Source organism: Cygnus atratus, chromosome 10 (genome assembly GCF_013377495.2).
Source record: "Cygnus atratus isolate AKBS03 ecotype Queensland, Australia chromosome 10, CAtr_DNAZoo_HiC_assembly, whole genome shotgun sequence".
NCBI classification, from domain to species: Eukaryota; Metazoa; Chordata; class Aves; order Anseriformes; family Anatidae; genus Cygnus; species Cygnus atratus.
This window is the reverse complement of record NC_066371.1, coordinates 2865441-3009619: the sequence shown is the minus strand read 5'-3', so window position 1 is coordinate 3009619 and position 144179 is coordinate 2865441. Positions and strand designations below refer to the sequence as shown.

At 37.8% G+C, this 144179-nt stretch overlaps 1 protein-coding gene across 1 annotated transcript; it reads left to right on the top strand.

The window, feature by feature from the left end:
- The first annotated feature begins 53395 nt into the window (after positions 1-53395).
- Positions 53396-132453, top strand: LOC118248098 (contactin-6-like). Its single transcript, XM_035546718.1, has 21 exons — positions 53396-53552; positions 69640-69735; positions 77837-78040; positions 79462-79564; positions 87598-87782; positions 90256-90392; positions 93692-93821; positions 94784-94934; positions 110655-110782; positions 116030-116205; positions 116547-116664; positions 117509-117667; positions 117760-117909; positions 120850-120920; positions 123680-123914; positions 124466-124581; positions 125922-126108; positions 129368-129480; positions 130865-131033; positions 131734-131869; positions 132385-132453. The coding sequence occupies exons 1-20, from the start codon at positions 53411-53413 to the stop codon at positions 131832-131834; spliced, it is 2871 nt and encodes a 956-aa protein (XP_035402611.1). The 5' UTR covers positions 53396-53410; the 3' UTR covers positions 131835-131869; positions 132385-132453.
- Positions 132454-144179: the final 11726 nt, after the last annotated feature.

Genomic DNA, 144179 nt, shown 5'->3' with positions numbered 1-144179 from the left:
GTAATGCTTTGCTTTTGGGTGAAATTCAAATCAATGCAAACCTCATAAGCCAATAAAATTTTATAGATTGTTATCCAATATGTAATTTGTTACACAATATCTATGTGGCTTCTGTTTATTGAGACATAAAGACTTTACTTTTTTAAGGTAGATTTTATGTGAGAAGGGCATAAGAAGGAATAACCTTTCGTGCCTATTGTGCCATAAACTAAATTACCCTTAACCTAAATCATTTATCATGTTGTGGCATCCTAATGAGACCAAAATAAACCAACACAAACTGCCTGAAGTTTTCTGCAAGGGACGACTTTTATTTATATCAGCACCGTTGTTAGCTTGTAGCTTCACAGGTTGGCCACATGGATTTTACAGAGGGTAGCATGAGATGCTCTGAGCAATAACTGAAGAAAACTTATGAGGCTATAAACCTTGTGAAAGGGACTTTTTCACCCTTGCACCACACATCACAGGATGTGAGTGTAGAAGAGATGTTATAGGATAGTTACGTACTTTATGTTTATTTTCTGGTAGTAACTTTCAGCTGGATGTGACTAATACCAGGAAGGCAAGGTGGTGCTCACTTCCCCAGCACTTCTGCACGTGAGGGGGACTCGGGTGCAGGTCAGCATGGCTTTTGTGAATTGGATCAGGAGGGCTGGAAAACCCTCCAGAAAGAATGAAACCTACCACAGTTGTGAAATACACTGTAATGTTCTGTATTTAGTACTAAGATGTTATTTTCTAATATAAAATTTCCCTTTGCAATATACATTGACCTGTAAGCAATGTCGTTTTTTTACCCGTACAGTGTCAAAGGTAAATGAGCCTTTTTTTGTGTGTTCATTTGTTTGTTTGAGACAGATGCACAAACATAAAAGAAACTTTTACTCAGTAGGTCCTACTTGAAGTATGAGTATACCTACAGGTACACACACACAGAGCATAAACCTATTTGCTGCAGTATGTGATTGTATCATAAGCTAAGTGAAGATCCTAATCTTTAGAAAGCTGATCCAAATCTTCCTGAAGTCAGCGGGATATATTTCCCCGACTTTCATAAGGCTGAATCAGACCTTGTATGATGCTTACTGGCTACATTAATAAGTATGTGATTTACCGTCCACATGATGTAATTGTGGTTGATATATTCAGATGTGTACAGAAATTGAAATATGTGTTGATGGTCTTGCACACTGATGAGGACTGATTTGCATATTAAGGAAATAAAAGTTAAAGATAGTGGATCCCTTCACACCTAATACTTGCACTTTCCCCTAACAGATGATCATTTTTTTTCAAGGAGGAATGGACCAAAAGGGGGGTGCAATTCATTTATTTGTTGCTCTTAGCCTAGAACTGGTGAAAAAATTGTTTGTTGTTACTATGTAGTAACAACATTCTTTTATAAGAAAAAAAAAAAAAAGTTCACCATTTAAATCACCAGTAAATGTATGTATTCAGGAATGAAATGTAAGCCCATCATCTTCTCCTTATTGTCTCTATTCAATCTCCTAAACTCCTGCTGAACCTATAACACATGCTACTAGAGAAAACCCTGGACTGAGAGAGAGGCTGAGTCAACGATCAGAGTGGCATGCAGTGTAACCTCAGCAGAAGTTATTAGTGCCCACATGCAATTTATGAGGGCAATCAAACATGTGGATGACAAGAAGTTGCGGAAGTGCTGCAGTATCCCAGGAAACAATCTGCATTACTAAGGACATAACTCCGGTGAAAGTATGATTAGCATACAGAACTGCAGACACTTCACTTCAAGATCCTCCTGAATGTCTCTTCTTCAAAACAGGAAGTGCATTTAAGTCCATTAGAGGCTGAACTCTAGTTTGAGGTTTTACAAATACAACTCCAAGGAAATGTGCAGAAACGTATCGATAGAGCAGTTTTGCAGGTATGCAAAGCTGAAAGTCATACTCATACAATAATTTGTCTGCAGTCATTGAGATGGATTTGATGGGCTTGGAAGAGCATCAAATTGTGGTTCTTCTGGCTTGTTTATTATATAGTAGTTCTAGAGGTTCATCCATAGTTTTGAACAGCAAGGAAACAACTATTTTCAAGCTAGACTGCTACTGTTTTCAGTGTTGCTTTACAACCAAACCCATCAAGCTTTCTTAAAAGTTGCGTAAGTCTCTTGAGCCTTAGGAAAAGGATGCAGAAATACTTCAAAATGAGACTTTATTTTTTGTAGGTTTTGGATTCCTGTTGCATGGAAACACCTGAGATGGTGAGGGAAGGGGAGGGTGGAATGTGCCCACGGAATGTTGACTGTTCAGATTTACCAATCAAACTACTCCTTCACAGAAAGAATCTTCTAAAATACAGTTCCAGGAAAATACTTAAATACATAATTTGCATTTTATAAGAGAGCGGTCCTGGAACTACAGCAAAGAATGCACACAAGTATCTGAAACTGTGCTAACTAGTAACCTCTATTGATAAGAACCAACCATTCTACAAACTTAGCACTAGACAGACCCTGAAGCAGAAAGTTTACAGTCTAAAGATTCTTTAAATTCTGTGTTTTCCTTGAATAAGTCCTTGTGCTTCTCTCGATGTCCCCTGGACAGAAGTATTAGCTGTATTAAAAAGCCAGCCTATGCTTTTGCAGATAATTTGCCTTTTGGCACCTTTACAAAACATAGGGAAAATTTTGGTTGTTGACTTGATTTATTTTTATTGATGTGGAAAATGTAAATGTGATTCATTATTAAGAAATGCACTCAAGGATTTACTGTGACAGGATGTATTTTCAGGTTCTAAACATACTTGCAGTTGTGGCTTAAAACAAAGGACAACCTTTCTAAGAGATCTGCAGAAATAACATACTTTAGTAGTAACTAAAGTATACTTAAAATAATATACGTTAGTAGTAACCTCCAAAAGCAACCCTTGCTTTTGGTAAGGGTTAAGGAAGTGATATGGGGATAAGGAAATATCCTCTTCACTATTTTTTGATATTCTTAAAGTCTGTTAAAACAACAATAGGGACAGTTTACAACTAACAGTTTGATGCAAGTATGAAAGCAGAGAAAAGAGGTCCTTTTTATATCATTGTCAAAAGGAAAAGATTGCTTCTTGATTTAGGATCCTATATAACTGTATACAGCTGTGAGAGCTTGAAGAGCTGCATGAGGGTTATTATATGCAGGCTGGATTATTCTGACATCTAGGAGAGGATTTTGGAGCATCTTCAGTTGTTTCTGCTACTCTACCTCTATAGCTCAGTTTATGCTGCAGAGAATGTTGATCCGTATTTTTGAGGGTTGAAAAATGATTAACATGTGTGTACAGACATTGGTACTTGGGGTTTTGCTTGGCAAGAGATGTGTTCTTGACTGGGTTATCAGTGTTTTTCAGAGATGCTAGAAGTCTCTATTGTATGGATGAGGGTACTCAGCTAATTCTGGGTGTTGCCTGAGAGCAGCTGGCGAGGAGGGGCCGGGAGAGGAGCTGAGCAGTGGCCCTGCACTCTGCGATTGAGAAACTGGGCCAACATAAAGGGAGAGGGATCATGCAGTCACCTAAGAACAGTACAGAGAACAAGATCAAAGTGAGAAACTAAGTTTCCTTAGATCGTTGTGAATTAATTCATAATAGACTATATTTGCAGTCTGCTCTTTAGCACTTAAAAGAAAAAAAAGAGTGTAAGTCTGGTCTTAGATCCACATGGAGGATTTTGCCTGCAGTACTCCTTTCTCCTTGCATGAGCCTAATCCTGAGAAACAAACAAACACAATCCCATCCCCATCAGCTGAACATCACGAGTCACAGCAGTGCTACCTACTCCTGTCTGAAAACAAAGCTGGGAAGGTGAGATCAGCCACATAAATCTTGGAAGAAAAATTGTCCTCGTGCATTTCACTTATTCTGCAACAACAAAAATAAAACCACGTACAGATTAAGATTGCAGCAACTGTTTAAGAAGTATGCAGAAATATTTAGGATAGAAAAAAAGACAACAGGAGAATTAAAAAGGAATGTAGAACAGCTCATAATGAAGATGGATAATGACCATTGTCATTCAATTACACAACAGTAATATTCAAAACTTTAGGATTTCTTCATTACAGCAATTTTTCTTGTTAATTTGTGAATGCAGTGCAGGTTACCTAGATGCTTGGGACTATATTGAGAGATGTGTATAGTTCCCTAGCACCTAGTTATATTTTGGGGTACTTAATCGGAAGAATCATTTGCATAAGTACATTGCAAAACAAATGCTCCTCAAAATGGCCTGGAGTAAGATAGCTGTGTGTTTCATTCAGTACTTATTTATTTATTTATTGTATTATAACAGGACATTTGGCATTGTGCAATTTCCTCTCGATTATTCTCTGTGATTCAAACAACATATTTTGGTGTATAAATAGAGTCTAAATGAAAGTACTGAATAAGAGAGTAAAAAAGAGGCTTCTCAGAGCATTGATGTTACAAGAAAACAGGTTAAAGTCCTATTAGCTTTCAATGTACAATCTAATAGAGGAGAAAACAAAGCAGAAATGGAAAGGAGATTCTGCCTAAAACAAAACAAAACAAAACAAACAAACAAAAAAAAGCTCAATGCCAGTCAAAATTGCTTGCTAAATATTTATATCCAGCCATGGCCAGGTTTGATGCAGATAGTTTTCATGGGCTTTCACAGTTCAGAATTTTAGAGTGATACATATTAAATAAGTGCATACATTAAGGCTAAAGTTATCTTAAATATTACCTCTCTCCATATTAGAAAATCCGAAATAAAATCATTACCCTTATCATACAGCAGATAAATGTAAAGGCTTTTATTTTTATTTATTTATTTTTTTTTTCCCAAAGTGTCTTTGGTTCTCATTCCTGGCTGGCATAAATTAACATTTCCCCATAAAGCTCAAAGCTATTCCTACTTACAGCACTGGAGTATCCAAACCTGTTTACGTGTCAAAAAATGAGACCACCTCCAGAATAGTAAGCTCACGCTCAAATCTCTTTAGTGTATCCAGGAAGAGAAAACATGTATAAATACTGATTACTATTCAAGCTAACATTTTGCTTTTCTAACATATTCTGAATCTATATAAATTGACTGCTGCATATCCAGCAGATGCAAATGTACTGATACTTATAAGTGTGACTCATTTGGAGTGCAGTATAATTATCAAGACATAAAACCAGTTTCTAAAAAAGATCATCTGTTATGAACAAAACAGGAGTCCAGTAGTAATTAATGTAATCAAAAGTATTAATGTTTATGTCTTTCTCTTACCCGCTTGCTGACACTTGGTAAGGTCTGCTCTCTGAATGAGCAAATAGCTCATACATGAACCCTAGGAAACAGGATGGATTGCAGAAGAAATTCATTAATAAACAAACAAGAATCAATTAATCTTAGGCATAGAATAACATCATAATTTTTAAGCAACATGATGCAATTGGTATATGTGGTGTGAACTGACTTTGAAGTAACTTTGAGGGAACCTAGATGTGCCTGTGGAATTCCCAGCAAAAAGAAAGGCAAATTTAATTGCAGGAAAAGGGAAAATAGGCTGGTCTTATTTTAAATGTGCCAAGTGATTCTTTGAAATAAAAAGAGCCTCTAACCTTGTGCTTATATTTAGATCACATTAACATGTGCTTCTCCTTACATATTCAACAACACAGCTCATAACCATGTTTTCTTTACAAATTGCTAATTTAAATAGAAAAATAAAGTCTGTAAGCTGTACTATGCTTTGAAACACGACCATCATCTTCTAAAAATCAAAACAGTGCTTAATGTCTGATATGTGGCAAGTTGTTAAAGAAAGACATGGCTATTTATATTTTATTAAATCCTAATAAATCATTTATCTTCTGAGCCTTAATTGAGAATGGCGGGCCTTCTGTTCACCCAGATCAGGCTTGGTTGGCCAGGGAAACATCACCCAGTTTCCAGCCCCTTGGCCTTCCTCCTCTCCGGCTTATCCAGTGCATGGACTACAGCCCTTGCATGGGCATTGCCCTTTACATGCTCGTACTTGTCTCACAGTTGTGGAGACAAAATACTGTAAAGCAGCTCTCTCTGGTAATTTTTTCAGGACTGAACATACAATCAAGGACTAATCGGCCAGATTTATGATATTAAAACCATGAGCATAGCTGAAATAGAGGACCTGTGCCATTATTTAACTGGGGAAAGGCTTAGGACTCTGCTTCCTGCTGCTGTGTGGTTTGTTTCCCCCAAAATTCAGACTAATAATAAAAAAATAATAATTAATAATAATAAAAAGTCACAACTGCAAGGTGATAGGAATAATTAAAAGTATTACCAGCATCTCTGTTCCTGGAGTATTAAATGATTAAAACCAGGACAATAAACTTCATTGTAGCTAAATGATAACTGGGCTCAGTTGGCTTGACACTGGCATGGCTATTACGAGTGGAATGGTAGGGGATAAACTTGTGTTTTAATGACAGACCTTCAGCCAACTTTTCCTTGGTTACGGATTTAGTTATTGTTAAGCCAGCATGAGAGCCCTCTGCTTCTCTCTTCTGTTGTATCACACAAAAAACCTTCTATAGGAAAGGTACTTGGCACAATGAAGCTGCTAGAAACTCTAGCCCTTTTCTCCTTGGGTTTGTTTAAAGGACTTCCCTCTCCTTTCCATTTTCTGAATTCCACCAGCATCCAGATCTGTTGCTCAAGCAGAACAGGTGAATAAGCATGTTTGTTCCCTGTCTAGACACTAGTACAATCACTCTGCTATTCTGCCCCCTGTCTTAAAAAACATAGATTATGATGAATTAAGTCCAATTTCACATAGAATCCAGCTTGATTATTTTCTTCTTTTCCTCAATATCAAGGAGATTCTAAATAATAGCAATAAACAGAAATAACATCACCAAGGAGGAAGGGAATGATAAGGATCATCATTTCACGCTGAATCATTTACTTGTTAAACAATAAGCCCTGAAATTAACTGTCCCTCCTGACACATATGCATGCATATGTGCATGCAAATAAAATGATTAGATACTTCATCTTAGGCAAAAATAATGGCCATGTATGGTTCAGCTAATCTTAAAGTCACCCTGGCATTACTGTCCTGCCTGGTTCCTATTTATATTATTTATTATTCAACATAGTCTCATTGCCAGCTGGTTTAAATTCATCTAACCTGTAAGTATTTCTGTCCTCCTAGGTCAGCACAGAAATAGTCCCAGCCTCCTTATTTGTTGCTGCAGAGCAATGCACGGCTATTACAAAATCTAAGTATTTCCTGACAGCTCTCTGGGGAAATCTGAGGTTAATAATTTACATTCATGGTGTCGTTAATACCTTCTGCCAGGCTGAAGACCACTTGTTAATAACTTGGCAGATTTCCAGGTTCTTGTCCAAAATTAGCTCTGTTTTCACTTTGGGCTTTGTTTACAAATATGAACACTAATCCCTGAATTCCCAAGGCAGCAGTGACAGGCACACCCCCTGCTCCCCTTCCGAAGGAATTTCTCCAGGCCCCTGGTCCAAAAGAGTGTTTCTCCAGCTCTTCAAAAAGGACTGACTCCACCGATGTCCTGCTCAACCACACGCTGACTTTAGGAGGAGCTTTTGGTGGGTTGGTGGGTCTCTGTGCACAGCGTGCAACCACACTGCGTTGGGCACGGGAACCCCCAGGTGTTGCCTTGAGACTGAGTTCCACGAAGTCTTAGCTTTCTTTCCTTTCCTACAGCTTTTCTGTGGTATCTTGTTTATCTGGGAAAGCCTGATTTTTATTTATTTTTTTTTTTTTCTGACAAGTTGTCCCAGGATGTTTGTAGCCCCAGAAGGGAGCCCAGGGAGCGGACAGGGGACACTCGATGCACCATGTCTTTCCAAGTGTCACGTTTAATACTGAGTCAGAACCACTCATGGTACATGTCATGTCTTGCTTTCTTTCATACCTTGTGCCTGACATGCTGTGCATGCAAAGTATGTAATTCATCCTTTCTCTTCTCCAGAATAGGGAATATGAAAATGAATAGTTTCTTAATAAACTGTCCACAGCAGTATTTTTTTACGTAGAAGAAGCTGCTAGCCAGGTGCTGCAATGATGAGCAACTGGCGCTCGTGCTGGGCTTGGGAGCCCAGCATCTGAAGCTGGCTGGCTGTAATTGGGAGAAATAACAAACAGTGAGCAACAATGAAATGCGAGAGAGAGAGATCATTTCAGATGTTAGAGCAATAAACTGCAAATGAGATTCTGTGCCAGTAAATGTATGATCCATCAACAAGCCAAGAACAATAAAAAGGGGGACTCTCCCAGCAAACAGTAAATTCCTGCTGCATGCTGATCTGTGAGCTGTTGCAGGGAAATCCCCTCGCCCTTTAGCTCAAGGACTGGGTGCCAGATAAAGGCAGATAAATTGCTGGGTGTCGGGGCCTCATTATTATGCTTCTGTGTAATGCAGTAGTTTGCCCTCAGCAGGAGTGGTAGGAACCAAATGAGGTGACCTGAACCTCCACGCACTGCGATCCGCTCCACAGCTGCCAGCTGGAGGTATAGAGGTATAAGGAATGCAGGAGGAAGAGGTTTTTTTTACTAAAGGCTATTATTTTGTTTCAAAGGAGAGCCCCAGAAAGATATCACGATACCTCTAATATGGATTTTAATAAAAAGGTCTGTGATATTAAATACGAAGCAAGCAAAAGATTACAATGAAAACTCTGAATAGCAGACTTTGTGGTGGCACAAATTAAAGTGTTCCTGTGATATAAGGCTCATATTGAAACAACCACTACCTGCATGAGATCTTGAAAGAGGTGAAGTCTTCAAGATATCATTGTAAAGCTTTATCAGCAGTTCCTTTATTAATATCCCCATCCTTGAAGAAACCTACACAGTATCTTTTGAAGACATTCTAATTTTGATCCCATTTTACTGAAGAAATGGGAATTTCGCTACTAACTTCAATTGGAATAGAATCAAGGTTCTTATCATTATTAAACTGATAATATTTGGAAGGCTGTTTTCTAGAGTTCTTAAGCTTTTACTCACATGTATTAAGTAGAAATTAAACTTTTTATGCATGAAGAATAATGCACGCTTTTAGTATTTGGGTAACATTTAAATATTTAGTTTTAGTGTTTTATGACTATGTTAAAATAAATATGATAATTAGTTCACAAGTTATATTTTCAGGTTTGGTAAATTTAATACTTTCAGAACTCTCACAGTATTTCATAATGTATTTTATTGAAAATTGGTCCACACTTACACTTCGACCAAACTTCTACAGCCTTTCTTATCAGACTTTTTCCATCTCAATGTTTGTTCAGTAATTACTATAGACTGTATTGAGTGATCAGCAGAGAATCTTCTAATTGCTGGAAATTATCTATATGTTAAAAACTTTTTAACTCTAATTCACATGGACGTTGTTCTCTTCTGTAGTTTGCAGAGATGTCCAAAGATTAGTTTGAAGCTGCCATGTCATCCAAACTTATAGGGCAGGTTTCATACACGTGTGAATGTCCACTTCTACATATATAGAAGTTAAGTGATAGCAGCAGTATTTTATCTGAAGAATGTGTGCAGCTATCATATTTTGCCCTTGTAGTTCTGTCAGTTACAAGAAAAAGAGATGGAAAGTCCTGCACCAGGATGAATAACCTGAATGACACATGAATTTTGAAGTCATAATCCAAGCCCTTATATAAAGCTCATGTATGGCTTAAATTGCCATCATGTTGTAGTAGATGTTAAAATCCTTCTGAAATGTCTTTATTTAACTATTCTGATTAGTAGGTTCTACATGAGAACTTGAACTTTCCACGGGTCTGATAATGAATACTGCTTTGGTATATACAGCATTATTTAAATGCTTAATGATTATGATTGCTTCTATTTTTTCTCTGAAAAGATTTTGATGACAGATGGTAGTCCTTGTGCTGATACAGGGGCATGGCAAGGGATGAAACTAAAAGAGCAAGAGAGCTCTGTCCTGATAAGTGGAAAAAAGGGCTAGGTGACCTAAGCGTTGTATTGGAACTAAAGTGGCATTAGATCTTGTTCCTGTCATTGTGAGGTCTTGCAGTCATCCAGATGGGGGAATGACTGAAACATATGTAGGTCAGTCCACCTTCTTTTAGTGAAAATCTTCTGTGAAAGGTTGGGGAATACCTGGATCTTGACTCCATCAGGAGATGACTGAGGCTATGACTGCGTTACACAGCTGGGCCAGGAACTTAACATACTCTCAAGTCTAGTAACTTATGTAATATATTTTGTTTTTTCTATTTTCATACATACTGCGTGCTATACAACACAAGACTTAAGCTGCAAACAAAAATGGAAAAGAAATGGAAAATTGTATTTGAGTTTAATTCTTCCAGCACGCATCCAAGACTGGTGTATCTGCAAATGCAAAGAGATAGCAGGTCAATAGCATGTAAGCTTTTGGCAAAGCACTGTAAATATTGCCTACAGAAACTTCTAAGCTTGAATTAGTTTTGTCTTCCCTCAGTTGCTGGAAACATGGCAGTCACTGCTAAATACTGCTATCACTGCTGCAAATCTTTCTTTAAGGTTATCCATCTTGCCCCAGGAAGCTTTTGTGGCTGACATTTTTCTTTCTGTCAAACAACGTAAGATAAATAATTACTCTGCTTTGCCTCACTCTGCTTCTGCCTCACTTCTGTTTAGTTTATGAAAAGAGTTGCAGGCTACCAATCCACTTGCAAAGACACCTAGGCTTATCCTCATTACAAATTTACTGTAGCAAAGACATTTTCCTGAAATCAGAAGCGATAATTTCTGCTAGAAGCAGAGGATACTTAGCACTGAGACACATATAGTTGAAACTGAAGCACAATTGTAGTGGGGTATGAGTCCTTGTGGTTCTTGATATCACATTTTAGGATCTTAAAGTTGAGCAGCTTACTCATTGTAAATGGATGCTGATCCTTGCTGCCGCCTCCAGGAATATCAGTAATGAATACTAATCTTCACGATATATGTTTCTAAACTACTTAAGCTGATACAATTGCTTTTTACATTACATAGGGTAATGTGGGGTGACTAACTAACAGAAAACAATCATTCACTGAATATTTTTAAAAATGCATACGATGACTTGCCTCAATTAAGTGTCAAATATTCTGTACTATCCTCAATTTGGGCAGTCTTACATATAAGTGGTATTCCAACAGGTAATCCTACATGTGCTGGAGAATACAAATAGTAATTACTATAAATTAAAGGGTTGACTCTGTAACCATACATTGTCTTTAACTGACTTGAGCCACAACATGTTTATATACAAAGCCAGGCATAAGTGGCTACAGAAATCATGGAAAAGGAAATAAATAAAGAGGAGTCAAATTTCTGGGATTCTATTTGTAATGAAATCAGGGCCTGTGGTTCTGGTAATGGGCTAAGCAGTTCATTTGAATGCCATTTACTGTTCTGGGCAGGGTTAACCTGAATCGGAAGAATATTTTAGTTTTATCATTTCCCTGAAATATATCTGGAGATGAGTCTGGACCAAAGCCAACACTTGGCACAGCTCAGTGTTGTTCTTGAAAGGCTGCAGGTGTGAAGACATACCCTGAAGGGAGGTATATTGGCTGCACAAGGGCACCCTAACATTCCCCACGCAGATTAATGTGTCTCAAAGTAAGAAACCAATAGACCAGACAGGGTTTGTAATGGATAGAAAAGACTTCACCACTCTTCAGATTAAACCAATTTCTGGGCCAGTTTTATCCTGCTACGCCACGATGAAATATTTTTGTCTTTATTTATCATACATATCACTGCAAAGAGTAGAAATAACACTGTAATCTCATGTTAAAAAAATTACTACAGTTGAGATGATTGAAGCAATTTATACCTTTGTTTGTACTATGTATGTATATACAGACTTGCATACATATAGACACATGCATATGTAAAAAGCTAATATGTCTACATCTCCTAAGTTACAAGGAAACACTACCAACAGCGCTGAAGTGTGAGTAGCAAAATTTTATACTGCCCAGGAGAAAACCTTTTCAGAATGATTATTGGCATTGCATAGTGTGTAAACTGAAAAATAAATAAAATAAAATAAAATAAAATAAAATAATAAAATAAAATAAATAAAATAAAATAAAATAAAATAAAATAAAATTACTAGTAAAAATGCTTCAAACAACATGGACCGTATGCAATAACTGTACCTTTACTGTGCTTTCCTAAGGATTGGTTAAGCACAAGGGCTGTGATTGTATTACAAAGTTAAATTCATTACAACTTAAGCATTTTACTGTTGAAAGACATTTTTATGCTGATATGTCAACAGCTCAACACACTCGGGTTTGTATCTTTCAGTCTTTATGTTTGGGTTAAATAACAGCAAATCCTCGCATTGCCTCTGTCCTATTGAGACTCAGTTACTTCCAGTTGTGAATGCCCATGCAAATGGTTGTGCTGTTGCATGACATCGGTGCATATATTCACAATGTTCCAATGAAAGTGTATGGCTCCGACATCTTCCCAGGGCATTGCCAGAGCAATGCTAGCAGGATGCTAACTGCACACGGAGCACATGGGTACTTTCTGCAGTGCATTGTTAGGACAGGAGGGTTTCTGCTTCCAAGCAGATCCAGACAGTTTATGCTTCCATTGCAATCCTCACTGGACAATATTCAAAGATATGGCGTAAAGCTTTATAAATGCTGCTTTCAGTGAAAATGAATCTGTATGAAAAATCAAAATGATTTTTAAAATGTGAAAATTCTGTTACCTCTTGTACTCATAAGAAAAAGGAGTAAATCCTCAGAAGAATCCTTCGTCATGGGATGAGTAGGTTCAACTGATGGAGGGGTGGTAGATCCTTTTTGACAGCTTGCTCAACCCAAGCCTTTTGCCTTGTCCTGTTATTATTCAGTAAGCCAGTTATGGCCATCATACATGCTTATTTCAATACCATTCAATCCACATGGGGAGCTGAAATGACCCATCACAGACACAAAAGTAGAGTCCAGTCCATTACCCCTCATACACCAATGTGGTGCCTTAAAGTGGGGAGTTTAAGGAATAAAACCATCCATATTGTCACATGCTATATTGATCCCAATGTTACCTGAAACACAATGAACTGTTAGAATTTTGGAAAATGTTTTGAAGAGATAAGATTTGAATCCCCCCAAAAGATTTACATAATGAATTTGAATTACAAATAAACTACAGTATTTTCTGTTTCTCTAGGAAAGCAGGCAATAGGAGTCAGGAATGAAAAACAAATGACAATTCAAGTCTTTTTGTGAAAAAGGGAATATAAGGGTAATAAGTATCAGACACCTTATTTAAATAAAGTCAGGTACTTTTCTCCTTTTGAAATATAGTTCAATAATTTTAAACAAGCAGTAAGTACTACAACAGCATAGGTAAATTTTGCTGGAACCTGTAAAGCTGGTCTTTTCTGCTTCTGCTCTGGTAGTTACAAGTATTTGCTATTCAGTCTGTTATGGATATCTGGAAAATAGTTTGAGTGCAGAAAGCGCCTCAGGGATAAAAAGTTTGAAAAGAAAAATGTAGCTGTATATCATTGGCATTCATGAGAAAATTCACATTAGATGCCTTCAAATCAGGTGCTCAGGAGACAATATAGAGATCAGGAGCTATGGTGTGCCAAGAATGCAAGCCTAGCTGGGACAGACTCAGCTTATTTCCTGGCAGACGAAGAATACAAAAGTATGTAAGGCCAAATTCAAAAGATAATATAGATGTGTGGAAGCTGGTGGGAGGGAAAGCTGAGGCTGCAGAATAAAAAGGCTATGCATGCACTCCCTGGATTATAGCCTCTTATCTCCACATTTTTATCCTTTTCCTCCTACATGCATTCCACAGATCTCTTTCTATAGGTAGTTACACCAATATACGGGCTCCAGATTGAAGCTCCTCTGCCAGCATCACTGTGGAATTTTGCCCCAAATCCCTGTTGTTAACCACTGCTTCTTTCACCAGGTCAAAAAGTTACTCCTTCTGCAAACACAGCTACATTTTGCCATGGGTAAAAATGTCAATTTTCTTGAATTTAGCTAAGAGCAAAATCTCATCATTCCCACTGCCTGACAACTTTTACCTTGGAAAGATGTCAGTTTGCCACCTGAACTGACTCCTTTTTGCTTTTACAATGGTAACAGACAGTTGTGGCAGAAATGTGAAATGTTGCATATTTTCATGAAAGCTCAGATGACACTATAATTGCATTTTCCTCTTTGTCAAAGACTTGATCTTGTAAATGTTTTGTTACTCAAAAAAAATAAGCAGTAGAAGAAAGTATGGGTCTCACAACCTAAAGCCAAGACAATACTTTAAACCTCTGTTCAAACTATGAAATAATGAGCATTTATGTTACTGCATTAAATGTATGTCAGACCACTTTCATTAATGAATGAATCTATATCTTATCCCTTCCAGATCTAATTTTCAGGAGGGAAAAAAAAAAAAAAGCAATATAATTACAAGTTTAGGACACATGCTAAAATAGCCTTCCCTCTGTGTGCTAAGTGCAACGTCACTGAGTTAATTCCTCTGCCCATATCCCATGTTTAGATGGAAATTGTCAATATTCCAGATATCCCAAAATAAATGCTGGGATGAAAGTAATATTTTTGTACCCTTTCTCTCCAATAACATTACCTGGAGCATTTGCAATGGGAAGCAGGTGATGCACGGCTTGGCCAGGCAGTGGCATAGCTGACCAGTGGGTTTCCCAGAAACTCATAGCAGCCACCTTATTTCCAATGCAGCATTTCTGTCTGTTCATCTCAGATTTGCACCTGTATGTCCCACATATCACATCTGGATGTCTCAGGATTATATAGGTTTCCTTCCCTGACAGATGAGAAGAAAAACTGGCAGCTAAAAAATATCCGTGGATTGAGTCATTTCCTAGTGACTTCTCTGATGGAAAAAAATAAAAAAAATAAAATTAAAAAAAAATAAAAAATATGATGCTGACTACTTCTGTAACAAACATATTTGTATAAATTACACCCTGTTGACAAATGGACATGCAATCAGTATTTTTAGGGGAAAATGTAATGTTTCCCCCAATGATCATATTTAGCATACTTTGTTTTCCATCTATCTATCCAGACCGATGGTTCAAACTGTGACATAACAATTATAATAAGTGATAGTGTTACATCCAGAAAACAAAGAGTATGATGGCACAATTTATCTTGTTACATTTCTTGATTTAATGCCAGTTTGGGGTTTCTAGTCTGAACCAGATTTTTCTTATGTCATAAATATTTCATTTTTTTTTTCATTTATTCTTGATTTAGTTTGACAGTAAATAATCCCATGGAAGCTGCTGTTGGAAAGACATTGTAAAAATTATTAAGTGCCTGCTTGCCAGTTAGGTCCTTGTGTTTGTCAGTGAAATAAGTAAAACAGTTGGGTTACTTACAGGAAACCTATATATGTATATATATATACACATATATATATATACATATATATAGGTTTATCTGCAGTAATGCCCCAGATTTGCAGCCTCAGAAGGAGCTACAGTTCTGGAGATTAATCAATAGCCTACAGGAATATGAATATTTTTGGAAATATATTCTGGATACTGTCAGCAGGAGGTATTTGCTTCTTGGTTCCAAAAGACTTACATATAATTGAAAGAGAGGACGAGTAAACAGAGAATTTTTTTTGGAAGAAACTGTCCTTGTAGTAAAGGGCGAGTATCTTGGAAGAGGAAGCATGTGATCAGTTAATTGGGTTGTATTGGTGATTTTCTGTGATTCAAAATATTCCCCCTGGAAAGCACATGAGTAATATTGGAGTGTTTAAGTCCTTTTTCTTTTGAGCCATAATTAGTGCCTTTGGCAACAGTTGCACCTTTAAAAGGGATTTCAGCAGGTGCGTGCAAAATAACTCGCATGGTAAATACTTAATGACAAGAAACAGAACGTGTTTGCGAGAACCTGAGGAAACGGAGTTGGGTGGGAGCAGAGTGGGCAGCACTGGGAAATGCTTGCTGCCCATATCCAGGAGAACAACAAGAGAAAAACATCCAGCACAGGAGATGAATGCAAATAGAAACGCCAAGGAAACACAGCTCGTGGGAATGTGCAAAATTCATTGCAGTAACTTCAGCAAAACAAGGGTAAAGCATCGACAAATACTGCTTCTTATCCACTGCTGCTACCAGAGCCCATTCACATCCAACAAGGTGCTCTGTCAGTAAATGGGCACTTTGAGCCTCCTCTCCCAGAGGTGCTGCTGGACACACAGGTCGTGGTTGTTCGAGGAACCTTCCTGCAGACAACAGATCCCTCCTGTGAACCCAGCATTAGAAAAAGGATAAAACTGGGAAACAGGGGAAGGCAGGGACATAAGGAGAAGTCAAAGTCACAAAAATAATATAAGACATGGGAGGAATTAACATGAAACTTTAGTAAATAAGAAAAACTCTCCCTTAACTGGCAAACAAAACCAGATAACAATTGCCATGTCTGCCGTATTGATCTGAAAGGGTACATCCTGTTTAGGAAGGACAAGTAAAAAAAGATAAGATTTTTTTTTTTAGTCTTAAATATCCGTGATGTGTACACCAACTTTGAGACAAATATTGACAAACAGAAGAAAGTGTGTGAAATAAATATGATCCAATTCAATAAGGAAAAGTACAAGGTTTCACACTTAGGTAGAAATAATCGATGCACACCTTCAGTATAGGCAGGAGGTTTAAAGAAGGGGTTAGAGTGGAGCCTGAACTGAATGCAAGTTTAAAATAAATAAATAAATAAAATAAAATAAAATAAAGCAACCTACATTTGGGGATGTGAAAATAGCAAACAGCTGTTTGGCACTGGTTCCTCAGGTGGGCGACTGTGCCCAGCTCTGGGCAGTGTGCTTAAAGAAAAGTGCTTGCTATGCTGAAATAATCCAGAAGAGACAAGGTAAAATAATGATTAAGGATAAACAAAGTAGGAATCCTCTTATATAAGATACAATAATGCTTTCCAAACATGCAAAAACTATAGAGAGAAATCCGTGTCTATTGAGAGTCAACAAATAAAGGCTTTTATAACCAAATCTAGGAATAATTTTTAAATTGACAACATTATCAGGGTTTCCCAAGGAAGTTACGGAAAGTCTTGTATCACTGTAAATCTCTGAAGGATGAAAAACATTTGCTAAGTACACTTTAGGTGCATTTAATATTGCTTGGAGCAGGATTGCCTGATGTATAAAAGTACCATATAACTCAATTTCTGTTTCAACAGAATTATCCAAACTTGGATTTCATTTTTCTTTTTAAAGAGCTCAAGCCATTTACACTTAAATAACACTAAAGTGCTTCTCTTACCCTGGATGTGTGTGAGGTAGAACCTTACAAAAGATTAAAAGAAACTGCTTTTTTCATCCTTTTTTTTTTTTCTTTTCCAAAAAAATTTGGCAGCTTGTCAAGGTTTGATCATTCCCCACCTGAAATGGCAACTGGCAATGGTGCACCAGGTTGATATGTGCAGAGAGATACCTGTAGAGCCCTGAGACCACCTACAACTCTTAGGTGAAGCTTATAAAAACATGTGAACAGAATTAGATTCCTTATAAAAGTGAGATGATTTCCAAAAGAGTTGAATGTGGGATGATTTCCAAAAGAATTGAATTTCTTTATTTGCTAAAAACCATCGTTCTCATTCACATCGGTACTAAATTTTAGGGCAACCCTGTATGATTTTTTTCACACTGGTATGAAAAATGAGACAAATGAGAAGAGGTTATGGATCCCTAAACATGGCTCATAAATGCAATTTCTCGGGGGAAATTTTTTTAGCACTTAAAGGGTTTAGAATGATTTTATGATTTTGTAAGCCCATTTTATTAAGTGATTTCTCTTTTCAGCTCCTTTATGAACTGATTCTCAACAGTAAATTACAAGTTTACCCTTTAGGAGTGAAGGCCAAACACATATTTTTTTTCCTGGTTTAATTCATCATATGTTGACTGAAATGTCAAAGGAAATTAAAGCAAGTTGTTATGTAAATCCTTGTGGGTGCGTTTCATTTCTGAAGAATAAACCTGATGACCAAAAAAAAAAAAAAAAAAGTTGTTGTTGTTGTTTGTTTTTGTGTAGTACATATAAAACATTATATTGCTTTTTCCTCCCACATGAGAGCTCCCATTCTGCACCAGTAACTGCTTATGTTACATTTACATTCACCAAAGGATCCTCTCCTGGATTAGAAGGCAGACTACTATAAGGCAAGAAACTTCATAAAGTGTGACTAACATTTAGCAGGCAAGAACAGTACTTGCGAACACCCTTTCTCCTAACCCAGCCGTGTCTGGTGAATGCACCAAGCACAGATTTTGCTTTCTCGCTTGGATAAACTTGGTCCTGTGCTTGTGTTCTCTGTGCTGTAAGGAGAGGATGGATGGGTCTCAGATATTACATATGCTTTTCATGGAGCTCATTTCCAGCTTTGTGTCTTTCTGGAATTAATTTTATGTTGGGATGATCCTGATTTATTGCGTTGTATGTGTCTGAATCTTCAGTGGTGCAGAAGAACAGGATTTTACACAGGGAAATTGGGGCATTTGTTCTGAATCTCTACTTACCCAATATCTCTTCCTGTTTTTACAGAATATCAAGGTAGTCACAGGAAGACACACTTTACTTTCCGCTGATTGGATGGGAGGAATTTTTGACCTTAGAAAGTGGAGATGGTGTTGCTATGGAAACTAATAATTCTGCTGCCATTCATGAGCTGCAGCACAGGTAAAATGTTCCACTATTAGTGTTTGTGATTGATAAATCTGTATCAGTATCATAATTCTTCTAGAAAGGAAGCAATTACCAAAACTAACAGTACTTATTTGCATGAACAAGTGACTAAGGAGCTTTTCATTAGAACATCTTTTAATTTAAAAAACCACCAGTTGCTGCCTTTGAACCAGGAAAGCGTGTTTCAAGATCATAAGAAACTGTACTTCAGCAAATAGCTTTAAAAAATATTCTAAGCTGTAGCATTGAGAAAAAATTACAATTTTCACTTTGCTAACAGCAAGCACATGCATGCGCATGCATTTCTTAGCCACAGTGTAAGAAACTCCCAAGCCAGCAAGTTTAAAAACCAGAATACCTTAGTGAGTATTGTGTGGATGGCTTAGTGCTCACACTTAAAGGTATACCAAACCCTCAGAATGCCTCTGTACTAGTAAAGTACCTTTAAATCACATTTAAATTAAAGACAATTGTAAACATTCATCGATGAAATCCAGAACAGGTAAGAATCCTAAGGACTTTCAAAGCAGAAATGCCAAAAGTGAAAGGAAATCTTGCTTCATGCCTGAAGCAAATGGAAATATTTCTTCCGCCCTTGTCTCCAGTTGGCATGGTGATGGACCCTCACACAACCCCTGCTGTCACTGCTCCAAGCCCTGGGCATCCCCTCTGTCCTCAGATGGCATTCAGAGGAGAAAGCGTGGTTGGAGGAAGCAGGACTGCTTTCCCCCATTCTCCTTCTTGAATATCCCTTGTGCTTAATTAGTCCATCAACTGGTTGCTGACATATTGGGAGGTAAAATGTTCTTTTCTGCCTACCTGGGCTTTGTTCACCATAAGGGTTTGGTGTAACGAGTTCATTTGTTTTTTGAACCTTTCCTCTAATTCAAAAGGTATAACTTGATAATCCTGCTTCATAAAATCGTATAAATGGAATTAACTCATGTGACTCAATACAGACTCATCTGAGACCAGAGACCAATGGTAACTGAACTCTTTGAGGTTATAATGAATTTGGGGATGTACTGACCTTTCACAGTCTGTGAGAGAAACCATGACAACTGACTTTTGTCTATAATTAATGTATTGAACTCTAAATATCTGATATGTTACTTGTGTACTTATGAAGAAATTGTATTAAAGCAACCTCAAATGATACTTAAATTAATTATGTCCTGCATGAGTCAGCAGCTATTTGAAATGAAGAAACTACAGAAGCAGAGTGCAGACTGCAGTAGTATTTTAAAATACAATTCAAATTAAAACTGATAGCATTTTGTTTAATAGATTCCAGGTGAAAAGTAAATCTCAGGAGCTGACATTCTGTGAAATCAATACTAAGTGGCTGTTTCAGCCAACATGTTAAGGACTTCATATTAAAATACTTGTACACATTTTAAATAAGCAGTCAGTTGTTTAGGCCCAAATATGCTGAACTAAACACAACAACAACAAGTTTAGGAACCCAGTCTTCCCTTTAATTACCTTCAATTGTAACCACGTTGGGTGCCCACTGCCCCGCCATGGTGTTTATCAGCCCTGCTTGCGTACTTCTCATATGTCATTTCTTTCTTTACTCATCTAAGTAAAGGAAGTAAAGGACTTATTTTTTTTTCTTTTTTCTTTTTATTTTTAATGTATAGGATGCCCCTATGATTTCTTAATTGCTTATTGCTTTTAGCAGTTGTGCAATAGATGGTGATCCTGAAATGTGAGTCACTGGAGGACCAGTACAGCTTAGTGGTGGACAAGATATTCCATGTTTTATATTTCCATATATAACCTTTTCCTTCACTTCTTTTCACTAAGCTTTCATTTTTAAAACTTTTTGTCATCTTCATCTTTCTTGTCAGAGGATCATCTTTTAATGAGACAAGTATCCTGGGCCAACTGAGTTAAAACATACTAGGAGCTCACTTTTATATGAACTTGTTCATTTTTTTAAGACTTAATAGATAAAATTTAAATGTTCCATAGTCCTAAGCACCAAGAGTAGACCACAACAGCACCTTTGTCCTGATCAATCATCAATTGATTGATCAATTGATCATCAAATCATCAATTAAGGTGCCCACTGACTTCACCTAGAAAAGTTAATTTATACTTAAGTATAAATTATCTCCCCTGATTTCAGTGGAGGTATGCTGATTTTTTACTACATGGCACTCTGAAATATGCTTGACGGTAATAGTCAAACTTGCACTTATGGATAAAACTTCTTTGATTTACTATATGGATGACTGGCATCAATATAGTGGTTGATAGAACTGAGTGGGAAAATTAGAAACTAGGCACGACGCTGTGGAGAACAGTCTTGTGGGCTGGGACCTGAAAAATATCTCAGGTTGTTGGTCAGCCATTTCTTCCTTGTCTCTACCTGAGTTATACCAGCCGTGTAGAATAAAAATGATATCGACCTATAAATTAATTTTAAATCTAAGGATTAAATCTGCTGCATAGCAGAGCCAGATATTATTGCCCCCCAAAATGGCAGTTCAATTACTCAAATTAAAAATTTAAAAATAAATCAAATTACTCTCTATATTTCAAATCTATGGAAAGCTCATGTATAAAGCATTATTCCCTCCAACTCTTATTTTCCAGCAGTGGTGTTTTTTTGTTTTGTTTTGTTTTGTTTTTTATGTGACTCACAAGGGTCTTTGGGGGTTTTCTTGCAAGTGCCTTAAGGGATGAAATAAAACAAAGTAATGTATGCATGCACAGTGACACAGTGAGGGAACAGATTAGACTTTTTTTCATAACCCATTGCTATTTAAATGAGATAATCTGATCTAAGCAGAGCACCAGAGGCGAGAAGGCTGATGAAGATAAACACAGAGATCATTACTTTAAATTCTGTGTATTTGTTGTAAGGATGCATGACAGCCTTCTCTTTACAATATAGTTGAAATTTAAACATTGCTCGATATTAACATGCTAAGAATGAGCACTCACTTTCTGGATTAAAGATTTAGACAGAATTTTGAGAAGCTGATATCAACAGAAAAGTGTCCTGAGTGCTCAGGAAAGAAAAGAAATGTTTCTTCAAAAAAAAAAGCTGTCTCAAGTTTTCCTCCCATGGCTGCCCTTAGCTCACGTTCTGTCCTGTGGAGCTACCATGCAAGGCTTGTTGCCAGCAGTATCACTCCAAGAGAGAAAGCCATCTTAAGCATAGCCCAGATGCACATTAGGCTGTTATTTAGAAATGGGAGCTATGCCTGGATCTGCTGCAGGTTGCCCATGCAACTGTGTGTGACTCATCTGTCTGTCTCTCTGGTTCCTCCCTTTCCTCCTTTGCCTATAGGGTTATGTTCAATGCTGCAACGCAAATAATAATTTGATCATATATATGTTACAAAAGCCTTTCACCCATCCTTTTCCATTACCCAGGTTAGGAACATAGGATCTTATATAAGTATGGATTGCAGATCTTCAGGGAGAAGAGAAACAAGTACTGTTTGATTTTCCCAGTGGCTGATCTAAATATACGATGCTGGGGGAACAAATAAGTCTGTTGGTAGCTCCCTTCACAGCAGCATAGATACAGTCCCACTCTGGCATCAATTTCATTGCTTCAATCTCAGCTTCCCTGATTCCTTCTGTCACTTCTCCTAGGCTTCTTACCATTCAGGAAGAGGAGGAGAGCTATCTCCTAAATGTTTCTGCAATTTCACTCTTCCTGGAATGCTTATCCAAATTTTGTGTCTTTCCCATTCCCAAAGGTTGTTTTGACTCCCCTCTTCTCTGATTCTTGGTGGCTTCTGTGCTTCAAAAATATATAATCTTCAATACAGAGATGGCCTTCGCAACTGTCCTTTGCTCTACTGGTGATCTCAGATGGAAGCAATTGGAATTTCCAGTGTTAAAGCTAATGAAAAAGGAAAGTGTCAGTAAAAACTGTCAGGCACTTAAAATTAGCCATAGACAAGATAAGTATTAAAAGCCAAACCAGTTAGTCTGAACTTTCATTTTGGAATGAGGCAGTAATTATATTTTTACAATCTTTTGGCTTATTGGATGAAATTCAATTGAAGATGCAACTGCAACCTCCCGGGCTGTATTTTGGCCCATCATTTTGAAACTGCTAAATTAGAGAGAGAAATTTCCTGATGTAAAGTGTCCTGATACTCCTTTGGGTCACAGCATGATGAATATTGAATACATCACATCCCACGCTCTGCCTGCAGTCTCTTGCAGATTTATTGTTAGCATAACAGCACCTTTAGGAATGGAACAGCAGACCATATATTTTAAGACAAGTGACATCTTTGCTATTTCTAACAGCAAACTGTGGAGATGAACTAGTCCAGCCTGGAAATGTTAAGGCACTTCTGAACAACCAGAGGCATTCAGAGACCCACTGATGAGTCAGAGAAAGAAAATAATTAGGTTTCCCTTGCACAACATGGAAGTTCTCATGACTTTGGGAAACAGTGACCCTGAACGTTCTATTTCTGTAAATGACTCCCAAGCCTCAAGCAAGAGAGGACGACTGGTGATGTAGCGAGGCCCTGGCAAAGGCTAATGTGGGCTTTGGCAGATGGGAGAGAAGGTCTCTCAGGTGTGACCTTCATTCTCATCTTCCTCTGGTACCTCATTTGCCTTTCCCCTTACATGCAGCAGATCAGTTGTCTGGGTCTGACGTGGGCCAGTGAAATCCCAGCTAACAGCCAGTACTCTGAGAACTGCCACATGTACACAGACACAAAACCAGGGCCTTCAATTAATACTTACTGGATTAACAGGAAAAATATTAGTATCCAAAAAAGGATGTGAAAATGTGCAAGATAAAGGAAAAGCTTGACGTATAGTAGTGAAAATAAGTTATTTTCCTAATCCATCACCCGGTTTTGCAGACATAACATTTGGAAAACATTATTATCCAAATGTTGCCTTAAGGTGGAAAACAGGTGAGTTGTAGACAGCGAGCTGCTCTGTTTCTGTTCATTTCTAGAAGGGCTTACACAGAGCTGGTCTTTAATTTTAGGAAGGAAAATGAACAATTATTTCCTTTTCCCATCTCTTATCAGAACCACAAACTGCTGCTAACTCAAGGGTAAAAAGGAGACAAAAAAAAAAAAAAAAAACAGTATGTGAGAAATGTGAACCTCTGACTTCAGCACAAGACTATGTAAGGGACAGACCCTCTCGTGACTGAGAGGACTGGTGCTCAGGAAGCCCGTGAGCAACTTCTGGATCTGCCACTTGCTGGCTGCAGGAGCAGGAGGATGTTACAATGCAAAGTGGAGTTTAAGATAGCTATTTCCTTCATTGCTCAATTCCAAGAGGGATATATTCACAACAGTTTGTGGTTTCAACTGCTATGGTAATGAAGCACATGTAGAAAGGAATGACAATCCGGCAGTGATTATAACATCAGTAAAGAGGTGACAAGTGACATTAGCAGCGGTGAGAAGGACTCAGCTTGGGTATTTTTATGCCTCCACAGATTTCAATGGCAGTCTTATCATTTGTTTTGAAAAAGGAAGAATTAGGGCAAGGCTGAGCATTTTTGAAAGCCTCACCTATCATATTTAAGGATTGTAAGGGTTTTTGCAGCTTTGCAGTAAAAAACAGAAGCCCACCTCCCAGGCAGTCTTTACTCAGAGTCAGACGTGTATCACTGCGATGTTTCCCAAGTATGCCATATCACGTCAAACTGACCTGCTGGATATGTCAATCATTTAACGTTATATAATGTGGGCTAGATTCACGTTATAGAAGCATCTTCCTTATTATACTTCGTTTCCAAGAAAAAAATGTCTTTTTGAATTCCCTCAAGTGCATGGACATATGGTGAAAAAGAGGATAGAGCTCAGATGCTTCTTTGAGGGTCAATACACTTTCAGATTTTAGGTTGCATTGATTTAGCTGTCAGAAAGATGTTATTTACAGTTCCTGAATTTAAGTGGAGCATGCTAGAATTCATGGAAGTCATTACTGGAACTTTATGTTTTCTGTGTGGCTCCAGAGTAGAAGTCTTTTCTACAGTCTGAAAGGCCTAACCCATTCTTATAGTGGTTTACATAATTACTGCTTCTTAATCTCTTTGATTAGTTACTTCACATGAAACGAAATGAGTTCTTTTTCTATATTGTGAATTTTACATGGTTTCTTTCTGCTTCATATCAAGTCATTTAATCTCTTTGTATGAAATGCTCATTAACTTCGTAAAATAACATTCTGGTGCTTTATATATATATATATATATATACACATATATAAACTTTGTGTGTGTGTGTGTGTGTATGCAACAGCTTCAAAGAAAATTCAATTGCACTTTATTATCAGTGCCAAGAAGTTGAAATTAACAGGTGATTAAACACTGAAAATATTTTGAGCATTTCCTTTTGCCAGGAATAGAAAATTTAAGTAGAAAATAAAAATACAAACGCCGCCTTAAGACGGCACAATAATGTATCACTGACACAGTTGACTTAAGTTAGACACATCATTGTTTTCGAGGCCAATTTAACTGAGTATAATTCCTACATTTAATGTATATAATAATCTCACCATTAAGCTAACATTTAAGACATTGTTTTGCAGAGGTCACTATTAGACGAGGATACTTCATTAATGAATGTGCAACTAAAACCCCAAAGCTGGATTTTGAGATTCCCTGTTACAGAGTTGAGGCTGTGGCATCTTGGTCTGGTGTATTGTTACACTAATCAAATAATGGATTCCCTTGAAGTTTAACAATCAATTCCTTTCTCTTTCTAACATCACAACCCGTGCGTCAAGTAAAGCACTAGCATGTGAAAGGTTAGGTTTTAGTGTGGTAAGAGTGACAGACATGTCCTACATGAAATGAAGAGAAAACCAGCTGTAAACTGTAACTTTCCACTAGTAGAAAAAGGACGCAAATGGACAGACAGTAAGAATGATAAGGATTTAACCTGTTTCTGGAAAACAGGCCTTGGAAATGCACAAAATGATTAAATCTGCTTTACTTAGAAATGGAAACCCAGATCTAATTTCCATATGGCTTAATATTCCCACCCAGCAGATCTGCACACACTGACATTGGGTGAAGACCTTGCTCGCTAACTTTTAAGAGCTGTAACCATATCCACTACTTCCACGTAATCACAGGCTGATCATCCCTTCCATTGTTTGCAGAAGCTTGAAAATAAAATGTCTCTAGTTATCGATTTGCTACTTCTTTTTCATTTAGCAATTATTGATTGCTGTTTATGTGTGTGTGTTTCTTGTTGAGTAGAAATTAACACTGAAAACTTCTTGGAATTCACTGCATTCGTACCTACTTGGCATTCCCGGGGGAAATTTGCTATCACAATCATTGTACCTGGGCTTTTCAAAAATCTTTTTTTTTTTTTTTTCCTCCTCCAATCTCTTAGCCACAAAGAATTTATATATTCAAAATCTTTTTATTTATTTATTTATTTATTGCTATTATTGGCACTTGTCTGGGACAGAAAATGGGGTTGTCACAGAGCTGAGTTCACAGACTTATTTCAGATAATACTACATTTTTAAGGTTTTGGTTCTTATGCCTACATTACAAACAGAAAACTCCTAGGGATGTGGGGCATTTCTTTTTTCTTATGACTATATGGAAGAGAAACTCGGGATTACCACTAAAATTGCTGTGTGTGCATGGGAAGCCAACTCTGAGACATATGCTGATCTGTAATTTGAGAAAAATATGAATGGATTAGTCTACTGGGGCCATGTGTAGGGACTGGATGAATGAAAATTTATGAGGTAGAGATGAGACATTGTTTGAACCATATTATATCCAGATCCTATGGTTTTCCTACTTTGGTGCTATCAGCTCCAAAAGCAATCGAAATCACAAGCCAAGTACACATTTTCCATGAGACTAGATTGTAGTTCTGAACCTTCAAATAATGAAAATAGATTCTTCTTATTTATCTCGTGTTCATTTTTCATCCTTCAGAATTCCCCTTTTCTATATTCTGTCATCAAATATTAAGGTTAGACTTCAAACAAACAAATAAAACAAAAAAAAATCAAAGTGAAAAGCAACTTTTAATTCACATGGAATTACATGGTTTCAGAAACTGCAGAGAAAACTGCACCTAATATTTCCAGATTTGTGCTAATAATTGCATTAGTTGACAATATACTTATCACAGTTACTATTCAGACAGAAATAAAGCTCTCTGTCTTCTGTGTAGGTAAGAGGGAGTAAGAGAGTGATTTCTGAATACAGAGGTAGAATTCAGACCAACAGGACACCAGCAGCCCACACTTCTCTGGGTCTTTCTGCTTCCCTAGATCTGTGTAAGGTCTGTCTGGAGGTGACAATACTTGTCCTAGTATGGCAGCTTAAAGAGGAAACTGTCTGAAGTCCTATCAGCTTTGCAGCAGGAGGTAAATCTATAGAAGTTAATCCTAACCTCTATGCCTTTACTTTTATGAGTTTGATTTTTAGACCCTTTTAGGATTTTAGCAGTAGGATTTTTTTCGCCTGTGTAGCATAATACTACGGTATTGTGTCCTTTGTTCAATATTAATATATGTTTTATTGTTCTACTCTAATTACATTCTCTTTGTTAAAGGGGCAATATGTTTTCCTCTGACAGATCCTGCATCTCGTTGTTACTGGATCTTGGTTATTCTCTGCCATTGTTATTAATAATTTGTAGCAATTGAATTGGTATTAGACTATTACGCTGCTAAATCACTTTTGTTGCTAATTAAGGCACTATCTGTGATATTGTTTAGCTCCAAACGCCATGCTCCTGCTATAATTACCTGAAAGTCATTCGTTTCTAGTTATGTAAGTCAGGTCTTTTAATGAAGCCTCCTGTGAGCTTTGCCATGGTGTGAGCTGCCGTCAGTAGGAATGAAACATTCTCATGGACAAAGATATTTTTGTAATGACAAATGTACCTTTCACTGTACTCCTGGAAGGCCTTAGAAATAGAATAATTGTACTTGATGGCTCCAAACTGGGCACAAAAGAAGAAGGAGGGTTTTGAGGGAAAAGTGAAAGATCGCTGAAGCAATCCAGCTATTCAAGATACCAGCAAAGAAAGTCACCATTGCTTTAAAATGTCTTCTCTTCACAATATACTTGTATGTAAGATCAGATCTATCGTACTGTGTTCTTGAGATAATATTTTCTCTGAATAGGCAACATCACTTCATTATTTCCCTGGGGACTTCATTCACTTTTGCTCCCAAGCAGAAGACACAAAATGGCTGCCCTTAGGCCATTAGTGGGAGCTCACATTAATGGCTAGGGGACTTACTGATGTATGTCTAAAGTAAGCATGACTCCCTTTTAGTGATAACACATCTGGCATAATCTGTATATTTCAAACATTTTAAATAGATCCATGAAAGTCAAAACCGCTATTTGTTAGTGTGTAGTTCATCCTGAAGTCATTTTGCCTGAGTATAAAATGATAGCGGATAGTCATAGTGAAATCAGTGTGCGAGGGCTGTTCCTTACCCCCACACACACACTATACATGTGCACACCAGTGCCATAGTTAGGTAGAATTTGATTTCTGCATCTTCATTAGTTCATTTCTATTTCCGACGTGAGCAGACAGAACCAAGAAGGCTGCAGTACTGGCAGTTTTTCAAGCAGTGACAGGCTGGACTGAAGTCACATCTCACCTGCTGGCAGTGTCACCCTGAGCACCCTTGTCTTGCTGCCAGCGCCTGCTCAAAGGAGCATTCAAAGGCAAAGGATGGCTCATGCTGTTAGCAGCTTCACCTTTCTTTTATCTCTTTATCTCTTTATTTTTTGTATGGGGATTTTTGTGGGAGATGTTCTGTCTCCTTTCCCATCCCAGCTCCAGCAGCCACCTCGTATCTTGCAGAGAAAGGCTGAGGTAGGCAGGGGCACGTCACTACAAAGCTTTGGTTCATGGTCAGTTATTTTCACACATCCGTTTCGTGCCTATGGGTATATTGTTTACAGCTGGATTTCCTTAAAAACTGATGCAAAGCTCATTATCATTTGAGATAAAAAAGAAAACAGGAGCATGTTATAAAATCAGAGAACAGACCTTGTCCTTTGGCTTCCTCTTTGCTGAATTGCTGTGTGCTCTTGGACAGATTTTTGTTTATATTGCTTCACTGCCTCAGCAGACATCCAGGCTGCCATTCCTCCCAAACTGCAACTTTGTCTCCATCTAATAGACCATGCACCCAACTCACCCTGGAAAATGGCTTTGTGGTTTAGAGTAAAATCTATCAAAACTTTGACTCACGTGCTTAGATGGCCTTCCCACCAACACAGGAGTGGTTAACGGAACACAGTTTCTTCATCTTCTAATAATGTCTCACTTCATACACTTACACCAAATAGATTTTGATGATTGATTACTGTTCTTACAGCTTATATATATATATATATAAAATTATACTGGAACAGCCAATGTGAAAAAACCTGCAGGGGTTAATCTCTGCTGACATCTTGTTGAGCACTAAACTAATCAGATTCATAGTTCACTCATATTAGTCTAAAGCTACTGAAATCACTGACAGTATAGTGCATCAAATCAGAATATAACATTATAACTTCAACTGCTGTTTCTAATTAGATTTATTCTACTTTACACTGAATGTAGTAGAAATAAAAGAGTTTTCTCTACATCTTTCTTGTAAACATTTGTGGTATTCCGAAAGAGAAATTGTTTGCTCCAGGCCAGAGAAAATGTAGTTGTCTATGCAATAGATATTGAATTCATATTTGTCTGACAAGTGACCTTATCAGCCATGACTTGTCATCTTCTAATTAGTGTACATTTTTTTTTTTTCACTAAATCAACCCCCAGCCTCTCCTAAAGATAAACGGATGTTATACAAAATTGTGTGCAGTGTTGCAATTAAAATGGTGGTGTACATGTACGCCACAAATTTGCCTTAAAGGAAGGTACATCTCTGTAATATATCAATCTGCCTATGAAGCTGATAGGCAGTCTAAGACTAACCGCAGAATGCTGAAATTTTACTGTGAGAGCCAAGGACTAGGAACAACTCCATATTATTAAAAATATTTCAAAGTATAGAAAGCAAACAACAAACCAGGTTTTGTTATTAATCCTGGATGTTTGCTTTTAAAACAAATCAGAAATAAATATTCCTCATAAAGTCTGAATCCACATGAAGTTCATCTGGATGGCAAGTTCATTTTTGTTTCCATATGTATTTTCAAGATTTTCTATGACAATGTTTAAATTCCCAGATGTTGAAGGATTTATCCTCACAAGATCTCTGAGTGTGTTTTGTAGTGATATTTACTTTTACAAAGCCTCCTCAATTCAAAAGCATTAAATTGGCTAAAGTAGGTAAGAAAAAAAGGATGAAACTCAGCTATTTGTCAGCTACATGACAGTATCAAAAAGACCTTTTCTCTGCCAAAACAAACCTTTACATATTAAATGCAATGTAGAATTGCATCAACTGTCAATGCTTACCGCTGCTGCCACCTCCAAAGTAACTTTCAGGCACTGGCTCCCAAGGAGCTGGAGCATTTTGGGAGAGAATCGAGCTCAGATTTTCAGTCTGACAAAGCAGCACTGGTGCCTCTGAGCTACTCCAGGTGACTTGTGAAAGCTAAGATCTCTGCTCGGTCAGCACTGTCAAAATCGATAATTTCTGGAGATGTACAGAATTAAAACTTTAGGAGCTGGGTAAGCTTTCATATAAATAGCCTGCATGTCTACAACTTTTAAGCAGGTCCAGGAACAGATAGCTGCAGATTAAAAGACGTGAAAATTTGAATTTAATTCCTTTGCAAGTTAAATGCCCATGTCCTTAGACACCTTTGAATGTTACAAATTATCCGTGTTTTACAAGATAAAGAAACTGACCTGACAGTTAAGCATCTAACACCTGTGTGACAAAAAGACTGAAACTCTGGAAACAGAATCCAGCCTGATTCACATTTTTTTCCCTTAAGACAACATATCCCTACTCTTTTAACTAAAAAAAAACATTAAGACATGATTTGAAAAATCAACTGAAATTCATATTTTTTTAAAGAAACTTAACCTGAGTTAAGATTTCTTGTCTCAGTCTGATATATATAAAATACTGTACTGTGCATAAACATGGCTAATTTATGGGGAGAAGATGAGAAAAGAGCACTTTGTCAGCCCAAAATTGGATGTTCACTGCAGGCCAAAATAATAAACCAACAATATTTTATAATGAACTGACATTTGACTAAAATGTCTAAACAGTTTTTGAGATAATGGGGATGTGAAAACACTACCAAGCAGGCAATAAGTGCTTTGAAACAAAATGTTTTACATTCCATTGGTAGCAAATATTGAGGAGCGGAAACCTGTAGCACTCTGCTTTGTTCCTTTAAAACTCTGCACTCCAAACCTACCTAAATTAGACCAGGATCTATCATTGATTATGTCATTCCCCAGAAATATGGCCTTCAGACTGTTTGTCATAACTCCATTGGTGATACTACACCGCAGACGTATTAAGTATCAGCCCAGATGATACAATTTTCCAGCTCCTACAAGCCAAACAAATATGTTCTCTGCCTTCTGGGACAAACGTGCCTGCAGATGGATGACACCGGGCTGTGATGTATGGGCTGAAGCTCTGCAACCCCTCGTGGACTTTTACGGTGCCTTTCCACCAGTACGATCAAGGCCCTTACATTTACAGGACAGACAGTCGTTCAAATACCTAAACCCCAATGAAATCAGAGGATCAATTCAAGTTTGTCTTAGCAGCCTGAAACTCTCCACGCTCTCTATCTCTTCTGATGTTCTGTTTGATAATATTTTAACTCTGTGTTATTTAATGCATTTTGTTTTTCTGTCTCTGTGTTTCATAGACGCTGTGATTCTTTGATTCTATGAAATGCAGAGACAGACAAACAAAAAGCATGTTGTCTTTGCATTTATTACATGTAAATGCTCGCGGTACGCCTGTACTGTAAGGCCTGCCCACCCCTGCGCCATGCAGCTGTGAGGAGCAGAGGAGTGCTCTCCTTCCTTTGGCACGTTACAGAATCAAACCACTTTCCTTTTTTCACATCTGCTTCAGTTTGAATTTCACCACTGGCATAGATGAGATGACTAATCCAATTTCTGTCTATGTAGAGCGTCCTCTTGCAGTCCTTTCTGCACATCTACTTTTTCCCTGAATAGTTGTCATTTAATGCCCCGTTATCTTAGATGGCACTCATTTAGTGGTTTATTAAGCAGTAATTTAGCAGCCTGTTATCAATTCCTGCTGTAGCTAGGAAAAATATGCAGTCCAAGTATGCAAGATTTGTGCAGAATTACAGCATTTTTGTGATTTTTGGATTAGAGAAAAATTACAGAGAAGTAATACATATGAAATGTTTTGCCTGCATTTTATTATTGTCCCTCCATGAAAGCTCCCATCAGGCTGCTCAGAATGGAGATTGCCCTATCTCTATTTCTGCCTCCAGTCCAAGCAATGACATTGTGCAAAATTGTGCAGGACTCCACGGAGTGAGTTAAGCAAAAGGAGGTCCTAAGCCTGGACTGGGTTTTCTGCTTGTGTTCTGACCTTTCTGGAAGGTTTCCAGGTAGGGAGAAGGCATGAGGCTTAGATTAGTTTTTGTGAGCTTAGTGAAAGGAGAGGGAAAATGGGGCATTTAAATGAAAGTACAGGCAAGGGTAGAAACCAAAATGTGCCCTAGGCGTTAATTACAGTAGTGTCAAGGGATCTGTGTAAATCACAGCAGGAAAGAAGTTGGTTTTGCAAAACAATGTTGATGATAACAAAGACAAAGTCTTGATTTGAAATTACAGCTTTCAAGTTCTGGATAAAATAGAAACATTTTCTTTAGTAAATCATTCCTGTTTCTTAAAATTGCCGGATTACAAGAAGTACTTAAAGTAGAGGTAAAAGGAGGCAAGAATGAGGATAAAGAGATGCCAGCCAGCTAAACTGGCAATGACAATCAAGTAGATACCAGAGAAGTGTAGATATAGATGTATTTTTTTATAGAAAATCTGTTCTGGTTTTGTTTTCCCTCTGGAAACATAAGCATCGGAGACACCAGAGGACAAATCATACAAACTGTCCCCAAGTGGCAATTCATCCCACGCTCCACAGGCTCTTCTTTGGAGTGAGTGCCTTGGGAAGAATGAACAGGGACCCCTAGAAAAACTGTATGTTGGATTCCTCTCTTTGCAATATCATAGCATTGAAACAAAGACTAAGTCATCAGAAAGGGAAATGGACTGCCTGAATGGTGTAATGGAAGGCCTCTCCACCTTATCGTTTTCCCCCGGGTGTTTCAGCCTGCTGGTATCATCAGTGACATTTCCCCCCACCCACTCCTGACTCCCAAGCACAGCAGCTGTCATCTTGGCCCTGCCTGCTGAGCCCTCCCCTCCTGTCTCTGCTCCAAAGGAGAGTTTCAGTGCAGCCCTATCAGCCTGCATACTTTTTCTCCATTCAGTTGTGTTTTGTTTTGCTATTTATGCTGTCATTTTACTGAGAATAGATTGGAAAAAAAGGTCATTTTTTACTTGAGTGGAAAAGAACAGTAATTTGACAGTAAGACACTCCTGGCTTGCCATACATCAGAAGTGTTGATATTAGCCCCTTTAAAACAGACACTAGGGACAAAAATTGTCTGAGAACTCAATTGCTAGCTATTACTTTCCAAAACATGAGCATTTACAAAGTTTACAATGTTTCTTTCTTCTGCTAAATTTTAGGATGCCGTTACTGAAATGGCTTTAACTTCATTTGTGTTTGCTCAGAGAAAGATCATCATGAAGATATTAAATAGTCACAAAAGATGATGGCTTCAAATAGTGTCTTTTGGCTGATCTATAATCATTTGCTTTGGCAATTTTATTCAAGAACATTAGCACTGATCGCTTATGCTGTGTTCCTAATTATTTCTGAAATATTGTGCTGTTGTTCATGCTGAAATGCATAACGAGCAAAGCAGTAGGTTAGTTTGAAATGCAATGTTCTAACTGGTTTTTAATCAATGAGTGATAATGATAGCTTGTGTTTTGACTTTTACTGTTTAATTGCCAGTAATAAAGCAGAACTTTGTTGATGATATTTAACAGAGTTCAGTTTCATTTATCTCCATTTATTCTATTTATTGTAAAAGTGCCTAAGAGCTTTCAGTACTTGACACAATAACAAAACATACAGTGCAAATTATTTTTAGATTGTCCAATATTTTCCACAATAGAAGGTTATGATACCCTTTTGTGGGCAACTATTACACTTCACTGTTTTCAGCAGGTGTTCAAAATCCAGTATGTGTCTAACAGTGCAGGTATGTTCCATGAAATCCCAAGATTTTTTCTGAGGTAGACTTTTTACGCCTTCTGCTGCTTATGATACTTAGTTTTTGTTTTGTTTTGTTTTGTTTTGCAGAATGCTAAACCAATAATAATTAAATAAAAATTTTCTAAGGGTAAGCCAGATCTGCAAGTACACATATAATCAAAACAGTCATACAGGCTCAAATTAAAAGTGCATCCAACCTATCACATGGCAGTCAGAGAAAAGGAGACACCTAAAGAAGAGTGAAAGAGCAGGGCTGATATATAGCTGGAATACCATATTGCATACTCCTCTACTTTTACACTACATACAAAGCCCAAAGCAGAGCAGAAATAGAATGATTTTTTCTGTTCAGAATAGTGGACAGAAAGCAAAATCCCCTCAGAGCGGAGAAGTGTTCATGGAAATATAAAGGGCTAGGAAGTAAAGCAAGGAGATATTTCTGCTTGACCCCTGAGTTTCTTGACTGGCTAATAATCAATTTTGCAATAGACAGTACCTGATATTTGGCCAGGAAAGACCATTTTTTAAGTTTAATTTTAAGTTCCAAATTTAGTTTCAATCTACTAAAGGAGTGTCAATACTGTGACAACAAGCATATGAAAATCAGTCAGTCAACCCAATATATATGAAAATAATACCCTGTTTGATTAATCTAGTTTAAATCAGGATCGTCCTTCAGTTTAAAAAAGTTATAAATGTCTCTTGCATTCCTCTTAATCTTGTCTGGCCTGACATTATCTTAATTGCTTAAGATGATTTTTTCCCAGGATTTTATTCCCAAATTATCAATCATCTGTGAACAAGAAGGGAGTGGCAGTCTGGGATTTCATTATCAAATCTTCCTATATCCTAAAGATTTTTGCCATGGTGGTAATTTGGTCTACAAAAATAAATTCTCTCAACATGACTTTCTTTTATTATCTTCATGATCTCTATTATTTTTAAGTATTATTCTGGAAGATAAACCTTTCTATCTACATGCAAAATCATTTCTGATGTCAAGTTATTACAGCTAGTTTCTGCTTTATTCATGCCTGTTATTTAAGCCTTAGTGGGAAAAGCTAACATCTATGAAGCAGCCATTTCATTCCAGTTATTCAAAGTAAATAAGCAAAATTTAAATAGCATGTACACACAGCTTAAACATCCACCTGCAATTTAAGACCCCTATAATGGTGATTGTATCAAGGTTTCTACAAGGTCTGGGACTCATAATAATGAAAAAAACAAACAAACAAACAAACAAAAAACCAACTACTTCACATTACAACGTTTCCTGTTGAACATAAATGGGAATTACAAAGCGTGCCCTATGGAAACAAAAGAGGAATCGTTGTTTGCTTTAGTACTTTCAAACTATTTGCAAACTAGCCCTTTTCATCATTTCTTTTTCATTGCAATAAGGCTGGATTTTTGCTACTGAGTTTTGCCTGAAAATAATGCAGCTGTCATTGATATCCAATAGCTATTGTACATAGTTTTTGAGCACCAAAATATTTAGTAAACCAATTATCATTTACTATACATTATACAGCCAATATGAATAGAAGAGCGGAAAGATGTTCTTAACAGATCTCTTCCCACTTTCCTTACAGTGTAGATTTGTGTGTGTGAGGATTTTCTTGTAAGGATGTATATGTACTATACATCTATATATGCAAATAAGTATGAATAAATACATGTTACATAGTACAGTCTTAGAAGACTGAGAACAAATGGGGTTTCTGTTGCTTGTATTCTGTTCATTAGGGGTTGATCCAATGCTCACTGAAGTTTATGAAACGCTTTCACTGACTTGAAAGCACTTTGACTCATAAGTTGACTCTCTAAATAGGGAAAAGAAGAAACTTGATGAGGCATGAAAATATATCTACTGCCAGCTATAAAAATGTTAGCCAAACTTAACACCCATCAAGATGCTGAATATTTTCTATACTGAAATTACAGTCTTGCTGGGAAAAAAAAAAAAAAAAAAAAAAAAAGGAAAAAAAAGTCCTTATAAATTCAATTGTACTTGATTTGTATTTTTCCAACAGATTACCCAAGTTTTCTGCCATCAAGTGGGAAGAGGGGTGCCACAAAAGATTTGTGTAAATGTCCTTGGAGGTTTAAAGGCTCGGTTGTCCCAGAAATTTCAGGCTAGCCAAGAATGTGGAGGGGGCAGCAAGCAGGGTAATAAAGCATTTCATCCTAAGTCCATGAAACCAGTCATACAGTTTATCCTAACACAGAAAAAACGAGAAAAGAGATACAGGGCTATTCCTTCCCTGAGGCTTCATCAGGATCTAGAGGAAGAAGGTGGTGGAACAATTCCTTTTTGTCTCTATCTGTCTCCAGAGTCACTGGATGGGAGCACAGTGATGCAAGGCAAGGTGCTTAATGAAAAGACTGAAATGAGTCTGAAATAGAGCTTAAAGGTTGGAAGAATTTTTCACAAAGCTTTTTTTTTTTTTTTTTTTTTAATTTTCCTTTCCCCGTTTTAAGTATAAGAACACTGTAGCTTGCCAAGTTGTTATGTACTCTTCCAAGTTACTACTTCACTCTGTCCCTGTTTCTACTGTGCAACTATTAAAAGTTGCAAATGGCGTTTTGGAGTCATCACATAAAAAAACAGAGCTGACCAACACCAGCAGTGGTAAAAATTATCTGAGCTTGATTAATCACTGTCCTCTTAAGACAGTAAAGCACAGTTACACTTTACACACACAGACACACAAACAGTTACAGAAGAACAAAGTGCTGGATTTATTTAACTGGCAGGATATTAAATGATATAGCTGTTATCTTTTCCTGTATTGTAAATTATTGAATTAAGCCTTCAGTCAGTTTGGCAACAGTGCCAAATGAATATTACAGCAGTACAATGCAGCAAACAGTATCTGTCATCAAATCTAGGCCTCACTTATAACTGAAATTACAGTGAACAAAATGCTTGTGCAGTAGATTGGAAAAGGTTCGTTATTATTTATTCATTTTGCCTAGTAACACAAAAACTAATGAAATTTCATTGAGAAGAGTGCACGTCAAGATTACTATACATCATAAAGACACATCCCTCTAACTTCTCTGTGGATATTTGTCTCTGTAATTAGATGTCTGTTCCACAATAGTTCTGTATCTGAAGGACATGGCCAAGTTCGTGACATAAAACAAATCACCTGCACAAATGAAAAGGCTTCCTTTATCTTGTCTATATCTTGCACAATAGCACAAAAGCCTGCAGAAAATCTTTCCATAAAGACCATGAAGTCACGCACAGTTAGCGATTCTAACATTGTTACTTACACATTTTTTTAAAAATAAAATATCACATTATTAATATAGTTCACACATTGGTGTATTTATAGTCCCTATACCTATTCAAGGCATGGTATTTTTACACATAACTTCACAATGAATTGTTTGTAAATCTGTGTTGATCTTTAGCCAAAAGTGTAGATTAGTGAAGCTCCATTGAATGCTATCCAGTGTGCACAGCTTATGAGCAATTTTCTGACACTGCAGCTTGAACTTTGGGATTGGAGTCCCTCGGGAATATTTTGATTTTGTACTGAATGAAATTAATATCACATAAATCCAAGGTTAGAGTTTGATTGTAATATTCAATATGATATTATGAGAGACATCAAATTCTGGCATTCAGATATCTATCATTAATTATTTTGAAATTAGAATGTGTGTATCTGCTAGACCAAAACACAGATGTATAGTAAATTCACTGATACCCAATTATATTCACAGAAAGTTAGCTTAAAGAGTTGGAGCAATACTTGATAATATAACAGAACTATAAAAAAATGTTTGAAGCATCAGATTGTGATGAAAACTATTGTCAATATGTATATTTAATTGGAAAAGGCTCATAATTCAAGAATATGATCATTTTTGCATAATAGCTATTACATGTGAAATATTACACCTAATTTTACATATAAGGCTTAGGCAATCTTGACATCTGGGTATAGTAGTAACTAATGCCATATTTTACATATTTATTCTTTGTTTTTATACCGAAGTACCTCAGGAAAATGCACAGTGTATAGCCTGAGTAGCCTCTGATCACCCTACCTACAACACCATACAAACTTTAAATATAAGGAAATATTTTGGAATATTTGAATAGTTTTTCAAAGAATAAAGTTGGGAGGGTACAGAATTGTTCTTCTTGAAGGTATTTAACTTTTCTCTGCCATTCGCTAGGGCTGTGTGTCTCATTTCACCTGCTTACACTCACTATTTTTTGAATGTACCGCCAGCCTACTGAGGCTGTATCCCAGATGAAAGGGATGCCTTGCACTGTTGACTGTCATCTTATAGACAGCTTGGTATATAACAGCTGGGCTTACGCACCAAGCTTCAATTCATTACCAAGAGTTTTTCAGACTTCAGTAGGGCCAGGACTTCACCCCATGTGCCACCCTGACGCCTACCTTTCTCACCATATCAGAGACAGCTAAGTGTCGGTCTGGTTTGGGTGTCTGATGACAGAGACAATGTAGAATTTCACCACTACTCCCAATTTGACTTTTTCAATAGAAGCTGAAACTTGAAAGGAGCCCAGTGTCTCCAGAGCTCTGTACATCAGTGTCTGAAGGGAGAAAACACATGAAAGTTGAAGGCCCTTTGGGAAAATCCTACAGGTTTTAGGTTGCTTCTGCCTGCTCAGACCTATAACATCTCTTCTAATCTCCCTTTCTCTATATAAGTCTCCTGGTTCACTCTCTGATTAAGAACTGAATGAGAGGGTGAGGAGGGATGCCTGCCTCCCATTGCTGATAATACTGACAGGCTCTTCTCCTTTTTCCAGAATGCTTTCATGGACCTTTTCTCTTTCTCACTTCTTTTCCCATCTTCTCTTTCACTGTTAATATCTTATTCATCGCACTGATGTGTGTTACTCTAAGTCCATACTTTCCTGCTAGCAAACAGCATTGCATCCATTACCTCTCATTCTGTACCAGTCATGCTCCTTAAAGTCCTTGAGCTAGCTGGTCCAGGCTTTGGGTGAGGAAAATAATCATTCCATTCAGCTTCTGTCAAGATTTAATCAAACGCCCCAGTGTTATTTGCAGAGAAAGACTCAATCACATTTAAAAATCTGTGGGCTCTATAAATTCCCCCCTCTTCAAATTAAAATTTACTGGTGTCTTAAGTTGTGAAGAAAACTAGACAGATTTTGAAGTCATTCGTATTTTTTCATATTTTTTTCTACTTATGCTGTCACTACAAGGAGGAAGTCTCTAACTCACCTGCCCCATCCTTTTTGCTAGAACTGACAGGTGTTTTACTATGAAGCTGATTTAAAAGAGGCCTTTTAATCAGGTGTCAGCTTTGGCCCATAAAGTCATATTAATGTTTTGGATCAGATATGAGGCTCTATCTAAGGCACATTAAGAAAGATTCATTAGAAACTCACTACCCCTGGAATTTACAGCCTTCCTGGAACTTAATAGCCTGGATAAATTTATCCTTATCTGGTTTGCTTATGTGAATTATAGCACTTTTGCATTTAGAATCTTTTTAGAGTGCAGGTTTTATCATTATTCTCATCTCTTTTTTCTTATGAAAGAACACACTAATATGCTAGATATATATCTGCCTAGGCAGCAGCAAACCCCTTTGTGCCTATTGCATGACTCCAAGTGAGGAAAGAACAGCCCTGGTCCATCACTTTCTTGGGATTCTTCTGGCTGTCTCTTCTACAGCACTCAGAACAAAGGACTCCTAATCTCTGATTAGCTCCACAGAGCATCATGGCAACTGAAATCACAGGAATTGAAAATGCTGTACACTTTGGAGATCTAAGACCAACAGAACTGGACATTTCTGGTTCTTAAACAATAAAGACTCTTGAGTTTGTCTACTTGGAGCTGATTCAAACAGAAAAAAAAAAAAAAGTCCAACAAAAAAGTCCAACATGGTGTTTTTTTATTATTTATTTTACAAATGCAACATAATGTCTTCTGGGACACTTTCAGTTTCACCAAGCAAAAGCTGTCCAATACTACTGGTCAGTTCTGGACAAGAATAATTGTCCACTTCAATGGTTTGCAACACTGGTCAACCAAGTTATTTATATGTATCCTATAGAGTGGGACACTGCCTGCCTGAGCTGCACTCTGGCTGTATTGCCTGGTATCTCCAGTTGAGAAAATGCATCATAAGAAACTAATTGTGAAGCCAGTCAGTGTCATACAGCAGGAAAGAACAGTGAATATTATTTGGGTAAAATTAAGTTGATTAAGTGTGGGTTCTGGAAGTGTATTGCATTCTCCATGTCTGTGTGAGACAGTGCATAAGCACTTTAATATTTATTGTGACTGACCCAAAATTCTTTGATTACATTTGATGTAACTATCATAGCCCAGTATAACTAACCACTGCCCATAAAGCAATGAGAGGAAAGCACTATGATATCCTCTGTTGATACATAATTATGAAAAAATAGGCTTCCTCCTCTTCTGCTGGTTATGTTAATCCCCACATTGGCCAAAGACAATATCACATAATGAATAAAGGAATGTTGTTTCATTTTCATAGTTTAGATTTGAATTCAGACTGGCATAATTATGGTCTTTATGGAGATCAAACTGATTGGATATCATAAAGAAATACATTTCATAATAAGAGTTTATATTTGCCTTCAAGCACCATGCTGAGGACACAAACACAAGTTTTATGTATGGAAATGATACATTTAATCAAATATTCATATTCCAATTGATTTTTTTTTAATATATGAATTATTTAATTCTTAACAAAAGCAAAGAGTACTAAGATGTATTTGTCATACATATCTCTGGATAAATCATTGTGACTTGTTGTGAATCTGGAGAATGAGGGAGAAATATATGGCCTTTCTGTACACCAAATGCAAAAGGATGCATCAGGAAATTAGAAATGACCAGTCTGACCTTTCATATAAATAAGAGATGGACTCACAGTATACCATTGGCTGTAAAAGTGCATATCATTTCTCACAAACTTCACAAACATGATGGTATTCTCTGTTGCAGATCAGGCAGCAAGAAAAGGATATTAAAGAAAAAACAAAATGACAGCATGACGCCCCCTTTACTAAAAGTCATGGACAATATCTTTGTGAGAGTGGCTGCAACATAACTACCATAGAGGAGCTGTTAGGATACATGTAAACACCTATGTCCTTATTAGAACTCATAATGGGAATTTAATTCCAGATTTATCAAAATATTTACACTTTTATCAGCTAAAATAGGGATTTTCATATATACCAGGTAACTCATCACAGTTAATTTCAGTCCCACATAGCTAGATCAATTCTGAAAATGGAACAAAGATTCCCAAAGTCATTTCATTGCTTTATAAAAGCTTTTCACTGGTTGTTGTGGGAATGTAACAAGAACAGGCTAAGAAAATTAACCCAGAAGGGAAGAAAACTCATACAAAAGAAAAGTCAAAGGATCATTTGTAGAAACAGCAAAAAAAGATCTCTCAAAATTTTTCAAGAGAGTAAAAATAACAGAAAAAGAGACCTTTAACTATATCCAGCCACCATCTCTGAGAGTAGCTCTGCCTCACACCTCATGGTTTGCTGAACAAATTGTCTTCTTCCCAGCTCCACAAAATTATACTTCCATGAGAAGTATAAGAAATTCTGGTTTGCTTTACAACCATTTGTTTGTAAAATCATGAAATAGAAGAAAAATAATTTGGGGTCTGGAATCAATTCTGGGAGATGTCTCATCTTTCTGATGAAACTGTTGGCACTATAAGATATGAACTATTTATTTTTCCTACAGCATCTTGCTCTATGACTAAAGACCCCTGGCAGAACAAGAATATAAAGAATAAAACAATTATGAATTTAAACTCTAGATCGAGCTAAGGGCTGAAATGCATGCTTATCTTTAGGTATTTCAGTAAACCCACCAAAAGCAAACAGTTAAGGCAATATCAAGTCTTGAATATAGTTGAGTTACAGCTTCTTTTATTGGGTTTCCTTCATATTCTCTGAGATTTTCACCTGTCTGCAGTAGTTATGGATAAGTCAAGAAATATTTGGAGCCTACTCTAAGTCTGCATATAGCCTGTAAAGTTCAGCAGAATGAGAAAGTTATGGAAATTGATACTTTTTATGTGATTTACTGTATTTTATGCTCTGTTATGTCACTTATAACATCACATATAATATTCAGCCAGGTTTAATATTGTACCTTCAAGCCACTAGCTCATCTCAGCTGTTTTACTAGCCTGACTTTATATCCTAAACTGAAAGGATGTATTTTCGTTTTCCGATATGTCCACGCTATTTCTGTAACACAAGATATTCTTAAAATGAGATGTGTCTATCCAAACAGCTATTGTGGTATAAAACAAATCAATCTTTTTGGACTGCTACTTTGAATTTTACTCCAATTCTCTTGAAGGCTATTTCTCACAGGTATCGCTCATGAAATAACACAACTGGGCTGACTTTCTGAGTTTCTGAAGGATACGCAGTGTGAGCTGGGTAACAGACGTAGGAGTAGGCATCTCCATTAAGATACACACAAAACATTACGGTTATAAGGTGCCATCTTTAAAAAGGCTTCTGGTCAAAAAAGCCTAAGTATAAAAAAAAATTATTTGATCATCTATATCTAAAGTTCTACCAGATGTTCTTTGCTTTAGATCCAGCAAAGTAGAAAAGTTTGACTACATTCATCAGTAGAAAACAATTTTACTCATAGAAAGATGGGGTTCCGATTTTTTCAGGTTTAGCTGAAAATATTTCAGAAATGAAATGGATATTTAAAAAATATATATATTTTTTAAATAGAATATAAAATATTATATTCTTATGGCTTCAGATGAGTCAAATTATTCATGCAGTTCCAGGAAAAACATCAGAAAAACATCAAATGTCACAAAAAGATGGGAGCAGACAACAGTGCTGACCTGGCTTTTTTCAAATTTAGAAGAGGTAGATTGGAGTGGTTGAAAAGTACAAAAGCACATGAATATGTATACAGCTGACAGCCGATAAAAAGGATCTGAGTTTTGAAGTGCATTGTGTGCAGTCACTTGTGGCCCTGAAGAAAGCACTTGGGTCGGTGTGGTGCCAGTGGCTGGAGCTGACCTGGCTGGGGTGAAGCTGGGGGAACTGCCTGGGGGCACAAGCTGAGTTAATGCATCAGGATGGCTGATTCTCTTTAGGGATGCAGGAAGACACTCTGCTGGTGTCAGCTGAACAAGACCTATTTGCAGCAGCTGAGAAAATCCTCTAGGAGTTACAGAGCTATAGAGCAAGAAGGTTGTACTTGGCAATCCATGCCTGAAATGAAGACAGAAGGTGGGGTGAAATAGTGACCCTCAGGAAGTGTGTTGTACCTTCCTTCTCTCATTACAGATGAGCAGATAAAATAGGTGAATAAAACCAGACACAATTACTGCCAACATTTATGTTGCTTCTAGAACAACATACAGCTACTAATTTTTGGGTTCATGTCTCTTCTTCCCAGCTACCTGCGTCACTCTACTGGAAACTTTCTGGATCTCTTGAATTTGTGCACAATATGTGAGAAATGGAGTATGGTCCACTTGCTAAGCTTTATAGAAAGCTCTGAGAGTATTTATTTTTTCTGTCACTACTATTCCGTGACAAATCATTTCAGCTCCATGAAAGTTTTTCTGCAAGAACCTCTGAGACTGAGGAAAGAAATGGGTCTTGTCCCAGCCCACATGTCTGTTGTGCCCTTGTGTTTTCAAGCTCTAATTAGACTCTGTGCATCACCAGGGGGAATATGCTCTAGTGAAAATACGTGATGAATTTTCAAGCTTTATTTTATGCTACCACTCTTCAAATAGAGAAAATATATATATATATGTAAACCTGAAACCAAGCCAGCCAAAGTACACAAGAACAATATTAAACCAAGGGAGGTGAAAGGCCAAAGAAGAAGGAAATGATCAATTTCCTTAGCTTGTGACGTGACCTTCTGGACCCACCACCAGAAAGAGAGGCCAACTGGCAAAGGAAAGGAAAGCCTAGGACCAGAAGGCTGCCACAATGTGCCTCCTGGTCTAGAAGCTATTTGCTGGTCAGCAGGAGGTGCTCACTATCTCTCATGCTATTTGCTCTCAGAGGCCATAGGGAAATATCTACATTGCCAGACTTTTAAAAGACAAACAGTCTGTCTTTCAATGGGTGACATGAGGATGACACATCCACTTCACCAGGTGATCAGGGAGGTACAAACTCCAAAAACACAAAGCCACAACACTGTCCTTTTCTGCTTCCAGTCACAATCTAAACCACAAGTATGAGGTAGACAGGGGAGATTTAATAGATGGCCATATAATTTCCGTACGAGACATGCAAAGAAGCTAGTCTTCACTGTCACTTGCTTAATAAATCACCAACACCTGGGATATGTGATTTTATTATCATTCGGGTTTGAAATATTTTCTACTTAATAGCAGAATGTCTGGAGGTGGACTCTGTGCTGAATATACAAGCAGACCTTAACTTCTGACCAAAAGAAAAAGATACTAAAGGACACTTCTACGTGTAAGGACATGCTAAAGATGCCTAATACCTTAAATTATTGTTTTTCTTTTTCAGGGGAAGAAACTCTACATGGTCCTATTTTTATCCAAGAGCCACATGATATGACTTATTCCATGGGCTCAGCAAATCCAGAAATCCTACTGAACTGTACAGCTAAAGGATATCCACTCCCTTACTACAGGTAAAGTCAACTTTTGAAAAGTCCCATCTGGCTGTAAATCTTTTAACAGTTTTATCTGGTCATAGAAGGTCATGTGTACCTCAGTGTGTGGCAAGTGCTCATGGCAAGAGTGACAGTAGCTAGAAGGTGTGGTTCCACTTCTAGGCTTTGGGGCTGGGTTTGTTTCTTTTCCTCATTGATTCCCCACATCAAGAAACATACAGCCAGCAGCCCAAGGGAAAAACTCTTGTCTCTAGTGTTTTCAAGTTACTGAAATGGGAGTACAGTACTTATTAGGACCCCAAATTTGTTACTTCCAGGAGAGAGAGAGAATCTTTTGATGGCCTGCAGGCCAGGTGTAATAGGTGATGTAATGAGAAGAAGATGCTGCAGCTGAGGTTGCATATAGTACTGGTCACTTGCACATAAAACTGAAATAAGTTCACGTTCATTGTTTTTATTTCAAAAATAAAATGTCTCCCTATACATTAAATTACATAGGTATGACATCACAGCATTTGAAGCCTGCTTGTTAGAAGTCTGAGATGAGGAAGAAAACAGTGAAAATTTAAAAGCGACATGAGTATAGAGAATTTGAGGAATGAAGGAAAAATATTTTTGCTAGTCTATAGTTAAGAAAATTGACACAGCAGAAGAAAGCACATCACTGAAAATTGTCCCCATAGCATTTTAAAACCTACAAAATTACTTCTGAATCCACAGAACAGCTGTGAAAAATGGAAAAATGGAGATGCTGTGCATCTGTGTTTGCTAAAACTTTCTGTACATCTATAAATGCTAGGAAAGCAAAAGAGCAACATCCTTGCCCATTTCTAATTCTAAGATTTCATGTATATATTTATAGTGTTTATCTAAAGAAACAGCAAGGCACAACTCTGATAACTAGCTTACAACACTCTGCAGGCTCACTTAATAAAACCTCAGTACACAGGAATGTTTGCTTATTGAATAACTATGGAGTCATCTTTTAAAATGCAGCTTGTTGCGCCAAGGATTTGGAAACCTGAGTCTAATAAGAGGAAAAGCTGTATATCTAGGAAAAAAAAAAAAAAAAAGACAGTGCTTTCTTCAAAAAAGAAAGGTCTGGGAAAAGGAAAGTGGAAAACAAGAAGTCATTCAGGCAAGATATGAAAAAAAAAAAAAAAAAAGAAAAAAAAGTGTCCTACCAAATACTTAGACAGCATTTCTTCAGTAGTTTTTAATTGCTCACACAATTCCTCTGTACAGTACCACTGCTAATTATGAACTTGGCTTTTGTGCTTCATGTATTAATATTTTTCCAAATATTCTGCCAGTAGAGAAATGCTTTATCTTCTTTTCACAACGTAACTTCTATTTATATGAGTAGAAATCATCACGCAGATCCCATCCCATTCATTCTTGCAGTTTTCAACATGAACATCCATGGTTTCATGTCATCCATCTGTTTCATATCCAGTTATGAATAGCTTCCTCAATGACCTGTAAAAGTTATTAATTCATGTATTCCACCCATGGACTCCACACATTCACAAAGAGTAGTAACAGTAGATTTCATTAGGCATGAGAGCTATGAAATCTCCTCCCATCAGGCATCCAATATTCCTATCTTCCCTTCCACTTTCTTATGCTTTCTTACCGTCCATTAACTAGATTCACTTTTTCTTTGCCCTATAAGGACATTTTGCAACACCTCAGTTACTCTAGTAAGACCAGATCAACATCTGGGGATGTATCCTGAACCATCTAGGTTAATTAGAAGTTATCATACCATCACTGCTGCTGTTACAAGTTGGGAGTTTTTCACCATGACTTTAAAGGAACAGGAAGCCTTCAGCATATTTCTTTGATTTCAGTAGTCAGTTTTATCAGATAAGAATTGAGCCCATATATTTAAAGTTCCAACAATTTTAGATAAATCAAGCGCAGTATGAAATTTTAATAATATCCTTTGCTGAGTGATGGAAAAGAACTGCAAGGATTATAGTAAGGCATTTCTTTGATTCATAACTGCAGAACTGCTACAATAGGAATAAGGTTATACCCAAGCTAATTTGCTATTTAGCACCTTTTTGCATAAATAAATATGCTGATTAGAACCTTTAATTTAAAGAAAAATGCTTAGCATTTCCTGAATAATCTTATTTTTTATGTACTGTATTACATTCTTCTTAAAGACTCATTAAAGATAGTAGTGACCTTTTGCAACTTGATTTCAAAATCCTGTGCATCTGGCAAGAACAATACAAGAATTGTATAGGATTGAAACAGGCATAATGATGAAGTGACAAAAAATGAGAGACACTGATTTCCTCTGCTGGAAGTAACAGAGAACATAGATCTGATTACAATTGGAACAAAAATAAAGATAGAGAAATATCTCTAAAATCTGTGCATATGTTGGGAAATCTAGATAAATATCCTGTTAAATACCATCATAATAATCTACTTTCTCATCTTCTGTACAGTCAAATTTTTTTGTAATATCAGGTACATCATTTCTACTCTTTCACTGTGTGATAGTGGTGGTAAATACAACTTTTCAAATTATATTTATAAGTAATAAATTTTATTTTTCTTCCTAAATGCTATTCATGAGCATATCACTGTTCCACATTTTCTTTCCATTAAGTCATTCCAAGTCATTCAGTTTAATAGTTTAATATAGCTAGCCTTCCTCCACACTGAAAAAAAAAAAAAGAAAAAAAAAGAAAAAAAAAAAAGGCACCTGGAGCTTGTCAAGCAAGTGTTTTCTGCAGTATTTTGACATTTCTTATTCAGTCCCATTCAGTCTCAGGTGTTAGTTCTAATTCATCGCATTTTTTTCTGAACTTAAGTTCAGTGTTCTGAATAATCATGTAAGCTAATATTTTCATGCAAGTTTGAAATCTATGTTTTAGTTTTTTTCCCCTCAAACTCTACAGAGAGCAGTCAATTGCACAAATGAAGAAATCCAGGGACAGCATAAGTGTTATTCATTATAGAACAACATTTTAATATTTCAGCATAACTTAGAAAGATGCAGTAAAATAAGATAAAGAAATATAAATTTAATCCAAATCAAAGTACCACTCAACATAACTGTAGCAGTCAAATAAAAGTGAAGGGAACAGAGGCACAAAATCTACAATAATTGCTAATGTCATAAAATATGTTTATAAAAATTGTATACAATTTTAGAGTCATTCCCCATAATTCCAAAAATACTTTTATCTTATTCATACCCTTGAAAAAACAGTGACAATCCTTCAATACCAAGTATACCAAGAATGGTATACTTGTTCACTAAAATGCTGCCCCTTGACTCATTGCAGATTCTGCTTCAAAAATGAAGTATAACTAAAAATCCCTCAACCTCTGTTGTCTTGTTCAGAGTCAATAGTTTTAAAACTTTCTATTATCTGCCAGGCTTCTATGCAAATAGTAAAAAATAAATAAAAAAAATCAACTGTGTCTCAGAAGACTTGGCAGGACACGTTCTTTTAGAATGTAAATAACTTAAGAAACATGGAACACTTAATGAAATCTTAAAAAAAATACATATATTTTTTTATAGCAGCACCCTGAGAAGATAATTCATAGAATCATGTGTGCATATATCCATGCTATACATGTCTTTTTATTTTATTTCTATATGATTTTATGCAAACTAAGATTGGGTACAGTCAATTTATTTTTACATTTATGACTTATTTTTTCATATTGGTTCTCTAAGATACACAATTGAAAAATACACATAAAATCCAGTTAGTAATGAGTTATGCAGAATTAGGGGTAAGTGTGGGAATAAATAAGAGGTGCCGAATACCTTTATGACTCTTGGGGAAGATGCTGCTGAAGTTTCAGGATAGGCAAAGAACAAGGTAGTTGTAGCAGGGTGGAGGAGAAGGAGAAGGAGATTGCAACCTTACCCAAAGCTCATTGAAGTACATTGAGGAGAAGTACAGGTAATTCTAAAATTCAGTTATGGTGGAATTCTGTAAGAAAACAGGGCAGTGTAAGTGAGACAGTCAGTCTGGAGATTGGTCCTACCTCACTTCATATGTGCCCTTCAAAGTCAAGACTCTTGAGATCCTCATACTCCAGGGATCTTGGTCATTGCTTGCTTATTGTAGAAACTCTCTTTATTTGGAAAAATGAAGGAAAACAACAAGCAGAGTCTTTTAAGCCCATGTAGAGGGATTTTCCTTTATTAAGTTCTATTCTTGATGATCCTTCTTTATTTCCAAAAACCCCTGATGTGCTTGCCTCTCCCTTATTTGTACCAGCGAGAATTCTACTTGAAATGATCAGGTTGGAAATTATCACTCCATTGTTCTTAAGGAGAGAATGAGCTATGCCTCCCAAGTGTCAATCAGCCTTAGGTAAATATTTCTTCTTTTAAGTAGAGCTCCACTAAGCATTAAAATAATAATTTGAAGGATCTGAATTAACAATCCCCATAGAGATTACTCTATCAAAGGGGGATTTCCGCCTCAATAAAAATCTGATTTAGATATCAGTTTTTATTGATTTGCTCAAAACAACCATGCAGAATGATCAGAAGAAATTTATGGGGTGGTTCAAACCAATCAAACATTGTTCATTTTATTTTGTTTGTTTTGTTTTGATGAAAGCAACTTTTCTTCCTTCCAGTGGCTTACATTTACTGGGATATTGTGAGAAAGGAAAAACTCTTCTCCTCTGCATCATACAAAAAGTAGTTCAAAATTAGGGAAGGAAACAAGTAAGAACTTCCAGCTATGATGACTTTGATACAAAATCATGACACAGCCATGCATGCTTTGTCATACTTCCAGAATTTTACATGTAGAGCTAGCGAAAGCACTTCTCTTTCAGCAGGAAATTCTATTAGTCCTAAATGTATCTTTATTTAAAGGCAAGCAAAACAGATTAATGAAATATTGCATTTGAATATTTGCATGTTGTCTCAGTGGAATCTTTTACTAATTCCTTAATTTCTTCAACATGCCTAATTTTTTTTTTTTTTAATATACTAAAACTGATGGACCTTGACATTTCATTTCCAAAACAGTCACATCTTCTGAAATAAAAGGCTTCCTTTTTCTAAGAGTTCCTATGGAACATTACTCTTTTCCAGATTCATTAATCATAGAAATGGGACTCACTTAATTATAGCTACTTGGCCATTCCATAGCATTGTACAGTACCCTTACAGATGTGATTACAAATTTCCTGGTTAATTATTCATTTCTCAGAAAACATAATCTTACATCAAAAAAAAAGATTTTCTTTCCTACCGAAATGTCAGAGATCACAGGTAACCAAATTTATCTCATTGAAACAAATTTCGTACTCTGAAGTTCAGTATTACCTCTGTGTTCACCTGTTATTTTGTAGTAAAGCCCTGGATTGCAAGTTGGATGTCTTGTGCCCATACGTTTTTCCTACAAAGTAGCATTCCAGGCTGAGGACTCTCTTCAGCTCTGCTGCATTTACTTGAACACGGGTCAGTATGTACGTGGTAGCATCTGGATCATGGTCTAGAAGAAATTATACTCAGAGAGAACAAGGGAAGTTTAAACACCAGCGATATCTCTGGGCATACAGCTTGATAATCAATATATGTGAAATTAAGCATATTGACATTTCTCATACAAGCCTCAAGAATATTTGTTATCTGCAAATATTTCTAATATTTCACCATTTTTATGAGTGTTATGTGCTTTTGCCTTCTTTGACCGTCTTTAGCTAGGTCAATATTTTTTCAGTTTGAAAACACAATAGATGTTCATTATATTATTATTTTTTTCACAATTGTTTTATAAGATGTTACCCAAAAGACAGATTCCATAAATTGCAGTTGCATTGTAAATACACATTACTCACATATTCATGTTCATTAACAAATTCTACTCCTCCTTTTCTGCTTGGAGACAAAGATGATTTGAATAGCAAATCACAATAGTATAAGTATTAGGAAATCGTATTTATTCTTACATAAGTGGAGCTGAAATGATTTGACTGCAGTGTTTGCTAGAAGTAAGTTCCCAATAAGTCCAGTATCAAATATTTAACATAATCCAGTGGCTTGGAAGAATGTTTTTATACCATTATATTCAAATATATAGGCAAAGTATAATGGAATAAATTGCCAGTGAAAATTTTAAGAGAGGACAAGAGAAAACAGACCACCTATTGCTTGGGATCTTTAAATCTCAATAGGACTGGGGAGTTCCCACGTATAAGCTTCCAAAGCTTTTAATTCAATGAGGAATTTATTAGGAATACTTTATGACTGGTGTTCTACAGAAAAAAATTTTAAAGCAAAAAGAACATGATAAACTATTCTATTAATTTATAGAACATATAGTTTGGGGTTTTGTTTGTTTGTTTGTTTTGTTTTTAATGTTTAGACATTTTAATGTGATTTGAGAAGTGTTACATTTATTGGGAACTATTGAATTCATCATCAGAATCAATGGTTGAATGAAGAATTTCAAGTAAATATGTAGGCAATCCATGCCTTAACATGTTAAAATTTTCTTTAATGAGCTCTTCAAAGATTTGTGTTTTAGACAGCATACTGCAGAACACACAAAGTCATTAAATCATTGTCTATCACATGAATTCATTAATTCTATTCTTTTAGTGATGTAAACATATTAATTAGGAAAAAGCCCACATCAGGAGATGAACCCCTGATCTATATGCACAGTTTAATAATCATTGCACCGTGGTGATTAGAATGATTACGGGGATACTGTGAAGAATTCATTTGCAGCAACTAAGCCAACAACTTTGCATTTGTTTTGAAAAACAATTATAGAGCTTAATTGGGAGCCTTGTAATGATGACAGTAGTTATTTCAGTGATTGATTCTTAAATTAAAGAGAAATGGCAAACTAAATACCAGAATATCCTATATTAGAAAATTGAAAGGTCTAGAGAGTATGCACTGTATGTAAATTCTGAAATATGGCAAAATGCTGGCACTGACATAGACCACCGCTTCATAGAAAAAGCTCATTGAGGAGCACTGGCTATGATTTTTCTTATCTTGGGGAGAAAAAAAAAAAAAAAAAAAAAGTGAAAGAAACCAAAACAACTGCAAAAACCTAGACCAACAACAGGAAAACATAACAAAGGAATAGAACAGAGGTGCACAAGGGTCAAAAACCAACTGCAATGGGTAGGAAGAGTTAGTGATGGTCTACTGCTGCTTCTAAATTTCTTAGTGTTAATGTCTTCATGAAAGATGAGGCAGAGATTGGCCGAACCAGATAAATTATTTAATCTTACTAGAATTTGTTCACAGAATTCAGTTGATTCCATATTTTAATCAGTCATTTTTCATCCTTGAAAACAAGTGCCCCCTTAAAAGGTCAGGATCTTTGTTTCCTCTGTACAAATTTGTCAAGATTTCCCTTGGAACACAGAATTGCATTTCACAGCACTATTTGAAAATCTCCTTCTGAAAGAACAACTACCTGCACAGTCTGACCATGTAAGAGAAATGTCTCTGGGTGTTTGAAGTAAAGTATTGTGCTGTATATCCAGGTCCAATCTTCCAGGACTGTAGTTATGGTGCAAGTTTGCCTCAAGTTTTTAACTGTTCAAACTAGTCTGCTACACTTCCATCCCTGTCAGTAAGCTCATAGTTCATCTCTGCACATTAGAAGAAATACACTTTTTTTTTTTTTAAATGCTATGATCCTTCAGTTAGCTAACAAGGAGACAATTCTCCTCTTTAGAGGACTCTTCTGTGGTCTTTGCATCCTGTGGAGGGGTCAGCATCGTGCTCATGTAGGTCAACAGAAATTATACAGGCTGAAGAGATGGTGGTGGTATGAAATTAGGAGAAAAAAAAAAAAAAGAAAAGAAATAAAAAAAAACTTGGTTATGTAGCTTTAGGATTGCTAGCACTGTAAATTGTGGCATAAACATGCCCAAAGCTTGTAGATGTCAGTGACTGAGGACCTTCATTTTTCCTTTGGGCCTCATGTGGGCAAAGAAAATTCCACCCTTATGTGACTAATGGTAAAGCCACAAAATTATTCTAATCAAAACCGATAATAATTATTTTCTTTGAAATAGAAACTTTGACATCTGTAAATAGCTGTGTAATGCTGCAGATACAATCTGTTTTCTACTTAACATACTAACAGAGACAAATCGTGCTTTAAAAAAGCAGCATTTTCATCATTAAACTATCAGGCTTAAACTTGCTGTACAAAAAAATCTTTCCCTGCTTCCTTCTGTCCTTTGAAGTATAATCCTTTCTGATTTATATTGCCACATCATTTCTGTAACTAAATTTCTGACATCATTTGTAAGGACTGTAAAACACATTTGGATACCATTTATATTATAAAAAATAAGGTAGATTCAGTCAAGAAATATGCTGTAATCCCAGTTGGATGGATAACTTAGTTTGTATGAATAAGTTATAATTACTTTTTCTAGACATTTTGTGAACACTGGTGACTAGCATAAAAGCAGTAAAGATTTTTCAAAGAACAGAATTATTGATATCATCAAAATTGATATAAGAAGCAGTCTTGTGTGAAAAATGATATAATTTTGTGATATTTAACTACATTTTTATCGTTACAGATATGTTACAGCACGCTATTTAAGATAAATATGAATAGGATCTGTAAATTATAAGCATAATTTGATTTTTTTCCCCTCCAAGGTGGAAGCAAAATGGCACAGATATTGATCTTACCATGAGTTATCACTACAGGTTGGTTGGAGGCAGCTTGGCAATCAATAACCCACATAAAAAACAGGATATGGGAACATACCAGTGTTTGGCCACAAATTCATTTGGAACAATTCTGAGCAGGAAGGCAAAGCTTCAATTTGCATGTAAGTTGGGAAGATCATATTTATTAGAGCATTATTTTCTGATTAATTCTGCAAATGAATGGTAATATACTGAATAATTAAAGCTCCATTGATGATTCTGTTCAAAAGGTTTGGCTCACTTTAGCAGTGCTTATTCTTTTTTTTTTCTTTAAAAACAAAAACAAAAACAAAACATTCCTAGTAAATATTAATAAATAACCAGACATCTGAAGATTGCTAGCCCTCAGGAACAAGAAAAACTTTCAGAAAATTGAAAGGTAAAGGAAGATGAATGTAATTATTTTCACTTAATAAAGGTGTTTCTTCTTTTTAAGACAATGTTTTCTTTGCTACATAGCAGGTAGTTACAATTGTCGGGAGGAACATGTCAAAAAGTTAGTCTTTCCATTTTCTATAACATAATGATATGCAGCAGAGTCATAAAAGTTTTGTATCCCCAATAGCCACACTGACATTTTGTTACATTAATGGAGCAAAAAACAGTCTATTTCCTTACAGAGTGCAAAATGATGCTTCTATGGCTCTGAAGTGTTTCATACTTCAGCTCAATTGGATAAAGCCCATTTGCTGTCTTGAGCCAGTTTAAATCTTATTTTAGGTTTGCTCTCCATTTCACTTCTTCACAGTTTCACAACCTTCTTCACAATATTTGTATGTGGTGACTGAGTTGTGTGGATGCCCCGAGGAAACGAAAGAAAGAAAGAAAAGAAAGAAAGAAGAGAAAGAAAGAAAGAAAGAAAGAAAGAAAGAAAGAAAGAAAGAAAGAAAGAAAGAGAAAGAAAGAAAGAAAGAAAAGAAGAGAGGAGAGGAGAGGAGAGGAGAGGAGAGGAGAGGAGAGGAGAGGAGAGGAGAGGAGAGGAGAGGAGAGGAGAGGAGAAGAGAAGAGAAGAGAAGAGAAGAGAAGAGAAGAGAGAAGAGAGAAGAGAGAAGAGAAGAGAAGAGAAGAGAAGAGAAGAGAAGAGAAGAGAAGAGAAGAGAAGAGAAGAGAAGAGAAGAGAAGAGAAGAGAAGAGAACCCACCACCACCAAAAAAAACAAGTATTATTTCCATTCCATTTTCTTCGATATAAAAGTCTGAGCTGTCTGTTGCTGGGAGAAAGCAATTGTTTTCAACCTCATTAATAAAACATATGTCTAAAGCCAATCTTGTGTCACTATTTCAGACACCAGCAAATGTATTAATAATTAATCTTGTTCCATTTCTCATAGCAAATCTCATGTCACAGGGGTTACACAAAGGAGACATTAGAGGTCATGATGGTTCACAGACTCTCTTTTAGTGGAGCGGATCAAAAGGTGTATCACTAGTATCTCATTTAATAATGTTTTATTCTGAATTTCTCAAAGAGTGTTTGATTCCCAGGAGCTGGTCAAATGGAAACTAAAATTTTTGATTAATTATTTTTTCACTTTTTCTGAAACATTTCTGCAAGCCACTTTTTCTGTATGGGAAAGTTTTTCAGGACTTGGAGATAAAAAATTATTCAGTGACAGAACAAATGCCATTTTAGAAAGAAGCAAGAATAGATGGACTCATAATTATCTGTGGAATCTGTAATCCACAAGGAAGCAAGAAAGGCCAAAATGGGATTCGGGAAAAGACTTAAAGAAAAGGAACACCTTCGAATGAAATTCGAAGGAGGTATAAGAAAAGTAAAAGAAAAGCAATTTTTTTTTTTTTTTAAGGATTATCTGTGAGAGACAGAAAATGAAAAGGCTCCAGTGGTTGTTCAGCATGTCAGATTACTCAATAATTTCATCTTTTTCTGGAAAAGTCTAACCTTGACTCAAGATCCTGGAAGCACTTTGGTTTACCAATCACGTCTCTCCCAGCCGAGAGAGAACCACCCAGGCACACCAGCTCTTAGGGCCATAAACAGCTCTTCTAGCCAGTGATCCTTTGAGTAATATCTAATTTCCCTTCCTTCCCATGGTTTTCTCATGTTTACTTCTGCCTATAACTGGTTCATAAATGGAAAATTGTCTTCTTTTAACTCTTTGCAAGGATAAGGGTTTGGAGAAAGCTGAAAGAGTAAAAGAAGGGAAAGAAAGGTTACAGGGGAAAGCCTCAGTGGTATGGACATTCCTCTCTCAGGATGTTGGTCCATGCTTGCCTGTACAGCCACAAATGCACATCTAGCCTTTTTTTCCAAAGAGAAACTAATTAAGCATTTTATTTTATTTTATTTTATTTTATTTTATTTTATTTTATTTTATTATTATATATATATTTTTTACAGTTGGACCAACAGTTTTATAGCCTTTAAAAAGCTTCGTGAGACTGAGGTTATTAAGGCTCTAAACATGGGGGTGCACCCTTCCATGGAGAGCAAGGAGGCTCTCCAAAGCCTTCTGGCAACAGCCAGATCCCGCTGGACAGGGATCTCCACTAAGACATGCAAATCTGAAAGAAATCACGTATAATTTCTGGCCATCCTGAGGCAAAGCATATTCCAATGTCATTCATCTGATGACTCTTAGCAACTAGAGAAACTGTTTGCCAGAAAACGGACTTTGTCAATGGCATTAAGTATTTTCAGATGTTAAAGACTAGATCTTCAATACTCTGTGCTGGTAAAGCATTGCCTCTGAAACACTTGACTCCCTAATAGCTCAATGTCTCATGCCAATATAGAACAATCAAAATGGGCTAAATATCAAACAGTTCCTTTACTTAGGCTTCATATCCCCACAAAGACACTTCCCAAAGTTACTGCAGGGAACGGTTTGCAACAAGGTCAGGTCTCATTTGTCCACAACAGCAGAAAAACCTACAGCTATCATCTTGCTTTAATCCTCTAGATCTTAACAACAACCATATAGTGGTAAATATATTCCATTTTACAAAAAGTGTACTATTTTTCCATTGCCAGCAATATGAGTTTACATCCTTTCCTAGATAAAAGAGATAGGACAGACAAATTGAAACTTGTCATTTACATTTGCAAACAAAAATACAAAGGAAAATGCTTCAGCTCAATGGTATCACTGTGAAGCTATGAGTCTTAACTTGTCTTACCAGAGAAAAAAGCACAGTGCATGGCAAATTCTATAATGACCTGATAAGGACAGTGGAACAAACTACCTTGAAACAGTTATTTCACAGTCAACATTTTCTTGTTTCTTATTTTCATGTTGCCACCTAATTTACTACTTTGTTTAACCCCGTACTTCAAGCTGTATCTTAAAATCCAGGCAGGCAGGCATGTTGAGGTTATGACACTTCCATTCAATACCTAACAAAATGGGACTCTTCCTTGAATAGGACTGGCATGTTATTGCAATCTCCGTGATAAATAATTGAATCAAGCCTATTATCTGAGTAACAGGGTGCATGTGTATTTGTCTTCTTACTACAGGGTAACTTTGAGTTGGAATTTGAATTAATTATACCTATGAAAACCTACTGTACATCTCAATATGTGAAAAATACTTTTTCCTTTGTTCAAGATAGTGAGCTCTCCGAGTAGCAAAATAAATGCTGTATGAGATTAGAAATATGTCTTCAGATTCTGCTGGAGTTTCATGCTTATCCTCTATTAAAAACAGAGCTGTCAAATGAAAGCTGCAGGAGGAATATTGTACAGAAGGAAGTGGCATAGATTATTAAAGCTACAGACTGAAAATGAGAGACAGCATCAGTGAGAGAGAGGAGAGCAAGAGCACATAAAATGCATTAGCAGGAAACATAGGATGGCAGCCCTATGTTATTCGTACTTCCCGGTGAAGGTTTGTTTTGTCATAAATAAAGTTGAAAGCTCCCTATAAATCCTGTGCGTCTCTGGCTACTCAGCAAGCAGTACATTTTGAAAAGCTAACACATGTTCTGCAAGAACTCGAGCTGCTGATCTGGATCTTCAGCCTGGTTAAAAAGCAGTGGCATGAGATCCCAGCCGGTGAAGCCAGAGCCTGCCACAGAAGTGGGGTTCTCCCCCAGACGTGAGCGCTGAGCTTTGCTCCCAATTCACAGCCCACCACCCACACAGTGCTTCCCCCGTCCCTACGTTTGTTATCAACAGCACTAGCTCATGGTAGTCCTTCAACTCTACATAGAAGAAAGGTCATAGACAACTCCCCATGTCACCAGGCACGAACACAGTGGCTCTGGGCCAGAGGCAGAAACAGCAGGATCAGACACATTCAAAACTAGTGGAAGAAAAAAAAAATCCGGTTTAAAGGAGCATTTGGATACATAAAACTGGGATTTCTCCTATTCCATGACACCAAGATGTATATACATGCATATTGATGAGGTGTTCTGCATAAATCTATTTTTATTAATGCAGACCATCTAAATTGCATTTAAAATGCCTTTAAAAAGACAAACAAAAAAAAAAGCTGTTATAGAAAACTGCTTAAATACTGCTTCAGCCAGAACACTATCCCAGGCACACAGGGGATTTGTTTTAATTATTTAATTAGTTTAAAGTAAAAGTAACTGTATGTAAACAATGGGTCTTGAGGGAAATCCCAATAACTAGCTGCAGTAAAACAGACTGTCCAGGCTGGTTACTAACTCTTGTAGTTCTCATACATGTCTATAGTAGAGACATTAACAGATACATAGCAGCAATAAGAAGTGCAATTAAACAAACTGGAAAAAAAAAGTACTCCACTATGAAAAAGAATCTTATGTGAACTTAATCCATAACTATTCCAGGCATAAACCCAGACAATTTAGTATTTATTGAAAACATTTTGGTGGCTGGGGATCTTAAATGAGATTCTTAGCCCAACTGTTCTACCTTTATTGGTCGTCAGCTGTGGCGATTGCAGCTTCTCAGACCTTGGGTCCCCTTAATTAAACATGGATTCTCAGAAACAATGATAACAAATTAAATTCATTAATAGAATTAGTCATTTTGTCCTGAACCACAGAGGACATGAGACCACTTTTATTTAAAATTTTTCCACAGTGCTACAGACTAACCACAAGGAAGGATTTTTCCTTGGCATTTTTGGGCTGCAACCATATTCTCATAGTCTCCATTGGGGGTGGTCAGGGGTTTTTGCTTGGTGTTTTTTCACAGTAGCATTTTTTAAACATGTACATCCTCTCTCCTCTTGGCCAGTGACAAGGTGCTCAGAGCAGTGTGGTTGAGACTGGCAGCGCTGGAGCACTTGGAAGCAAGCTCCCAAGTTCTCTCAAGTGCTTTTCGTCAGAGAGACAAAAGACACAGTTTTGCTGAAATAACAAGTTGAAGAGGCAATAATTCCTCCTGGACAGAGTTATTCCATTCTGAAAAGAAAAATAATAATCCATCATTAGTATTTAACCATTTTAGAAGAAAGATTAAAAGCAATCAAGCCTATTTAGTCTTTACTAGATCATGACAGTCGGAGGCATTTGCAAAGCCCTTTTAGAGTGACTGTCTGCGAGATGCTCAGCTAGCATGAAAGCCCACTTTTCATCTGATTATTTCATCATGTTATTTACCTTTGACTGCACACAAATTACACAAACATCACAAAGCAATACAGCATGCCTCAAAATGTCATAACCCTTTTTACTTGTAGCATATGCTTTGAAACAGAAAATGGAAAAATCAATACACTTAAATCAGATCAGATAGTCTGAATTTGCAAAGTCTGGGCAAGCATGAATTTTAGTCTAAATGGCACATACTCTTCTGCATTGGTTGTATTGTGTCGCTGTGTGTGTCCAGAAATCCCCCTGTAACAATTGTATTTGATTAAAAGGTGTGCAAGATGTTGTAACTACCACCTTGAGTAAAGTTCTCTCGGTCTTTAAACTGATTGTTAATTCATCACTGCATGTGGGCCAGCATACCGAGCGGGCTGGCTTGCAGCTTGTATTGAAAGAGTGAACACTGCAACTTCTGTCCTTCCCAAAAGCAGGTATAAGCTTCTCAATTTAGTATTGACAAGTGATGCAGGGATGGCAAATTGCTAACTGAAGAGCAAGTTTTCCCTGATGCACTATGTTCCCTTATCCTCTATAGGGACACCTCAGATAAAATCACAGACCTGCCTCTATTTCATATCATTTTATAGCCTACAAATACAAGGTAATAGTTTAAGACCACCTTCTTTCTTGAAGGGGTTTACTTACACATAATGCAGAAGCACATCACGACCTGCGGATGAGTGGAGCATCAGGCAGAGAACAGCACAGGCCTTGCACAGCTCTCCTGATGATCCTGGCAACACCCTGCAGTCTGCGTCTTCCTGTGAGCCAGTGAGAGCAAAATGCAACTTGTCTGGAGGATCGAAATTCTGCCGCCATCTCTCCTTGTGTCACTAAATAGGCTTAGAGGTCAAAATTACCTTCTGGGCTCTTTACCACAGATAAACAATCCAACGTAGCTGCCGCAACAGCACCTACCTCTCCCTGTGTACGGGCAGGTTGAGCGCAAGCTTCTGAATAAAATGAATTATAGTAAATATACCAAGAATTCAGTTTATTACTTGGAAAAAAGCCCATATTTTGTCAGAGTTCAGCCTGGAGTAAAAAGATACTGAATTTTAATTTATCAGCTCTGACTGCTATGGACACATTGTGCTAGTGCTCCAGCACTTTCCAGCAGCTCCCCATGGTCTACATCAAGAGCCTTAATGGATGCTCTCCATGGAGCAGACCTGGAAGCCTCAGGCTTTTTATTTTTTTATTTTCTTCTCTACCCCCCCCCCCCCCTTCACATTTCTTCTGCACAAAATTAGGAAAAAAAAAAAACATTATGAGATCCTGCTATGCTTCACTGTAAAGTGTCAGCCACCTTGAATTTAGGCATTGTGTTTCCTTCAAGGCTTCTTTAAGTAAAAGATTTGCAGGGAATTGACTCTAAGTGGTGCAGCTTACTCGCACAGAGACCAAAACGATGCAAGAGCTCACTATGTTCAACTCATCTGTTTGTCTGCCTGTTGAAATTTCTAGTATTTACTTCTTCAAAGAAGTCTGTGCACACAAACTCTCACAGGCTCAAAGAAAAGTGGGAGCCATCAACCAGCATCCAACAGTGATGAAGCAGGAACCTTGGACAGGTTCCCCTGCTTGCTGACAGTACGAGGCAGCATGACAATAGCATTTCTATTTTAAAGCTACTAAAAGAATAGGACTACGTAAACATCCAGATGTTCCTGAAGACAGAAAGAACAGCTTGAAATCTTAAACCCAGAAGATATGGTTATGTCTACGTAACAGGCATGGCAGGGGGTTGGAATTACATGATCTTTAAGGTCCCTTCCAACCCAAACTATTCCATGATTCTATAAAGAGGTTTTATTTCCTCCATCATTCCCTAAAGGTTTGAGTCCACTCTGTTTTCAGATCTTATCTAATGGGAATAGACATCAAATGCAGTCACAGCTTCCTCTTTCTTGTTAAGCATATGAACTAGAGCTGATGGCTGCAACATTCTGCTTTTATTTAATGTCACACCAGACCAAGCAGCACCAGAGACCCAAGCTGTTTTTTCCTCTCTCCGAAAATTTAACCACCATAAAATGGTTCAAGCCAGTTCAAGGCTATGCTGTATCTGCACACTTTGTTAAAGCTTTCATTCCATCAGGTTGAATTGCACTAGTGTCAAATTTTTAGTTGCTTAAGCTGTTATGCTTAGACTATACCAGGCTTTCACTCCTTTCAGACAAGAATTCTTTATCTATAAAATGGAGACGTACATTACAGAGATGTTGTAAGGGGCATCACAGGCAGTAAGCTAGTCAGATAAAGGAGTAATAGGGAATGTATAAGTATTTGAAGATTATCTTTTAGTTATATGTTACTTACTATTCTGTAGTTCCTATAAAAGTGTTTATCCTAAATCAACACACTGCAAGTTGTATTGGAAAAGCAATATATGTGATTGAGATATGGTAGGTAACAAAGCATCTACAGGTCCCAAAGCTGCTAGATTCTGATTCATAAAACTTAATATTTTTGAAGGATAAAACCAGGTGTAGTTTCAGTCTAGGTGATTTTTTTTTATCTGTCATACTTTCATGAAAGACAATATGACTTAAATTTCAATAAGTTATTGAATGAAATGTCCTTAACATGCACATCAGCTTCCTCATTCTTTGGTCTGACAGGAAAAAAAATAGAGATGGAAGCTTGTGAGGGGAAAAAAAGAAAATGAGTTAAATTATTTGTAATAAATGACTCACTCCTTTGAATTAAAAGTAATGAAATTAATTTATTAGTTATTTTTGCAGCGAAGGTTGATCCTGTTTAGCAGAAAAGCTTTAAGGTATAAGGCAAACTTCTCTATTCCGTAGCTTGTGCTCAAGGAGGAGAAATAGACTGTATCACTGGTACTTTAGAAGGTGTGAAGGAATAAGGCCACAGACACCTTGCCCAATAGACAGACCACATCTGGTACAGAGAAAGCACTGAGCTGTAAATCTTCATTTCTAAATGTTAATGGGGAAAAAATAATAATAACAACAACGTGCACCACACCTGAAAACCCACTTAGAAGGCTCACATTCAAATATCCTTTACATCAACCACTCAGGTAAATCTTGAAATTCCTGTTCAGAGGAAGTCTTTGCAGCAGGAATGAGTGAGATAAAGCAGTGCTGTCTGGGGACAGCAAAGTAAATCTGGGACCCGAAGTAATTCTGCAAGAAGTAATTCTGTGCTGGATCAAGGTCTCTGAGAGGCTGGGCAGGAATTTGGGAAGGGCTGAAGTATGCACGGGCATGCTCGTTACACTCTTTCAGTAGTGCATAGAGCCCTTTTCCTTGCCAGTTTTTCTTATTGTATGTATTATGAGCACAGATTTTTAGCTTGCTAGTAGAAAATGTTATAAAATAAATGAATATCCCAAAGCGGGACTGTGGGGGGCTTGGGTGGAAGCACACAGCAGGACCCTAGGCCTCTCTGCAGGCCCAGGGCTTGGCTGCTGGCCCAAGGAAAGGGGCAAGGTAACGAGGGGAAACCAGGTCTGTGTCGGAGCAGGGGCAAGCACAAATAAAAGAAGGCAATTTTGGATAAGAGTTAGCACCTCTGCCAAGAGGTGGTTTGACATGTGGCCAAGGCCATCTTTGGGGTAAATCAGTCAAATACACGCAGCTCTGGTAGGGATAAATCTGGCCTGTGAGATTTAGACAGGAGAGAGAAATCTGCTTTTAAGAACACTCCAATCTGGAGAAAACTCGTGCAGACGGTGAAGTGACTCTGTGATGACAGGTGACAAATGAACTCTGCCGTGACAAGTGAGTAAACTGTTCAGGAATAAAATATTAAAAATGTATTTCTTTTGTCCCCCTCCCTTTGAGAGGGTCAGATCCTCAGATCTGCCTCTGGCCTGCAGATGGAGTTTAGGCTAAGAACCCTAAGGCTGCATTAACACTTGCTGCTCAGTGCAATTCCTGTGTTCAGTTCAATACAAATCTTTAATATTTTATGCTGCTAACTCTCTAAGAGGGGAAGAATAACAAAAAGCAGATGTAAACCAGCAATACAACTTCATAGCATATGTTCCTTTGCACTGGTTTCTTGGTACACTAACAAAAACCAAGTCAGGATTCCGCCTCCCCCCTCTTTAATTTAATTGTGACCTTCCATTTTTTCCTCTAGAGAAGCTTGATATTACTTTGTAAAGGGCATTTTCACTCTTTAATTGAAAAAGACAATCAGGCCATGGCAGAAATTATTGTTCCCCACCTTGAAAATTAGTGCCTGGATTGGCTATTCATACCATTTAAGCTGAATTGAAGACCTGGGGACAGCGTGCATCCTAATGTGTAAATTACAGGTCCTCTCCCCTTAGAAGCTCCAAAGCAATTTAACTAAATAAAGGAGCCTTGATGAAGGTCTTTGGTTGATTATGCAGCTTTGGAAAAGGACAAGACATGGATATTGTGCATTTCGTTCGGGGTTTTGCAGGCTGCTCTGTCAGGGTGCCAGGCTCTCCTGGCCTCTTTCGGGGGAAAGGAGACAGCAAATTTCTCTTTTAACCAGGATGGGATGCAGTGTTCACCACAGGTACTCAACTAAAGCAAAACAAGAAGCACAGCTCATTTTTAACCTGTCCTGGTCAAAGGAGACATTCAGGTGTTCCCAAGGCTCACCCAGCTGAAACACCTTCAAGTCCTACAGCCCCTGAGATGCTACAGTACTGGCAAAGAGGAGGCTAACACACAGTTCAAACAGGGAAGGGGCAGAAGAACTCATTAGGTGTTTAGTGGAAAATGAAAGTATTTAAAAATCAGGATATGGGAAATGCTAAGCAGCTTTCAGACACCTTAATTAGAGATAACACATCTCTTAATCTTAGAATTGAATTCATAGAAAATCAATTAGAACATTTTAAAAATTGAGATTAGATGGTAAAGGGAAATGATTAATAGTATTGACACTATTATCAAGACAAAGGAACTGTTAGAGGATTTGTTTAGCAAGTTTGGTACAATTCTGAAAGCTGACAAAAGAGTTTACTTTCTAAGGAAAGTTGAAGAAAGTGAGATTAGCCATTCCTTTGGGAGGTATTTGGAGAAAGATATTTCCATAGCACACCTTATTGGTAACCAAGCTAAAAGAGATTTATACTAATCTCCTAACAAGCAGTTCAGTACAATACTGAGTAGAGACAAGAGACATGGCTGGATGCACAGGAGGTCTTCCACAGTGACCTGAAACAGACAATCACAAACTGTTGGCCACGTGCACAGTCTGTATCAAAAAGTATTTTTAACTGAAAGTATGTGAAAGAAAAAAGAAAAAAAAAGAAAGCAAAATCTAAGTATGGGATATCCTAGAATTTTTAGATAATTTAAAGGATCCAGTAAGGATCTACTGTTTCTATTTGCATCTGTAGCACACCTGATACCCCTGAATCAGGCATGGAGTTCAAGCCAAGAACTACCAAAGGATCCCCTAATTCATTACAGTCAAGTGAAAGTGAAGGTAACTAATTATCAGCCCATAACACAGGTGTTAGAAATGCTTATAGCAAATCATAACAATGAGCTGCTTTTAAAAACTGCTGAGGTTGTAATTTTTATCACATTTTGCTGCAAGAGAATTTCTATTGTGATATATCACATCCAGTAACACTGATCATATTGCAATATATCATATCCAATAAGAGAAGCAAAAGAAACAGGAGCAAATGCGATATATCACAATTTGACATAGCCCCACAGAAATGTGAAGAGGTTTATTGATTTGTCGTCAGGAGCATAGCTAATTTCTAAAGTGCTCTTACATCTAGTGCCTTCGCATTCATTGCACATTTCAATAACAAGTAATTACAATTATAATATTTGGGATTATGTAATGACAAAACATTTATGAAAAAAATCAAAAGTTCAAGAAACCATGAAATTACATTAATTCAGATGAACTGTTAGTAATTATGCAAGGTGATAAATTGGACTTTCTCTAATTGTCTGTAACAATTTCATATATTAAAATATCCCAGCTTCCTTGTTTGCTGTTCAGTAATGCAAAGATGTCCTACACTCATTCTTAAAGCAAACTGGTTTGGAAGTGCTACAGCTATTCTTGAACAGATTAAGGAATTTGAAACACACGATCAGGAGGTTGAAATGAATGAGTTGTTACTTATGATTACTTTTTTGTTCCCTTGGTACACTTTCATTTTTAAAAAGTAATTCACTAATCCCAGAAAACTGTTCATGTTTTCACACATGCTGTTGTGCAAGTTGAATGTACCCCTCCAACACTTCTAAGGCAGTTTTATGTTTAGAAGAAAAACAAAACAAAACAAAAACTACAGGTGTGTGGATAATAGCTGGGGGGCAGAGGGAGGAGAGAAATTAGAAAAGTTATATATTCATTATATGAGCAACAACTATCTCAGTGTATGTCAGTGCTAAGCTTTAAAAAAAAACAAACTCATGCTTTTCAGGTGTGGCTGAACCTCTGAAACTATTAATTAACAGAAGTAATTTGGCAATAAATATTTATGTTTATCTGTAACATTGGTACATGCTTCCAAAGATCAGCATCCATCACTTCAGGTAAACACCACACCGTATCTATGTTTGCTTGTCTTCTCTCATCGGCAGCTCAGTACTCACTACAGATACAGTGATGGTCATCCTGACCCAAGTGCTACTCTTGCCACCTTCTATTTTTATTGTAATTGAATATCTACAACAAAGACTTGCAAGCCATACCCTCCACTTGCATAAATCAGCATAATTTCCTCGACCACAGTGGGGTACTAATGACTTACACCAGCTGAAAAAAGCTCTGGCCCATTACTCCTCCCCATTCCTGCATTCACTCCTGGTGAGGAGCTGCACGCCTCCACCTCAAATATTCTCACACCAGAGAAAGCCTTGTCATTCTCTGATTCAGTTTCCACAAAATACCAGATGTTTTGCTTGCTCTGAGCACATATCTTTCTTGCTTAGGTCTGCAAATGTTCCCAGCTGCAGATGATGACTTCTTGCCACACACAGCTGAGTCCATATATTTTCACTCTTCACTGTGGAGAATCACTTGTTCACCTGAGCATTTTTCTTAGCCTACATGACCTCATTATCACATCCAGCTGATTAATTGTACTGTACCAACAGTAATCTGATAACGTGTATGGTGGTGAAAAAAGTTTTTTTGTTGAAACTTGTAGCTGATAGAGCAGGGCAGCATGAGGACACTCATAAAGTGGGATAAATACAGACAAAGAATAGGGGGAATTATGGAGGAACTAGGTGATAATTTATTTATAGATCTCCGCAGAAACACTGAAGTTAGCAAATATACCATCTGTTAAATAGTCATACTATTCCTAAATGCATATTAGCAATCTAACTGTGAGCCAAACACCTGATCTAAGCTATCTTTTGAAACTCTTTTTGACAAGCAACATTATGCTTTATTAGGTTATGTCATGTTATGTTATGAAGTTATGCTAGGTAACAGGAACAGGGAGGATGGACTGGGTTTGCTCTGTTGGTGTAAATGCCTTCTCGGGACAAAAAGATGTGGTTTTGAGAAGCAGCCAGATATTCAGAGTAACAAGAGCAGAGTAAGCTATTACATTTATATTCATCTTCAAGTTCTTTTTTACACTTAACACATTTTAGGTTGCAATTAATCACTGGAAATACAGACACACACTGAGGAGGAGAAATAGAAGCAAAAATCTTTTGGGCAAAAAGACTGCTTCCAGCCAAAAGAAACATTATTCTTGATGGTCCACACCATTCCTCTGTTTATCATCCCAGGCTACATACTGAAGACAGACAATTCTGTTACTCATTATTGAATCTCTTCTGAATGAGTTGTCATAGTATTTTATGGGAGATGTAGCCTGCCTGAAAACAGGTCCCTTAAAGTTGAAGAACAAAATAAGAATGACTCCCATAATGATTTTTACTCATTTTACTTTGTTTTGTTCTTTCAGAGATTTTTTATTATTATTATGCAATTAATCTTTATTTGAGAGACACTTAATACATTCATTTTATACAATTATCTATCAAATCCAACCACACTTAAATGAAGAAAGATCATTCCTGTTGAGATCTATTAAATCTCAGGAGGTGGGAGTTGCTTAAAGATGCAGTATGAAGTCCAGAGTCAAGCACTGGAATGGTCTATCTAAAGGAAATGTCTGTCCCTAGGGGTATTTAAAAACAGGTTAAATAAGTATCTCTTAGGAAGGATATATGTACACTCGTACCTGTCATAGGCCAGATGAATAGATTAAATGATCAGCCTCCGTATCTATTTTTCTATACCTGTGATTCACTTGTAAGCACAACAGGATGAAAATCTCTCCAGCACTAGGAAAAGCTGAGTTGCTTTGTTTAACTGAACCATAAATGTGCTATGAAAGCAGACTCCTGCATACAGAATTTAATACTGTGTAGATTAAAAAGACAATGTCCAAATTTTCCCCACATGTAATCAAAAGTAGTCCTACTAACTATAAAATAATGCAACCCATACGACATCAAGTACTTCTAGTTTTTCAGTTTTTCAGTATTTAAACCATGAATAATTGCTGTTATTTTAATGGAGGAACATGGACAGGTGACAAAGTTTCTTAAATGAATAAAATGATACGATGACATATTGTGACATTAAACTAAGAATTGCTACCAGCTACTTATTACTTTCCAGAATCTATTCCAATTTCAGAATAAAGCATTCTATAGTAAATTCTGAACTGTCATGAAAATATTTGCTACTGTGGCGCTGGACTTCCTTTTCTCCCCCCCTCCCTTTTCCTTTCTTAGGAACTGCACAATCTGTGTTGTATTAGCAAAAAATTAGCATATATATATATTAGAAAGGAATGGGAAGCGTGATTATTTTTGTTGTTAGAATCTAAATTAAAAGGTCTGCATGTTTTGCATTTTTCCAATTTTTTTTTTTTTTTTTTTTTTTTTTTACTTAATATAATACATTGGAAAATTTGAGTGCCTTCTCCCACAGTAGACATGCCTTGGTCCAGCCAGCCAAGGTGATTCCTTGACATTTGGCCCAGGGACCAACTTTCCACACGTTTTGTGATGGTCTTTTCCTTCTTAGAAACCATTTAACCAAAAGGAAAGAAAAAGAAGAAAGCTGATTCATTTTCTCAGACTGAATTTTCAGAACAAGTAATAAATCCACACACAGATTGGACAAGTAAGGACCTTTTACATATGAATCAAAACTCTGGCTTTTAAGTCATATTACATCCATCCACCATTGCTCTCCCCCCCTCCCCCCGCCCATTAGTATTAAAGAATGGTATAAAACTAATATATATATATATATTTTTTTTTTTTCCTCTTGGACAATCCAGACTGCAAGGAAGAGATCTAGCTGGCAGGCAATTAAAAGAACATCAGAGTTTAAAACACTTTCCCTGTGTATCGACAGCTACCATCTATTGTGGCTATGACAGTGTGAGGAGGTGCTACAGCTGCCTAATTCAATTCAGTCACCTCTGAGTAGACAATGTCTTCATAGGAGACCAATATAGAGGAGATGAAGAGGAGGAAAAGAAAAATTAGCTCTGTAAAGTTCAACTAAGGGGGAGAAAATTGATATATTGACATAAAGAGCTGAGCCTGTACAGGTAGTAATCATTATTGCTTTGACCAACGAGAACTGTTTCTTTCTATTGAACTCTGGATCAGGTAGTTGCTCAGCTGATGAAAAATGGAACAATTGCATGAAACAAGAATCTGTAGCAAGGTAAATAAAACAGGCTTAAGGTAGGCAGCACACCACACTGATATCAAGAGTTTTAAAATGAAGCTGATATTGTTTATTTTATTAAAACATATTTCGAATGTATTTCCCAAAGTGCTCTGACAAAAGTAATAAGTTTTCTCATTAGTGTGAGAACTTGATCAAAAAATAATTAAAGTACATTATGGCGTGTCTTGTAACTGAATCATTATTTAAAAGAAATGAGACTGAGAAAGACATCCACATTTTAGTGAAATGCGAGAAAGCAGAAAAGACTGTGTTAGATTCAGTAAAAAATAAATAAATAAAAAATTATAGCCATAAAAATCACCTATGGGAGACAAGGCATCAACATTTTACACAGATCCCCTAAGCCATAACACAATTTTCTATTGAAAGCATTCTCATTCTCCCCTTTAAAAGCAGTGATAAAATTGATTCAAGTCAATTAAAACATGCCAACTTACTGCAGACAGCTTTAGGACAGAACAGACTCATTAAAAATATGACATACTTTTATCATAATTGAAACACTGTGAGAGTCCTGATAATGTTTAATTATCATTTGTGTACATAGAAGTGCACATCTGCTTTTAATTGCTATAAAAAAGGAAACAACACATTTTTTCCTTATTCCTGCAGATTAAGACTAATAAAACGTGATGTTAGAAAAAGACAAAATAATACACTAGCTTTGCAATGACGAATTGTAATACAAACTCACTTGTCGGGGTATAAGTGCTTTATAAATAGGTATTTTATTTATTTTGCCAAAGGACAAGATACTAGGCTGGATGAGCTATTTTTCCATACAGCACGTCAATTCACATACTGAGATTTTATTATATGATTGAATGTATATGCTCTTGAGTTATCTAGAAGTATTGCATAGATTGGACTATAGTTAGGACTAAATCTGATAGGTTATAACAGTTTTGTTTTCTTCTTCTCTTGCAAGATCTTGAAAATTTTGAAATGAAGACAAGAAGTACAGTGTCAGTCAGAGAAGGACAAGGAGTGGTTCTGCTCTGTGGTCCTCCACCACACTATGGAGGTATGACGAATAGCTAAGTTGTGTGCAATCTGAATAAAGATCAGTTCTTACAGCTCAACAGAAGAAGCCTATGCTCTTCCCCACCTGATTAGCACTAGAATTTATTTGTGAATGAAGTGTACAGGTTTATAACAAATTTAGATTTCATTTTTTTTAAGGGAACATTTGGGTTTGAACTTCTTAAAGGGCCTTTTTTTATTCTACAGTTACTTGATGTACTAGAACATGCCATTGCTTTGTGTGTGACAAGCAAAGAAAGTACCAGAGAAAAGAAAGGTCTGTCATGAGTGGCATTAGATTGACATGAAATTTGGTATTGTTCTTAAATATTGATCCTCTGCTTCCTGATATCTTAATGTCATAGAAAAATTTAGTTTGAAAGGGACTTCTGGAGAGGTAAGCTTCTTGAACAAAGGAGGTCTAATTGGTTAAGGTGCCTGAGAGCCTTCAGGTCCCAGTCAAAGTTTCAGATAAAGAAGGAAAAGGGGTTTTCTGGAGAATTGATTTGGGTATGTCTTGCTTCTGTTACCATTACTACTGCTGCTCAACTGTAAGGCTGTTTGAGGCCTATATGTAACATCCTACATGTTTCAGACTTTTTCCATGTAAGACATCCCTAAGCATGGGGCACTGTAGTTATCACCCCTCCTATACAGCTGTATTAGCGCCTCCAATATCATTTTTTTTTGGAGCAACACATGTATACTATGTTGGAACATTGTCATTTTTAAACATTTTTTCCACCTCCTGTAAGCAAGAAGCTCTTGAGAATGATCTTTGGAGATTTCCCACCACCACCACTAACCCTTGCAAGTTCAATGCATTCAAAAATATCTTTTGTGAGCGTTGGGACCCAGATTCAAACTGTTCCTTATCCTTTGAGTTGGGAGCAAGAACTATGGTTTCCTAATAACTAACTAAAGATGATTGGGAATTTCACACTGGAAAAGCAAACGTACATTAAAGGGGAAAACATCAACAGCATTGTTACCAAATTGTCTTACTCTAGACTGAAAGAATCAGCAGTTCTGAGATGAAGAATGTCCCGTTTTCAGCAGGAGTGACTACACATCCACAATAGCTGCAGTATTCTCTGTGCTAGCACAGAGTGTTTCCTCAGTTCCTTAAAGAAACAGTTATAAGACAAATTCCCATGAGAAGAAGGTAAATTGTGATCTATAAAGAAGATGCAGTATATCAAAGAGGTAGAGAAACCCATCAATCAATTTGAAGCCCCCAGGTCTTGAAGAGAGAGGAAATGTCAGTTCACTTACTGTTTACAGCTGTATGAAAGGGGTATATAATCAAGGAGATAAAGTGAAATCTGGTCCTTAAGGGCAGAAAGAGCTTGAAAGAGTTCCTGAAATGTATCAATGGGACAAAGACAATACATCCATCCTTGAGTCAGTAAGCTATGTGTCTTCCTCTTGCTGACAGGTAAAATTATGATTTGACATACAGGAATGAGAAGAAAACATTCAGAACAAATAAATAGTTAACAAGTGAGCTCACTCCAGATTAATTGAACTGACAAAATTATATCTATAAACAAATCCTCTGACACCATGTTTAAGCTGTAGATGTGAGCTGTTGACCAATAGGCATGAAAAATACATTATCTGAAATAAGTCTCTAAAGAGCAGAAACTGAGCTCTTTTGTCATCCATAAACACCGTGTTTGTGATCCAAAATTATATGCCATGGGGATGAAGTACATAGTATGAACTATGATAAGTTGTATACTATCCCAGAATGCTTAGGAAATTTCTATAGAATTGTATAAAGGATTGTATATTATTTCTTTTTTTTTTTTTTTATTGAAACCCTTGCCTCTGACTTAATCTCTACAGGAAAAGGACTGTTAACAGTAGCTACAGCTTCTACTGAGTTCATTGGAGGAGTTCTGTAAAGCATTTCGAATGCAAGAATTAGTTATTAAAATTTTGAAATATGTACTGTACCAACAAGAAAAGAGTTGCCTTTCCTGTAATACTAACGTTAGTAAAATACAAGCTGTATACTATTCTATCAAGGAGGAAAAAAGTACCCTTAAGAGTTTCCCATCCAGCCTAAGAGATGCAGTCTATAACCAGTGCAGACTTTTCACTAGTATCAACATTTATGTGGAAACTGAGGTTAACTGACTGGGCAGAAAAACACCCAAAGGGCCACGGCAGATGACTACAGGCCCTGACACCAGCTGCTTATCTCCCCAGGTTGACAGGCCCAGCTCTAACCATGTACTCCATACAGGATACAGGAATGTGTCTTTAATATTTGGGTCTAAGAGGCTTTTTTCACTCTTTCAAACAAAAGAGAAAAAAGAAAAAGAAAAACTCTTTGGGGCAGTAGTTTAGTGCAGTTATTATTACTATAGTGCTGCTGGAACACAAAGCAATAGCTGAAGCCTCTCCCCTTCCTCCTAACCTAGGAAGTTGGGTAGCTGTTTCTTCTAGAAACAGGAAGAGAGACAGAAAGACAAGGGCCTAAGGAAGCCAAAAGTTTTTATCTTAAGTCTTTTCCCATATGACATCCCCAATTTGGAATAGGTAAATGGAATGAGAGCTCAAGAAGTATTTCTACCACCTGTGGTAGCCACAGAGAGGCAGCCCAGCTCTCACTGCAGAGAGCAACACAGCCCAAGCTCTTCAGCCATTTCCCACAGACAGAAGTAAAGCTTCCTGCAGGCTTCACAGATATCATTAGACTAGTCAGCTTTTTGTATTACATTGCTAATACTTAAATATCCTGATTGTGAAGAAGCCATTTAAAACTTAAGTGATAGAAGTAAGAAAAGATTAGAAAGGTTACTCTAAAATCTTAGGCCTTAATTGTTAAGGCTTCTAGCTCCACAAGAAAGTCTACTCCATGTTGATATTGAGAAAAATACTTTCTGCAAAGAAAAATGTCACCTCATAAAAGTTTACGTAATATCTTTTGCATATCAAAATACAATTACTGTATTAAAAAACCCTGCAATTAGCTAGCTGAAAGCACTCACAAAGCTCCCTCCCACCACCTGACCCAGCCCAGTGCAGCCCCTCTATTTTCTCCCTCAGCCCCTCCTTGCCTATTTATGCACCAGCTGCTCCTCAGCCTCCGCTGTTGTTATTTATGAGGCTCATTAACACACCTTATAAAGTTCAGCATCTGAATTTCCTCTGCTTGTTAGTGAGGCTCTGGAGTGTAAGGGTGGGGAGGTAAACTGTATTTCTCTCTCTAGGAAATGTCTCTTCTCTAGCTGAGGTTCCTTAGGTCATTTTTTTTTTTATATATATATATATATGCTGTATAATCAGTATATACAATTGCTTTATTACTTAAAAGAAAAAGATGTTTTGTATAGAGTTAGGAAGTAGAGAACAGCATCTAGGAGGAGGAAAGAAGTCTGGAGAAGATCTCATTGCTGTAGCTGTGCATGAGCTTGACCTGACTGTGATTAAGGTACTGGTACCTAAATAGTAATGCTTGACACAGGGCTGTGGGGTAGGCTGTTATTCATTTATTTTGTTAGAAGTGAAGTCTGATATAATGCCTGTTTCCTTCAAGCTGGCTCCCTGCAGAACTCTAAGAAAGTTGCTAATCTTGTTAGGAGCAGCAGGATCACTCATGTATTTGCATTTACTTGTGCATAAGAGCTGCCAGGACTTGAAGCGGGGATGCTGACTCTGTAGGCTTTTTTGTATTGCTGCTACTACAGTGGGGCTGAAATAAAAAGAAACAAATCAACTCTGAAGGAAGTCAAAACTCTATAGCTATGCTCAGTGGGGGAATACACCAAGTCCTCAGCTAGCAGAAGGGCACAGGAAACTGGTACGGGGAGAGGATAGGAGGAGGCAAGCAGGGCTATGTGATGTGAAAGGGTCTTTGACTCCTTGAATGCTTCTGCATTTTATATTAAACAGTCATCTGATAATGTGCATAATTTGAAAGCAGTAGTTTGAAGCATATTTCCCTTCACAAAGCTGAGTGCCTTGGTCATTAGTTTAGAGTCCTTTTCTGTTCCTCTTTCTCCATGCTCCTATGAATCTCTAATCCTTCCCTGCCAGATCATGCAGGAGGGGGAGTGTCTCCTCCTTGAGACCAGTCTGAATGAGCTCTTCTCCTGCAGAACCAGCAATATTGATTTGAATTTGCTTGGGCTGAGAAAAGCACTGAAATGTTGTATTCCCTAGCCTAGTATGTAAGCTGTGATTATCAGCTGCTGTTCCTTCCCAGCTGTGCTCTGAGAAAGGGCTCACAGCTGCCAGGTGTGGGCAATGCTCTTGTTCTGCCTGTTGGAGCCCAGGACCTGCCCAATGCTTGACTGGAAGCTGAGGTGGGGTTAACAGCTTAGGCCCCCTGAGATGTGGAGGGAGATGGATGCCACACAGTCACTTGTCTTGCACAGAAAAAAATAATAATAATAATAAAACTAGGATAACAGCACTAATAAAAAAAAAAGGGCAAAACACCACAAACCTATGCTCTGTCATATGCATAATGAAGTCTATGTTGCTGTAATTATCCTTTCACTGACATGTAGGCCCTTTGAAGTAAAGGCAGTGCTGTGCACTCTGAGGCATCTTCTTCCACAGAGTCAATAATAGCACTGGGATCACTGTCTAGAGAGGGTAAACATTTTCTGGTGTTCAGAGCTTAAATATGTTAATTTGGGCTGAGACCAATCAGCTATACATGTGAAAAGGAGCTACAGCATGATATTTATTAGGCAGTAGCTAGACAGAATTAAAAAAATTAATTACCTGAAGGTGATTAATGTTTTCTAAGCTCATCTCTGAGGCTAACATAGGTGTTAAATTAAAAAATTGAAGGTAGAAACTATAACAATAATACTTAAATCTCCTTCATTATAGTTTTATGAACAAAAATCCTGAAATTTTATAGTGCTATGAACATTATATTCTGTCATTATCTGTAGGCCCAGGAAATGGGGGTTCTTTGGGTATAATGCTGTCATAAGGTTAGCAGAATTTTTTGTAACCTAAGGGTGTCATACTCTGTTCTCTTTCTGCCTTTGGAACAAGTTAAAGAAAGGGGGAGAGGGAGAATTCTACTTATTTGGCCCTTATTTAAAGTACTACTGAGCAGGGACTGACCTTAAATTGCTCCAACATGTCTCTTTGCACACAGCGGCACCTGTGATCAGGGAACCTTTACACTAATTTTGGCACAAATAAGTCCTAGATGAGGCATAACAAGGAGTAACAATGTTTGCCAAGTGTCTTTTGCATAATCTAACCTAAGCTTTGGAGTAAGTGTATTTGTTTTGGGGTAGCAAAAGCCATTTTCTAAGACACTTGTATCAAGGATGAATGATGCCCTAAGAGCTCATTTTCATTCCTTTCAAGCACAGTGGGGTATAGGTAAATATACTTACATGGTTTTAGCACAAGAGGAAAGGACTGGCTAATTGTATGGTCCCGTGAAATGTTTTCTGCTTCATTTGTGAAGCTGGAAAAAATAAACCTCACGTATTGCAGAAGAAACTAATCTTAAGCAAGAGTCTCTAGAAGGCCTTCCTTCCCCAACCTATTTTTTCCCTTCTACACATCTACATAGTCTACCTTCACAGGTTAACTATAGTGAAAAGAACAATTGGACTAATTGGTCTCTTATAGAAAAACCTCTATTCCCTTACTTCAGGCGTGTTGATTCATTTCAACATCATATAAGAAGCAGTTACCCCAGAGGAAAAGTTGTAGACATACAGGGCAATGCACAAAGAAAAAACGAAATGGAAAAAGAAAAACAAATCATTGGTGCTGATAATGGCTAAGATTTTTGCAAGACTTTTGCTGAGGCCTTTTCATAGTGGCCTCTAAAATTCAACAGTTCTGGGACTGATGAAGACATTGGAGTGTGAACTCAACAGTACTATTTTTCAAAAATCCTGTGGCTAAATGGAAAGCAAAATAAGCTTAAAAAAGGTAACATTTTGTTCTTCACTGAAATAGCTGGTGGCAGTAATTTTCAAGTTCATTTTAGCTAGACTTCATTAGCAGGCAACTGTCTCCTTTTAAAAACTTCTCTTCTATGCCTCTGCTACCTTCTGTTCAGTGTTACCTTCACCAGACTCTTCCCAGCTGCTGATTTACTTATGCAAATGAATGTGACCCCCCAAGTGATGGCATGGGCCTTGTACTCCTTTTTTTGCTCATTTAGTAGGTCTGCTACAAACCTGATTTATTCGACTTCAAACTGAGCTGGAATCATGAGACAAGGACTGAGTGGCTCTCTTTCACCCATTAATTCATAGACCAACCTCATGAAGAAGCTCTATCTAGCGTAAAGCTGGTTTCAGTGGATTTTATTAGGGTTCATATACCTTATCCTACATGGAAAATTTAGCTGTACCACCAGGTCCTAAGGCAGGAATCTAGATTTGGATTGCATAGCATAGGATGATTTAGAAGTCTTTAATGGTGCCCTGTTGCAGTGGGTCAGTGCTTTCCTCAGCCCTCTAAGTGCCGGCACCAGAACAGGACTTTGGGAAGGGAACTGTCAAATTCATTTTTCCTATTTTCCCCCACTTGTTAGTTACCTTCAGTTTTGAATTACTTGGGCTACCCTGTCGTGAAAGTCCGATGGGTGTCCAGCTATCAGTGGTTCAATCACTCAGAGCGGTTTTGTTGCATGGAAGAGTTTCCAGTATATAATGCAATATGCGTCTGGAAGACCTGTCAGGATATAGCTACATCACTTGTCTCTACAGGCTGATTCACCCTATGGCAAGCCCCCCTGGTCTCCAGAACATGATATCTATAAAGAATAGATGCTTTATCCAGGTGCCTTGGGCATGTGAATGCAAAAACATGGTGCTTTTCTTTTCTGTGCTTAAACACATGTACACACGTGTCTTGTGTTACACTACTTCAGGAACAGTTGCATCTTCTGGGTTTACAGTACACCAGAAAAGTTTTGCATTGGGCTGTAGTAAATCAGAGCCTATTACAGGATTTAGCCAAGTACATAGAGTGTCATTGATTGCTCCCTGGAGACATCTCATTTCTAATGAGACCTAAAATGTTAGAAGATAACATAAAACTCCACAAAACTACCGGAGTTTGCAGACTTATTACCATACTGTACCCATGTTGCAACTGAGGGAGGGGAAAGAAATGTAAATAATCTTTTTCAAATGGTATTGTTGATGGGGGAAATGTGTAAAAATGAAGCTGTTGGCGGAGTGCTGTTAGCTTATGAATTATACATTTAATTAAGGGGAGCTAAACTGGTAGATTTTGAAAATTCTGATTTACTGTGCCTTGTTAAGACAGTATTTCAGTCGTGCAACCTGCTGAATGCCACACCGGGTGCTGGCAGCCACACAGAGCGGCTGGGGAGTGGGGTATGCAGGAAACCTGGGGTACCCCTGGCAGCATAGAGGGGCTTGGCCCTTATGAGAAGCAGTGTCCTTGGATGGTAAACTCAGAGTTCTGCCCTGTCAGGGTGGGTTAGTCAAGTAAAATAAGATGGCGAGATTATAGAGGTACTTATCAAGGTATGCAGTGTGAAACACTATGGAAAAAGGTGGCATAAAAGGGCTAGTTAAGAAGTGCAGAGCAGATGCAAGTGTGAAAGATGAGAAAGCTGGAGAAGAAGGGAACAAATGTGCAATGGGAGCAGATATTAATCTCCAAAACATTTGTCTGCAGCTGAGTTCTTCCCCTCCCTAAGAATCTGATGATAAAGCTCTGTTACCTGTTTCTTTTTTTCCATATGCAGAGTGGAGAAAGGAGCCGTAACACTGTGTGATCAGCAGTTGGCTCCTGATGTTCAGAGGGAAAGTGCTATAAATAGAAATTATTTACTAAACCAGCCTTCTCATGGCATTGCAGCACTGCCATTCCTACTTAAAAATAGGCTGAAGCAGGAAAATGGAAAGTAGCAGGGGACAAAAACTTCTTTGACCTTCTGAAGTGGCTTGAAATGAGTTTAAAGCTGAAGCAATGCTTATCTTGCCTGTGCTAATTTGTGCATCCCCTGTGGTCTGTGCTGTAACTGACTCGCTCTTTCAGCTGGCGATATTGCACTTAAATGCTAAAAGGAAGCAAGCAGTGCTGGAAAGGATACATGATGTGTATCTGGTGTTTTCCAGACTTGTCCTATGCATGGATCTTCAACAATAATCCCTTGTATGTTCGGGAGGATAGTCGGCGCTTTGTTTCACAAAAAACAGGAAATCTGTACATCGCTAAAGTAGAGCCCTGGGACGTGGGCAATTACACCTGCGTTGTGACCAACTCCGATGCAGAGCAAAGTGTGCAGGGGCCACCCACTCCCCTCATTCTCCGCAGCGATGGTAAGCTATCCTGGCATGCAGCACACGGCTATAACTTGTCCAGCTCCAGTTAGCTGTAATTGTCGCCTGTATTGAGGTTTAAATATGGTAAAGCTTTCTGAATTTATAATGTAGGTTTAGCTCAAATATCAAATCTAGAAAGCTGTTGAAAGTGAGTTGTTAAGGTGAGAAACTCACCTGCACATACACAAATACCTTTAGCAATGCTTCGAATTAAATGCTCACATTGAGAAGCATGTACTTCTACCTGGGAAAGCATTACACAAAGTTGGTTTTATAACTTTGCTCACCTCAATTTCAATATACTTGCACTGTTTGCAAAGCATCGGTGACAAATAGTAAGAAAAGTCTGTTCAGCATTATGTTTGTAATAATAATGCACAGTAGTTTTATAAACAAAACTTTTGCCAAGAGACTGCTGTTTTATTCCGTCAGGTCACCTGCAAGATTGTATAATTTCCAAAGCTCAAAAGTTAATTATTTTGTACAAACAGATCATAAATGCTTCAGACCTCTTCTGCATGTTTTCTTCCTTATCATACTTCTTTATTCTTTTTCTCACTTGTTAGTCTTAATCTTCTCCTGTTCACTCTGGTAGCCTCTGGATTGGGTACTAAACATGCAGTCTCCGGGGAACTGGAAAATAGCACATGGAATATTAGCTGGGTCCCTGTTAATGTAAAACAGGAATCATTCATTTTCTGTGTGGGATCTAGGCTAGGACACAGAGGGAAAATCTGTTTTGTATTTGTCATTCTTGTTTCAATGAGTTGTACTAAGAGATTCATGTACACTTAAGAGTTTCGGCTAAAAAAATATATTTTTAAAGCAATCCCATACCTGTTGCAAGATCAAATGTCCTAAGCTGATACTGGATAATTAGTGGTGTATCAGATGTTTGAGATTTTTGAATGTGATCATTACATCCAATTACATCAGCTTTACTCAAGCCTGGAGTTTCCACTTGGCTGTGTTAAGGAGCTTTGTGTTCTGTAATTATTTTGGACACAGAGAACCCAGACTTTTCTCTTGCACTCAGAACTACCTTGTGTCCTGACAACTGACCACTTAGTGACCAATGTCATAGGCACTGGTTATTAACAGCTAACAAGGTCTGAACCCTAAATCCTCACTGAAATGTTAATGCACAAATACCAAATTTGCACATTCAGAACTTGTATAAAGTTATGTGCTTCAACTCTCAAATGCAAAGAGCTTACACATTTCACGTAAGCTTTCAGCATAAGGTTGGATACCACCCAGAAACCCTAAGGCTACTCCATAGACATCATGTTGATTTCCATGGGTGGAACATAAGGCTCTAACAGTATTAATCACATCCTTTCTTTTACACCGAAACTCTGTTGTACTAGACAGGTCTGAGGCTCAACTGGAGTGCTAGCTGTTTTGATGTTCAACAGGTGTGATGGGGGAGTATGAACCAAAGATTGAAGTACGTTTTCCAGAAACAACATATGCAGCGAAGGGTTCATCTGTTAAACTGGAATGCTTTGCCCTTGGAAAGTAAGATTCTTGGTTTTTATTAAAATGTGGGTTCTAACACTGTTGTACAGTGAGAAATAACATCTCTTCTAACTGGCAGGTAGAGTTTTTTTGGTCAGAATATGAAAGTGAAATGTTTTTAAACTTATTTTGGTTTGTTTCTCTGCGATGTGTTCCCAAGGAAATGAGAAGGCAATAGCAGAACTGAAGCTCACTTGGTTGTAGATGGGCTAGGGGTGAGGAGAACAAAGGCTAAATCCCCTGAGTTTTCTCTGGGATGAGACCAAGACTGCAGGTCACAGCATTCATTGACCTAGCTGCACGTGTACATCAGGTCTGCATCACAACATGAGTATGTTTTTGTGTGGTACCTTAAAGAATGGAATTTCAGGAAATGGGCTGGAATGGGTCTGGAAAATGTCTGGAATGGGTCCAGCGTGGCTCTCAGCACCCTTTTCTCAAAAGAGATGCTGAGGGGTCTTGGGAAGCCCTAACAGTAGTCCTTCTGACTAAAACCTGGTGTACATTGTGCCTGGGCTGCTTACACTGGTGTACTCATCTACAGAAGCAGTAGGGTGCTCAAACAAAAAAGGGATGCTCTATTCAAAGAGCAAGTGGCTAACTGAGTAAGTGTAACTAGCCTATGAAAACTAGTTTTTCCAGTAAGTGTCTGTTTTCCATCGAAAATCTAAAATAACCTTTGGTTGTTGACCTCTATTTAGTTTAAGTTCACTTTGACAATCCTTTTTAAGGCTGTAAGCTTTTAAAGTGTTTAGAGCTTTCCCAGAGGTTAAAAGCCTGACTTGTAGACAGCACAAATTAATCAAATGTTCCTCTGGAACCTATGCTGAGAAGTTTAAAAAAAAAAAAAGTAAATAAAGTTAAAAAGATGGGAAATGGCCTTTCCGTACAGATGAGATTTGTATATAAATTAATCTCAGGGCTAATTTTTATTTTAGGAGGGAGAATATTTCTACAGTCATATTCAAAGGAATATGATATTTTTTGGCCCCAAACAAGTACCAGACAGGAACAGTCCTGCTAAAGCTGATTTTCCTTTCCAAATGCTGTCAAGCTACTTCTCTTTAAATACCTCTTTAATTGTGTGTGAGTCAGTACAGGCTTTACATCTCAAGTTGTCATTTCATATTTCCATCTGTTGCATGGAAAGCTTTTAACAGTGCTATATTGACTACATAAAAGCATTTCAAAACCAGTAAATATGTACAAAACACTGCCTCCTTAATGAAGGGGTAAAGACAGGTCATGTCAAAGCTTGCGTGACATTAATGTTTTAAGAACCTTTGGGGGGAAGGAGGAAGGTGGTCTGAAAGGACATGTAGGTAATGAAATATCTCAGCAAGCACAGTACATTACTATATGTGTAGGTACACAGCACCTACTAATGCTGTGCCTAGAAAATGGAAGGGCTGAGAGGGTTAACGCAGCTTTAATATACATTTCTCCATCTGTAGGATGGCAGCTGAAACAAGTGCTGGTATACTTCCCTGGAGTTTTACTAAGTAAATACTAGTGATCCAAGTGCAGAAATCTTTTTCACATTTTTTCGATATCATTCTGTTCCTGTGTACATAGTCTAATGTATACATTCTGGAGGGGTGCTGTGTGTAAGTAAAGGCTCTTGAGAGAAGCAGTTAAATTTCTCCTCTCCAGATTCTTTGGATAGGTTAGATGTCTCCTACTGTACATGACTGTTTCCAGTCTTTTGTCTCTGAACAGAGCCTTGAACCACATTTTAAATCAGTGAGCAAGTATTTTAGAACTGACATTTGTATGTGAATAAACCAAGAGAAACAGATTACAGGTGAAATAGTCTTCACTTATTAGATAAGGCTGGCTTTTTAAAGGTATTTAGGTGATTAGTGGTATTGTTAAATCTGTTTCCTACCTCCAGCTGTTTACAGCTGTAGTTAGGCACATATAAGTGCAGCAGTGTGGCCATCTGCACCTTTAGATGCCTAAATTCCACTAAAACTCTAGCCTCTACTATTGTCTGTTTATGTCAAAATCAATTCAGCTCAACATTTGTTGAGCTATACCTCTGATCTGCCACAAGCACTAACGGTTATTATCTCTCTTGGATTTCAGAACTGCTTTCCCATTATCCATAATTTTCTATATTCATACTGTTAGTCCACTGGTTCAGACAATGCTTTCAGCTGCTACTGCTTCTGCACCATGAATAACAGAAATCTTTCACATCTGAGGCAGATTATAGGCAACCTGCTGGTTTTGGTCTCCAGAAGTCTTAAATGAAAGTACTTTCATGGTATTTAGAGAAATAGCATCTCTTCTATATGGAACAGCAAATCATGCCTCTTGGACATTGCTCAAAAAATCACTTCCACATTTAAACACATGTACAAGAGGCCAGACTAAGGGCTGAGTTTTAAGACCTTTTTACCTGGGGGAACTCCAAGCCACTTAACTGAGAAGTACCTTCCAGCCAGACTACAGAACACACAGAGGTAGGTACGTTCCATGTACCTCCTGTGGAAGCTTTTTGAGAGCTCGAGGTTTACTGGACTCTTGCTATCAAGAAGCATTTATGGTCCCTCCCATTTCAATCTGTTGCAAAGCTCTCTTCATGCATTTTACATGAAAATGTCATAACTGATTCATCCAAGTTGTCTTCTAGTGTAGTTATAAACCCTTGCTTTTTTTTTTTTGAAAATAAATGGGGGGGAAATGACATGACAGGGCAAAGAGTCAGTGTTTATCCCTGGGAAGAGGGTTTGAAGGCATGTATCCCACAGTGCTTGGGCCAGCTCTCCACCAAATCCTGCAAAACAGACCCCAAATAATGGAGAAGCTTTTGAAAAGCAAGTTAGTCCTCACTGTGATGGAAATATGACTGGGCAAAAAGGAGTGTAAGTAGCATGCATCTGTATGGTGATCAGCATGGAGAATCCCTGGAAGTTTCTTCCAGTCATTGGGAAGTGCCCAAGGCCAGGCTGGATGGGGCTCTGAGCCACCTGGTTTGGTGGGAGGTGTCCTGCCCATGGCAGGGGTTGGAACTGGATGATCTTGAAGATCCCTTCCAATCCAAACCATTCTATGGTTCTATGAATTTAGACCAAAAATATACAATTTAATTCTTTGAAAAGGGAAAACTGAAAAATGAAATACTAATGTGACTATTTCAAATACGGCAGCCTGTGGCAATTTAATAGAAGAGATGAGACTTTGTTTTCTGCACTAATATTCATTATGTTGGCAGTGTTTAATACTATGCTAGTATTAAGTCATGTTTTGGATCAAGCTATATTAATCATGCAATATATCTAAATTATTGTTCCCTGTGTCTTAGGGACTGAGTATGATGGAAAGAGTTGCTTACAGATGTGTTCAGTCGAGTTACTGTACTTTCTATCGATTTCTTCCAAAATAACCTTTCTGTTGTGCAAATAGGGATAGTTTCTGAAGTGAAAATAAGCGAAGTAGTTTCCGTATCTGATGCACATATTTATTAAGCTGTGCTTGTGTTTTATTTCTAAGATTCTCAGAATCCCTGGAGATGTGATATTGCCAACTGAGGCTGTAAAGGGCACATATAAATAGTATAAACCAGGATTTCTTTTAACCCAGAATATTTTTTTTTCCAGGGGATGATGTTAATGCTTCCTTCTCTAAATATATTCAGAGAAGTTTTTCTAGAGTTAGTGAAAGTAGGTAATTACACAGCCACGAGAGGGTTCCAAATAACCACCTTTACTGAAGTTACATAAAAGCACCAGGCTTCACTTCTTCATTAGATGGTTACTCTAGTATATTCTTCAAGATTTTATGCAGGAGGCTGTAGAAGTATCAATTACAGAATTCCAAATGATATGTATGAATCAGTTTTTCTGCCTTAAGTGGTTTGCTACTTTCAGCCCACATTTCTGATAGAACAAGTATCTTAGTATTTGTACCTTAAGGGATGAGCAAGCAGCTCTGCAAGATTCTGTTACATGAATGTGAATGGCTTGTGACCAGAGGAGAATGAAAGGCAATATCAGGTTTCAGAGAATTTTACCTCTGGTGTTTCCCAAGTAATATATCAGGATGATTAGGAGTCTGAGTAATTATTAGGCCCCTTGGTTCCTAATTCTTCCTTGTGTCAGTAGTTGATGCCGACATGATAGCAGTTTTCATACCTCAGCTCTGTGACACTTGTTTAACTAGGCATAGACTTCGTTATTGAAGCTGGGATTTAATTTTATTGTGAGGTGTCCTCAGATGCACAAAGCGAAGAGGTGGCCCAAGTGCAATGCATCAGCTGAGCGTTTGTTGCAAAAGGGTGGGACCTTCATCTCTGTGTGGGGTGTAGTCCTGCAGATGAATTAATTTGATGTTCAGTGTGACAAGACTTGTCACCAACCAAAAAATATTTTCTATCTCCTTTTCTTTCCAAGTTAGTAACTTATGGTTTTGTGATTCTGCTGTCTGTATGGTAGAGTATAAATTAAATTAGTAGCTGAGCTCAGTACTTCTAGGTGCTCTGAAGGTTTCAAATAAACTACAGATTTATGTACAAAGACACTCATATTTATGCACTGTTTTATTTACTCAGGTGAGAGCAAGACTTGTCTGTGAAATGTAATAAATTTGAAAAGTATTCTCATTGTTTAGATATTCAAAAACTTCTTAGCCCCAAGCAATTACCTATTCTAATCTGGTTATTTTAGTAACTAGAAAGAAAGACCCACAAGTTTCAGGAGTGCCCCAAATCTGTATGGGAAGATATTAGTCTGTGTAGGAATGTCAGGTGCTGGCCTTCAGTAGGATGATTATGCAACATAACTCTGCAGAAGTTCACAAGGCTGTGTTTATTAAACTAAACTTTGCATACATTTACCTACAAGATTACAAATACCTAAAGCATCAATTTGTTCATTAAAAAAAAAAATCATTAAAGTAAATTCTATGTTTAGTCTTTTTAAAGCCATTCATTTTCTTTTACCGTGAAAGGTTTTGTATGGCCTGCGGTGATAGTTGTGTTAAGAGATTTTGTTATAAAAATGTAAACTAACATTGGAATGTTAGTTTCTTCCAACAAACTGCCTTCTGCAAAATGATGATTAAAGATGCTGGAAAGCCCAAGGTGAGGAGGTATCAGCAAAGGCAATGAAGAAGTACAGACCTTTTAAACGCCCCCATGATATCAGAGGCCCTGCTGTGGGTGGTGGCATGGGGCTGAGCTCTGGCTCCTCCTGCAGCCTGCTCGTTGAACCCATACCTCGGGCTGGTGAGGAGCTGCTCTCTTGACAAATGAATTCCCTCTTTTGATAAAACGAAGCCACTTGGTGCAAGCATCCCCAGAACAGCAAAGTGCTGTTGAGTATTTATTGCAAGTATGCATTTAAATACAGTAAAGCCGATAACCCAGACTCCGTTTTGTCATCTTGCTGCAGTTAGCGTCAGAGGCAGTGTGTTTCCTTCGCTCCTGTTAGTTAGGATGGGGCAGACAAGGAGGAGAGTTTGCCTTGAAACATCCCCAAGGATATCATTATAAGTATCTGGTGAGGAGAAGGAAAACAGGACAGCGGTTTCAATGCCAACCTTGGTAAACTTGACAAGTTGACAGAAGGGCCCTTTTTCCATAGAGCCCTGCCTCTGGCCTTGGTGTCAGTCAGGCTTCCTGCATGCAGAGTCAGTACTAAGAAATAAACCTAATAGAATATGGAATATTTAGATGAAACATTTTCAGGTAGCAGGGCATAAGTGAATGCATCTAATTGTCTGTCTTCTCCCACGTGACTGTTAGCTTCCTTTAATCTGTTTCTTATTTAAAAAAAGAAGAGAAAAAGAGGTGCCTTTAAAGTAAGCAGTCAAATGCTTCTGGCATTCTGCGTGCTGCAGGATTCCATTATACAGTAACTATACACCAATTATTTAATATGCTATAGCATTTTAAACCAGCCACGCTCTTCCTGCATGTCATCTCAACGGTCTGTGTCAACCTATTGCAAGACTGCAGAATACTTCTGGCTGTTTTCCTGACGTGATCACAGCAGCAGTGGGACAGACCTGTTCTGCACAAGAGCTATGTTTCTTTTAAATGACTATAAAGTAACTTGGTTTGGAGAAATTTTGCATGAGTAATTAGTCACGTAAGGTTTGGTGGGAAGGCAGTGCCGATTAGTGGGTGGATCAGTGTATATGATAAAGTTTAGTCCCCCTAAAGTTCCTAGCAAGATATAATATTAAACAAGTTTGCATCTCATATAGGTTCTAGTCTCATAGTGAAGGACAAATAGCGATGGTGATGGCAACTACTGTTGACCAAAAAGATTGAGGATTTAAACCACCATATATAGGTCTTGAATCAAAATGGGAAACAGAAGAATAAAATCTGTTCTTTCCAGCTCCTCTGCTGGCTAATGCTGTCTGACACATCCCAGTCTCTCAGGTGTGTAAATTGTTCAGCTGTGTTGGAGGGGTCATACGAGAGTCAGAATTTGTGTGTATATGAATATACACACACATCAGTGCAGAGCTAACTCCAGAGTCTGAAACGTATTGCAGATAGTTACAAACCACTTTCACAGGCAGTTCAGTTACGATGGAAAATGAGGTAGCTAGAGAAATTATTATGCTGTGTAAATAGCTGTTAGAGATCCCTTGGTTAAATCTGCGGCCTCAGGACTGATTTTTTTTCCATTTTAAGGAGCAGAGGAAGGACTGCTGGGGGCTCCCTTGCCCAGCTGAGCTTCTGTGGCAAAGAGTCTCCCACGTGCACCTGTTCTGTCTATGAGCTTAAATGCACGACAAGGCACGCTTTATGGCATTGCTATTCCTTGCCCATCAGAGTGGTCCAGCTGTGAATTGCCCTGCACATAGTCTCTTTCTGGTGGCTGTGTATTTGCAGCTGGTTAACATCTGGCCAGTTGCTCAATCCACGTAATTTGCCAAGTGCCTGCACTTCTGGTCTGTGCCCTTCTGATTTCGGTTGGTCTCATAATCATCATGGGCACACAGCCTCAAAATGTGGGAGCTACACCTGAACTGACAGCCGTTATTGTCTCTGCTAAAAAGGAGTAAATGCTTTGTACATCAGTGCTGCAGGCTGGAGACCTTAGGGACCGGCAGGCAAGGGCAATACACGCTTCTGCTTTCCATGAAAGTTATCTTTGAAGTTTAGTACCAAATGTATGCTATTGCTGTTACTTCCAATGGGAAAGTGGGCAGCGTTTAGTCAAAGCCTGTGTAAGAAGCTGTTCGAAGTGTAACTGCTCGCCTGCTTAGAAAAAGGAGCTTACTGTAGTTTTCAGTAACAGAAAGCAACTGTGAAATCCAAGACTCTTAATATTTCAAAGCGTTCTGGTGACATAATAGATCATGAAAGCGAGGCTTGTATGGTTTGCGATATTACCAGAAATCCAAGAAGTATTTATAGCCTTCTTCACACTTGACTATTTTTTATCATATAGAATACATTGATCCAAATATAAATGAAAATGATAGAAAGCTACAAAAACATGAAATAAGAAATATTCTTTTGTCTCTATCTCCTTTCAGCCTCAACATCTCATACTTTCCATTTCCTTGCTCAGCTGTCTTCCTGCCCTCCTCTACCCTGGATCCCATTTTTTATACGTAGATTTATTGTTCTTTTTAGCTCCTTTGAATTCTTGTCCAATGTTTCCTATTTTGAGGTGTGAAAATACCTTTATTGCCAGAGGGAACTTGTTTGCTCTGAAAACCCGTCAATAATTCAGTGCTTCTGTGGTGTTTATTTGGACTTCCAGAGTTGTCCCTTCACTGTAAGTGTTAAAAGGCAGGATTGGACCCTCAGAGTTACTGTGGGCAAAATCCAAATTGGCTTTACGAGCAATCAAAGTTGATTGAGGACTTCACCCCACAGTTGGACTTGTGCCCCTAAATAAGTTAGGTGAGTTATAAAACCTCAGTCTTATGAACCTCTGTATGTCACTCCTAGAAACTGAAATGATTTCTTTTTTTAAAATATTCTGTATAAAAGGATTTCACGTCATCTTTTCTGCTATAACAATTGCTCTCTTTTTCTCTAATAAAATGTAATTATTTAGTCCAGTCCCTAGTATTAGCTGGAAGAGGTCTGATGGAAAGTCACTGACAAAGAAAATCAAACATGACCAAACTAAAGGAGTTCTTGAAATCCCGGATGTTCAGCAAGAAGATGAAGGTTTTTATGAATGCGTTGCAGGAAACATTCGAGGAAGAAACATTGCAAGAGGTCAATTATTTGTCTATGGTAAGCAGATTGATTAATTTCTTCATTTATTTTTTTCAGAGCTTGATAGTGTTCAGATATATTTTGTATATCAAGTCTATTAGCCCCTTACTGGAAATATGAAATGTAGTTCAGGTTAAGCTGATTAAAAAATGATTGGAGGTCTGCAGTGACCTTCACTGAATTACATCCTCAGCAAATAAAGATATTTTGCATTAAAACTCAGATTGAAAATGTGGGCTGTGCTGTGATGAAGTTGTAAAGGTTAATACAAGGCAGAAAAATCCCTGGTACATTTACATGAAACATTAATGGCAGGCAGCAATTTACTCTCAACAGCTCACAGCAGCATAAAGCTATGCTGGCCCAGGTGCAGATTAGGGAAGGATTCTTGAGATTTTGGTTCATATGTGTAAAAGATTTTTACCTTCTATTCTAGCTGAACCTTCTTGCTCCATAAACAAATGAGGACAAAACTGGGGAAACTCATCTTCCTGCCTCTCATTCTTTCCTCCTCTCCCAAAATGGGGAATAATACACCTGTGAAACTGTTCTCTCATTTCTCTTCCCTTCCTACACATTAATTTCCTATGATCCGTGTCACACATGGTGCTCCATTATAGCCAAGGTGAATTATATGCTGTTTAGTCCCATTCTTAATACCCACAGAAAGTAATGTATTGGACATAAGAGATCTGGAGATCTTTTTGCTGCCTTATAAGTCTTTCAAAATAAGGGAAAATAAAATATAGCAGTAAGACGACAAGTACAGAGAGCTAGACTATAAACCTATAATTAATATCTGTTCGGACCTTGGCAAGTTTTTGTTTTTAAGGAAATCTCTTCTTGTGAAATAATACAGGCTTTGCTAAACTACCAGTCTCCTGCAGCCCTGGTTAAGATCAAGATCTATGTCAGGAACAGAGCAGTCTGCTGTTGCTTTGAATGTTTATTTCTTTGCTTTTATGGGGGTTATTCTTGTTTTTGTTGCCCACTAATTTTCACAGAATGTCAATCAAGCAGTTCCATTAAAATTAAGTTCAGTAGATTACCTGTGCATGATTGATAACAGCATAGGCAATTACAAAATTATGATCGGTTAATGTAATTTGAAACAATGTCCTTGTTTATTGTGCTTTGTAAATTAATTAATAGTTCATAGTGAAATATATAAAACAGCACTTGTGAAGCGTTTGCACAAGGTTTTATCATATTAGGAATGGGTTAGCATATTACCTACTTAATTTACTTCCTCTTAATTTCTGTGCTGCTGTGGTTTTGCTTGCTGTGTAGGCAGCTCGTCTCTAGGAAGTAGTTTCTTGGGCACTGGCTGCTGCTTTGTGTGGTATCTAGATCCATGTCTTAGGCTCAGAGGGCAATGAAGATGACACATAATTGGAATCACTTAAGCATGGGGGATTTATCCCATATACTTTCCTGTTCTTTGAAACAGGTTGTTGGCATTGTAGTAATTTAATGTTGAACCACCACAGGGTGCTTTGTTTTGGCACAGTCATGAGCTATCCCCTAGGGTCATGCTGTGGAGGGAGGTTTTTTAGTACCTTGTTCGGCTGTCTCAAAGGGTAACAATTCTCTTCCTAAAATGAAATTGTCTATAAGAACAGTGTGTTTATACACACTCACACATGGGGTCTGCAGAGTTGACTTAATAACCCAGCAAAAAATCTTTCACAGGATTCTCAGACACCAACCACATATCCTAGACACAGAGACGAAAGCTAGTACCTTGCTTTCAAGTGGCTTTGGTGTATCCCAAAGCCAAGAGGTTGTTAGTCATTCTGCCTAGGTCTCATTCACCTATATATTGACAACTATTTAAAATGTTGGTCTACTTCATCCTAGCTCCTGCTCAGCTCCATCCTTCAGCGTTTAGTTGTGTGTTTACAGAACTTGTGTGATTTTTTGCAAATTTTGCTTTTATGCAGCAATGAATTTGTTAATGTGCTGCAAATGTTCAGAAGCTGTTCTGAATAACACTAATTCCTTTGTGTAGTACTTGTTGTAAGTTACATCTTGCTTTCAACATATGCTTGGAAACGCTGGTCTCAGGTGTGTGAGTGAAACAGAGGGGTAGCACTTGGTATCTGTGATTTTGATTAACTACTGACTAATAATTTTAATATTTCTCCTTTTGGTACACAGATCAAAGAACCTGGAGAAGATGACTGGCTTTCAGAAAGTAGGGGTCTCATTGCTTTCAGAAAGCATGCCCAGAATTTCAGGCATCTAAAATAACTGCTGCTGCAAATCTTGGCCATAAAACTGAATAATATCTAAACTGAATTTCCTGACCGCTTCCCAAGTTAGTCTTGAAGTTCAGTGCTAAAAGATTTGTTATGTGGAATTCACTTGCAATATACTATGAATGTGTTGGTCAAATACTAATTAGCTTTCGTCAGTTCATTAATTAATAGTAGTATAACTCCAGCAAAATCATTTCTCCGGCTTAAAATGGCTTGCATATTCTTTTCAGCACTCCCTGAATGGGATAAAAAAATCCAAAATGCCTTTCTGTCTCTCTATGACAGTTTGTTTTGGGAATGTAAGGCAAAAGGAAAACCAAGCCCTTCCTACAGCTGGTTAAAAAATGGCCAGCCTCTCACATCAGAGGTAAGGTTCCTGTCTTGTTAGCTTTCTTGTTCATCTTGGTTTTTTACAAGGTTTAGTCGCAGTGTTCACTTTACAATACTACCTTGTTCATAAATTTATTATGCTTAACATATGAAAATAAATAGCACAAACTCTTTGCAACACAAAGCCTCAGTACTTTGAATTCATATACGTTGGAAATGTATTGTCAGTTATGATTTCTTACAGAGCATCTGAGTGCTACAAGACATGACAATAATATGGATGGGTTTAAAAATAGCTATTGCAGTTAGTGAAAGAAGGGTCTGTCCCGAGATAGAGAACACGTCTGTAGACAGTCTGTAGTTTGGGAAGTCAGTAGGATGCCAATTGACTGAGGAAGAGTATTTCAGAGCAATCTGGTCAGCCTGTTAACCTACACTTTTCTGTGGTTTCTGCTTTTAACCTGTAGCCTGAATGGACCTTTGGTCTGATGCAGTATGGCCATTTTTATGCTATGTTAATCCTTTAACTGAATTAGATCTGAAAATCAGTTAATATTGAGTTTAATATTAATCTGGCACTATGTAGAGGAATAATAGACCAAAGGAAACCATATAAAGTTATAAGGAAATGGAGAACAAGTGAAAAATCTCACTTAAAGGACAAAGGACCACCACAGTGGAGAGAAGTAATGGGGTGGTAGGAGTGGGGTACAAGAGGGGAAGTCAAATGGAGTTCAGACACTTAAGAAATCAGATCAGCTACTTATGCCATTAGGTCTTTGAGAACTTTGCTTTGGCTCTTTCAGGGCAGTGTAATTATTCTTTTGTGGTGGCCAAGCTTTGGCACGTTCGTCTTTCAGTCTTCTGTGGCAAGATTCAATGTTTATGTACTGCTGAGGCCAAGTTTCCCTTTTAATTAAGCATCTATGCAGCATCTATTGGGTGTAAAATGGCATGGCTTATCTGTAATGCATTTTTACTTGGTATGAAAACAAAAATACTGTGATTAATTTCCATCTAGCAACAACATTATACAGAAGCACTTCCAAAACATATGGGATAAATTAACACCTTCTGGGTTGCAAAGCCAGCACTTGTTTGATTCACTAGTGTGTATTTGAAACAATGGGAGAAGGGTCCAGTCTTCCTTATGATTTTCTTCTGGATTAGTCCTAAACAGAGCTCAACTAGCATCTGAGAAGGCTAGCTAGAATTTACTTTGATTGCAATTTTTCAAAACCCAAGAGTTTTACTCATATTGTCACCTGTCCCTAAGCAAGATTATCTGGTTTCTCTTTTTGAAGACAGTGATATTTAGAGTCTGTTGCTCTTCAATTGCATCGTTTCAATAAAAAAAGGATAAAACACTCTACAGAAACATTTTCAACCAACACTTTCACAGTACTTACGGTGTATTGTAAATGGAATACTTCAGGCAACAAAATGCAGAATGTTATTGCTCAGTGGACGAAATGGATATTTTGGAGGTGAAACTACAAGGAAGGTATAATAAAATATTAAGTCTGTCAAAGCACCTTGCTTGTTGGAAATATCATGGGAAGAATACCTCCCAGACGCTTTCCACCTTGGGACTTATTCTGAGGATATTGTCTGCTCTCTGTCAAACCTTTTCTCCCTGGCCACCTAGTTGGTCATCTCTGCATTATTCCTGCCTGCGTACATGGTGTGCTTTATTCTTCTCTTTGTCTATGTAGCTCAAAAGAGCCAGCTGAGAATCGTGCAGAATTTGGCATGTGTATGAAGTGTGAGCATTGCTTCAGAATGGGGTTTTGTATTCAAAGGAAGTTTGTAAAAAAAAAAAAAAAAAAAAAAAAAATTAAAAAAATATATATAGAATGCACCAAGAGGATAGTAAACAACCTGAAGGTAAAACTAAGTATGCGGAATATATCTGTAGCAAGAGCCTCAAAAAATTAACAGTAGATAAGTAATGTAATGTTGTTAATTAATTTGCAATGCACCAGCCATATAACCAGAGGCTATGTTCATCAAATTTCCAAGCTAAACAGGGTTGGACTGGGTCAGTTTTTGGTTGGGAGACCTCCAAGGAAAAGCCAGAGTACTGAAAAACAGTTCCTTGGCTCAGTAGGTGACTCTCTCCCCTTCAGTACAGCAAGAGAAATTCTCTGAAAGGGATGCAAAGGGCTTACCTGTGGCAGCTTAGCAAGTTGGGCTGTACGCATTCAGCAGATTACAAATGTTTTAGGTGCTTACAGGTGTTCTGCAAAGGACTGTACTATTTACTATAACAACATATGTTCCTCTTACTGTTTCAGAGGCAGTAGAGTCAGACTAAAGAAGTAGCTTAATAATAATAGTAATATCCTTTTTCAGATGTGCACTTGGTGATGGAATTCCCTGTTGTGGTCTTCTTCCATGCCAGTCTGTTTTGGAGAACATATTCTCTCCTATTTCTCAGTGTTATGCTTTGCTATGGAGCTATGATTGTCTCCAGAAGCTAATAATGGTTAATTTGCAAAATATTTGGATTAAAGTTATGTTTGCAACATGAAACATTCTTTATTTCTTAAGATAAAGCAAACAAAACTCCTTTTAATACACACACACACAAAAAAGCTTTGGTCCAAATTTACATACTGTGCAGTTTCCTCTATTTCAGCAGAATTACACCAAAGCCATATATGGTGAATACAAATTCAAGCCATGAAGAACGTGGTTTTCTGACTTGAACAGTTACCTGTGGGTTTCCAATAGGATTTTAAGCGTTGGCTTCAGCAGAACTTTCAGTGGATCATTCTTCTGCGACATGTGGATGTGATGACATTTTAAACTTTAGTTATTTGAACACCTCTGTCTCCTGCGGAGCTTTTCTGATTATCTTCAATTATTATTATTAGATTTGTCTGATAGAAGAGGAGGGTAAACCGTGCCTCATCGTGCCCCTCGAGGGGGCTGCAGGTGCTGCTTCTTGGGAGCCATATGGAAGATGCTCCAGGTTTCCAGCGTGGTGCAGCCGTGCCTGCCCTCCGGTAGCTGCTTCTGTCTGTTTCATGGTGAAGCATACCCAGGTTCACAGCTTGGCAAAGCAGGCAAACACATGCCACAGCTGGAACATCTGAGCATGCCTGCCCAAGGCAATGACTCAGCCTCATGTGCCTTGAAAAGCTTTGAAGAGTTAGGGTCTGAAAACACGTCCATCATAACTGATGTATGCATTGTAATTCTGATGCGTTTGTCTAAGTGACTTCCAAAAATATATTTCCACTTCTGAATTATCGGCATGATACCAAAAATCTTTGGGATTGTACGTTTTTTGGCTCTGTCAATGTTTTTTGCTTGTTTCTCTTTTATCAGGAGAGAATCCAAATAGACAATGGAACTCTTACCATACCGATGCTGAATATGTCAGACTCAGGCCTGTATCAATGTGTAGCAGAAAACAAGTATGATACTATTTATGCTAATGCCGAGTTGCGGGTGATAGGTGAGTAAATGTCATTAAAATGAAGATACTAGTTATAGTAGGACACTGCTTTCAAAAATTTGAAATTAGAAATAACTAGATTAATTTCCACCTGGCAGTTCAAGCACGTTCTTATTTCTTTGTGCTTCAAGAGCCATGTGGGAAGCTTTTGGATTTCATGGTTGGTTTGGGGCGAAAATCCTAATCCCAGTTGTAGTCTTTTTTTTACATGCACTCAAGTTTAAAGAATACTATTTTTCACTTAATATTTTGAGTTATTAATAGCTATTTTTAAGTTTTAAAAATCATTTCAGGAAGTGGGAAAAATAGTTCTAACATTAAAGAATGTGGCAAATGTGTATATAAAAGTAAATAACATACAACAAATAATCTAAACGATTACCAGAGTAGCACATAAAATAGAAATTTTTCATATAAGTGTTCCACTATCGATATGCAAATATAAAGGTTGTTCTACAGCCAAGTACTGATGAAAGTGCTAAAACAGTGACTTAAGCAGTACCTAACTGTTGTAGGTCTTAAGGAGAATTTTCTCATAAAATACTGCACGTCTGTGCATACACTTTGAGTCAGTTGATGAAGAGAAAATTATTGATAAATTGTAAATACACGCTCTAAACTCTGCAGATGAATACCTGTGGCTAGGATCAGGAAAAGTATTTATGCTGCTGTTGTAGCTTTGCTCAGGAACCTCCTTCTCTGCAGATAGACCCCTTCGCCCAGCCTGCAGAGAATCCTGAGGAAGGGTTGTGTGACTGGAGACTTTAGGAACAGCAGCATAAATGAGACTCAATGAATTCTGTGCTTTGGTATTTAAATATATTTTTCACATTTGATACATCTACTCTTGAAGAAAGCTTAAAAGCAAAGCAATTATTGGATTCACCTACTACGTTACTCAGAAATTAGCTAGTTCATTTAATAACTTGTCAACTGCATACCATTCTGCTCTTTATTTTTAGCTGCAGCCCCTGATTTTTCAAAAAATCCCGTGAAAAAAATCTCCATTGTTCAAGTTGGAGGTGAAGTTACAATTGGTTGTAAACCAAGTGCTTCTCCCACAGCAGTTATTAACTGGAGAAAGGGCTCAGAGGTGCTGCGACAGAACAAAAGGTACTGTAATAAACCAGTTGCTGGATTGTTGGGTGTTCTGTTTTAATATCATTTAAACATCACTGAAACACAGCTGACTTAGTATTGCTTTTGACAGCTCATCAACAGAAAACTTTGATGCCAGAGGCCTGCTCTTCTTTAGCAGTGGCCATACAGTTCTGCAGCTATAAACCTGATTGAGAACAAAGACAAACTGAATACACTCGGGTAATTGTATGATACATAAGCTCGTGTTCATCAACAGTTAATTCACTGCAATACTATCAGAACTGACTGTTTACCACATGCAAAGCCTGAGTGAATCAGCTTCATGTAGGAGACATCAGTGGAGGCTTCAGAGAAGTGGAATATACCCTCAGGCTGCAGCATAATTGCTTAGCAGCTGTACAGGTTGTAAAATAACCCATATCAAAATCACCCTACAGATCCCCTGTCTTTTCTGTTTAGGCAGGCTTTAGCCACTGGACCAATATGCCAGTATGCTCCCTCACCAACCAATGTGTAGTTGCATGGTCTTAGGCAGAACTTTACTGACATTGGGTCTGACATGGCCGATAGTTTGTGGCAACCCACAAATAAGCTATGCTTAGTACTATATGCCGATGCCGGTTACACAGTAAAGCACTAACTTAAGTCAATAACTTGCTTTTAATGTAAGTTGTGAATGGTAAACACAGTGTGTAACCATGATATTATTTCCATGTAGAAATGTGGGTAGATGAGTGAAATGGACAAGCGTCTAAGAACTGTAATCTTTCTCTTTCAGTTCATGAATATAACAGCAATGCTGTTTTATCACATTTGCAAAGACTGAAAACAGAATCAGTAATTCATAAAGGTCTGGAAATCAAACACCAGATTTTGCATATAACACTAGTTGCTCAAGGATATGTTTGTGTGACATAAGAATTAAAATTATTATATTTCATTAAAACACCCTTATCTAAAAATGTGACCCAAAGAAACAGTTTCCTATCTCATGTTGAAGTAGTATACATTGTTAATAAAAGTAAATTTGAGTAGATGTGGAAAATGCAAAGCTAAGAAGAGGTATTTCACATAGGTAGTTGCAATAAAACAAAGCTATGGGTAAGCAATCTATGCCAGAGTCTGTAGAGAACTTTCCATTGATTTTTTCCATCCTGTCAATAATGCCGGTTTTATTTTCTATTTAACTGCTCAGGTATTAACTAAAAATATTTTCCCAACTAGTGCACAGTCAAATCTTTTATTTGCATTTTGTTTGTATGGTCTATTCCACAAAAAAGCCTATTCATTGCTATTGTATGCAACCCCTATAGGACACAGAAAACATTCCCATTATGCAGTTTGCCATGGGAGAGCTCTGACACTGAGTACAGGAGCAAGAAGAGCACCATCTAGAACTTGCATTTCAAATAACTGAATTAAGCCTAGACCTTGCTACTTCCAGCACCATGGTATTCCCCATCTGATCTGCTTATAAAAAAAAAATATATATATATTTACATACTGCGTGCCATATTCACTTGTACTTTGGTATTAATTTACTAACAATTATAAGCATGCTGTAATTTTTGAGCATCCCAGAAGGCCTTCTGCTGCTGAGCAAAAGTAAACAAAAGGAGCAAGATTTGCACTGAGGCAAATGCAAGGGGTTTTAAACACTCCATGTGCAAAACAATATTACCAGTGCGTCCACTGGTGCGAAATAGAATTTGAGGCTTTTTGATTATTAAATGACAAAATAGATAATGCCACAGTTTTAAAGAAGATAAAATAAATCATCTATACAGTATTTTTTCCAGAGATCTTTGATAGAAAGCAGAAATGAAATGAGGATCTGTGTGGCTGTAATTTCTCTTCACAGCTAATTAAAGTACTAAAATCACACATCTTTGCTCATATAAAAGAAAGAACCTGCTCTGTCTTTCTGTATGTATGATTAAATCCTGACATGTACCATACAGATGCACTGTTTTAACTAAAGCTTTCCTTATATCTGCTCACATTTCATTATGCAGCATTTATAGTCTATGTGGATTCCTCTTCTGTGGTTTTAAAATCTGGTTGGGCTATATATGCTGGAGGGAGGAAAAAAAAAAAGGAAATACCAGTCCCTTATGGTTCTGACAGCAAAACTGTGATGGACATACTGCAAAATAAGTCAAACCACATAGCTTCCTGAGAATGATTTGGACAAATTCAATCTTTTGTTACAGAAATAGTGCAACTAGACCTATTTCACCCTAAGGGAAAAAGGATGTTCATTCTTTTTCACCTTCTTCCTTTCACTTGTGATAATAGTTTATGATGGTCATGCATGCATAGTTACTGCTGTCCCTGAACCTCTGAGCTATTAATATCACATAACACTGCTTTATATTAATGTCAGTTTCAGTTTATGTGTAAATATAGATGTGCTAACTAGGAAAAGTTAATTAATAGACTATCCATCTTATTAATAAAGGCACCATGAAATACATTCTACTTGATTTCCTCTGGGGTTCTTCTGTCAAGCCTTTTTATATTTACGAAGCTGTAGTACTTGGGTGAAGGTCCTCAGCCTTCTAAGATGTTTTCTTCCTGCCCCATTCCTCTCCCCTGTCTTCTCTGTAGTTCAAAACCATCTTTGCCTGGATCTTCTATTTGTATACCCTAACTGATGTAGAATGCTTTATTACATTTGAATCATACACAAGTCCTTCAAAAAAATTCCCCAATCATTTTTTACATTAAATGGGAAAGCAAACATACATATATAGGGTTTGCTTACTGTTCCTCTTCTCAATGTTCCTTCTGCATTGAGTATTCTATTTCATAGTTCTCCAAAATAATTTATTTTCACCCTCATTCACTTTTGAATAGTGGGGTTTATCTTTGGCTAGTGCAGCTGGCCACTTTAGAGAGGCAGTGTGAGATTTATCAGCTACAGGAATCAAAAGGCATCCCATCGTTGGCTAATCCTTGTTTATGCCTTCTCTCTCTTCATGTGATTCCTCTAGTCAGCTTCTCCATATCATCTAGTACAGCTTCAAGATTTCTTTTGTGCAACTAACCTCCTCCTTTGAATCCAATTTTTGTGAAATGGGCTTTTAGGAGCAATGCCACTCGTCCAATGGGCTGCTGTCAAAGTTGGAAGAGATTTATTTGCCCTTTGCCAAATGCAAGACCTTTTCCTGGCATGTGCTTTGGATTTTAGTTAATGTGGAGATTAAATGCAGCAGAGAGAAAGAACAAACGTAATGCTATGAACTCCCAAGCTGGGGATTTTGACACAGATAGGAGCTATTTTTCTGTTATGTAGTCTCAATAAAATCCAAAGGGAATTTTCTTCATCTCACACCTCACTTTTATCATCTCATGCAACCACTGAGGAAAAGTGGAAAAGAGTGGAAAAGAACAATTATATATTAAAGCAAATTTGCAAGTCTAGACACTGATTTCATTATGAATGTATGTCATATCATCTTCAGTGGATTCAGGACCAGTGAAAAATGGTGTTTTTTTTTTCTTTTAATTGATTTAAACATTTTAATAAATGGGAATTGGAACCGTGTTTACTTACCAGGGAGAGGTGCTGTTCCCTCAGCATGAACCAAGGATCCCCAAACACTGTAGTGAACGCATATAAACATATGTGATTCACTCCACTCAGAATTGAAATGAAGATAGCAAAGGGAAAACAAAGAAATGAGGTAGGCTGAAAGAATGTATTAGTCATATGCAGCACTTTCCATGCATTAATAATCAGTAAAAAGCAAATATTCATAATTTCAGGTCTTTTCTGGGGACTGGACAAGAAGTATGTTTAGGGGTTAATAAAATATGCTCAATACTTGTTGGCTCCTGGTCTTGCCTGTAGGATAGTCTTCAGCCCCATCACAGTGAAGGATGGTAATTGATTCTCTGCCATAAACAAAGCTGCTCTACCTGGTAAGTGTGGCATGGGAGAGAGAATTTATTTTTTGTATTTTACATTCAAGTTATTGCCATTTCTCAAAGGAAATATGGCAGAGTGATTGAGCACTGAAAAGAAAAGCTGTCTTTCAACAACCTTATGCAAAGAAAACTGAGCAGATGTTGTGATTGGAGACTACCACTAAGGGTTAGAAAAATTATCTGGTAATTGCTGAGGTCTTACAGCTGCCCCTTGGAGGCTCGGGGGGATTCTCTCCTGCTACCAAGAGAGATGCAACAACCCAGCAGGTTTCATTAACTAAAGGGCTGGATCCTCTCACAGCTGTATGTTGCATCTGAGCTGCTCCATCAGTCTCCGGGGCAGGACCACTCTTCTACAACCTTCTGAGAGTGCACAGCTGCTGTCCACTTGTGTTTTTCTTCTGCTGCTCCGCTGTTTGGAGTCAGGTCTCTCCCCTACCCCATACACATCATCCCCTCCACCAAAAAAAAAAAAAAAGTTTTTTAAAAAGTCTGTCTTCTTGTGGACTAGTGTTGGAATTAGAGAAAGGAGGAGTTAAAAAAAAAAAGGCAATTAATTGATAAACATGAGAAGTCCTCAATCTACCAATCAAATAAAACATATAAAGCATATTGCACTGTGAAATAGCATTTCAGCTTGAACCAATTTGAAAAGAAATGTGTCAGGGCAGTTCAACAAGCTGCAGTGAAACATTTCAATTACCAGAATGTCAGCATTGTTTGTTTAGCTTGTACTGAAACCTTCCAGAATATCCATTATTTTAAATAAATAAATAAAATAAAAATCCTGCTTGGGGAGGAATCATAACAAAATGGATTGAAAATCCCAAATTTTGTAGTAGTCTACTAACAAAGGAGAAGATTGATGTCACTTAAGTTTTATTTAGCTGAAGTCAATATGCAGTCTAAGGTAGTTATTTACTTTTTCTTGACAGGCACCTCTATCTCAAATGAGATGCCTAACTTTTAGATGAACAAAGCAGGAGGAATGAAACACCTACAGTGTTTGAAAAAAAGAAACCTGTACTGAAGTCAGACTAGTTGAGTCACACAGGCAAAGAGAAGCTTTGCTTGTCATGCTGTTTTGTGCCACAAACCACCCCGATTTATGCACCCACTGTTTGCAGATAAAGATAGTATAGACGTTTGTATGCTGGTAGCAAGTTTCATATGTGAAGTATTTTCTTATGCTATTCTAACTTTTACTATCCTATTCCCAGCTTTCTACAGCAAAGTGGCGAGGTGAATAAGAATGGGATATTAATATTACTATTATTTTATTTTTTAAGTCCAGTTTTTGAAGTCTGGATTAAGTGTATCTCCATTTTATCCTTCTTGCTTTTCTACCACAAGAAGCTTTGCATAGCTTTGATGATATGCCTTAACTCTTCTATCTTATCAATGTCTGCATGCTTGTAAAGAAGTTCATTTCCTATTTTAGTTTTTAAATAGAGCACTTGAAGTGTGGGCATCAGCAATCAGAGCAATTCCAGATATCTTAGACATCATCGCTGTAAGTCAACATGAATACAAATTAAGCTTCTCCCTTGATGAATTTCTAATTTTGCTTAGGGAACCAATGGAATTGATTCCACATCTGCTAAATTTGATTAATCACTTCAGTTCCATTCCTTGCTAACAACTAAACTGACAGAAATCAAAGACATGGATTTACCTGTCTGCTTTCTGTGGTTGGTCTGAGTTTGCATACTAAGATATGAAAACTCCTGCAAAACCTGAGCCTACTGTATAGAATTGCTTTGTTTTTTTCATCTCTTAGGCCATGCTAGTACAACATATTTGTTGATAACTGGACAAAAACCATCCTTACACTTTCCCAATGGAATGCTGAGAGCTGCAAGGAATATTCTGTATTCTGGCTAAAAATATCTCACATTCAGATTAGAATGGTCTTTTTTCATGAATGATAGCAGAAAAGATATTGCAAAAGACCAGTAAGGGTGGAGATAATATACTTTCTGAATATTTATTTGCTAACAACAGTGCTGTTTTTCTGTTTTCACTGTTGCGTGTAAGTATAAGTATACAAGCATTTTCCCAGGCTTACTTCTCAATAATGTCATTGAATCAAGCAGGACCATAAACCATGACAATACTCACTGAAGAGTGAGTAAAAATGAGCAGAAATGTTTGGTGATCCAGCAAAACTGCTAAAATTGGCATTACAAAAAAAAAAAAAAAAAGTTTTACAATCAAAGGAATGCTAGAAAATGCCTCAGACTGACCTGAAGTACCTCCAGTCTTTCCTTCTTTGTGTTTTTCATGCTTCTAGTTAATTCTCTCTTTTCCCCCAAGAGCAGACGGAAGGCAGGGGAGGCGAAAGCTTATGACTGCGTGAAAGATGAGGAAGGAGATACGGGGGGAAGGAAGAATGAGAACAGAGGAGGGGAAGAAAAAGAATATTTTATTTTTCTTCTTAATCTTTTTTTCCTTTGTTTTCCCCCTTTCTTCTTCTTCTGTTATCTTTCCATTTGAACTCAATCCACTGTAATGAGAAGGCAGGAGGGGCCCCCCATTGCTACTTGACCCCATGAAACTCTGGCAGGCAGAAGACAGAGAATATTAGTGCAGTGGAAGACACAAGAAAAGGGCTTTTCTCCTTTTTTTTTTCTCTCTCCTTAGAGAGTTTCATAATGGAACAAGCCAATAAACCTAATTTCATCATGTATTACTGACTACTTAATGTAATACTGTTTAGCACATCAGATAGCGTGAGCATCAAGTAAGCAAATGAACCATATGTTCTCATGTTTAAGGAAGAGTGACAACCTGCATGATACTGGATTTATTACAGTTTCCCTTCTGTATGACATCTCTGTAATACAATTTTAAATTGTTCCTAGTCAACTCCTGGGAACCTTGTTAAGGTGAGCCTTTCCGAGGGGCTGTCCTACATGTTGAGATGTCCCAAGCAATCTGTCACTCTTCCATGTCATATAGAGTTGTAATAAACTAAGCCCCAGTGAGTGTCAGTGTTGTGCCCTCTCTCCCTTTCAGTTCATGTTCTGTCCCTGCTTCATGCACATATTCTGATTGATGTTTAGGATTTGATCCAAAGCCAGCTAATCTCACTGGAGCTTTTCCATTGACTTCAACAGGCTTTGAATCAAGGTTCCTAATTAGGAGTTCGCACAAAAAATAATGAGAGAATGCAACCTTCTGTGATCCTCTTCTAGTCCAAGTTGTACTGCCATGCACATCATTACTGTTGCACTTATTCTTGTGTGTATTGCCGTAGCACACAGAAATATGAGCAGTGGATGAAAAACATGCACTGCACAAACACCAAATAAAAGATTCCTGATGGAAAAAAATTTGACCTAAAAGTGACATGAGAGGCAATGGCTAGATCAGGGTGTGTTGGGGATATGATGTAAAAAGACGCTGTAGGATGTTATTGATTAGCATGATAGGTAAATGGGTAGCTGTTGCCAGTTATACTCTAGATGTGAATGAAAAGACAAAGAGTTTCTGGGATTTTTCTTAGTGTGAAGAACTACATGAGACTACGTATAGGAACCAGCACCTTGAAAATGTGGCTAGTGCTTTTGTAAGAGGATACTAACACCTCTGCTTTAGCATGTGCTGGAGCCTGAATACATGAGAAGTTGTTGGAAATCAGGATTTTATTGCAAAGAAATACCAATATTTTACTACGTCTTTTCTATGAAAACTAAAAATCTTTTCAAATTTTCAGTGAATGACAGAGCTGCTTAAGGGACTCATAGAAGAGGTAGCATATTAGTCATACATAAAAATGACAAAATATCAATGTTCTGTTATTTTGAGAAAGGCTGTGGGTCTAAGGCTTCAGTGAAACACATAGAGTCCAACCATTATAGGTCAAGTTAAGCACAAATTCTGCAGACAATCTGGGAATTGCCCCAGGGTTTCCTGCAAAACAAGAGGTAACCAAGTCAAGGGGTAGAGAAAGCTGGAAGTAATAAGACCTAGAGACACGGGAGCAAGGACACATGCAGAGATAAGAGTGGTCGTTGTGGAAGCTGAAATGACCAAAGATGAATGCAGTCAGGCTGAGGAGAAGAGCAGAGGAATTCAGGGGATGAGCTCAGAGAGCAAGTCGATGGCAAAGCAGCAGCGAGAGCTCCTGAGTGGAGAAGAACGTGGATTTTGGTCCTTCCTTTTTTGCTCTCTTAGGAATTGTTTGCCCAAGCTTGGGAATTTGGACTACTCGTTCCAAAATCCCTTTCGTGATTGATTGTTAAAAATTAATCACTTCAACATTAGAATACACCTACAGCAAGAGCATCTCCAATGTTGCGCATCTCTTATGTGTATGCATGCATGCAACGTGCTGGTTCAGGGCTTCTGAAAACAAGTCAGCACCACGCTGTGTACCTGGTGTCACTTGCTGCTAGTATATACAGAACAATTTAAAGTTAACTGCAGGTTTTATTGTACTTTTATTTTTTGAAACACGTTCTGACAAGCAGATAGGGAAGAAGATTTCTCTAAGTGAATTAAACTCCCACACACAGGGTAATTCAGGGCCTTACATACTGTTTAAATTCCACTTAAGTCCCGTATTAAGGTCTTAGTTTTACATCTAGAGTGAATTTGGATGTATGAATGGGTGCCTCTGAACTCCTGATAATATCCAAATCGTAAAGATAATGATTAATAGTGGGGTTAGATTGAATAGTAGTAGTGTGGGCATACCATCCTGTGCTGGAAGAACTTTTCTCTGATGTACCAGAGCTGTAAAGATCTTATAAAAGCAACAGAATTTGTTGGCAAATAGAAAATATGGCAACCTTTTTCTCTCACAGTTCAGGTTATTTTCTACTTGGATTCTCACCACAGAATTTTGCAGTCTGGCTCCTGATCCTTTCCTTCTTAGTGTATTACTTTACCACTATCATTTTTTTCTTCTATGAATGTTCAGACTGATCGATGTACAGCTAGATAAATACCATGTTTTATTATGCTCTGTCCACAAAATAGACTTGTAACTAAGAGATACCTTTTTGGCTGGACTTGCTAAGGTATGGCTCTTGTCTCAGTCTAGGTTATATGAAATCCCATGACATCAACTGTTTAGATTTCAGATAGGATGAGGACAGACACATGGGAGAGAGGAGCCATAAATGGGCCATATCTGCTAAATACGACATGAGACCAAGTTACCTATGTGGGAAAAGGCAGAGCAGTGTTTGTTTGTTTGTTAAAAATTATTGCAATGATTTAGAAAGCTGAAGGGATTAAAACATTTTGGGGGGGTTATCTTTTGTTTTGGTCCATTATCAAACTAACTATTTGGTTGGAAAGTCTTTCTTTCCCATATGCATAGAGATGCTGCTGCCCAGTATTCCACAGCTGCAAGTTTTGAGACATAATACTTCAGTAGGTTTAGGCACATATCTACAAACAAGGTGGTTTTCCTACTTTTTGCTTTGGCCATCACGTAAAGACATTTGCCTCACATTTATCACAAGTATATTAAAGACAGCATAGCAATTATCACTGTTTTATGTTAATGAGAGTACAGTCTCCTGAAAATATTGTAATTTGCCTCAAAGCTTCACAATGGAGTAAAACTCAATTCAGATGTGTGTAGATATTTGCATAAAATAAATATTTGTAGTTCCAAATTACGAAGATTCTATGCAAAAATAATGTTCAGGTTTAGGAACATTTTAGAAATTCAGGGAAATAGAAAGGAACAGTGTTTTATTGACACCTTTTACCATTGCTGATGGTATTCTTTTCTAAAATGTTTTAATAAGACTATTCAGATAGATTGTGTAATTTTGTTTTGATCTAAATAGTTAACACAGAGTTTAATGGCATTTATTTTATTTCCAGTTAATTGTCAATCAACTCTGAAGCTCCTTTATGCCAGCATGCAGATAAGGAAAATCTTCATTTAAGCATAGTTTATTAAATGGCAATAGTATTAGCATACAAATTACACTCAGAATAGGATAAACAGGTACAAAGATCATTAACATATAATACAGACAGTTGGATCTCAGATGGGACTCAGTGGGACCTTTTCAAAAATACCAGAGCTGTCATCAGCAGGTACAATTCATTCACTCAGTCAAACTTTACTCTCATTTACATCTGCATAAATCAGTAGGAATTCTGAGTCACTTGAGATCTGTGTTCAAGTGGCTGTCCCTTGCTTGCTTCTCCTTGTGCTTTTTAATTCAGCCTCTCTCATGCTTACCAATCTTTGCAAAATTAGAAAAGTCAGTTATTGTCTCAGCATCTGCTAGCATACCTGAAGACATTTATAAACAATAGCTTTTCATAGCCTGTGAAAGCAACAGTGGTTTTGCTCTTGAGCACTAAAGTGAGACTGCGAAGACATGGTTTCAAATAGGATTTCTCAGATAATAAAAATTACTTTGCCTCTGATTTCATCAGATCCAGCATACTCCCTTTTTATCTGTACAGTGCCGTGATGATGACTTCAATAACATTATGAGGTGTCAGACACTTGATGTTAGAGGCAGAGAGGAGAAAAGAAGGGTGAATCTTTACATCAAGTATCAGGGTTACTTTATTTTGAAAGGAATTATTTTATGCCCTTGAAAAGATAACTGTACTACTGAAAGTGCTGAAATCTGCAGACATAGGTTTGAATCACCCCTAGTATTACACCAGTGCAGCTCAGCTGATTTTGATGGAGATTTCAAAGACATTTGCTGTATTGAATTAATGTAATTCACATCCATGAATTAAAATTGTACCTCTCTAAAACAGATAGGCTGAATAATATAGCAGTGCACAAAACACTTCAAAATCTAATGAGTTGACACCTCTTTCTTTTCTCAGATTTTATTTTTCTATCGGCCTTGCTAAATACATATTATTCTTTCATGCTCTTAAGATCAAAGCAAATAGCCATCAACAGTCTTTTGTTCACATGAGACAACACTTTCAGAGATGGTTTGTTTGGCCTGGTTAATTAAAAGCTGTACCTATCATCCCTGCTTGATTTCTCAAGTTCTTTACTTAAAAAGTGTGTGTGACAATTTTAATGAGCTCTCACTTCTTCCCAGTTTCATGTCTTCTGCAGAAACATTGCAAACTATTCTTTTGAACATTACGCAGAGTTTTGACTCCAGCAGATCTTGGGTAGCCCGTTTTCCCTTTTCCCGTGTAGCACTTATCTTTCACATTAATGGAGTCACTCAGAGAGGATGAGGACATGGATCAATCCCATGAAATTACCAAATTAAAAGCAAACAAAAGGACACCACTTACACCGTGCTTAACTGAGGAAAAACTTCTCCCAAGCTGGTGTGTGACTGAAGGTTCATGGAGGCTCAAATTGCTTTGGATCAATTCCTGAAATCAATTGTCATCCTGCTCAGAAAGGCATCACCTCTGGAGCCAAACCCTGGACTGGTGCTCGCTTGGTGCCTTGAGGATTGTAAGGCCCTGCCTCTGCCATGGGCACTGGCTCCAGATAGGGAATTGCCTGGCTGTGGCCTCAAACTGGGCTTTGACAGCTGAATTACGTTCGCATGATCCACTTGAAGTGAACTTCATCCACCATATCCAGCTCTTTGTGGGGCAGGTTCCCAGGCTGGTTACACATGGAATGGCATGTCAGAGCATTTCCAATCAGCTCGTGTGTGCTGGAACGTTGTATAAGTTTATATCACCGGATTTTCATCTCTTCATTTCCTCATAGTGTCTTTACTTAATTGAGCTATTTACCCAGAGGTAGCACCTGCATAATTCAGGCAGGAACATCAGCATCAGCACGAGCCTGATAAACACTGAAACATTTTGTAAGTTGGAGATGCCTACGCGATCCCTTGCTGCAACAGGACTTTATGAACAGCTGTGTCCCAAGTAGCTCCTTTCATTCTTCTTTCTCCTCCTTTACCAGCGACATATTTATCAGCTCCACTGCAGATCTTTTGATGTTTGTCCCTTGACAAACACTCATTTACTTATGGAGTAAAGTCAATTTTTTTTTCTGGCAGAGAAAACATTCTACTTGCACTATATTGGGTGAGTTAACTTTTCTGTCTTGTCACAGTACTTGAAGTTACCTTGTCTCCTGATGCAAATGGTAAGAATTATTATCTGTAGCCTTCACGCAGTCTAAAATGTTGTGAAAAGTAACGGTTTTCAGCGAGCCTTTCAGCAGGTGAGACATGCATTTCACAGCTTCTTTTTAAATCGTTTGTAAGAGCTTGATCTGAAGCCCATTAAAGGAAATATTCCCATCACCGTCAGAATCGCGGTGCCATTATTTGGAAGATAAATGGAAGAGGACAAAGTGCAGCCCCTCTGAACCCACCCATGGCACAAAGTCGTGGCTCTGAGGAAGTTTATGTCAACTTTGCCATTCATGGCAACTGGGTCAGTATTTTGCAGAGCTTTTTTCCATGCATTTGAAATGCATCATGTTGATTTTCTGCTGTGTTCTGCCTTCTCATCCCTCTCCTGACACAGACCTTGGTACATCTGGAAATTACTTTTTTTTTTTTTTCCCTTTAATTCCCTTTTCTGCTAGCTAATTACTCCAGATCTCATTGTGTTTTTACATAAATTCTGCCCAAGTATTGTATTTACAGCTAGCTCCCTAATTGTCTTTAGGTAACGTGACTTCTGTTTCAAGCAGCTCTGAAGCTTTTGTTAGCTCATGGCTTGTCTTTGCTGAGCTCTGTTTTGATCCGCTGAGAGAGCCATTCCAGCCCCAGCTCACCCAGTTGTGGAAGTATTGCTTCAGAACAGCATTTCTAAAGATCAAACATTACCTCATCAGCACTTGAGTGGGTACAAACCCCTCTTAGTGAATAAACCACGAAGCTGTGAATTATTCAGATCTCAATTCCTAACAAATACATGAAAAAAAGTCTAAGCTAGACATCACTAAACTTCAGTGAAAAAGCCATAACCAGTAACCCTTAGAGGGCTAAGCACAGAGCCTGTGCATTCAAAGATTCTTCCCTTTATTATTGTGTATTTTTACAGACTCTTTTTCCTGGATATTTACTTATAGTGGAAGCTTCTGGGGACTAGGATTGTCTGTTTTTGCCTCATACCCACTTCTAGATTCCAGTCTGTACGTAGAGTTTTTAGGTACAACTGCAGGAAAAATATTAGGGCATCAATATTTGATGGTGAGAGAGACACTAAGTTGTCTCATTATAACTTATAATTCAGGTATCCAATTTATGAGCATTTGCTGATCCACGCTTGAGTATCTGTTGGCACCGTAATAAAGCCACCATACATTAGCTAACCAGTCAATTGAATCAACTATTTTATCACCAGCAGTTTTTGATGACAGTGTTTTCTTGCGGCTGGTACAAACTAGTGCGAAGAAATGCATCATTAATGCAAAGAACATTGCAAAGGCAGAAGTGAAAAACCTGTAAGTGTTTCCTTATATGTAAACCCACCTTTGAAATACTGTCCTCGGGTGTCTCCCCACACCAAGAAGATGCACTTATAACCTCAGGTTTCTTGCTTATTCATCCTTCCTTATCTGAAAATGTTGTTTGGTTGATACATCATTACGTTAAAGAGTGTACTTTGTTGATTTGTATTTTGCTCCTCTCCGATGTATTTGGATATGTGATATTAATAAATGGATACATTAATGTGGTTATATGATAGATTATTAAACCCCAACTTATTTTCTCATCATACTACAAATTGCAGGCAAGCAACCACTGCAGTAGCTGGTGATTATTGCCAAGGTAACAAAGATTTTTCATTCAAACCTGAATCCCATCCCCTCTCAGCTCCACACCCCAGTGAGAGACGCTGCAGGGAGCAGGTGCCACATGAGCACCCTGGAGGAGCTGGAAGGGCAGAAGAGTGTCCTCACTGCCATGCAGACATCCCAACTCAGGGCTCCTCACTCCTAAATCTGCCTCTGAGCAGGAGCAAGTCTTCTACAGAGTCAGGACTTTACAAGGAGAGAAATAAAGGGAAGAAGCAGCATGCATCACAGCTGGTGAAAAATGGAGATTGCAAGGTGAATTCAATCAGCACTGAGGCACAGTGGAGCATCCTGCTGGTTCAGCAGTGGGAGCAAATAGAGGGGGGATGGAGCACACGACCTCCAGAACAGCACATCCCCACCGTCCTGTCCCCGTGGGTGTGCTCCCCTCCATCCACCTTGTGAATCTGCTGCAGCCCCTGCTTTGCAGCTCCCTGGCAGGGCTGCAGGCTGGGCTGGCCTCTGTGTTTCAACACAGGGTTGGAAATCCGAGTCTGGCGCTTCCCTCCATCAGCTGAGAGGCTGGGAGAGGGTAATGGGAAGCAGAACAAGGCTTGATGTGTGTTATGCTTGTAGCTACAAGCATATAAATACAAGAGTGGAATACAGCAAGATGCTGTGATGGTTTTTGTGATTTAACAGCTATGATAGTACAGCCAACTTCAACTTCTGCTCTTGTTATTGTTCATTTCCTTTAATAATTCATTACATCATCCAATCTTATGTTGTCAGTAATAAATATTAAATACCCAAGCTGTGATGCATGAATTAGGTATTTTCTTTTTATAAAAGGATTCTTGTATTAGATTTAAATGTCAATTAAAATAAGAATATAAAAGAATAATGCAGTGCTTCTGTGAGCACTGGAATGAATGAAGCCTCTTTTCTCTTGGATTTATGACTTACATCTGGATTTTGTCAGATCTAGGAAAACGCAGTGTCTGAGCACTGCTCTTCCCTGTTGGGTACAGGTTCTCTGATGCCTACTAAGCAGTGTGCTCACACAGGGGCCACACTGGCAGGAGGGGCTCTACACGGAAACCCTGACCCCATTTTCTTGAGACTTCAAGGGACTTCATGCCTTTCGGCCCACTGTCCTTCTGAGCTCAGAAAAAAATAACCAAAACTTCAACATCTACCAGAGGCAACACGTGGATGGAAGAACTGACACAAAATAAAGAAAATTTTATACGATAATATTACTTTGTGTCCTAAAGTTCATTGCCTAGATAATTCAGTTTTCATTTTGAAACTCTCTACCTTTGCTAGATGTGTGTTCTGTGTATTTGTGAAGGAAATCCCCAAACCCTGAAGCTCTGTTCTTGTGTGTAAAAGTAGAAAGGTTCCTGGCATGCCACGAAAGCCTACCTAAAGAAAACTTAAGCTGAACACTGCACTGGCTTATATCCTAATGTATCTCATTGACAAGAAGAGGCATGTAAACAAGCTTAGAAATTAATTTTGTCCATAAAACCCAGGAGTGGTTCTGAAATTACTATTAAATGCAATTTACCCAATCCTCAGCAAACTGGTGTGAACAACATAGTGACTAACAAGGTGATTTGAGGGCCCTGTGAGACAGTGGTGTATTTGATTTGGCTCCTTGGCTTGTGAGATGGCATTTCAGCATCTCAGCTAGTCTGCTAATGTCTTTTAATAATCCTGACAAAATTGCACAGGCAGCTGGCCTCAGACATAACATTAGTATAGCATCAGAACATTGAGATCTGGAAAAAAAGCTCCCTATGGTAAAATATAGCACAATTAGGTAACAAGTTGGGTCTTCCTTCATTCTCTTGAGACTCCTAATTTTACTGCAAGTGAACTAGATAAGTTAGTGGTCAATTCCAGTATGTCAATACAACTTTCCCAATATAGAAATCAATAATAAGGAGAGGTGAAAAGTAGTTAATACATATTCCCCATGCTGTAGAAGAGAAATAACATACTGGAGGCATTTAAATATTAGAAAAAAACATTCAATTTTTGTAACAGTTCCTGTAACAGAAGTATTTTTTTCTTATTTTTTTTGTGTGTTTGCTTGTTTGTTTTCCCAGGATCGTCTTCCTTGAGGATGGCAGTCTCAGGCTCTACAACATCACCAAGTCAGATGCCGGGGTGTACACTTGTATAGCAACAAATCAGTTTGGAATTGCCAGAAATTCAGGGAGCCTGACTGTGAAAGGTACTTTAGTATTTTTCTTTGGGCTTTATGAATATTAGAAAGTGTTTTTTGCTGTTGTTGTTTTTTATTTTTATTTCACTGGGATGCCCAAAACTGTGCCAGTCAGTATTCCAATCAATAGTGACAGGTTTTTACGTGCAGTTTACAGCTTAAAATGCTTGCAGCAAGGGAAACCTCATGACCACGCCAGTTTGATGATCAATTTGTTTATCAGCAAGGTCTCCCAACAGAAATGTACAGTAGCATTAATAATGATATTTGCACTGCAGTACCATGTAGATGTCACAGACATGGGCTGCACTGTTGCAGTTTGGTGGCCCCTGTGCAGTGTGTTTACATGAATTTATTCAGCTCATTTATAATTTCTATCCCATCTGAGATTCAGAAGAGACTTTAAAGCTGGGGTGTAAAAAAAGAAATAAGACACTATGAATTAATCTCAAAATCAGGTGGATTTATTTTCTTCAGCGCAGATACATGTTGCACAGATATACATTGCATATGTTGCATCCCCGCAGATCCGAAAGCCACCCACTCCTCCTCTGCATCCCAGCTGCTGCGTGCTACTTTGGCAAAAAAACTCTAAAACAAATCAGAGCCAAGTGAAAACTATTCTTTATGTCTTCACTTGGCTTTTGACTCTTGAGTATTAAAATGTCCATCCTCCACAGCCCTTCCCCAGTCTAATTGCTGCATTAACAATAAAGTAAAGAATCTGTCAGAATATCTTCTCTGCTTTTAGACTATTTTGTTTTCCTGGATACAGTCTGAAAGTATTTGATTTTTTGTTTACATTTCCCTACATTTTATTTTTGCTTCACTTAAACCATTTTGACAGTTAGCTACAGAACCATGTAACTAAGCAAGTCTTTTTCTGAAGGAAGAATGAGGAACATCCTCCTTGCACATTACCATTATTTTCTTCTCCATAATGAATTTGGACTAAAATTTAAATTCTCTCCTTACGAAGAAAACAACTTGTCTCTTTGAAAGTCTTTGAAAGTGAGCTCTTCTCAGTATGGGTAGTTATAAAAAGCCAAATTGTAAGTCCTCTAAGACAAAATGACTGATGGGAACTCATGAGATACTGGATAGTGTAACTACAAAGTTAGTACATGATCCAGGAAGGTGGGCACTGGCAGAAAAGGACCTTTTGTGCAAGGTCCCACATGGGTGGTAGTCCCTGGTTGCTGCAGTGGGCACCATTTGGGCAAGTGGCTTTGCTCCGCTTCACCTGGCCTGGTCCCAGCGCAGTGATGCTCTACAGGGTGTGTCTTCCCTGCAGTGTTTTTCACTCATTTTTGAAACACAGATAAATGCATCCTGGAAGACATTAAAGTCTATTACATCCAAAGCAGTCCTTTGCTTCAAGTTTTTGCTACGCTGATGGATGGTCTATCTCCGTTAGTAAAAAGTGTTAGTATCAACTTATATCTCAGGTGGGCTAGTCCAGAGCTGGAGGACATAAAAAGAGATACTGTTTGTGTAGCTGTTCCTGTGAGCAGCATGTGAAATGAATGTGCTCTGTATCCTCTGATGTTTTATCAATGAGGGAAAAAAAAGAAGGAAAACAGAGACAAATTTAACATGTTTTCTTTCTCTTTGTTCCTGCATGATCTTTTCAGTGCAGATGTTATCTTATACATGTATTCATATTTGTTGATTTTAAATGAAAAGAACAAGTTAAAATGTGGAACTTGTGAGATTATAGTAAACATATTTATCAGTTTTGCAAAAGAGCTAACATTAACAATGGTTGCAGTTAAAAGAAGAGCATGTTATTAAATACAATTTGTAATTCTGTCTTTTTTTTTTTTTTTCCCGTGACTTCAGAATGTTTACTGTAGCCTGCAGGAATGTCCTTCTTCCTAACCTACTGCAGCTGTCTAAAACTGCTTCATACTCATACTATGAAAGAGCAATTAGCATTGATGCAGTGCAATGTGTAATCTGAGATGACGTTACAGCACAGCTAGCAGTGAATAAACCAAGAAGTTTAGGGTTTAGGCAGCTCTGACTTCATTAAAGTTAGATACCATTTCACATACCACATATATACATCCTAATGAAGCAATATGGGAAAATCACATTAAAAAAAATGAAAAAAATATTTTGTTTGGCATTTACAAAGTTTATTAAAACACTCAGTAACAACATGGTATAAAAATGATCTTGTTTGCAGGGAACATTTGTTTTTGTTTCCCCTCTGGAGAAGTTTTGGCTGTTCAATTATAGGCCTCATTGCTTCAGCATTATTTTCAACTGAAATGTCAGAACTTCGAAAAGCATATCTAATGTGCAAATTAAGTTTATTGCTGCTCATTGAGTTGTTTATTCTTTGTGTGAGAAGTCTTTATTATACCTCAAGCACTCACAACATCTTATCTATTTTCTCCTCTGGAATGGGATTTGCCATATAATACATGTCTGAAGTTGCTAAGCAAGATAGATAGATAATGTAGATCCAAGAGCTTTTAAGAAGCTTTTAAAAGTATTTGAGGTAGTAGTCTTAAAGACGACTTCATAAAAGAAACAGAAATTATCACACAAGTGAACCACTCTGCATCAGTAGTATTACTGGATATGAGTAGGCTAGAACAGGAGATACAAGAGGAGGATAACCTCATAATAATTTTTTTTTCTAACACTGCTAAAAAACACACATCACATACAAATTCAGTATAATTCCCAAAAGATCAGTCTTCAACATTTATTTGGTGGAGGCAAATAGGTTCCTGATAATAAGGAAGTACAGTTCTTATGAAATTAGAAGCATGTAATTATTGGGATTTGTCGTGTTAGAAGATGAAACCTTTATGTTCTGTTATTCCAAAATATCAGTTCAGTAGTGAGTTCCATTGAATGCATTTCTTCAAAATATTTATCCTAAGTTTCTCATTCAATAGGTTTTTAACAGAGAAATGATCTCTGAAATTTTTAATCTGTCTAATAACATTACATAACAGGATTGCATTTCTATTATTTCTGATCTTTTTATTATTCTGATCTATATTTCTGATCATTTCTATTATTTCTGATCTTGATCCTCTCTTTGGAGGTGTGGTAAAATAATGGCACAAAAATATTACTGACCTTATGAGGCAACCATAATAGTATTGGAACTTTCTCTTGAAGAAGACTTTCCAAAAATTCCCAACCAGTTTAATCACAACAAACTAATGGCCCCTTCCCGAACAACAGACAACAGGCTCTGATAGAGTCTTAAAAACTTCACAATTAAAAAAATTACATCATTTGTTATTTTTATTCTATGGGTTTCAGATTGTAACTATTGAATCTGATTACAAATGATGTACAATCCTAATTGTATCATTCTTCCTTAGTTTTTCTTCAACTTTTCCATAGAAATAAATGGATTTTTTTTACAAAAAAAAATACATCATTGCTACAAGCAATGTAATTTCATAGAATTATGTTATTCGTGTTGATCTATTTCGGTTGTGAGAATAATAGTGGAGGAAAAAAAGAGTAAAAAAAGAAAACTTTGTAGAATTGTCCTGTAGTTCCCAGATACTTTTCAACATTATTCTATAAAAGTTACCTGTTCTTCACAATGGAATTACTTCACTTAAGATTTATGGAGCCAAGTTTTTTGCCAATGTGTGCTGAAATCAGTGGAGTTGTGCCAACAGAGACTATGGCCCTTGAATCATCTGGAATTTATTGTATGTGACACTCTGCTTCCAGGGAGAAGAAGAGATTGCTTTAATTTAATGATCAAGTATCTTCCAGACAGTCATCTGAGTCCTTCACATCTCTGCAGTCCTTGACTTCAGACAAACTGATGGTGCTGCCATGATGACAGTTTTACGTAGTTATGAAGAGCAATCAGAAGAGACAGAGAAATTTGAGAAAGTGTTCCAAGTCTGAGCTCTAGAACCTCTGACGCTCTCTCTAGACAGCCAGCTTCTTAATGATTCTGGAACAAGAAAAGAAAAAGAAAAAAAAAAAACTTATTTACCTATAACAATAGAAATCACACAAACTCTTTGTTCACTTTCCTTGGATAATGGTACATGATGTCTGCAGCAGGTATAACACTGAAACCAGTGATTTTTTATTATTTTTTATTATTATTTTTGAAAGGCTGGCAGAAAATGCAACATTCTACCTTGTTGCTACTTGACCAGTGCTGGAACAATCACTCACCCAGCACAGCTCAGACGCTGGGAAGAAGCTGGTCAGGTTATTGCCTGTGTGTACATACATGTTAATTGGTTAACACAATGATGGTAACAGTCTGAAGAAAAATGTCTTTGAAGGTAAGGTGTTGGATGCCCTGTCATGCATGAACATTTTGGAACCATGACCTTGGTAACCAAACTCCTGAATTTTCAAATGCATTTCTAACACACAGGGTTAAGCCAGAATGAACACAAAACTAATACAGCTCCTGAAAATTTTCTTCTCCTCCTCTCACATTATTTTCAGAACGCATTAATATTGTTGAATAGATTCTGCTCTCATTTTATTCACGTGCCTCTCAGTTCTCACCATTTTATAACACTTTCATGCACAAAAGCTTTATTCAAGGGAATTGCTTACAACGAAGTGGTTGTTATCTCTAATCTATCTGCCAGTCATAACAACAAAAGTGAGGTCATATAAATCCATTTCTTTCCCCTTCAGCAAACTACTAGTTCCCTTAATAAGATCTGCAACTTTGTTTCCCAGTGTAAGGGGTTAAAAAAGATTACACAGATAGTTTTTCTGTCTGTTGTGGTATTTTCTCTGAAGCTGTAATGTAAACACTGCAGTGAGGTACAGCTAACATTAATATAGATTAAGGATCTCAGTGTATATAGTAAGCAGAGACAGATACTGATTTTGTTTTTGCTGCAGTTTCCTGCAAGGAGGGATTTTCAAGTCTGAAGAACTGTGGGCATATTTCTAACAGTCTTAATAATGAATTCTGCACTTTTTAAGCCAAAATCATATCTATCGACTATGGGTTTTACAAAGTAACATATGACTAATTTAAAATGTTTCCTCTGACATCTGCTCGCTCTCAGAGCACACAGAGTGCTCATTGTACTGATACTGCAAAAGTAATAGGCTACACATGGGTAAGAGTGTTCTCAAATCATCATCATATTAGAGATAATCTTCTTTATTATGGAACATTTGGGCCAATTTTACATCATTTCACAAATGGCACAAAACTCATTCAAGATCTACTATTTTTATAAGCATTTTAATAAAAAGGAATTTTTTTTGTCTCCACAGAAAAAACTGTAATTACTATTCCACCTTCTAATATGGATGTAACAGTTGGAGAAAGCATAGTCCTTCCATGCCAGGTGTCTCATGACCCTTCCCTTGATGTGGCGTTCACATGGTCATTCAATGGCAATAGAATTGATTTTAAAAGAGGAATACATCATTTTGAAAGAATTGGAGGGGTAAGTTTTTAAAACTCTTTAGTGCTTAATGAAACTACTTGCCACAGTCTTTAGACCACATAAGCATTTTTCATAATTCTTCCATCGCTATTGATATGCATGGCAAATCATTGTTTCTTTACAAGGGCTGCAACCATTTATTTTTCTTTCTTAAATTTCATAAAGGCACTTGAGTTATTTGTGAAGCCATAATAAAAATGTCCGCATGAAAGAAACTGATGATAGCTATGAATATTTTAATTTAAAAGCTGAATTTTTTTATTAACATTGAGCAATTTATAAAAATGTCCAGTATGGAAGGCATGTTGTGAGTGATTAGTTTACTTTCTTTGCATCTCCAGGAAACTGTTGGGGATTTGATGATAAGAAATATTCAGCTACATCATTCTGGGAAATATGTGTGCATGGTACAAACAACTTTAGACAGTCAATCTGCAGCAGTAGATATAATTGTAAGAGGTATGTCTGTTAATGTAGATTTTATATCCTCTGGAGGAATTAGTATTTCTTAACATCAGCTGTTGTTTAAAAAGTCCTAGGATGATGATGCAACATTTCAGTTACACAATGGGAGATCTGTACAATTGTGCCATAGCCTTTTTTGAAGGTAAGTTTTTCTTGCCTTGGAGCTCAACATGGTAGGACAGGAAGGCCTCTTCTTTCAGCGGAATGGTGTCACCTACCATTGCTGGGCATCTCTGGGTCACAGTGCAGGCTGGAAAAATCAAAAGACCAGACCCCTTTCCACTCTTTGGAGATAATATGAAAGATCATTTTCTAGATCAACTAAGTGATAAGATTGAGGTTTTTGCTAATCCTTTTACTGCCAGCAGCAAGAGAAATGCTGTGATGGGAGCAGATCCTGTAACCCCTAACAGATATCAGAAATCTGTATAAAGCACCATCTTGCATTTTTGCTGAATCTTGGTTCCTTGGTTTTCATTAAATTCAATAGGAACTCTATAGATGTTGTATGGTTCAATGAAAGACACACTGGGAAACTTTATCAGTCTCTCTCTCTATAAAAAATATTATTATTATATCTATAATTCCCTTGTTTGTATTTTTCTTATTGGTAACACGAAAACATTATTTTTTGCTGACTTAAAACCCCCCATTAATTAAAAAAAAAAAAAAAGTAATACAGGCATGAAGCCATTATTTAGAGATTGCGCGAATTTTATGAAAATGCATCTTCATGAATAATGCCACTGCCTTGAGTAAGTAAGAGTTGCACAACTCAGTCCAGTAATCAGTCTTTTTTTTTTTAAATACATTTGTCTTAAAATTATCTTCAAATTAGGCCCCCCAGGTCCACCAGAAGATGTTAAAGTCGAACATATTTCTAGCACTACTGCTGTGTTATCCTGGAAGTCTGGAATAGATAATAATAGTCCAGTCCAGATCTACAGTGTTCAGACAAGGACTCCTTTCTCAGTTGGATGGCAGTCAGTTCCAACAGGTGAGCAATTTGACAGTTGTCTTGTATTTTTTGCATATACCATTAATTACTCCAAAAATACATTTTCATTGACATATTTGTCTTACTTTTAGTTCCTGAAGTCCTTAATGGCAGGACTCACAAAGCAACAGTGGTTGACTTAAGCCCTTGGGTTGAGTATGAGTTTCGTGTGGTTGCCAGCAACAGCGTTGGAATTGGGGAACCAAGCAGACCATCAGCTCTACTGAAAACCAAAGCAGCAGGTAAGTCCCTGGTTTCTCCTATTTTTTTTTCCACATGGACACACTGCCAGTTCCCCAATGTGAAAGGTCTGTGGCAGCAGAGTCTCTCTCTTGCAGGGTTACTTATATATTTGTCTGGCATTTTAACTTGTGGCTCCTATGTCTTCTTGACAGCACACCTGCAATACTTGATGCGAGGGATGCTTGAACATGACTTAGAATTACCCCATGCTTTTCTCTCCAGTTCAAGATCACCTGGGCCAGCAAAAAAGGCTGGAGCTGGCCCATACTTTGTTATGTCCCCAAAAATCCCCATGCCTGAACACAAACTTTGATTCTAGCAATTGTGGAGCAACTTTTGTTTTCTTCCAATTATAACTACATTTATACACTGCTCCGGGACTTGAATAGAAAATGATAAAGCCAGCTCTCTGGCATATCCTAGCACAAGCACAAAGCTTTGCTGCAGAGGTTGTTTGATATCTGAGCATCGGTAGGGACAGGATATTGGCTTTAACTGGAGGAAATAAATTACAACATCCAAAGCCCAGTGAGGCTAATAGCTTCCACTGACTCCAGGACAGGATCCTTGCTATCAGTCTGTCTAACCTTTACACATTTATCTGCCGGGACTTGGAACCTCATGGGAAGAAGGCTCATTCTTGGATGACCACCACTGTCAGTCCTTTGACCTTCTCTGTTTGGTACAATTTATTTGAAGTCCAAACCTTTGCTTTGTTTTTATGTTTCTCTCAGCCCCCTGCTCATCAACTCTCTCCCACCTATAAAATCAGCATTTATAGGATGGAAAGGGAAGCAGGTTTTACAGTCCACTTTCTCCTCTCCTTTTATCTCATTTGCCGTGCTCTGAAGTTTGGCAAACTGCATTTCAAGACAGAACTCAAAATACAGTATTGGGAGGATTCACAAGGCTACAGCTAGAAAGAAACAATAAAATTAATAATATTTACCATGGCAGTAGCATAATAATATTATTTCCTTACAGTATTGCCCAATTTTTGTTCACCAAAACAAACAGAAAGACTCACTTTAGATTTTAGTAACTTAACCCCTTCACTGCTGTCAAACATTCTGCTTCAAAGCATTGCTACGCACTGGGAGAAATAAAGGATTGTCTTTAATTTTTATCAGCATAGAAAACTGAATGCATCATTGAAGTGAGGAGAGCAAAGACTGGCAGTGAAGGATGAACATGAACTTAGCTGTTTTAATAGTTATTTTGCCAGCTAAACTCTGAGCATTAGTAGATTTGCGGATGCAAATGAGCCACCGTTCATTTCATTAAAATAGAGCTGAGAATTAAATGAGCCTCTGTTGGTGCACTCAACTGTAAATTTTTGTCTGTTTCTCAACTATGACCTGGTTGAGGCTCTGCTGAGCAGTAGGACAAATTTTTTTCCCATGCAAACGTATTAAGTACTGAACACATTTAACACATGAACTAATTGAGCATCAACTGGTTCATGAAACAGTGAAGTAGTAGGCTTGAAAATCTGTTTTGTTATTTTTCCTTTCTTTAATGTTCTTTTCAGTCTTAGATTATTTACCTCTGATGTGCACAAAGACATGGATTGTGAGTGATAAAACTAAATACCTATGCTAAACTCTCAAAAAAAAAAAAAGAAAAAAAAGAGCTTAGTCCATTCGTACTTGCATTTACTTTTCTGACTGCAAAACAAAATTATCTTTAAATTTCCACATTTCTAGAGAGAATGGAGTCAGATAAAGATTTAGATGTAAGTTTGAATGTAGAAGTGACAGCTGATTCACACAAATTTCTGTGAGCATGGAGGGCTATTGCCTTTATTGTTACTGCTGCAGCTGTACCAACACTGGAAGAAAAATATGGGGAAGTGCAGGCAGTCATGGCAGAACTTGCCAAAATCTCTGAAAAAAACTTCTGAGATATAACTGTCCTGCCCATTTCTGACCCTGTTTTCAGCCCTGTCTTGACACATCCAACTTTTAGGCAGTAGAAGTTGAATGAAGGGAACAAAAAAAACAATCTTGAAACTTGTAGAAAAAGTAGCAAATATCTGGAGATGGCAAAGAGAATGAATGCTCTCATATATATTTTGGGGATCTGTAAGTTACAGAGTTGTCTTGTTTTTTTTTGTTCATGCTCCTCCAGCAACAGAAAAAAACATGACATCATCCTTGCAAGTAAATTTATGGCAAATTATATAATAGGAAAAAAACTTCTTTAAATCCCCCCCATTATACCACAACCCAGTTCCCCAGAAGTAGAAATATTTATAGGGTAATGGGGTGAGCATGTTTCCTGAAATATGGAGCAAGAAGCAGAAAATACTGCTATTTTCCTTGCCTCTCCACCAAGAGCCATTTGACAGATGAGAAGCCCCTTCAGCCTGCAGCACCAGCATGTTATTTGACCTTGACTATGGACCTATGGGGCCATACACCTGGAGTAATGCTGGGGAAATCAAGTTCTAATCAATGCACTTCTGGCCACTTGCAGTCTTGGGAGAAGGAGAAAAATTACGACTTTTGAATTTCCTAAGCAAAGCGTACAGCCAATTAAAAAAAATTAATATATTGCTCCAACAACATGTTTACTGAACAAATGCATAATTAGTAAATCAGTAGTGTTGCAGCTACAGTCTGAATGGAACATCATTTTGCCAATTAGTTGATGAGGCATAATAATGTCAGATACTTGATGCTACTAGCTTCTTTAATTAATTTTTTGAACCAGGGTACTCATGTATCAAATACATCTGTGGCCTTAGAAACTTGAAAATGTGTAAACATAATTTCAGTTCATTTAAAATGTACCGTTATATAAGGTAGTCACTGTTCTACGTGTTGAAAGGCAGAGTAGCTGCATGTGAGAGGATCTGGGAGGAAACCCTTTAATCTTGCAGTGGACGAGGCAGCAGCAGGGGGTTGCTGCAAGCACCGATGTCTCTTGTTCTCCAGTTCCTGTGGTGGCACCAACAAACATCAGTGGAGGAGGAGGGAGCCGTTCCGAGCTGGTCATCACATGGGAGGTAATTGTTAGCTCAATTAACCTAAGCTGTCTAATGGGGAAAAGTCTATGGGTGAAATCACAACCCTGCTGAAATCCAGAGGCTTTCAGTCACTGGCTCGGGCTGAGCCTGGATTTCATCCTGCATCTGGAGAGAAAACAGTCTGTAAGATGCACAGCAAGTTTTCTTGTGTTATAGCAAACCATTTATAAAAATAAACAGTTTAAGAGGCATGTTATAAAGATGTTTAGAAGTCTGTATAACCCTCTTATCTCCATTGTACAGGATGTGCTTAACACACTAATCTGCTTGGCCATTTTCTGCATTAACATTTTTCATACTTTTGTTTACATGTTTTTCATTCTGGAACTCTATGCTGACAAGACATATCCTATTATGCATTAAAGGAGATGAGCCCTTTAATTCTCCAACACTCCAGCAAGAGGAGAGAATATGCAATTTCAGAACTATTAATACCATACTACAAGTTGCAATGAGTGAGCACAGGTCATTGCAGAGAGCAAGTGTTGTGAGAAGTAGCCTTCCTTCTCCAGCTACCCATCTGCATCTCTGCAGGCACCACGACGAAGGCAGGCAGCCTCATGCAAAGCCTCTAAAGTGATGGGCAGCTGCTCCAGCCCCCATGGAAAAACTGACCAAAACACAGTGTCCACCTGTGCTGGACAGTGGAAAAACTGAGGGTTTTTCATTGCTGCTGAAAAATGCATGTGACTCACCTAGATAAACATCTCACCTGGCTCTGAAGACAACTGGCTACAGCAGGAGCTGTCCCAGGCTGTCAGCATCACCCAGCCTGTGGGGCAGAGCCCAGGCAGCCTTACCCATCCTACGGACAGGTGTGAATATCTCAAGAGCCTGCACACAATCTCTGTTTAGTCTTTAATTTGGACCAGGGCTTCAAAAGCACAGTGCTCCCTTCATAAGTCATGGAAAATATTTATTCAATTAAATAATAATAATAATAAATACTTCTAGTTCAGCTTAAGCAAGGAAAGCAGTCTCCCCTTTCCCCTGACTTCATTCTTTTTCCAGAGAAATAGCCAAGCTCATGTATATGGTTTAAAAGAAAGGAAAAGAGATTAATTTAAACTACAAGTAATGTTATTTATCAGCTAAGTGAGTTACCTGTGTTGTCCTGTATGCTGATAACTTTGCCATTTAACCAACCTTTTGAGGGAGGAAGGGAAGTGACAGAAAAAAATGAGATCAAAAGAAAAAATCCCAACAAGATAAATAATACTACCAATGCTTTCCCCTTTGCATGCTCCAAATAGAGTGAAACTTCACTTTTACTGAACTGAATTTTCCTCCATATGCATCTTTCACTGTTTTCTTTCATTTTCTCCTCTACTGATCTACTCTTTGGGAGCAGAACATGAAAATTGAAAAACAACCTGAGAGATCTCAATCAAATTATCCTGTTGGACTTCATAGTGTGTCCTGAAAAATAGTCAGAAGAAATACTAATTATGCCAAGCTAACAACACTGAACTAGGCTCTCCAGCTTTCTGTGATGAACTCACTAAACATCTTGATTAAATCTGAGGTCACAGAAGCCTCAAAAACAAATTAAATGCTCTAGAAAGTAGCTTGAACTCTTATAAATCCCCAGTGCACCCTCATCTCTCACGCTTAACTCTCTCGGGACTGGATAAGAAATGGAAGGAGGTAGATTGGGGAATTAATGTTTGTAAAACACTTAAAGAATGACAACATTTGTTATATATGTCAGATCAGGGTTATAATTTGACAAATATCTTACTATTAAATTAGAAGGAAAGAAAGAATACATTCAGTGCCCTGAAATCTGCTGATGTATTCCTCGTTTTTTTTTTTTTTTTTTTAACCTCCCACCTTCTCAGACTGTTAGTGCTCCTGATAGCTCCTCTACAGGGGAAAAGTTTGGAGCCAGGAACCATTGCGGGAGCTGCAGTTCTGCCCCTTTGTTTTTCACTCTGTTTCTGCACCATTTTTCATAGCTGTTTTTCCTTGCACCTGGCTTTGATGCAAGCATCTAATATAAATGAAGTTTTGCTGATAAAAGCTATGTACTCCTCTATGTACTACTGATCTTTTCTTGTTTCGCAAATGTTCTCTTGCTTTGAGAAACCAATGTAGAAGTGTTTTTCCCAAGAAAAAAAAATACAGTGTTGATGTAATTGCCTGTTCTGTATGAGTCATTAATACATATCTTGACATGAGATTTTATTAATAGAAGCCTTAATTTTATCATGTTGACTTGCAATAACATTTCTGTTCTAAACAAACTTAAATGAGAAAATGTTCATGCACTCAAGACTCTCACTTGTGCTACAAAATATGTAAGTGCTGTACACATGCACAGGCAATTATACAGCTGACATGCACTTCTATATATACACATTTGCTCCTTTCCCAACTCTTTCTTTCTTTTAAAATAATTTCTTTAAAATTAGCATTCCTACACCCCTTGGGGGAAAAAAATATCAGTTACAACCTGTGCTGAATGAAATGCTTTTAATTTTGAAAACTTCATGCCTGGAAGAGAATAACTTTAATGGAGCTGATCAGATCTTTTGTTTCTAAATTGATTGCCTCAATAGATTTATTATTTTGATTTTTATTTCAATATTACATTGACTGATGGAACAAACATTATTATCTTCTCTAAGGCACAGTCAACTGAATCAATACTACTAAAATATACTGAGAGAATGAAGATTCAATTAAAAGAGTGTATACTTGCAAATGCTTATTGACTGACTGCCTTGTCACTACAGCCAGTTCCAGAAGAACTGCAGAATGGGGAAGGTTTTGGCTACATCATTATGTTTCGTCCTCTTGGCTCAACAACCTGGACAAAAGCAGTGGTGGCTTCAGTAGAAGCAAGCAAATACATTTATAGGAATGAAAGCATTACACCTCTGTCTCCTTTTGAAGTGAAAGTTGGTGTCTACAACAACGAAGGAGAAGGGACCCTGAGCTCCATATCCATTGTCTACTCAGGAGAAGATGGTAAAGCACATTACTCCTATTGCTGACTGTGTAAAGTCCATAGATCCCAGGTATGATAATTCAGACCCCTATAGGGATAGTCAGAATTTAGCTCAAAGCTGCTCATTGCAGGTTTTCAAGAGACACAAGACAGAGAATGGGAAAATGAAGTGAACAAAAGCAAGGGACAGTTTTTCATAACTGCTTTAAGTAGATGGCATGTTTCAACAGACTTGTCCCCAGGGAGCTCCCACTGAGTGGGCTGGGAAAAAATAGGAGAAATTGAAAACAGTTTACCCGTTAGAGGGACCAGATCACTCCGTGCAGCTGACCTCCTCTAAAAATCTGTCCTAGATCACTGGTTATGATCAATTTTGAAAAATTACAATTTTGCTGGTGCTCCACAGTAAACAGGCAGCAAAGCTGGGGATTCATACCAGCGTTCTTGAGCCTCTGCCTGCGGCTTCCACCAAAAATCTTGTCTTTTTTTCTTCAATCTCTTTAAGTTTCTGAGACAACACCCTTTTAATACCACAATTTTTCCACTGGCTTTGTTTTCTCCCATGACCCAGAGCCACAGATAGCACCAGCAGGGACTTCGGCACTGAGCATTTCGGCGGCAGAGGTGGAGGTCTCCTGGCAGCCCATCGCATGGAACAGGCTCACGGGCAGGGTGTTGGGCTATGAGGTGAGGCAGCTGGTGCTAGGCACCTTACAGAAATCCCCTCCCCAGCCACATTCATATTCTGATTCCTCTTCCCTCACTGCCAAGTCAGCAGTTAATGGAGCTCTTCACCTGACTCTCATTAGCAACATTTCACTTGAGATAATCACAAGCATTTATAGACCCAGACTATAGTTCTGTCCCAGCTTTTTTTTGTAATGTAAATTAAAACTTCAAGTTTAATCATTTGTGATGACCACTATAAAATGACTTGTGCTTGATTCCATAAAACAAGGTTGATCCTCCCTCTTCAGACAGCTGTAACACTGCCTGAGCGCGACGGGGCAGTTGATCTTTAGGGGACATGCACATGACCCACAGCATCTCTCACAGAAGAACATGCACATCATTACCATCCAAAGCTTCTGCTGTGGCATATTTGAAAGGCTTTGGGCTTCTCACTTCTGTTTGTAGTGAGCAGCTGCTCATGTACAAGTAAGTGACAGGCCGCTTGCCCTGTGCACTGGGGTGCACCGCTGGCATAATGGCATGAGCCCAGGGCCAGATCCAGCAACAGGCATTTCAGGGGCTGAGATGGGGGAGCTGCAGGGGCATATGGATGCTGCCAGACCCCGGTGGCACTCACCCTGCCTCTGGCTTCTCTCAGGTCTCCAGCACCGGGTGGGAGCAGAGCCCCAGTGTTAGCTGCATCTGACATCCCCAGGACACGGCAGCAGTGCCTCCAGAGCATGGAGGAGTGGTGGAGTTTTTATATTTCTAGCTGGAGTACTTCAAAGTAATCTCGTATATGATATGATTCCTGGGCATTTTATTTGCACAGTGAATCTTTTGTAGATAAAATAAAGCAAGGTTAAACCAAGTCAGAAATACTTTAAGTTCTGTGCTTTCATTACAAATGTATAAAGCAAGGTAGTAGGAGGCACATACAACACACAAACCTTCCAAAATCAAATGCTAAAAATCAAAATTAGAAGCAGAATACAAAATAATGAAAATCCTCTTAGATGATTGAGATAAATATTTCTTTGTATCATTTAAAATTTTTTTCAAGTATGTTCAAACCATAAAACCAAGCAAGCTTTTAAAATTTCTCACGTTATCAAAGTTTTCCTTTTGGACATCTATAAAGCTAAGGATTTGATTTGCTTTCTTAATTGGTATTCTGTCTCTCAAATTTTATTTCTTCTCTTTAAATATTCATGCTTGGTTTTCTTTCCTGCGAGTTTTGAATATGAAAAGTCCTGTATTCCTTGAAATCTTCATTGTCAGAGTGTCTGCTTCCCAGCCAATTCCTTAATTGATTTAAAACAACAAATTGCCTTTTCTTTGTTTTGGCTTTCCAGGTTTTGTATTGGACCGATGATCCCAAGGAAAGCACAGCTGGTAAAGTCAGAGTCAATGGGAATGTAACAGCCAAAAATATCACAGGACTAAAGGCTAACACAGTGTATTTTGCAACAGTTCGGGCTTACAACACGGCAGGGACAGGGCCCTCCAGCACCCCAGTAAATGTCACTACTAAAAAGTCACGTGAGTATTTAATTTTGTACAACAAATGTTGCAAGCTCCCAAGTGGGATAGTGACATTTCAGCTTACCGTGACCAGCTCTGCTAAATGTTGCAATATCAATGGGATCCCAAATTTCTTCATCAAATGAAGCAATGAAATCTGTGAGTAAAAAATTTCTTCCTCTCTTCCCTGATAACAATTTTGTGGTCACCACTGAGTTTACTCAGACTGTAAGCCCCCTTTAGGTACCGGAAGGCCACTGCAGGGTATCTCTAGAGTCTTCTCCTCTCCAGACTGAACAACCCCAACCCCCTCAGCCTGTCTTCATAGGAGAGGTTCTAGGTTTGTTATGTGTATGTACTAAGGTAATTCTCTACACTTGCAAAACTAGATAACAGAGGTGTTTGTGTTCCTCCAGTGTAGCAACTATTAGGAAGGATTTCCTTTTGAATTGCAGCAGTGTGGCACTTGCTTTCACGAGATTTCAAATGAGATGGAGAGTCAATAAAGGAAAGATATTTCACAGGTCAAACCACAGATTTGGGTACGGGAATATAGCTTTTTTTTTTTTTTTAAAGAAAACCCTTACATTCTCAAGATGCTTTTCTGAGATCTCTAAATTGTGCAGTACAGACAGTAGCGTATGTGATACATTCACATAAATACTATTTAGTGAGTAATTGTTTAAATTTCCTGCAATTAGAAGCAAAAACATATGCTACTGTACTCATGAGAAACAGCTTCATGAAACCTATGATTTCAAGGGGCCATCCTCCACGATAATAGGGAAGTTCTGAGCACTGTTCTACATGATTGAACCTGTAAAGTAAACGCTCACTAAGAGCAAAATAATCATAAAATAGAAAATTTTGGTAATCTGTTATGTACCCATATGCCCTAAATTCTTCTCACAGACAACTTCCTAATGGAAAATGAACTAATCTCTGGAAATGATTCTCTATATTTGTATGCATATTTGTATGACAGAAAAAATAAAGACACAGCAGTCAAGAGACAGGACATATAGGGAATGAATTTGCTTTTGCTTTACATTGTCTTCATCTTCTGTCAAACTCAGGATGGTGCTAATGGTTCATTTAAAAATTAAAGTCCAAATAACCCATTTAATATTTAAAAACATATATTAAATTTTTAAGCTCTTGTTTCTGAAAGATGCAGGCACTTTCAATATGGGAAGAGGTAATACATCAAGAGAATATAAACAATGTACATCTACAGTGGGAGCTTTAGCTTCAAGCTAAGAGCTCTGTCTTTGTATTCATTGCCAAAGGTTCCTAAAATGTTCTGTGCATGGCATTATTGTATGGACTAAGCAAAACTCAAAACTAAAATAGGCCTTCTGCCAAATAGGTGCAATTCTGATTGGAGCTTACTTGTCTAAGATCAATTTAAGGTCTAAGTTGATATTCTGGTTTGAGTTTACTACTTCTTAGGAAAGTAGAAATGATGTCCTCCTTCCTTGAGCGTACTGCTCCCACTAAAAACAGTTATGAGGCTCAGCTCTTCTGTTTGTTTATTTATATGTCATGGTTTTCAGAGATTTCATCGCTTTTTCTCTTTCTTTACAAATACATACCTCAGTAGATGTAGATATTAGAAATAAGTTGCAAGTATAAACCTAGACTCAGAACAACAAGAAAAAATGTGTTACCTACAACATGAGAGTAACTTCATTAAATTAATAAACTTAAATACATACTTAGGACTATGAATTATTCTTGACAATGTTGATTCTAAGAAGTTAGTTGTGGAAAGGATCAGACATCTTAGATCTAAGGAATTGTTCACCATGTTTTGCTTCATAGAATCATTTAGGTTGGAAAGGACCAGAAGCACTATCCATTGCTGCCTATTCTGGTTCTTGGTCTGTAGAGGAAAAACAGATAATTTTTTTTAGGAAGTCATGCAGTGGTGGTTTTTCAGCCCAAAGTCTATGAATTAAGGTGGCTTTAAGTACTATGTGGATATTGAACGATATTTGAGGGCTTCCAAGACTTTTGAAAGTACTCAATAAATGAAGAGTTTGGCGTCGTTTGCCTCTTGTGAATATCTTGTGATTGAATTCCTTATCTAAAATATTTGCTGAAAGCAGCAAGGAAGTTTTTTTTTTTTTTTTTTTTTTAAAAAAAAGTAAATTTGTGGTTTTACGCATATGAATATATTTAAACACCTTCAAAAATGAATATTTATCCAGCACTGACTTATGGCTCCTGGAAGGATACCTGCTTAGATTCACCTGGGTGGCCCACTAACACCTCCTTTCCCTACCAGCACGATGGATTAAGCTTCTCCATAGTCAGGAAGCAGACAAATATAACAGACACAATCAATTTATTCTCTCTCTGTGGGAAATGGAATAGATTATGCTGTATTACCAAATCAACAGTGCCTTCTAAGCTACATATGCTAATCATCAATATGTAGAAACTGCAGGGAGACATGAAGTATCCTAGAAGTTTAACATTTTAAAGTCAGGTCTGGGATACTCACAACCCAGAAGCCCTATTTCTCCGGATCTCTCCTCTCTTTTCTTAATTTTATTCAAGTCCCTATTTCCTCTAATACCTCCAGCACTGTCCTCCCAGGCAGGGTCCAGTAGGACACACCATGGAGATGGAGATAATGTGTTGTTCTAAATATGAGACAGTGTTAGCTCAAAGGCACAGTTTCAACTTCACATGTTCTCACAGGATTCAATTTCTGTCACTTGTAGGCAAATTTTCAAAGTCCTGGCACTTAGGCATAAAAAGCCTTTGAAAATCTACTCTCAGCCTATTATGCTGAGAATTTATAAAATCCTGCAACGTTTCATGATGGATCACATGGAGACTTTAATGTGTAACTCTTTGTAACCTGCACTCATGGCTGATGAAAATCTAGCTTTTTGTATTCTGCTCTTAGCTTTAGCTTTTTTTTTTTTTCCCTGAATTCCATTCAGCAAAACATTCTCTAGTCCATTACAATATAGATAGGAACAACATAATGCTTAAACAAAATCTATCAAATGTAACTTGAACTGTCAGACATTGTCAGGCTTTTCCTAATTTTCAAAATGAACTCACAGTAAGTGGTTTTGTGCTATGAATAGATCTTTATTCTGACTAATATGAGAGCAATGATGGACTGGAAAATATTTTTACTCTTTTAGACTTGAATCAGCCATGCATTTGCTACTTCCATGTCAGCGGCTCATTCAATTACACTATGCAAATTAATATTCAGTTGTATCTTGTGATTATCATCATCTTTTTTTTAAAGCACCAAGTCAACCCCCGGCAAATATCGCCTGGAAACTGACAAATTCCAAAATCTGCTTGAACTGGGAGCATGTAAAAACAATGGAGAATGAATCAGAAGTACTAGGCTACAAAGTAAGTCATTGCTTTATCTCATTAATCATACTCATTTATTATAAAAGAGCAAAAAGTGACTTGTTGAAATGTGACTATTCATTACCTGGAAAAAGGTGGTTTTTCTGGAGTTATTGGGACGGTTGGCTGACATTTATACAAAACATGGAAGAATATCTCATTCAGAGTAGGATGCCTTTATCCCAACACAGGGGTATCCTGTCCCTAGCACTGGAACTCTCATCCCATTTCCCTTGTAATCTTACTTGTATCAGATTCTTGCATTCACATCTTTTTTGGCAAGAGCTTCACACATTTGTAAGAAATAGAGAACAGTCTCTTAAGAATTAAAGAGGCATAAAATACATTTGAAAGTCCTCACTCTCTGACAATTCATAAATGTATCTTTGAAAATAGATAGGAAGACACTCACATAAAGATCAATGTGAGTGAAGTAAAAAGCACTTCTATAAATCTATTTTTTAAGGAAAGTAAAATTTAGTTTAAAGTTTGTTTGCAGTGCCTCTGACCCCAAAAGACTTCAGGAAAGACTTTTTTATTCCTGAAGGATGGTAAAAATGGTTGTGGAGAGCACTTACATGAGGAACAGTTCCTAGGATCAAGATCCTTGCATTGCTCAGCATTTTAGTGTCTATGCAGAGTTATTTATGCCCAGGGAGAAAAAGGATAGAAAAAAAAATATTAAAAAATCCACCTTGCAATCTTTCTTGAGATCATATCCTTTTAGATTCTAGTGAGTGTGCTTGAGTAGCTCCACACACTGGGAAAAACATTAAAACTAGTCTGTTAAGCTCTTTTCCTTTGTGTCTAACATACCTGCTTCCAGGCTACACTTTCCTATTACATTTTGATGTGGAAAGAGTGCTTTAAGTGCTCACTGCGTATTTATTGTATGATCCCTGTTAACTCTATTTCTGCTTTGCTCTTCAGTTGCTCTTTTTAGCATAAATATATTAAAAGCTTGTCTTCACGAGATTGTTAGCAAGGAAGAAAGGCTTCTTGGAGGACAAAGCTGATCATAGTCTGCGGGATCCCCATCCAAACTCCCCAGAGCACTTGGGCATGGGGCCAGGGTGGCCAGTCCACACCATGGCCCAGAGACACCTCAGTGAAAAGACGCATACACAAGCAGTCCCTGAATCCCTCACATTTAGTTGCAGAAATACGCTTCCTAAGTGGAAACCCAGGTGCTACTATCCAAACTTCTGTCCTTTCTTGAACTTTTAAAAATGTTTTTCTAATGGAATTTAATACTCTGCAGGGTGCTAACAGAATTCTGAAAAGTTTGGGACATGACAGAAGGTATTCTCAGCCATTTAAAAAAAAATCCATTAAAACTTAAATAAATCAAGTAACTCTTGTTTTCTAACCCCTTTTTATTTAGATTTTGTACAGACAAAACAGACACAGCAAAACTCATATACTGGAGACAAACAACACTTCAGCTGAACTTCTGGTCCCATTTGAAGAAGATTATCTCATAGAAATAAGAACAGTCAGTGATGGTGGGGATGGCAGTAGCAGCGAGGAAATTAGGATTCCAAAAATATCAAGTATGTGAGAATTTTTATCCTTCTCTGAATATTATTGCATAATAAGAAATGTGTGTGCCTCTAAGTACAAAGGATTAACAGACTTTTTGTTACAGTAGGTGACTTCCCTCTCATTGCTTTGTAATACTGGATGAATGTAGATTAGTCTCTGGTTTTATCATGTTCGTTAGTGGAGAAACAATTTCCCAACACCTAGGTGTGATCTTAATCTTTAGTGTATGTCTCCATGAGCCCTAGCCTGGAATGCATTGGGAAGGACAGACAAATAAGCTTTCTAGCTGAAGTCAAAGCTTCAGCTTTCATATTCACCACAAATTTTCATAAGATCTGGAGCTGCTGCATATGCCAAGACAGAGCCCCTCAGCTCTGCTCCATGGCTGAGGTGTGGGTACCCAGGATCTGGTCTCTGCTTGCACGAATACCTTATTATTCATGCAAAATGCAGCACAGTTTTGTAACAAACTAACCAAAACCCTCCTGAAAGCAGATATTCATGTAGAGACTGGGAACATGATTCAAAACCATACTCCCTGGGATTGCTGCCGCAACTTGAAAATGAATAAATAGAAATAACCTTTGTGGCTAATGTTTCATTTTGAAAGTTTGAAAAAGAATACTGTTATGCTAGACTGCATAGAAATACATATTTGGACAGACATTTACTTATGTCAGAAATTTTTTTATGCTTATGTCTTTACAGGTTTAAGCTCTGGAGAAATAAAATTATCCCAAAGAGTGCACTATACATTGACATCTGGGATCCTGCTGTTGAGTTTTGTCCTTAAGTACTCTTTCCCTTGATGATTAAAGCAATGTTCAGCCATGGACTTTTAAAAGTAAACCATCTGTAGATTTTATCTTAATACTTTACCAGAACGAACATTTCCAATAAAGAAAAACAGTGGGGACTGGGGAGGGAGATAGAGATTGTACACCACCAAGAAAACATTAATATCAATACTGCTGAGAAAATGTAAATATCGATACTACATAAATTTAAAAAAAGCTTTCGTGGATAAAAAAAAATTTGTGGATAAATGTATATGCATTAATTAAATGGGTGGTGCCAAATATAACTTGAGATTGCAAGGAGACTGATCTCATTTTTTTTATAAACAGTAATCCTTATTGAAACTCCAGTGTAATGGTATGACATTTGTGAAAGACCTATGCCAAGATGTTGTAACTGAGAAGAGGCTTGAAATTAGTTGTGATATGGACATTATTTATCTTGTGTTCTTCATTGTAACCTGTTCAAAACAACAACAACAACAAAAAAACACGCAAGTTTCAATTAAATAAAAGTTATTTGTTTACTTTTTGCACTTTTTTTTTCTTTTTTGTATTACAGGGAACATCATAGAATGCATTATAAGAAATGTACTACACTATTTTCTTCTGAAAAGGGAAACCTAAATAAAAGGAGTCATATGGACCAACCCAAAGCCATTGAATTCAATAGAGAAGTTTTCAGTGGCATCAGCAAGCCTTGAACCAGATCTGGAGGGGACAGTACCTTTTATAATTTGAGATACATATTCTCAAATACATTTTAAAGGACTGTGTCTTGTGAAGACTGTTCTGATCAACAAAGATAGCAGAGATGCTGAATACCTTTTTTAAGGGGAGATTGAAATACATCTGTCTTCCAGCAGGTTCAGTTACTCTCTCAGCTGGTATTGTTATTCTTTGCTGTAGCCTGGAAGTGTAGATTCATCTTTGGGCTCGGTGTGAAGGTAAATGAGAAGACCATTGATTTTCATCATCTTGAAATATAAATAAAAGCATCTAATTAAATCCTTCAATCTATTGAGTTATTAGAATGTTAAATGAAACACCAGTGATCATGGCTTTCAAGTCGATAGATATAGCTCAAAATGTGAAGTCACACTGCTGTGTATTTTAACAGCGTCCTATAAAAGGTATTTGTTGTCTCACATCACTAGTAGGGGATGAAAAGATACCTTGTAATGATGTGATCTTTTTCATTCCCACCTTATTCTGAAGTAAATTTTCTTTTCAACACTGTCAAATATGTGTTATCTCACCTTTGTAACCATTTGGTACCACAAATTAATGAAGTTCCCTCCCCTTTTCCCATTTGAAAAGGGCTCAAATGGAGATGGCATTGTGTAAACACATGGGTAAGCAAAATGCAGTTTCATCTGTGCATGATAATTCTCCAAAGAGTGTAATAAAACACATTTCTTGTGCATGAGTATGGGAGCCAAATAGGCAGAAAGAGTCTTAGAATGGGAAGTTGTATAGGAAGTTACCAAAACTTCGATACCTGAGGTTACTGACAGGACTCATGTGCTTGCCTTCCTGGGAGAACTCCACACACTCAGATATAAAATGAAATCATAAATAATAAAAACATAGCAAGAGCATGCTTTATGAAACAATGTTCAATTTTGATTTAAGCACTCCAGAGAATGAAAAGGATATTGAATCCCTAGGACAACGTGTTTCGCTAGGAATTGTACCCACTGTTAAACGTTTGCTTTTTCTTTTGATGCTATCAAAGCCAAAAGAGTATGTTTCATATTCTTGCGGCTACAGAGACTAAAGAAATTATTGTAGAAACTTGGGCAAATATTACTCACATCTGGTGATATTTAATAATCCTCATACTGAATTCAACAATGTTTTTCAAAGAGATGACCCCTCTGGTGGAGCTCTGACAGAGGTTTTTGCATCATTGCATCCCAGCAGGTCTCTAAGAGCAACTTGTCGCTGCCATTGCAATTCACTTGCAGAATTTTTGTATCTGGTATGCAATGGGTACATTTTGTTTCAGTTAAACTGAATCTAGGATTCTTATATTTTATAACATAAATGTGATCCTTTCACTAAGTTTAAACAAAACAGCTCTTTTCATTCAAGCAAAGAAAGATTTTCTTGTGAGCAGTCATATGCAGCTGAATAGAAGGCCTGATAGATGCTTAATTACAGGGAGGCTCTAGAAATATAATGCCACTTTTAGAAGCCTGTCCTCTGGGATTTCTACAAAGATGCTAATCACAAGAGTCATTAGGAAGAGGTTTAACATAGCTTTCAACAGAAGAGAACAGTTTAGAAAGAAGTGGATATGGTATTTAAAAATCTTCATAATACCCTAATGAAGTAAAAACATTTTTCCTTGCAGTGACAGTAAACAATGAAATATTTCTTCACATTTGTTTTCATTTCTGTATACATGACTAATGTTCATTACAAGGTGCTTTTCTCTCTGTAGAAGTTGTTTTTCACATTAGTCTCTTCAATTCTCCCGTGTTTAACTTCATAATTTCTACCTTAGCCTTGTTCTGTCATTCCCATGCGAGAAGCCCTTTTTAAAGTAAGGGAAAACCCTAAGAATAGGAAGATTGCTAATTGAGCAAAGCTATTCTCTTGTTGAACTTCCTTAGAGCTGAAGCACAAGTGGATTTCCAAGTGACTATTTTGCCTTGGGACTGCCAGTCGAAGTATATGTGCAGCCACTCACACAGGATGGACCAACATCAAGGTGATAATCAATGGTTATTATGTTTCCTAACAGATCCGCTGCCGTGTGCCACCAGATGGACAGGGTCCATCATTTAGCTTTGTTCCACCATTGTGGCTATGTGTTCTCCTCTCCTCTGCATGCAGGAGTCAAATGTTTGGCACCATAGCTACTAAAACCAAGTGAGACGTGCAACTTTAGCAAACAATCTTTTCATTCTTTCCCTTAGGAGATGTTTACTTCAGCAAACAGAACTTAAATTGATCTAATTCACTATTTTGTTCTGCTGCCGTGCTTCCTAAAGTAGATTTGCCTAGCACTGAAAAACTCAAACCAGAGTAGAATGGCTTAAATCACAACTTCTAAGGAGTCTTAAGGATAATACATTTAAACAAAGCTATGATGACAGCCCCCTACTCTCCCTAAATAAATTAAGTCCTCTAAATTGTGGAGGCCCGTCCACCTCCTCTTTAATTCCCCCATATTTTTTTGATGTTTCACTAAGGTGAAATGATGCCTGAATCAAGCTGGATTAGTCAAACTGCAGAATGGTGTAGGAAAGGCCAGGTGGCCAACTCTAATCATTTCATTTAATGTCTTTAGAAAATATTATTAACACAGCTGGTGCTGAAATAGCAAGGGTTCAGATAACTGGCAGCTTTCATGAAAAGAAAAAAAAAAGATGAAATAGTTTTGTCACTCATTGTTGCAGGGAAAAAAAATAAATATATATATATATATATATATATATATAACCCCCCCCCCCTAATACCAGAACTCAAAGTGAAAACAATGGAAAAGGGAAAGGAAAGACAAAAAACAACCCCACCTAGAGGTGCCCAGTACTGGGAACCACACGTCAGAGTACGGGACCAAATCACAGACAAGGCTAAGTTTTCCAACAGCTGGAAGAGTAATGCTTATTTTATTTTGATGACCTAAGCAAAGTAGAAAAATCTAAAACCAGTCACAGTCAGAGATTTTCATTTTAAATTTAATACATCAACAAAATATTTCTCCCTGAAAAAAAAGCAATTTTTAGTCTATCCAAATGTTTCCTTTAGTTCCAAATGCAATGTTTCATTGTGATTTAAGATCATTTAAACTTTCTTTAATGCCTCCCCCCTCTTCATAGAGCAATTTTTGAATATGAATGCCAAGAAACTAAATAAAATAGCCCGCGTGTGCTATTGCACCAGCCCCTAAATCAGCATTACCCTTAAGTGCAGAAGCACCCTGTGTTTTGTGCAGGTCATTGGTATGCGGCGCTAGCGAGGACTTGACACAGAGCTCTAAATCACACTTACGTATAAATACATTGCAAAAGCAAAGAAAGATTTTTATTAATATCTGACTATACTGCAGACACAGAGAATTTCCCACAATGATTTGCTGTGTGGAAGCAAGAATTAATCTGCTCGGAGAGGCTTTGGCAGGCGCGGGGCTGCCGTGGGCCGATGGCTGGGAGCGCTGCCTCTCTCCCTCCGCCCCCACAGGTTTCATCCATTCAGTTTTCAATTCGCACATCCAGCTGTTCTTTGCTCTTCCCTGGGCAAAACCGGGGGCAGATCTTGCCTTACCCTGAATATCCCTGATGCCTTTCCTCCACTCCTACATTTCCAAGGCACCATTACCGGCATCTCAGTGCTCTTACATGTCGGTTACCTTGAACCTTGGATAGCTTGCAAGGGTCTGTGTGGATGTGGCCATGCTAGAGCCTTTGGGTGAATGTGGTTTGAGGTACTGAAATATTCACAGTGGACTACTGAAATTCTGCTACAAGGATATGAGAACTTCCAAGCACAGATAGTACGGAAATGAGCACAGCCTTGTGGTCTTTGCATTATTTATCCCGAGGAGTGGCTCAGCCTACCCCAGCCATCGGGCTGAGATGATGTCTGCGTGCTGTCTTCTGCCACTGTGAGTGGATTACTGGAGTGCTGCCACTTACCAAGGGATTCTTGTGGATGAAAAATGTCAAAGAATGCCATTCTTTTACATTTGCATTCGTGCATTCATACGTAGGCATTCAGAAATATCCCTCTACCTAAAAAAATGTACACAAGGTTGCAAAAGCTTGGTATATAATGCCTCTGGTCATCTTCAGCGTGTGTATAAGGATTTGGCATTTCTCTTGCTCTGACCATTATCTAAACAAAAACTATGATTTTTTTGTCTTTTTTGGGGTGGCAGGGGGGAAGGCAGGGAAGAAAGGGAAGGGGAGGCAGAGGAACAGTGCTATTAAAATAGCTTGTATAAAATCTTTCTTGGAGAAATTTACCATGCAGAAAAGGTCACTTGGACGTTTTGACAGCAGGGTATAATAATGGCCTCTAAATGGCTTCAATCATTTAGTTTTATTTATTTATTTATTTATTTAATATGACCTTCTTCCTTTTATCAGTTTCTAGCACTTAGTACTTGAAAATATGTCTAATGTAGCAATTATAATGTCATATTAATAATGCTGTTATGTATCATTCCTTTGCTTAACCTATTATATGTACGACAGTATATTTCAGTACTGAAAAATGTCTCCAAATATTTCCTATCCTTAGAGAATGAACTGGAATAATTCTGACACACAAAGGGCTACCAGAAGATCCCCTTGCAAGTTTGTCACAAGGCATGTTCAAGTCCCCAGACATTTTGCACTTGAGTTAATTCAGCTTTCCACGGACAGCGTGGGCGATGGGCCAGGGTAGGCAAGGCACTGGCTCATCACTGGGCTGCCTGGCTCCTGCTCCTGCTCCTGCTCTGCCAGAGGCTGTTGGTGTGACCCAGGTTTTCCCTTCTGAGCAATGTGTCCGTGGTCTCTGCCAGCGGTCTTGCATGGGATACTAGTGTGGTAGCATGTAAAATAAAATAAATAAAATAAAATAAAAATAAAATAAAATAATAAAATAATAAAATAAAATAAAATAAAAATAAAATAAAAATAAAATAAAATAATGTTTGGGTTTGGGTTTTTCTAAAAGAAATGGGGTGCTTGGAGGAGCAAACGTCCTACAGCTGCCAGAGCTGTAAAACAACCAAGCTGCAGCTCACCGTCCCTCCTCTGCACATCCTTGATACCCAGCCCAGCCTTTCCTCCTGGGATATTGCCTGATGAGGAGCACCCTGGGGCTGGCAGGTCTGAGCTGAGGGACGTTTCCTGCAGTTCTCCATGAACCACGAAGCGAACTTTGTGTGAGAGTGTGTGAGCATTGCTAGCGTGGTTTAATTGCATTATTCTGCAGCCCTGCTCTCCCAGAGATTTTAAAGAGAAACAACACAAATCTTTCACTTGTCCCACTGCCCTTAGTAGATTTAAAGCTGTTGTGGTTTAGCCCGGCTGGCAGCCAAACACCACACAGCCGTTCGCTCACCCTCCCCCCTCCCTCTCCGGGATGGGGGAGAGAAACGGGAAAGTGAAGCCTGTGAGTTGAGATAAGGACAGTTTATTAAGACAGGGAAAATAATAACAATAACAATAACAATAATAATAATAATAATAATAATAATAATAGTAATAATGTGTACAAAGTGATGCACAATGCAATTGCTCACCACCCGTTGACCGATGCCCAGCCTATCCCCGAGCAGCCGGCCCCCCCACCCCGGCTAGCCACCCCTATATATTGTTCAGCATGACGTCAGATGGTATGGAATACCCCTTTGGCCAGTTTGGGTCAGCTGTCCTGGGTCTGTCCCCTCCCAGCTCCTGCTGCACCCCCAGCCTGCTCGCTAGCAGGACAGAGCGAGAAGCTGAAAAGTCCTTGGCTTGGTGTAAGCATTGCTCTACAACAATTAAAACATCGGCATGTTATCAGCGCTCTTCTCATCCTAATCCAAAACATAGCACCCTGCCAGCTACTAGGAGGAAAATTAACTCTGTCCTACCTGAAACCAGGACAAAAGCCTATGCAGTTTGAGTGAGCTTGGAATTTATTTGAAAGCCTTCTTACACAGGTACAATTTATCCACAGAGATCAGCAGTTTACATCATATTGATTAATGTGGTTATTGATTTATTCTGCGATTGTACTGGCCTGGTATATACAGGCCTGGAACGTGCTATTTTCCAAGAGTGATTGACTTCTTTCTTTATTGACTAAAATGAGCTGATAAAAATCTAGCTCTGGTGAGCTAGAACTACTTTTTTGTGTTCCTGTTTCTAGCAGAGAAAAGTAGGAGACAGACGTTGATGCAGAGCAGAGGAAAGAAGTTACAAGGTTTAACTCCTACTATATTACCCTGTCTGAGCTAAAATCCAGCCCACGACCTTAGCAAGGTGACAAGCTGGAAGATTTGGATGGTAAAAAGACAGGCAGAATTTGAATTTTCAAGTAGTGTCTTTTAAACTGCTTGTCACTCTGCTAACTTCAGCTGGTGAACATATTTTTCGGAGCTTATTGCTGTTCACTGCCGCTAATAGCTCTGTCCTACTAATCCAGCAAATTCTGGGGGCTTCAGATGGGCTGCTAATGGGGAAAGGCTTGAGGCTTGCCAAGGTCCCTCCAAAGGGGTGAAATTACAGTCTTTTTTTTTTTTTCCTGCTGTATTAGGAAACGTGCAGATTGCAGCAAATAACGTTAGAGCACCTCGGAGCTGTTTGTGCCTGGCTCTGGGCTCTGGGTGCTGCATTACAGCACCATAAAGCAGGTCTCGCTGCCATTCATCACGCCTGCTGTGAAGCCTTCCCAAATTGGGGTAAAAAGGTTGCTGTGACCCTGCCACGCACGACCGGCCACAGCACAGCAGCTCTTGGCCTTTTCCCTAGCAGAGCTGCCCTCTGGGCCGCCCTGGCTGAGGAAAGCCACAAGCGGACCCCTCCAAACGAGCACCTGGGTCACCACAGCGGGGCCACCCCACTGCTCCTGCAGAGCATCCTGGATTGCTGCAGTTTTTCTATTTAATGAAGAGCTTGGAAAACCAAACTGACTTCAAAGACAGATATTCTTATGGGTAAATTCTCTCTGTTTTGAGGCTCTTTGTCAATCCAGGCAAAAACTTTCTCTCAAACTCTGCAGTGAAAGACCCACCACAAATTCTGTCAGCTCCCCTGCCACACACACACTCCAGCTATCGAGGCGTGCTGATGACCATTTCCTCTCTGATTTCACATGAGCCCCACAAAGCCAGAAGCATCTTCAAACAGTATGCTGAAATAGCTAAACTACAGCAAACATACAGAAAAGTCAGTAGGACGGATCAATTCTTAAAGCCCTAGGAAAAAAAAGAGAAAAAAAAAAATCAGGTGGGCAGCTATAGCAAAGTTCTGCTCTGGCTGGCACTTGCCAGTGTTTTTCCTGCTTGTTATGAATAAATAAATAAATAAAATGAGAAAGCAATTATCAGCTCTGATCATCCAGAAACTTGGCAGCTTAATAATGATTTGATGTTATGAGTTTGTCTGTATTAAAAAAAAAAAAAAAAAAGAGAGAGAGAGAGAGAAAAAAACAAAACACACACAACCATTTGACTGAGTGGGATTTCATAACAGCACTTTTGCTCACCCAAGGTCAGGAGCAGGGCAGGCACCCATCAGGGCTCGTCTCCCATTAAGGGCAATGTTCCTCTCCTCCGACTCAAAGACTTCGATTAAAGAGGCCACTTTCCTTTACACTGCTGGAATTGAACCTAAAATAAAGTATATTCTTCACTTTCCTGCACAATGACAATTGGCTGTATTTGTGCTAGAGCTGGTTGGAAAATGTTTTATGAAACAGTTTCCCATCAGCAAATACCGCTTCTTCTGAGCAATACATTGCTACAGGAACATGCTGATTTTTGATGTTTCCAGAAGATATATTTTCCAGTGACTCAGAATTAAACTGAGTATCTTTTTCTTCAGTGTCTCTTCTTCCCTGCTTTCTCTTCCTTTTGATGCATACATTGTTTTGCTTCATATAAAGATTTTACTTACTAGTTTTGCTGGCTTTATGACGAGTGATGTATCTGGTTCACTGCACCCTCTCCCATTCCAGCATGCACAGATGTGCACAAGCACAGACATACACAGCTTTGTGTTACATTAGAAAATAATAACATTTCTTCACCATTACTGGAAGTAAAGCTGACTTTCCTATACTTTCAAAAAGAATAGTTCTGAATAATTTTTGAACCATTCCAGTTTTCATTCTCATTTACAGTTGTAAGGAATTTCAGAATTATCTAGAAGATGGAACATTTTTAATCTTATTTCATGTAATTTGTTCTGTGTGAGGTTTCCAAGGCAGTATTATTAACTATATGTATATATGCATTTTGTAGTGAAATACGTAAAGTAGAATGATTATAGCTTGAGACGTAGCTTCTGTAAAGAATGTCTATAAACACCCACACTGTTCCAGTTCAGAGATGCTCTCTAATGGAGATATTCTCCCAAGCTTCTGAGTCACACAAGGCTTTTGAATTTTTTTTTTCCCCAAAGTCTAAACCACAAAGTAATCCTGGTTAATACACACACCTTTCTCCCCATATCTAAGTATCTTAGTCAACTTTTAGAAAAGAAATACTGTATTCTGTGCCTATTGTGTTGGTTGGCAAAAGATGAACTTTATACCCTTAAATAATGGAATTGAAGAGAAGAATTAAGTATTGAAGAGAAGGGGTTGGTTTTATGGATTTACATTAGGTTTCACTCTTCCTCAAAGCGAATGTATAGCTCCAAAATTGGGCTGCCTGACGGTACCTGGTGGCAGGTGCATCCAGCATCAGCACCTCCTGCTGCATGGAGGAGTTGAGTGTGGTTAGTAAAAGTAAAATTAGAAAAAGCGGTTAGTAACTGTGTTTATATAAATAGACGTATACATAAACGTATGTATATAAGGAACAGAAAATAGAGAGCTGTGTTATGAAAAGAGTAATACATTTTTCATTTTCTCTCTCTCCCTGAGAGGGAAAATCAAAAGAGTGATTCTGCAATAACAGGCAGTGTATAGCAGCAGACATTGGTATCTAGGGCCTATAATAATTTATCTAATTTAGCTATGGCACTACATTCTTAAGTATAAGCTCCCAGTCATTTCTCTACATTAGGGGATGTATGTGCCTCCCCATTTACCCCCCAGTCACTGGAAGATTTCTTCTATAAATACATCTCTCTATAAATACAAGGCTGGCTCTCCAGCCTATTAGCTGTTCTGAGGAAATAAAATGATAACATGCCTTGCACTTTAAAACTTTGTTTATAAAACATCTTAATAAAACCACTAAAAGGCACGTGTGAGTTACAATCATGGCCATTGCTTACCATCAAACCAGCCCAACAATATATTTATTTTTCTAAATTAAAGATTTCAACTACAGTATAGTCATTTTGTGGCAGTTCACAACTTTAAATGAAATGAGCACTTATTGATGCGTAAGCACTCCAGGCTATGCTGGTACATATCTTGGCATTTAATAAAATTAAATATCCCTGGTTGAATTACGCCATTGGTTTTTAATCAGTACAATCATCAGTGCTTAACAGGGCTTTCAGCAGCACTCACAGTGGCCAGGACCCATGCGCCTCTCCCAGCCAAGAAGGAGCTGGCAGGAAGACATCCATCCACTAAGGCAGGGAGATTTCAGCTTGGGAAACACATCCTCTACTGCTTTATCAGAGAGATACTTGATTTGTGTGACATTCCTTTTGAGGTCTAAATACAATAAAATACCCACATAATTTCAAGCAAAGTTTTCATGAAAGCAATTTGCCGCTAAACAGATATCTGCAGGTAGCTCACAGAGGCTCTCAGATGGACTTGTGGATGCATGCAAGTTTTTAAAGAGCTGTCAGAAATGTAGGTCCCAGATGGGGATGTAACAAAATGTTTTTGGTGTTATCCATTTTTCTTTTTTTTTTTTCTTCCTGCTTTGATACAAAAAATGAATATTTCTATATTTTCTAGCAAATAATGTTTGTTTTCATGTTTTAATACTTACATAATATTTTGCATTTAGGTAATGCAAGATCAAATAGACATTTTAAACAAAAAATAATTTTTAAAAGGACAATGGGAGCATTTCTTTGCCTGAGTACTAAAGTATGCTTTGTCCTTTTTCAATAAGTAACACATTTCCTTCTGCTTTATTTTTTTTGATACAATTCTATTTTTGCAGGGAAAAGGTACTGCCAAATCCTCCTAACCAGATTTTTGTAGATCTGCGTTCACTAGAGCATTTTCAGTCAAAAATAAAATAAATAAAATAAAATAAAATAAAATAAAAAATAATAAAAAAGCCAAGGTTCTCCAATGTACTTTGTGGCCGTGCTTGGCCCACGCAGGATCTTTCTTGGGTGGCCGGGGGGAAGCGTCCGGCCTCGCTCCAGAGCAACGTTTGTTCCCTGAGCTGTGCTTTGGCTGCTTACAGTCAGTTTTTGTTTCTACCATCCACATGACAACTGTTGAGTGGAAATAGTTTTAAATTAGAGGATTCATTTACCCAAACATAGCTAGAAAAATATCCACAAATATCTCCTACATATTTTTTATTCTGCAGAGATTAATGTATGAGAAGAAGTGATTAATTCAAGCTTTACTTCACAGATGATCTCTCAGGCCTAACAGCGTACACACGCCGTCAATATTTTGCAAATGTTTTGATTAATAAATCTTTATATAGCCCGCTGCAACTTTGTAGATTTAAATTGATGCTTGCACTGCTTGGAAAGCATACTGATTTTCCCTGCTTGCTTTCCTGACTCAGGGTTGTTGACCCGAAGTAAAGAAAACAAAGCAAATGTTAGCGAACACAAACCCTATTACTTTCACCATAGAACCCCTCTGAGGAAGAGGACTGTGTGGAGGCGGCCATGTTCTTGGTAGGAGCTGACGCCACCAACCCAGGCCGCCTTGCCTGCTCCGTGTCCCCCCGGCAGGATATCTGCTGCCCACAGCCCAAACACATCTGCAGGTGCCCAGCCCCTGAAGCATTAGCCACTTCCATTCCTCTCACTGTACCTGCAAAATATACCACAAGGCCAGCAGCCCTCCACCGGCACCCTCAGTAAGGGTCTGGCCTGGGGGGAGGACAGCCCTTGAGCATCTGTGGTGGTAGGACAGACTTCTCTGCAAGTCCTCAAGTTAAAGATCTTTAATCCTGGAGAATACGTTCCTTCTTGCTTTGCTATTTGCTTTGACTTTTGTTTAATGCCACAAGCACAGAGTGATTCACCTCCTGTTTGTGAGGGTTTTCAAGTAACCTTTGAGCACGCAGGAGGCACAGGTGGGCTGAGCTCACTTCAGAGGCCTGGGTTTGGCATGGGCCTACCAACCCCATCTCCTCTGCTGGGTTTGCACAGGGGTCAACACCACCCTACCACACTTGGACATTTCTGTTGAATACAGTCATCATACCTATATTTAGACCAACACTATTATAGTCTTGTTTTTCATGTAATATTCATTTCTTGATAAACTTGGTCTGGGTCATGGACAGGGAAAGTCTTGTGGGTTGCTTCTGTTAGGGAGGGAAAACGAGCAATTGCTTTCTTCAGCAATACCCTATTACTTAGTGAAATAAATAAAAAATAAAAAATAAAAAATAAAAATAAAAAACAAAGCTGTTCTCTGACACACAACAGGTTCAAACACTGGCAGCTACTTGTTCTCTTGGCTCCATCTGTTCCTCCCATAGGTCTAAGCCTCTAACCCTCTTCACTTCCTTCTTGATCATATTTTCACCTC

Coding starts and splice junctions, on each gene's coding strand:
- LOC118248098 (XM_035546718.1), top strand. CDS start 53,411: ATGAGTTATCACTACAGGTTGGTTGGAGGCAGCTTGGCAATCAATAAC. Junction 117,668..117,759: donor ATGGCAGTCAGTTCCAACAG/GTGAGCAATTTG, acceptor TCTTACTTTTAG/TTCCTGAAGTCCTTAATGGC. Junction 120,921..123,679: donor AGCTGGTCATCACATGGGAG/GTAATTGTTAGC, acceptor TTGTCACTACAG/CCAGTTCCAGAAGAACTGCA.